The sequence below is a fragment of the Festucalex cinctus genome, chromosome 6, assembly GCF_051991245.1.
Source record: "Festucalex cinctus isolate MCC-2025b chromosome 6, RoL_Fcin_1.0, whole genome shotgun sequence".
Taxonomy (NCBI): Eukaryota; Metazoa; Chordata; class Actinopteri; order Syngnathiformes; family Syngnathidae; genus Festucalex; species Festucalex cinctus.
In genome coordinates, this window is record NC_135416.1 from 19,932,948 (window position 1) to 20,055,368 (window position 122,421).

The 122,421-nt window shown below is 39.4% G+C and overlaps 1 protein-coding gene and 1 long non-coding RNA gene across 3 annotated transcripts; both read left to right on the forward strand.

The window, feature by feature from the left end:
- The first annotated feature begins 805 nt into the window (after positions 1-805).
- On the forward strand, positions 806-106,948 carry xylt1 (xylosyltransferase I). The gene is made up of 11 exons (XM_077524266.1): positions 806-1,169; positions 53,112-53,682; positions 60,064-60,236; positions 63,382-63,584; positions 69,732-69,812; positions 72,591-72,807; positions 73,033-73,209; positions 80,151-80,416; positions 95,506-95,704; positions 100,844-101,177; positions 105,560-106,948. The coding sequence occupies exons 1-11, from the start codon at positions 882-884 to the stop codon at positions 105,880-105,882; spliced, it is 2,832 nt and encodes a 943-aa protein (XP_077380392.1). The 5' UTR covers positions 806-881; the 3' UTR covers positions 105,883-106,948.
- On the forward strand, positions 90,169-94,132 carry LOC144020623 (uncharacterized). 2 transcript variants are annotated; one of them, XR_013283933.1, is made up of 8 exons: positions 90,169-90,588; positions 91,192-91,333; positions 91,459-91,536; positions 91,610-91,680; positions 91,795-91,846; positions 91,961-92,023; positions 92,461-92,640; positions 93,830-94,132. It is a non-coding gene; the product is annotated as an uncharacterized LOC144020623 (long non-coding RNA). The 2 variants fall into 2 exon arrangements; XR_013283934.1 differs by having other exon boundaries at positions 92,486-92,640.
- Positions 106,949-122,421: the final 15,473 nt, after the last annotated feature.

A 122,421-nucleotide genomic window follows, 5' to 3' on the forward strand; every position in this document is an offset into this window, starting at 1 on the left:
TTAATGTGCCGTTCATATAACATTCTTCCATGCTCAAGGTGTGAATCCTAAAAAAAAAAAAAAAAAAAAAAAAAATCGATTCTGCCGATTATTGAATCGATTCGAGAATCGCGCGATGTAGTATCGCGATATATCGCCGAATCGATTTTTTTTAACACCCCTAATATATATATATATATATATATATATATATATATATATATATATATATATATATATATATATATATATATATATATATATATATATATATATATCCATCCATCCATTTTCTTGACCGCTTATTCCTCACAAGGGTCGCGGGGGCTGCTGGCGCCTATCTCAGCTGGCTCTGGGCAGTAGGCAGGGGACACCCTGGACCGGTTGCCAGCCAATCGCAGGGCATATATATATATATATATATATATATATATATATATATATATACAGTAATACAGGAATTAAAGATTTTACAAGAATAAGCTGGCAGTTTTTTTTTTCTTGTCGATTCGACAGTCAATTCATTACAGTGTGGAGTTTTGGAGTAAGTTGTACATCAAGCAGGAATGTAAAAGAATTCCATCAAGGATTCTTCAACGTTCCCATACACTACTTATCCCCACATTTATTTATTTATTTATTTATTTATTTATTTATGGAGTCATAGTATTTCTGTGTTCGGACTTCCACACCAAGTTCCACCACACGGTGGCCCTGTCCTTCCCTTGCCGATGCTGCTCTTCCTCCAGCCTCCACGGTCGTGTGGCTCTCTCTCGCCTCCCCCTCCGCCTCCCCCGCCCTCCCCCCTCCTACTACCACAGCTTTCCTCAGTCTCCAACCTCGCTGCACAGTGCACACGCACACGGCCGCTCCTCCAGCTCTTGTCGCTGCCCGCTGCGAAGATGGTCGGCGGCGCGTGTGCTCGCAGGCTGGCCCGCCGGTCTCGGTCCGCCCTCATCGTAGCCCTCACGGTGCTGCTGGTGCAGACGCTGATCGTGTGGAACTTCAGCAGCCTCGACTCCGATGAAGACAACCGGGGAGACGGAGGCTCCAACGTGCGGGAGAAGAGGGACCGGGTAGCGGGCAACAAAGCCGCTGGCAGCGACTATTTGCAGCATGGGCTGCAGCGGCAGCGGCGGCAGCATCTTCCGCCGCCTGAAAGAGGGACCTCTCGTCACATACAGCAGCCGGTAAGACACATGTTCCATCCATCCTCGCGTTGGGCGAAGCGTGTGGTCGTGGAAGATGCAGCTGGTTCGGTCGCCTTGTCCTCCACTGGAGAAGACGAGCGGCACGACCGGGCCTTATTATTTGTTGTCTTGAACGGAGGCAGCCCGGGAGGCAAATAAGAGCATGCCTGCAGTCACACACGTGTGGCCTCTTGGCTCCTCTGCCGTGATGCTGAGGACAGGAGGCACGTCACAACACTCACTCCCGACTGGAAATGCAAATGCCAAAGCTGTGGATGAAATGTGAACTCAGTGATGTTGGCCACTCCTGGAAGCAATGACGGCATGCATGATTGCAAATCCTTCTTTCGGTCCGTTAGATGAGAAGATAGGAGATATGGTCTAAAATTGAACGTCATGTATGCTGTTTATGGACGTTAGAAGTTGATTTGAATGACTGTGAACTAATTAATCAATACGCCCACAAGCCACAACTTTCCAAAATGATTAGATTGATATGGTCAGAGGTATTGATCAATTAACATATTTATTGGTTGTGATTATGCTGGTTAAGGCTACGATTGTCGAACCAGTGGAAACCTACATTTATACAGATCAAATGGATTTTTCGTAGCTACTAAAAAAGAAAGAAAACCATCCAAATATTTATTTGTACCCTAGAGGTTGCACAACCAGCCGCTTTGCGTTTGAGCGGGACTTCCGCTCAGCATGTTATTCATTTTTACAGCCTGACGGCTGGCATTAAATCCTGGAAAATGGAACTTCTCTTTCACGTGGTCTCACAAGATGTTCGGCTGCCCTCAAGAAATTAGACGCAGTTGTATCTGGCATTCACGCAGCATTTTCCCTTCATAAAAGTGCCGGCTGTTTAGCGGAAGGAAGCCCGCCCGTCAGACCGCGTGCAACCTGTAGACAACTGTGATAGGTTCTGATTAACCGTGGCAGTTTCTCTGAGACTCGCACTGTGTCGTCCGTCCCCTCCGCGGACTTTGCAGTGAGACAGTTGCATCTTCTGGTGGGAGTGTTCGTCCCACCTGCCGGCATCTTAACAATTCAAAGTCACGCCAAGGACGTGTTGCTTATCTCTGATGAAATAACAGTAAGATGCTGTGAGTGACTATAGGCCTTGTTTTAACTTTGAACACTATTGTAAATTATTTACTTCTGCCTTTATTGTAGTTTTTTTTTTTTTTTTAAGATTGTTAGCAGGATTTTATGAAAAGCTTTATACCGTTTTATATATACCATAGTGGTGGTAGTGAGCCACCACTTGTTTTTGCCATGTATCCAGATAACGGTGTGGATTAGGACTGACTTTTGCTAACATTGGAAATGGCAGTTTTTGTCTTGTATTTTTCTCAATATCACAATAAAAACTCACAGTCTGTCAAGAGTTTTATCTGTGAAGATTTATTATTTTAGATTGATTTAATTTAGGATTGTTCGGCCATGGAAGAAGTTCTTCTCCTATGTTTTTATTATTTATTTTTTTTGGTTTTCTGACACAAATGGATTCATCGTCAGCCTCAGAATGCATCAGTTTGTCAGAATCACCTCATGGTATGGGCAAGTACCGATACCAGGTATTACTAATGGGCCAATACGTGGCCATCTTTCAAGGTATTGGTACTTGCGACTACGGCTGATTTGTGGCTTTCTTACGATCAGAAATTAGAAATTAGAAGAACAGAAAATTGCCATGAATTTCATTCAATTTTAAGAAAAAATGTTATTTTAGGATATATGGGTCTTTAGGGTTTTGCCCAGAAAACTTGCTAAGCCTGGTGGTCAGGTCAGTGGGAACATTAATTTGGTCGACTACCCGTACTGGTATCAGTCTAAAAAATGTGGCATCAAACATCCCAAACGTTGACGTTAAGTTTATCCATTGTTCCATTATTAACTCATTCACTCCCAAAGACGTAGTTATAATTTTTTTAGGTTTTTGTTTGCTAGAGGTTTTGTATGAAGTCTTTGATGCAGTTTCTGACCTGAAATGGAAGCTTAAAGCGATGGTAGTTATTGCAAAAGAAAATATTATTTTTTTGTAATAACTACTATCGCTTTAAGCGACCACTTCAGGTCAGAAACTGCATCAAAGCCTTCATACAAAAACTCTAGCAAACAAAAACCTAAAAAACATATAAATACGTCTTTGGGAGTGAATGAGTTAAGACATGCTCTTTCTTCGTATCCATGACCTTTTTCTTTCATTGGAAAAATGATGGCAAATCAACTTCTTGAGACACAACCTGAATGGACGTCCACCAATCATTTCAATGGTCTGTCATGCTTGTCCCATTCCCTGCATTGGGCATATTCAATTATTTTTTTCTAGACGCATGCCTGCCTTCAAGTGGATAATCACTGCTTATTAATTTTTATTTTATTTTATTTTATTTATTTTGCCTACCTAACATCGTGGGTGGTGTTGTGTGAGTGGATGTTAGCGAATGTGGTTTGGCAAAGCAGAGTCGTCCTGCCTTAAGGGTGACGCATAAACAGCAAGTGATGCTTCGTGAGTCACAATAGCTCATAGAAAAGACAGCAGCACTTCTCATCCGCAGTCGAAGGAGCCAGAAGCCACAATATGACAATAGCTGCATTTTGATGTGGCAACTTGTGCTAGATGGAAATGATACGTTGGTTTTGTGATTCCAGCTGGTAGGAGCCAAACTTGTCATTAGTGGTTGTTTGGTCTTGGTGGGAAGTGATGCAAGTGTGTGGAGATATTTTCTCCTTAGTCCAATCCAGTCTTTTACTATGTAATCTATATTCTATACCCGTGAAACTTGGTCACCCTTTGCCGAGTCATCATCCTCTGTTCTGTTGTCCCTTGCGCCAGGTCAGAACAAGAAATGGCATCCCGTTATTGTCATCAGTGAAACTTTTATCGAGCCAGACTTTGTGGTAGACGTGAGGAAATGTTAATCTGCCAGATTTTCAACAATCTGCTTTCAGCAGGAGGCAGCGGAAGTTTCTTGGGGCTTCACATCTGGTCGTCAGCTTTTTCTTCCCGTTTGCCATTACATACAGTCAGGATGTTTCCAGTGGGTGTCCACGTTGTAAAGAGTTTCCCTGTTAGTCACTGTGTAGTGTGTAACGTTACCTAGTTGTAAGTCTTTTCCATTTCCATTACGATCTACAAATGATTCACAATCTTTCCCATTGCAGTATGGGAAAAGGTGGTATTTGGACGTCATAATTCACGTTGTTGTCTCCACGTTTGCACTCCAGTTTGCCAGCACATGCCACATATAATGTTATTACGATATATAACAAATATTATAAATATGATTAGTTTTCTTTAATTTCTATTCTGATGAATTTTTGATGGATTACCTGATGTAACCTGTGTTGGGAAAGTTACTTTAAAAACTGACCTGTAAACTCTTTTCTTTCCTGTATTGTTGCCAATATTAGGAAATGTAGATAAATAAAATCTGAATCATTTGTAGCATTATCAGTTCCATTAATAATGATATGCAAGGTCACTTATAGTGTCGTGGCACAAAATGGGACTGATATTGTAGGTAATAACGTCAATATTGTCTGTCTGGATATGTGCCCTTGACTGACGGTTAAACAATGCAGGGTGTATCCCGCCTCCTACCAAACCTCAACTAGGATATGGCCCCTGCTTCCCCGTGACTGTGGATAGCCGTAAAAATGGAAGGTTGGAGTACATACAGCAACGAATAAATGTCTGTTGAATTTACACACGGCACTGTGCTGTAGTTATTGTGTGCACAAAGACTCAAATTCCCAGTTGCAATGACACGTAATTGTAAGTGTGCAGTTTCAACCAAACACCCCCTATTAATTTCACTACATACATTTATCCTTTTGGTAGTCTAAAATCTGCCGCACCTCGTCTCCTAACTGGTTGAAGCTAACCGTCAAACATTTGAAATAGTCACATCATCTTGACGTTCTTTTGAGTCTGTTATTGTGTGATGCCAAATAGCATATGTTGTTGACGTGAAGAAGCGGTAAAAACATATGGTTGTGTTTCTCGCCTCGCATCTATGGCAATTGAATCCGTTTCCGGCCCATTTCAAGTGCCAGTCACTGTCACTGTTGTGTATCATAGCGCAGCCATTGTAGCAGTGGTAATTGACTTTTAAATTGGCACTCCCATGGAAGTAAATGTCTCTGCCGTTTGAGCTATTCTGCTTTAAACGGACCTCCAAACATACATAATTACAAGTCAAAGACACTTTGCGAACGCACTGAGTGGTTAAAAAAAAAAAAATCAAACATCCAATGATTACATCAATAACGTGTTTCTCTGTGAAACCTTTAATGAAGGAAAAACAAAGTACAGCCTGCTGATCAGTCCATCACTTCGTCTCGGGTCTTTGAGCCTCTTTATCAAATGCCGTTAAGTCTGAAATGGAGGTGGAAGCGTACTCAGATCTGAGGGAAGTGGGATGCACCTCAGACTTGAAAGAGGCACATCCAAAACCTCAGACACTTTGATGTTGAAGTGTAATTTGTACACATGACGCCATCACACTTCAAATCCCGCACTGGGAAAACCTTTCATTATTGTAATACATCTTAAGAAAAAAAAACGAGTTGGGAGCTGATTTGACACATTGTGCTGTCATGGAATTTTAAGACTTCCGACTATTTATAGAGTGCAGACTAAAGGTTTGCGTTTCCACAGCAGCTCAAACACAGACACTAACCTGTGAAACACTCCTTGGAGCACAGGTGCTGGAAGCTGTGTAGACCTCTTCAGTGCCGTATCCATGTAAGCTGTATGAGGGTCCTCTTCTGCTTCTTTGCCGACTTTGTGTTAAGGACGAATAGCCCTTCAACTGGTCAACAGGTGTCAGGATGTTAGAAATACTACACACAAGCGGGAATAGAAAACCTACTGGCATGACTCATCACCGCCATGTCAGCTCTATTGACTCTCACTTAAGAGATGGGAGTTCATGTAAAAGGGACATGAGCGTCATGTTTGACAGGGTAAATAGTTACTGCATCATTAAGTTGAGCAAGTGTAACATCTGTACATCTAAATGCACTTTAAATTGCCAAATAATTGCCGTTCCACACTTGTTGCCACTATGAAACGCGGTTGGTTAACATCTCTAAGTTTGATTTGGTTTCACATCTTTCATATGGTTGTCAAATCCCTCAGTGACCACCTTTTTCTTACTGCTGCTGAAGAATTTTAAGGAAACATTCCGTATTGTTGCTGTTGAAGGCTACATTTTTTTGGTACCCTTTTTGTTTTTGAGAGATAGACAAGTAAAGTAATTAAATTCAACACATTCGAGAAGACCTACATAGTAGAGCTAGACCAATATGTTTTTTTTTTTTTTTTTTGTGTATTTTTATTTATTTTTTTCAGGGTCGATACCAATACGAGTATTAGCTGTCAAGGCGGCTGATAACCGATTTTTGGAGCCAGTAATACTTTCACTAAAAGGTATAATATTGGCATCAATATTAAAAAAGAAAAATACAAACTCCAATTCTTAACTTGATTGAAATGTCTTTAAGTACTTCTGTATTGAACAACTTTTCAGATTTGCAAAATGTTGATTGTAGATAAACGCATTTGTTTCAAAATCAAATAGGAAGTAAATGGCGCTACCAGGGTCAGTAGCATCACTAATAAAGTTAAGCGCACATTTAAATAGTTCCCTGAATTTAACCCAGTTTAAAATTAATCTATTATTGGCCGCCTGATTTATAAAACTAAAAATATTTGTCAAAAATATTTGACAACATCAATGACAGATGCCTGTTTTGTTGACTAATAAGTAATGACGGGAAACTTTGAAAAATTGACGGACTTAGCTTTGGCGGTTGTGGTTTTTCATCCATCAACATAATCGTCAATAACAGTTTGATTTGGCTTAAAATAATGACGCTAACGGACAAGTGTCCCGACCACTGACGAATAACAGACACTCCAAATTCATTGACGAACCCACCTCTGCTAATTAGAGCGAAGTGTAGCATCTGCAAAGGGACACTTTTTGTCTCGCCAATCTCCAAACCAAAGAGCATAACAAAGAAATCCTGGCTGTGCTCAGGCACAACACAGTGTTGTATTGAAGCCAACCACAAAGTGATGTGAGCTATTACAATTTTTTTTCCCATCCCCTCAACACTGCTGTCGGGAAATGACAAATCCGGGCCACTAGATTAAAACTGCAATCTTGTTACCACCTATGACAGGGATGGGCAATCTCGGTCCTCGAGGGCCGGTGTCCCTGCAGGTTTTTGAGGCTTCCGTTTTCCAACACAGCTGATATATGATCAGCTCATCAGCAAGCTCTGCATAAGAGGGATAACGATCTCGTTGATTGGAATCAGCTTGTGTTGGAAAACGGACACCTCAAAAACCTGCAGGGACACCGGCCCTCGAGGACCGAGATTGCCCATCCCTGACCTATGAGATCACAGAGACAGTTTTGATTCACTGAGATTGATGATCATCTCAATGCAAATTAACATCTTTTGTTTTTGTTTCTTTAGACTTCATATTTGCACAGATTGCACAGGTGTGTGTGCGTGTGTGTGTGTGTTCAGCATGATACCCTATAATCTAGGAGCATCAATCACCACAACTGAGGCCATCTCTCCAACTACTGCAAGGTACCCCCTTGGACCCAACCTTCAATCTTCCACCATCCTCCCATCATCCTCTGCTGCTGTTACAGATGGTTTCATTCCCGACACATTAATAACACATCATCCAGATGAATGAAGCTGTATAATACGTAGCGTTGCCAATAATCCCGTAGGTAAGAGGCTTAGCAGACAACCCCGTGAGAGACAAAGAGAAAGATATGAAGACGAGGCGGGAAAGGGGGGAGGGGAGGGAAGTTTCCTTGCTTTCTGAAGTCTGCGTCCCAGGTTGATTTTCTCTCACAGATGTGAACGCTCAAAATTCGAGAATGGGGTTTATTTGGCCAATTAATTTATTCCAATTGAGTTTCCTAATTCACTTTAAATATATCTAGCGTTATTTAAGACTTAGCTGCAAAAAATGATATTGTACTATTTCGATAACGTACAATCTTGTTTCCATTAAAGAGTGTTCGCCTCTGAGGCGCAATTCTCGTAATGTCCCGTCTCACGAGATCTCGTAGTTCTGTGCTCATGATGTTTACGGAAGACGGACGCCCGGAGTTGTTAGGATTACTTTAAAAACATCTCTTTCCTCTCTTTAGTTTTTCCTCTGGTCTCTTTGAGATCTGGTTAATTTGTTGGAATTTAGAGGCTTCTGGGGTTGGCGTAAGACTGATTTTGTAACCATGGGGAAGGCAGGAAGTATTTGGTCGGTGCTGGATTTCACTTTGATTTATCTTTCTTTTGTTTTTATCTTTTCTGACCTTTTCTCTGGTCTCCTGACCATTTGAACCTCACGACTCTGGCGAGACTCTGAAGTACCTGGTTAAGGTGAAGGGTAATCGGATTTTTATGAGGTTTTAGGTGAATTAATGAGTATAAATTTTTACGTATTTGCACACACACGCACGCGCACACACGCACGCAAACGCACACACACAAACGCACGCACGCGCACACGCACACAAACGCACACATACACGTAGAAAAGAGAGAAAAACAAAACATCTCTCTCCCCTTATCGGGCGGGATTGGGCATTGGAGTTGGTGTGTGGTGTGTGGTGTTGGAGTGCGCGCACTTATTACGGTAAGATATGTTTGGGGAGACAAAGAAACACAATTATTTTTTAGAATTAAATAAACAAAACTGTCCATTTTGTGTCTTGTGGCAGAGAGACGCACTTATATGATGTCATCTCGCGGCGTAAAAGAAGAAGACCGTATGGAAACCGGCAAAGGTCGCATGTCTGTTTTGCGCATTTTCACAAAATTTGCTACAAAAAAATTCGAAACATTTGGATGGAAACCTGACTCGTGTTTCCATTACACTTTTACGAAATACTTCTACTTCGACATGTCTCTAAAACCACCTCATGAAGCCTAAAAACATGTTTTGTTATATTTGAGTTTTTGTTTGTTTGTTTTTTTCTCGAAAATGTTTCCAGTAGCTTGCTTTTGCGCAAAACTGAAGGTAATGGAATCACACCCACTGATACATATTCACAACTAAACTTGAAATCAAAACCATATTCTCAAGGTGCTATGAGTTGTGCAGACTTGCTAGCAAGCGTCCCAGCTAAACTGAGGCTAATGTGATAATTGTAGTTTGATCACCTCACCTGTAAATCTCAGGACTGAAACATTGATAAATAACCATTTACTTTCACATTCACTACCACACTCAAGTAAGATTGAGTAACAAATATTGACTTCAATGATTTGTTATGACCACATATTAATTCTACTATTGCTGATGTTTTTGTTCCAAAACACATTATGTGTGAGGTTGTAGGGACAGATGTGGTAACATTTTAACATAATTCTGTTGTATTAAGTGCAAAAATATTCTTTGTGGTGCTGCTATTTCAGCCTTGATCACCTTATCTGTCGTCATTGTATCCCCTGAAGCATTCTCCACGAACTGCCTTTTGTGAGTGTCATTAGACAGTATGGAATATGTTTATCTCTCAGCCGTAATGGCAACATCATGCTGAAAATCACTTGACAGCCTGTTATTGAGTGAGCGTATACGATAGCTTGCGCACTTTTCTGCAGGGCAACTGCATTGACATGCAACATGCTGATCCACATGCAACACGGAAATTCACAAGAACATATCATCACACCCACACACGCTAATAGTGGCACTGAGCATGAGCCACTTTGTTGATATTTCCTCCACGTCATATTCTAATCTCCGTGCATTTTGGGGCTGTATTAAAACGTGCCGTCAGAAAGAATAAAAGGACTGTGAACTTAATGTGAAGATATGGGTGAAGGTGAAGATGTAGGGACCATCTTCCCTTTCTTTTAAAGCCTTATTGTCAACCAAGTCCTGTGGATCAAGCAGATTGTGACACTTTTATTCTTTCTTCCTCCTTTTTTTTCATCATTTCCTCACCACTGGAGATGAACGCCAACAGGCCAGAAAACTTGAATCTATTTTGTGATTAAGAGAAGTGGTGAGAGAGAAAAGAAAGAGAGAACAAAAGAGGCAAGAAAAAAAGTGCTGATGAAAGAAAAAATGTGTGGAAAAAAAAGAAAAGAAAAATGTCTCATCCCTTCTAAAAATCCAACATTGACTCAAATCCTCAGTAATCCTCACAGAAATCTGGTGTGGTTTGAAGGCCTGTTGGTGGAAAGCATTTGAGGCAAAGATTGTGTAATAGGACACAAACCTGTGTTGAAACAAACCCAGACCAAATGGATCAGGTTAGGGCTGCAAATAATGAGGATTTTAAAAGGATACTTCACTTATTTAGCCCATTATACTAATAAAAAGTTCATATTTTATCTGTAATTAATTTGATACTTTCCTTATATTTCATGTACAAGTAGTACCTTTAAAAACACATTTTGCAACTTGCTGTCGACTGAAAATGACATCACAAGGGCTCAGGTAACCAATCACAGCTCACCTGTTTTCTAGGTTTGGTCATGTGGCATTCACAAGCTGAGCTGTGATTGGTTACCTGAGCCCTTGTGATGTCATTTTCAGTCGACAGCAAGTAGCAAAATGTGTTTTTAAAGGTAATTGTACATGAAAAATAATGAAAATATCAAATTATAGGCAAAATATTCATGTTTGAAGTAATGTTTAAATAAGTAAAGTATCCCTTTAATAACTGATTCATTTGTTGATTATTTTGTCAATTCATCTATGAATTACGGTAAATTAAAAACCTTTGGATTTCCATCCATTTGTCTAAAAACATTACATTATTTCAAAATTGACAGTGGAGAAAATCATACATTAATTATGATTCCGTTACTGGTTTGGCCCATAACATGTTTTCCAAAGTAAAAGCAGATGTTATATTTTGATTCTGCATAAAGATAATCAGTCGGCTTTCATGGCGGACTGCAGAAATAAGACAATATTTAATGTTCACAATCTGAAATTCCAAGCATTTGGATAATTATAAATTTCAAAACGTAAACAATTAATCAACTATTAAAAATAATGATTGATTACATGATAAATAAAAGATGTCTCTGGCCCCTCTGATGCTTCTAATTTGATATACAAGAAACCACCGCGCCTGAGGAAAAACAACAATCTGCTGTCGTCTGTGAAATTACCAACATGGGTTGTAACCCTCATCATGCACTGTGCAGGATTTGCGCCGGTCACTAAAATAGAGTTCTAAATGTCCTCAGTTTGATTTTTTATTTATGTGGCTGTGCTGACTGTGCAGTGTGAGAGCGCATGACAAATGATTGACACCTCGTAAGTTACGCCCCTTGTCTCTGATTGGTTTGTTTTTCCGTGAGTGCGGTGGTTTCTTGTATATCAAATAAGAGGTGAAAGATGGAGTGAGACACCTGATATTTTTCACAGATCATTTTGAAAACTGACTTTTTTTTATTTATTTTTTTTACTTTTGACGCATAAATCTCTGAATAAGGGCGCCCGTAGGAATAATAATGGTGTATTTATGGGGAAAAAAAATTTTTTCCACCAAAAAGAACAATTTATTTCAGTGAAGCATTTTTGTGTTGCCATTGTCAAACATGAAAACTTCACACTTCTCTGTGAGAATGAAAATGGAATGAGAAGACCATAAAAGACTGGTCTTCTTGTAAAAACATCTACAAGTTATTCAGTGTATTCATGAGAACAGCTTTGTAGACTACTGTATATGATCAATGACAATTCTCTCTGGTTCTGAATCTATGGTTGGTGTTGTTTACGAAACACAGACACATTTCAAGCATCACTAATGAAGCGACGTGTTAGCTGAGGAAGGGCACTCAAGTCGGCTTGTTTTTCTTGATTGGTCTCTGCTGTTTCAATATGCTTCCCTCTTATTAACTCACCTGCATCCGTGTGATCATTTACATTCAATCAGAAGCATGCGTGCGGACACAACCCGCATTCAAAACTGCTTAAAGACCATTCAGCTCAATATGCTTATTCGGCTCTAGCATGGTTTGCTTGCTACTCTGGACACCAAACATTAATACTATGGGCTGGTATTTGTGCCACCAGAAAGTGAATCTGAATTATTTAGATATGAATTAGAATTGCTAAACTTGAATAACTGTATTGGAAAAACTGGAAATGAATTACAAAAATTTAATTTGTGTTCAATAACTGGATTTAAAAACTGAATTTGAATATTGAATTTGTATTTTTTTAGTTTGAATCACTGAAGTGAAAAACGGAATCTGTATTGTAAAATTTGAATGTGGAAAAAAATTCAATTCAATATTCCGTATATATTCACATTCAATTTTGCAAATACAATTTCAAATGTTCTCAATTCAAATTCAGTTCGTTTGACAAATATCCGGCTACTTTCAGAAGAGCAACCTATTACCGATACACGGATCTCCTCTTCGGCCAAACAGCGCCATTGTTTTTCCGCTGATGTCACTTTACCCGGAACAGGTTCTCTCCGGTTTCTTACTTTTTTTTTTTTTTTTTTTAAATAAGCCTAAACATAACTAGAACACTAAACATAACCATAATCTTTAGGTGTGTTAAAAAAAAATCGATTCGGCAATATATCGCGATATTACAGCTCACAATTCTCAAATCGATTCAATAGGTAGCCTAATCGATTTTTAAACAACAATTTTTGACGGAAAAATATTCAACAAAACGTCTTACTTAGGGTTAGGATTCACACCTTAAGCATGGAAGAATGTTATATTAATGGAACATTAAAGGAATCGTTCGGATTTTTTAACATGAATCTCAATTTCATCCTCACCTCCCGTGTGTGCGATCAGCACTGATTTACCCCTGACAGCGTTCTGTGACACGAGTTCTGGTCCAGTGTTGGACGAGAGGAAAATAGTCCAGCAAGCTGGCTGGGGTCTTGGAAATAAAGCGTTTTTCTTCTAAAAACTATTTGTGTTCAAAAGCGTGATACATTTCCATCACAATACTCCTTTTCTGAAAAAAGTCAGACGCCATTACCGCCAGCTACTACTTTTAAGCCTTAATATTTTATTTCAATGCTGTTCAAACATGAAACAGATTACAACCTGTTTGTTAAATTCGGATCACAGTTATAAGACTGAAGTTTCAGATAAATAAATAATACATTTATAATACATTTTCATACAAATCTTAGAGCATACATGCACAAGTTTACTTAAGAGTATTTTCTAAATTTGAATAAAAAAAAAAATCGCAACAATTGACTTCTAAATTCGTATCAGGATTAATTGGTATCGGATCGTGACCTATGAATCGTGATACAAATCGAATTGTCAGGCACTAGGCAAATATATATATTGTGGGTGCACCGATCACAATTTTCCGGCCGATCGCAGATCCCCGATCTTTTAACAAGTCTGACCTGCCAATCCCGATTTTTGCCGATACCGATTTTTTTTTTTTTTTACCCCATTTCAAGCAGCATATACCTTCAGTGTTCTAATCTTGTTTTATTAGAAAACATTGAACAATAACGGCGAAATAATATAAATTGGTTGTTTTAACTGCACATGAAGTTGTTCTTTAAAATAAAAATGAAAATCCTATAAGTCATCTCAGCAGAAGAGGACAATGGCTGACTTTTTCAGACCTCTGAGGAGGGAGATGAGATAGGTGGAAAAGATCGGTTTATTCTTAAGGGATCGGCCGATCACTGATCTTCCAAAATTAAGGAAATCAGGGCCGATAAATCGGCCAGCCGATCGACCGGTGCACCTCTAATATATATATATATATATATATATATATATATATATATATATATATATATATATATATATATATATATATATATATATATATATATATATATATTAGAGGTGCACAAAACCGGTAAGTAAAATTGTCGAACACTCTACACCACATGAATAAAGCTCTTCAGTATTCATACTAAAGCACCAAGGCCAGGCAGCAAGCTCATGCTCATTACAGAACAGGTGTTTGCCCCATGAGTGTCGCGCTCTGTCCGCTCTCTACTGGCTTGCCTTCAGGACAGGTGCACTTGCATGCATCCCTCACTTTGTAGACTTCCTCACCCTCTTCATAACTGCACGTTGCCACTCATCCGTTCACCCGTCTTCCCAACCCACATCTCCCTTCTCCCCTATTTCAAGTGGGGACGTCTCGCTGCGCCACTGAGTCGCTCAATGGTGCTCCAGACGCCGCAGGCCTCTCAAATCAGCTTCAATGAGGAGCCCTGCAGAGGTTGTCGCTGCCGGGGAGAAATTGCACTCTAATTGAGCGCCCTGTAAGAATAATACGCTCTTTTTACTGATTTCCTGGTAGCGGTGAATCATCAACATCATCGTCATCATCATCATCATCATGCCATCACATCAGCAACGCTCCGCATACACTGTCACACGTCGGCGCTTGAGTTGACCTGCTCGATTCTCTCTCCTCAATTGCTCTCGTTCCACTTATTTTATTCCAATTTCCTCCGTCTTTCTCATTTCTGTGACTGCTTCCTCACTAGCAGCTCCTCTCATCTGACTCCAGTCAACCCTCACATTTATGTTCCATTACAATGAACCCCGTGCCTCAAAGGTATACAGAAATTAGGGTAAAGAAAAAAGAAAATAGGTACTTGGGATAATGATTGTGAAAGTGTTATTTTTCACTCTGGATAGCAAGCAATAATATTTGCCAGGTGAGGGCACGGGATACGTTTTTAAATTTTTTTCTATTTTTACTACTAATTTTTTACCATTTTTCTACGTTTTTAAAATTTGGAAAGTGAACATCACAGGCAGGTAATTCAGCACGTTATTTAAAGAGTCAGTGTCTACAATTTTGTGCAATCTAGTGGTGAAATAATAGAATGCAACAACCTAAGTTAGAAGAATGTGCAATTTGAAGCACGCACACTACGGTGTCCCGGACAGACCACACTTTGTAAGCCTACCACCAATTACTATGTTTGAAAGTACTTCTATCCCTGTGCTGCATTCGAGGATGGTCGGAAGTGAGACTTTTATGAGTTCAAACCAGGAAGTGTGTACGTGAATGCCCCCTTGAACACGGAAATCCTTCACCGACGTACTACAATGTGACATCACTCTACAATGGCGACCACTTTGAAAACACACAGTGAATGGAGAAACACAATTTACTGGAGTGTAAAAGTACATAGCTTTCTTCATTCATAAATATTTAACATAACTCCACATAACACAATGTACTGTATGTGACAGTATGCCGCTATCTCCCTGCATGAAATTATACAGGGAAATTCTGAACTGGATGAAATGCTTATTTAAGATAAAAAGATAAAAAGATAAGATAAGAAGATAAAAACAATAAATGAAGCAAAATTGCGAGAAGGCAAATTTGCAGGAGGTCAAAATAAGAAACAGTGTGTCACTATCCGCCATTTTGGTTGTTTACTTTCGTCTCAAACAGGTCAGAACTTTCAAAAACCAACTTGGATAAATTCGACTTCCGACCATCCTCGAATGCAGCATTAGCACAAAGATGGCGGTCAAACATGTCAGCCTGCTGTAAGGCAACATTCAACTGGTCGTGTGTGCAAAGTTTGTTCTGTTGGCATTTATAGTAAATTGTAAGTCAACAAACGTGTGGACGGTTAGCTAGCCGGAGCTATCGTTAGCCTTTAGCTAAAAACAACAACGGAGAACATTACCTTAGTATAGACGTAGTAGTTTCTGTTCATTTTGGAGGGATTCGACTGGTCGTGTGTGTGGTCTTCCACAAAGTTTGACGCAGCGCAGACATTTTTCGTAGTTATTTGAGGGTTTAGGGAAGGGAATAATCCGGACAATGTCTCTCTTGTGTCTCTCTTACAAAAGCTGTGACTACCGCAGGACGCCAGTTAGTCGATCGGGATAACGGCTATTACTCTTATACGAGCCGTGATTACAGCATTTAACCATTTTTATTGATTTTATTTCTTGGCTTTGGATAACCACACAATGCACTACCGGGAGCTGGATTGCTTTTGTTTGCCTGCATCAAAACGCACGTGCCGTCGCAGACATGACATCTTGCATCTGGATTGGTTTACTAGGTCATGCGGGCGTGGTTTACGGTAAGGTCAATTAGGGTGAGACGTAAGAGGTAATTAAGTTACACCCTGGACTGGTCACTTGTCAATCACATGACTGACACTTGGGGTTATTTCACACTACTAGCCCAAATGTTATTTTTGTCATGTCCATATTATATCTTAATTTTGGTTATATGAAATTGTAAAAAGAATGACCAAGTGAAATACGGTCACCCTGAGATGGAGCCAACCTCCATGTAAAGGTGCGGTTGACATCATTAAGTTTGAAACATTGAATCATATTTGAATAGAAATGATATAAAAGTTACTTTACTTTCCTGTCATTATTGAATGAACACAGCAGCATGCTCTTCAGTACCTTGAAGATAGAAATGCGCTAAATAAATGCAACCCATTTTCCATAATGTAGTCAAGTTTGCCCATACGGGTATAAAAGCTCTTTGTGATTGGAGCAGTTTCAGTAGGTTGAAGGGGAGCAAGAGTAAAAGCACAGTTATGGACAGGGGCTGCCGCCAGGGATTTGCCACCATGTGAATAAAAAATCACTTTGGGGCCCACCGCTTCGATGGTGATTTGAAAATACTATTTTCTAGGGCAACTGTCAATCACAAGCCCGTAGAATCGTCATTACTTTTCTCCTCGTTATTTATAGCGTCCCTGCTTATGGATGCAAAGAATGTGAGCCCATTTAAATGTGATATTGGATGGAAGAAAAACACACACACAAAAAAAAGAAATACTGGAAGCAGATGTTAATTGACTTATAGAAAGCCAGACTGAGATGTAAACAGAGAAGTTAAGGGAAAGCAAATGCATGTCAAACTGGATTTCAAGCCTGCAGACTGGCACATGTGTCGATGTGTGACCCTCAACAAAGAACACTGCTTCTTTTTTTTTTGGTGGCTAGTCGGGACTTCTGACTACTCTCTTTGTCCTCAGGTTTCCACTTAACTGCTTGGAGGGAAATCTGTTTAGCTTTGGCCTATGACAATATTTTTTAGAACGTTTAGTTTACTCGGAGCTGATGAATATGTCTTTGTCATGGAGAACTAAGTGAGCCCTAGAGCACTCCTTCAGGAACAGGATATATATTTGCTGTGTGGATCGACTTCACTGCTCTTGTGTCGATGGTAAAGTTTTGTACTTGAACATATGCATGTGCTGTTCACACTATGCAGATGTAATCGTCATTCTGAACCTGCTGAAGAGATTTGGTCACAGCAATTATAAATCAGCCAGGACACGTCTGCTTACTTAGCACACAGTCTATTTGCCTAAAAGACACAAATGAGTGCCGTTTAACGGTAATAGAGAGGCAGTCTAATGAGTAAGTAACTATTTTCCTGGTGTGAGTTGCTCCAAGGTGAGTGGAATAATCAAAGGAATAGGACAGTATTTACACTGGTATTATGTCCACTGGCAGCAATGAAGATTAATGAGCATGAGGTTCATTATTGCCTTGAAATGAATCCCCCTTCCGCCTTTCATTTTTCTCATTTCCTATTCCTTTATATGTTCAGCCAAATATATTTCACATGTTAGCTGACAGTAAGGCAGGTGGCTGTTGCGATACCCTTGTTTGAAAAATAAAAATGTAAAACGCATGCTAGGTCATTGAATCATAATCATGATATCCCTTAGTTTATAAATGAAAACAATTCTGGTTACACCTACTTTATTTATTCTATTAATTGTATTTATTTACTATATTACTGAACATTTTGTTTTTCTGGGGGGGTTTTTCATGTGGGAAAATTGTGGTCAATCCTCACCAACATTTAATGTGGACGTCTTTAACCTCTTCAGCCCCTACAAATATCAGAATGATGACCTCAATGTTTTTTATTTCACCATATAGGAGAAACTTCTTCTTTTAGGATTTAAAAAATAAAAAAATAAATCGATTTCCATTTATTGGGTTTAAAATGAGCTGGATGCCCTTTATCCAAGCTGAAATACATGTGATTTGAATGGCTCATTGTCAATTTAATATTCAAAAATGCAATATTCAGTATGTAAACAAGCTTAACGCAAATTGGGTTTCTGTTCTCCTTAATTTTACTATATGGAAGACAATCTTTGGCCAATATGTGGGCCACCCTGCTTCTTTATTGTGTTGGCACAGCTGAAATTTAACGAGCTATTAGCGGAACTGTACCCCAGTGTATCTCACATTGTGTTCTATGTGCATTTTCTGCTTAAAGTAAATGGAAATGTTAATACTAATGTTCATACAGTTGATTTATACTTTTATATTAGTGGGCGTATGAAGAAGCATGCAATAAAGTTTTTCTCAAATTAGCTATTTGGCGCTTTGGAGGAGGGCTTACAAAGATGATGAAAGTCTTTGATGGTTAGCTGTAAACACTGCTTGTAGAATAACACATTTTTTTTCTAAACTGGTAAAGACGGAACCATATTCAGAAGGTTGGGAAAATATGCGCATGGAAACCATTTCACATAGCAGTTAATGCACTTGAAATTGCACTTGTAATGAAGTTTTGGTTTCTAAAATCCAAATGGCCATATTGGACATTTTGAATGTTTTTTTTTGTTTGTTTGTTTGTTGTTCTTGTTTTGCTTTTTTTTTATTTTTATTTTTTTTTAAAGCTATTGTTTCATAAAATAATTATAAATGAAGGCAAAGTTATATTCATTTTTAATAATGGAAAATACATCTAAGTGCAATTTAAAGGCACGTTCCCTTCGTTTAAATAAGGAGAGGGGATTACAAAGTACAATATTGAAGACAATAAGAAAAGCAAGCTAGCCAAGCAACAGCTGTTTAACTACTGTTGCTAGCCAGGGACCCAATGCTAACGCTAACAGCTAGCTACTAGCCACGAACATCGGAGACTTGTCCTGTATCATTCAATGACGGTGTAATTAACTTGCGGTTTCTTTGCGTCCTAATTGAGCTATTTAATATACTTTCGGGGTGGCATTATAGAAAATATGTAATTTCAATAAAAACGATAATGCAAGCCAAAATGTCAAAAGGAAGTAGTCAAGCTTGCGTCCACGCCACCATGCAGACAGACTTCAAAGTAAAATTGACCAAGGCTGTTGCATTAGTGTCAATGTATTATTTGGTCAGCTTTATTTTGAAGTTTGCCTTTGCGGCTTCCCTGACATGTCTGAATAACTGCGCAGTGTTGTCAGGTCAGCACAGCTCGCACACGTACACACACACGCGCGCAGTTGACGCACACGCGGAGACAGAACTTAATCGTTTACATACATTTTAATCTTTTTGTTTAGGTAGAAGAAGCAAGTCTTTTCAAGTCCACACAAGTCACAAGTCCAAGTCGAGTTGCAAGTCTTTTAACATTTTGTCAAGTCGAGTCTAAAGTCGTCAAATTCATGACTCGAGTCTGACTCGAGTCCAAGTCACATGACTCGAGTCCACACCTCTGGAACAGAGTCATATTGATTGGCTTCTATTTAATATTTATGAACATATTGTGATTTAACAAACTCAACAAACTCGTTGTATCCTGAGTAATATAATGACAGTCTTTCAAGCTGATGTGTTGAAGATCAATTACAACCGTGCGTGTGCATGTGAGTGGTAGGGCTTGCATGCTGCACTGCACATCAAAGGTCAGTGAAGGTGATGATTTGTGTGTGCGTACGTGTTCATCATTGTGTCCCCCCCCTGCAGCGTGTATGATGATTCAGGGGACACATTGTGCATGACGTGCACCGTCTTTGACCCTCAACGGCAGCTGCTAATGTAGTGTGCAGCTGCGTGTTTGTTTGCGGAACATATGTAGTATGGGCGAGGGCCAAGACGTTGTAGCTTTGTTTGGCATACATTTATTACAACTACAATGTGCTCATTTTGCAGCGGTACATTAACCCATGAGTAACTTTTTGATCGCTGTCCAGCTGCGTGCATCCAGCACCTGCTGGGCCACCTCGGGCCTCACTGCTCGTTCCAGCTCCCTGCTCTTGCTCTCACAGGCCTCAAAGGGCTTCTGTTGGCACATCTTGTCGGATTGATGCTGCATGGTGGGCTAACTGCTCTTTTTATGACCGGCAACATCTGCATGGAGCCTACTCTAACGACAACGTGATAGCTGTGAGAAGTTTTCTTTCGTTTTGCTTCCATGTGCATGCATAAGTCGGAAATTATAAACAGTGTTGTTCATAGTTCTATCTTGAGGAGAATAATTTAAATTAGGGATGCACGATAATATCAGTGGCCGATAATTATCGGCAATTATCGACCAATTTGATGTCAAACAGATAAACAGTATAATAGAGAAATCTGCCGATAATTATCGGCAATTCGATTTCATACAGATAAACCAGATAATAAAGAAATCCAGCAATAATTATAGACATGTCATGTTGGCCCATCTGTTGTGGTTGTGGCTCATATCAATCAAATTGTGCTTCATGGTGCTTTACATACATTGATACATATATTGTTTCAATCAACAGTTTATTTCCGGTCCGGGTTGCGAATGCGCAACCGAGTCGGAAGCACAAAGTCGGAAGCACAATTATTTTTGACGTAGCCCATACGTCGCAAAACGAACCGGAAACAAACTGATGTGCAAAAAACAGTCCCGCCTCTTCCGTGGCATATACCCCAAATTTGTATTCAAGTTAATTTTGCAAACAATTATCGGCTTACTTATCGGCTATTGACATCGGCACTTCTAAATTATTGGTTTATCGTATCGGTTGAAAATACCGTTATCGTGCATCCCTAATTTAAATTAAGCCTAAAATCGGGATTGAGGGCTGGGCTTAAAACAAATCGAATAATCGATATCGAAGAGATTTTTCTTTTCAAGCGTGATATCGATTCATAAAACCATGAATCGATTATTTTAAAAGCTCTTTTTCCCCATAAATTAACAAGAACATTTGAATTTTAAAGTATGAATTTTTCTTACTGTTTTCTTGATTTACGGTTCACATGAATTTCAAAGTATTTTCTTACATTTATGAAAGACCTGACTTATTGCACTTTATTGACAATTCAGAATCTTTTTAATTTATATTTACAATTACTGAATTAGAATTACGTGAACATTTTCATCTCACCCATGCTTATGTCAATGTTTGTGTAACACTTGAGTGATTATAGCACGTTATTTTCATTAATAATTAAATCATTTAACAAGTCACTGCCTCTGCAAAATTTAATTTGGAATTTAATGTTTGTGGAGCTTTTTTTTTTAGTTAATCATGTCCTTGATATTTAAGAAGAATTGATGTTCGATAATTAATTAATACCGGATTAAACAAATGAATCGATTCGAATCGGGGGAAAAAAACTGAAATTGAATCGATATCCAGCCCTAGAAATCATTAATCCTGACTTGGCGGGATTGGATCTGATTCATTCTGGCTAATGGCAACTTTCCCATGGAATCTCAATTGCAAAATAATGGATGGTAAAGGTCATTTTCGGGATGCTCTGTTATTTACAGTAGAAGCATATTGTTGCCCCAAAATGTTGTTAATTTACAACTTGTACAACCTTAAGGGCATTTGACTTCACAGTTTTCACAATATAGCCTAAGGGAGACTTTTTTTTTTTTTTAGAGCGAGGCTACATATCATAAAGGAGTGAGCTATGACTAAATTGGTAGGCAGTAAATTAATCATTTTTGCCTTCATTACAGTGCATCACTCTTGTGTCTAATAACATGCATTGACACACCCAAACCCAAGTACACAAAGCACTATTTACCTTCACAATGTGACCTCAGCCATGAGCAAGGTAGTCCTCCACATTGCATCACACCCTCCAACTCACAGAGGAGACTCTGTCTCACTTCCCTTGCAGAGGCAGTCTGTTTTGCTTCAGAATTTTATTTGGTTTGCTTAGCGGGGCAGTACCAAAAGTATCAGCTGCACCAATAATCAGCGAGTCCTCACCGCTCGCTAAGGCTAACCACATAATTGCCACACTCATCTGACTGAGTCGCTTCTCAATGCAGTTCCAAAGCATGATCCTGCAGTTGCGGATAGATGCTTAAGCAAACCCTCGAGCACACGAGACTACAAGACTGGAGCTCAGCTCTCGAAACCCTCACTGCAGAGTAAGGAAGATTGAGCCGACTCCTACTCATCGTTTGCAGAAGGTCATGGATTAGAAATCATTTGGCCTTGTAGCTATGTTGCCTAATTCTAATTCATTCTTTAATACAGTCAACAATATGGATGTTAAGCTCTGGAGTTGGATCCCAAAAAAACAGACACCAGATTTTAACACTTTATTCGTATCACAATCCTGGTACACGCGGAACGTACTCACGACGAGACCAGAAACGACGAGAATGTATCAAGGATCAAGAGGCGTAGAACTAACTTGGGCTGTAGAGGTGAGCAGAGAAACAGAAAAATAATTCGGCAGAAACACACTTCGCAGTCAGACTTATATAGACGGCGAATGGATCTGATTGGCTGCGGTCAGACATGTACCCTGATAGGTCGCTGAAACAGGACTGACATGGATTTCTCTGATTCGCTGTTGACTGACACGTGGGTAAAACTGATTGGCTTCTTACCAGATAAAGAGATTAAAGATTCCTGACATCACATAGCTTCTGAGCAGTTGAAACTAGTTGTTGGTTACATGCTGATTGCATCAGTTCATATCAGACACTTGACCCAAACAAAACACAGTCATGACAATGGAGAAGCGTGTAAATGGGAGTGTTTGTTCCATTGAGCCCGAATAATTTTTGTGGCTGATTTTGATTCACAATTTCTATTGTAGTCTATACCAGGCTTTGTGCACTGGGGCACAAACATGCCATGACAGAAAAATCAGAAACAGAATTGATTTTGGTCGTCTATATGTGACTTAAAAAAAAAAGTTATGGCTAAAGACTCAGCAAAAAAAATGTGCAGGCCACACTAACAGTAAACTTTGAGTATGGGGCCGCAAAATATCATCCGAATGGCTCCTGGGCCACGAATTGGAGACCACCAGTATAGACAGACTCCGGTGCCGATTGTCCTTGTGTCCGAGACTATGTTGGTCAGCTGTACGTTACTTCTAGCCCACCAAAAAGTGTGTGATCCACCTGCACAGGGAATTGAAAAAAATAGAATCGTCCAAAATGTCTTGGGAAGATGGAAAATGAAGCATCAATAATGATCGAGCCCACCCTATGATTGATTAAGAGGTGTGTATCTAAAGGAAACGGTCTTAGATGTTCAATCCCGTAGTATGCGGGAAAATCTAATATTCTCAGGTATATCCGAAAATTCTCCAGATAATCCAGAGGGTGAGATAAAAAAATTCATGACATCATCGCTAAAGATCCCACAGGAGACGGTAAATAATATCTCTTTTCACCGTGTACACCGGCTCGGAGCTCGTAAGGGCAATAAGCCCCGTCCTATTATTGCTAAGTTTGAACATTTTAAACATAAAGAATTGGTAAAAAGTAAAGGACGGGAGCTCAAAGGGACATCTTTCGGGATGAATGATCAATTCCCAAGAGAGATAAACGAGCGGCGAAAAGTACTGTTTCCTATCATGAAACAAAATAGACAGGAGGGTAAACGGACTTCGATGGTCGTTGATAAATTATATATCGACGGCCAGCTATTCCGAAACCCAACCTCGACCCCTTGGCTGTTCTAACTGACAATTGGTAGAGCCGAGCATTGTGTGATTATTTGACGTAGGTATATGTATATGTATGTGTATGTATATGTGTATATATGTATATATATGTATATGTATATGTATGTATATGTATGGATAATGGGTTACGAAATAGAATATGAATTTATATTATGCATAGGCTATATAGTAATAATAATAATAATAATAATAATAATACTAATATAGAAATATATTCTTAAAAAAAATAAATTAATAATAATAATAATAATCTCGCTTAGGTCACCATTTACTGGTGTATTGTTATGTTGAATCCCCCACAGATTTCCTTCACACTCACTTCCCCCCACGTTTCTTCACTATTATACTTATCTACTTGCTATCTCTCTCTTTATATAAATTATATAAATTGCCTAATTACTCTTTTGCTATCCTACAATATGTTAATATTAATAAGCAGCTTATATAGATGTATACATAAGACTGAGTCTATATTGCTTGTATGCAGAAATTAGTTCTGGTCTCCTGGAATGTGTGTGGCGCTCGCTCCCAGGCAAAAAGAATAAAAATTTTAGACCATCTTTCAAAATTTAAGGCAGATATTTGTCTCCTACAAGAAACCCACTTACAAAAATCAGAAGAAAAATTATTTATAGATAAAAATTTTAGTCAAGTTTACTCTGCCTCCTATAATAGTAGACAAAGAGGTGTCTCTATACTTATACATAAGAATTTATTCTTTACTCTAAATAATATAGTAACAGATTTAGAGGGCCGATATATTATTATCCAGGTAACTATATTTAATAAAGTATATACAATTGGTAATTTATATGCCCCAAATAATGATGACCCTGATTTTTTCCATGAATTTTTCTCTCGGTTACTCGATTTAGCAACAAATTCTACTATTATTATTGGAGGTGATTTTAACACGGTCTTGAACCCGTTAATAGATCGTTCTAATAATACGATATATACAAGGCGATTACGATCCGCTAAAGTAATAGATGAATATATGGAGGATTTTGGCCTCAGCGATGGCTGGAGACTTCAAAACCCAACTAAGAAGGAATTTACTTTCTTCTCTGCTGTGCACCGATCATTCTCAAGAATTGATTTTTTCCTTACAAATAATTCTATTGTTGATAAAACTGCTATAAAAATACATTCTATAATTATAAGTGATCATGCACCAGTCTCCCTCACTCTACAAATTGACTCTACCTTTAAACCTCCCCCGATATGGCGTTTTAACATCTCATTACTGAAAGACGTAGAGTTTGATAAAATTATTAGAAGGGAGTGGGCAGATTTTTTGGAAATAAATGACTCTCCAAATATATCTCCATCTCTTCTCTGGGAAGCAGGGAAAGCGGTAATTAGAGGGAAAATTATATCATATTCAACTTATAAAAAGAAACAGGATCAAAAATTAGAAAAATACCTGGAAGATAAAATTAAACAACTAACGGATGAATATGTATTAAACCCAAATAATCAAATATGGATAGAACTACAGAATATAAAAATACAGTTAGATAACATGTTATCTAAAAAGACAGAGTTTATAATACAACAGTTGAGATATAATAATTTTGAACATAATAATAAATCAGGTAAATTCCTGGCAAATCAACTTCAACGGAATCGGGAAAAATCTCTTATAACGGCTATTAAAGATATAAATGGTGAATGCACACAATCACCAGAAGAAATTAACCATATTTTTTATAACTATTATCGAAATCTATACACAGAAATTAATAGACCTAACCCTGAATATATTGAGGAATTCCTAAACAGCTTAAATATACCTCAGTTATCTATTGAACATAAAGATATTCTCGATACCCCGCTTACTATAGATGAGTTGTATCGTGCTTTAGACAGTATGCCTAATGGCAGAGCACCTGGTCCAGACGGCTTTCCGGCTATATTTTTTAAACATTTCTGGTTAATGTTTGCTCCATTATTTCTAAGAGTAGTAACTGAAATTAAAAGTAAAGGTTATATACGTCAAGATATGAATATAGCAGCAATTAAACTTTTATTAAAGCCAGAAAAAGACCCTACCCTCCCGTCAAGTTACCGACCGATATCACTAATTAATACCGATATTAAAATTATCGCTAAGGCCTTGGCATCTCGATTAGAGACGGTAATCTCGACAATTATTCATAGTGATCAAACAGGTTTTATTAAAGGTCGTCATTCTACTAATAATATTAGGAGACTCTTTAACTTGATTAGTATGTCACAGCGGTATGATAAAAAGGCAGTTGTTATTTCGCTGGATGCAGAAAAAGCATTCGATAAAGTTAACTGGTCCTTCCTCTTTGCTGTCTTAAATAAATTCGGCTTCGGGGAGTCATTCATTCAATGGGTCTCAATATTATATGATTCTCCTAAAGCTACAGTTACTACTAATGGGATTACATCACAGAGTTTTACTTTACAAAGGGGAACAAGACAAGGGTGCCCAATTTCTCCTTTATTATTTGCTATATTTATTGAGCCGCTTGCATTAGCTATACGTCAGGATAGACGGATCCAAGGAATCCACTCCGGGACAATAGAACATAAAATTAATCTATATGCCGATGATATATTACTCTATTTAGAAGAACCTGCTATCTCGCTAGGGGAAGCATTTAAATTAATAACTAAATTCTCTCACTTATCAGATTACTCTATTAACTGGACAAAATCAACATTATTACCTATTACAGAAAATTCATGGAATCCTACAAGTCAGGATCCACACTACTCCTTTCCTACAGGTAATTTAAAATACTTAGGTGTTAAAATTTCACCTAAGTTAACTGAATTAACTTCTTTAAATTTTTCACCATTATTGGATAGTATCCGTAGTGACCTGGAGCGCTGGAATAATCTTCCGATCTCTTTAATAGGACGGATAGCTACTATAAAAATGAAAGTTTTACCAAAGATTAATTATTTATTTTCAATGATTCCATTTAAACCTACGTCTAACTGGTTCCAATCGCTGGACTCTGCTATCATAAAATTCTATTGGAATAAAAAAAAAGCCAAAATTAGTCTATCTACTCTTCAGGAAAGTAAATCTAAAGGAGGTTTAGAGGCACCAAACTTTATGTACTATTATCTAGCTAATCAACTACAATATCTTGTGCTATGGACACAACCCAACAGAGATACTAACTGTTGGTTGGAATTGGAGCAGAAGGATTGTAATAATCTTAGACTGTCAGATTTACTCTTTATTACAAAATCAATAAGACGACATAATTGTTTTAAAAACCCAATGATAGCCGCCACCCTGACTGCCTGGTGGAAGGCATTAGAAATTACAAACTCCCAATTGGCGCCCTGTGGGCTCTCTCCCATTTGGCATAACCCCGACTTTCAACTTAATAATCAGTCGTTCCATTTAAGCCTATGGGAGCAGAAAGGAATTACACACCTTCATCATCTTTTCTCAGATAATAAGTTTATATCGTATACAAACTTGGTCCAGAAATATGAAATAAAAAAGGGAAATTTCTTACATTATCTGCAAGTTAAAAATATGGTTAAGAAACAAATCCCAACACTTCAGGATACGCTCCAACTGCCTGTCTTAGCTAAAGATATTATAAAGCTTTCTCCAACAACAATAAAGAAAATATCAAAAATATATAAGTTATTTTTATACACAAATAAAACGTATTTACCGACTTTAAAATGGGAAAAAGACTTGTCTATAGTTCCGGAACCAGACTTTTGGACCCAAATCTGTGAAAATGTATTTAAAATGACCAAACAGACAAATTTGCAACTTATCCAATATAAGATACTTCATAGAACATATATTACACAATATATGATGAAAAAAATGGGACTCTCTGACTCCGACATTTGTCTCCAGTGCTCACAAAACACTGCCGATACTTATCTTCATGCTTTATGGTCGTGTACTCCAGTGCTGCATTTCTGGACTAAAATCTTGGAAAAGCTCGCTGATATATTAAACTGTAGGCTTCCTTTATCTCCAAGACTGTGTTTACTAGGTGACTTAACAATAACTGAGCTACCATGTAAACAATCTCAATCTATATTTATAGCCCTTACTATTGCTAAAAAAATAATCCTTGTCAATTGGAAAAATAAACAATCTCTAAATATCGACCACTGGTTAAACTTACTAATAAATTATATCTCAATGGAAAAAATCTCTGCCTTAAATAAAAATCAAGTATCAAGATTTAAACAAATATGGTCTATGTACATAGAATATTTTAATCTCAATTTGGCAACTTAATCCTGCCAAGATTCTGCCTGTTAACGAGAGCCACCACATCGTTACAACTTCTGTTTTCGCTGCTCCTGTATTTGGTATTTTGTATCTGATTGTTTTTATTTTTATATAGTCAGGAACCTAGTTGCTGCTAGTGGGCTCGAGCATACCACACTATACGACACTATACTCAATAACTCCTTAAGATCTATTTCTAGTGGGCACTAAGCATCAACACTTGGTGTTACTGCATGCTAATTAGTCAATTTTCTTGACGCCGTCCCCTGTGGTCGGGCGGGGGTGGTTCTGCCCCCCCCCCCCCACCCCGTTGTCTGCTCGGTGGCGGTTGCGTCTTGGCCGCTCCCTGGGCCCCCTGTGGGGTGCGGTGTTGGGGTGCTTCCCCTGGTGCCCGGGGCGGTGCCGTCCCGGCGCGGTCCGCTGCTCCGTGCCCGGCGGCGCGGTTCGGGGTGGGTGGGCCTCCGGTGTGCCCCGTGGTTCCCTCTCCCCTCCCCCTTCCTCCCCCCCGTCGCCTCTCCCTCCTCGCCTCCTCCCGCCCATCCTCCTCTGCCTCCCGGTCCCTTTTCCCTTGTCGCCCTCCCTCCTCCTCTCCCCCCCCGCCTCCTGCCCTGCAGCCGCCCTTTCGCCTTCTTGTCGTCCTCTCCCCGCTTCCCCCGCCCCCCCCCCCCCCCTTCCCTGTCTGCCCTGCGGCCCCTCCCCCTCCCTCTCCCTGGGCCTGGGGCTCCCTCCCCGGCCCGGGCGTCGGGCTCCGGGGGCCGGGCGAGGGTTTGGGGCCTGCCCCACTCCGGTATAACTCCTGGCGCCCCGGGCGGGCTCCGGTGGCCGGTGGGCTGTCCGGTAGCCCTGCTGCGCTGGCTGTCCGCCCATTGTGGTGCCGGGTGGATGAGGTGGGGGGCGGCAGGGGGTGGGGGTGCTGGGGGGCGGGCGTGCCACCTACACCCGCCGGGTTGGGTGAGGCCCCGCTGGTCGCTCCTCTTACTCACTTCACTAGCTTGCACTATACACTTTGTAAATATACACATAGGGCACACAACACATTTCTTGGTGGGGTGGGGAAGGGTGGAAACACCGTCTTCACCCTTCAACTCCCCTCCAATTTTAATGCACCTCACGTCCAAGGGGAGGGGTGAGTTGGGGCGGGGAGCCATCAGAGGGGATGGACTGCAGTGCCTGGCAGCGCTGTGGTCCCCCCCATTTTTGTCCCTGCCCCACCACTTTGTCCCTCCATTCCCTTTTTTAATGCACCACACATATACATATTCATTTTTTGGGGGGGGATACGGGTGGGTCGGAATAGGGGAAATTTTTTCCCTCTGCTCCGACTCACCTGCTCCCAATTTTAATGCACCACACGCACACACTTGTATATACACTGGGTGGGGCCACATTCACGGTGTAAGGGTAGAGCTCGCCAGTCGGCGAGCTGGCGGACTCAGTAACAGGGTTAGGTGTCACTTGTACTCTGGCGTGACGACCGGGGCCTCTCCCCACCGGGCTCGGTGTTCTGGTGTTCCGCCTTCTCCCCTGGTGCTTCCTCCTCTGCTTCCCCCCTCCCGCCGCTGTGCAAATCTCGCGCGGCTGGAGGTGGGGTGGGCACATCTTCCCTCTCTGCGCTGCTGCCCGGTGCCGGTTTCCGGGGGGGGGTGGGGGGTTCTCGCGGGGGGCCGGGTTCGCGGGGGGGGGGGTGGCGGCCGTCGGGGGGGGGCGGCTTGTTTGGGGGGGGGGTGGAGGTATGGGTGGGTGGGGGGTTGGGTGCTGGGGGTCGGGGTGTGTTCGGGGGTTTGGGGGTCGGGGGTGGTGGGGCCTGGGTCGTGGTGGATGGCGGGTTTGGGTGGGGTGCGGGGGGGTCGTGGGGGGATGGGGGCTGGGGACCGGTGGGGCGCTGTGGGGGCCCGCTGGGCCTCGTTCTGCGGCCTTGGGCTCGGGGGTGTGGGCCGGGGCTGGGGCGGGGGTGTTCCGGGTGTCTGGGTCGGCTCGCCGACCGGTGTCCGCTCGGGTGGCTTGGGGGTGGCCTTGGTGCTGCCGCGGCCTGGGGATTCCGGGGGGGGGGGGGTGCTCGCTTTGCTGGACCGCGGTTGACGGCTTCTTTCTTTGGTGGTGGTCCTTATGCATGCCAGATCCGTCGCACCAGCATCTACTGAAACTCAACAGAAGTACCCTCTCCCTCCCACAGCCCCTTGAATCAGTTGGTGCTGGTGTCTGTGGTTCTCACTTTGCTTTATCTATCCTTCCCTCCTTCCTCTCTTTAGTTTTTCCTCTGGTCACTTGAGATCTTAATTTATTAGAAGTATGAGGTTTCTGGGGTTGGCATAAGACTCCGGTTTTGTAACCACGCAGGAGGGGTCTTGTTGGTGCTGGACTTCACTTTGATGGATTGGATGTACTGGCTTCTATTGATCTCACTCTGCCTTATCGATCCTTCCCTCCTTCCTCTCTTTAGTTTTTCCTCTGGGCTCTTGAGATCTCGCTAAATTTGCTGGAATTTAGAGGCTTCCGGGGTTGGCGTAAGACTTTGATTTTGTAATCATGGGGAAGGCAGGAAGTGTTTGGTCGGTGCTGGATGTCACTTTGATTTACCTTTCTTTTCTCTTTATTTCTTTTTTTTTTCTGACCTTTTCTCTGGTCTCCTGACCATTTAAATCTCACGACTCTGGCAAGATTCTGAAGTACCTGGTTAAGGCGAAGGGTAATGGGATATTTATAAGGTTTTAGGTGAATGAATGAGTATAAATTTATAAGTATTTGCACGCACGCACACGCACGCACGCAAACGCACGCAAACGCACACACGCAAACGCACGCACGCACGCAAACGCACGCACGCACACATACACACACACACACAAAAAAAAAAAAAAAAAAAAAAAAAATAAAAAAATAAAAAAAGAGGTGTGTATCTGTAATTTTTGTGTGTGGTTGCATCATGACAATGTCATCGTGTTCATCTCTATTTGATGAACATATGTACAATGGTAAGAAAGATGACATGGGTTTATGTCTTTTCCTGGATAATAGGAAAAGGGACACATGGGCCAATTCACTCAGGAAGAAGTTAAAGTGCGAGTGCCTTTGTGCTGATTAATCAAACATGGGGCCTTCCTAAGTGTTTTGTTGTTTCCTGTTGGTTTCATCAGAAACAGTAACAGAACCACAAAAATAAAAACAAATGAGTTAAATTAGTCTTCTTCTCCATTCAATCTTGTAATTTCCTCTACGAATCGGTTCGATCTCACCTTCTGCTCACCTCCTAATGTTTCTCCGAAATGTTTGCAATGCTTCTGGGTTATTTTGAAAACCATTTCAAATGTGTTCTGTGTAGTCGATGATTGTGTGAGGGCTGGTTAGTTTCGCAAAGCTCCTTCGACATTGGGGACCGAGGTGGAGCTCATCCTGCTTGGATTTGATCAAAGGGTTCTTCAGCATCCACAGAATTACTATAATTAGATCCCTTTCCTGAGTACTGCCCACAACATCAAAATATTAGCCTCTGTTTTAATGTGAATCCAAAATAGCTTTGTTAAAGTGAGGGCAAAATATTAACACTACTGCATTGTTATCAGTTGTGTTGCATTTATTTATTTATTTTTTTGGTGTGGGTGGGTGGAGGTTCATAAGTACGAAATGTATGAATGTCTTGAGACGTTCCAGCAACAGTAAACACAGTTCCATTGATGCAGTTGTCCTGACATTTTAACTCGACTAGCCTGTGTGCTAACTTTGTTAGCCTTGGTAAATTCACTCTTTAAATGGGAAGAACTTGAACCACATCCAACCTGTCGCCCATCTATTTAGACTTAGACTTAGACTTGACTTTATTGATCCCTTTGGAATGGCTCCCTCTGGAAAATTTACATTTCCAGCAGCAAGAAGAACAGATAATAAAATAACAAATAATAACACCAGAGGTTGAATTAATAATAATAATAAAAATAAAATAAAAAATAAAAATTCAATCAATCAATAAATATGTTTATTACACCGGAGATTGAATTAAATAAATTAAATTAAATACAGTACAGTACAGTAAAGTACCCAAAGTAAAGTAAAGTAAAGTACGGGTATGAGGATTTTCGTCACGAATGTGCGGATTTTTGCTGCTGCGCACCACGTCCGAACGCGTCCTCCGCGCCGCCCCACGCACTTTCGTTCCGGTGCACGAAAAGTCCATCGACTACAATGCAAACGCGCCGCCGAAACGGTTCCCCCCCCACATTTGGTGTGAATGCAGCATAAGACAGCTATTCCTGAATATCTACTACATGCATATATATATATATATATATATATATATATATATATATATATATATATATATATATATATATATGCCATTGGTGTGCAACACGCATCCTACCTGCAGAATTTTCAACACAACATGCAACCATGATCCAGCAGCTCCTGACATCCTGCCGCCAGCGTGTTTGTAATTTTACGCAGGCACATTGTAAAAAGAAATTGTAACCACCAAGGTGCTACCTCAGTTGTCTTGGATCCCCTAAGCAAAGCACTTAGGTCATAATAAAGGTCCTGCTGTTCCAAAGGAAGGCACGTAAAAGATTTGGCCTTGTCAGACACTTTGTCAAAAAGCAAACAAACAAAAACATTTTTCATGTGTCCACTGAAGTTGGCGATAAGCCAGGAATACTGAGGGACAGGTTACAGACCAGTATTTTCTCTCACCATACAGAAAATTATTCATTCATTAAATGTCACAGTTCAATGATTTATTTACCTCTGCACCATATGCAATATTCATGTAGGGAGCAGGGGGATTTGTTTGTAATACCGCTGTACATTATTTGGGAGATAACATGCTGAATGAGACAAAAAAGGGAAGAAGTGACAATGCAAGACGAAGGAGGCAAATGACAAATATGCCGAATAAAAAAAAGTTTTCAGAATAAAGCTGTATGGGAGGAGATTTGGCGTGCCCTAATTAAAATGCTAGAATCCTGAGAGGAATGAATTAAGGAAATGTCAGTTAGGATGAGCCAGAGGAGGCGAGATTAAGAGGCACAAGCTCAGCTACTGTCTGATTCCTATGTCTTTTTTTGTTGTTGTTTTTTTTATCACTGCTGCTTGGAACATTGGTCTTTAACAAGAACAAGTTGGTACTTCTAATTGTTAACTATTGGAGTATACATTCACTGGTCACTTACAAACAGTCCAAGGTTTTTCCCGGCTCACATTGAGGCAGAGGTGACATCACCCTGACTATGATGGATGACTACCGATACCAGGTATTCGTGCTAATACTAATTATGGATTTTTTTTTTGCTTGGTCTGAGGAAATATTTTAATATTTTGAGATAAGATATTTGGCTGAAAATGCCATAATCAGCAATATTAAAACAATAAAAGGCTTGCAATAATGTAATGATTCCAGAATGTATGGCATTTTGCTTATTTCATTGCATTACAGAAAATAATGGACTTTACCACAATATTCTAATTTTCTGAAACAGTCCTGTATATAGTGTATATAAACATAAGCTGCGATTGGCTGACAATCAGTCCTGGGTGTCCCCCACCTACTGCCCAAAGCCAGCTGAGATAGGCTCCAGCACCCCCAACGATCCTTGTGAGGAATAAGTGGTCTAGAAAATGGATGGATGGATGGATGGATGGATGGATAATATATAAGGCCATTTTGTCCATTCAGTATGATTAACTTTTAATTAACACAAAATCTTTAATTACACAGATTTGATTCTCTCTGTCTTTCTATGATTTGATGTACGTACGGCCTACATCTATGCGTTCTTAACTCATTCACTCCCAGCCATTTTCACAGAAGCAGTCCCGTTCACTCCCGGCTGTTTTACTGGATTTAGACTGATTTTGCAAGGCCCACAGAATATTGTGTTCTATTGCTATAAAAGTATGGAACCTATCAAAAGAAAGATTAAAGTCTCTTCTTTCATCAGGAAAAAATTATGTTTTTATCTGTTTCCGTTTTGCAGCAATTAGCATTAGAAGAGAGCGAAGTTTCATCAGTTTTCACAAACCTATTCAAAATTTTAAGTAATTGAGCTTTTTTTCTAAATGGCCCTGGTTGATCTCCTTTTCTCTGCTGCCACCTGATGGCCGTTTGTGCAATAACTACCATTTCTGCAACCGTTCTTTGCAGTTGAGAGGCTGCATCAAAGCCTTCTGTATGCTCTAGCATTAAAAAACAAACAAAAAAACGTATAAATACATCTTTGGGACACTTAGAACATAAAAAAAAATGTATTTACACGTTATTGGGAGCAAATGAGTTAAGAAATGAATAAATAGAAGCAACGGGCCCCAGGTGGGGGGTACCACCTTTCAGTTAAACTGCTTAAGGTCATCACATCCTCCTGTTCTGCAGCACTTTGAAAGCCCCCAGTCTATTAGCAACATCCTTACAGACTTTCACCCGCTGTCCCATATCCATTTCCCCGGTAGGGACGCTCCATATGGGGCCGACATGTTTCTGCTGCGTTGGGCAATACGGCAGCATTCGCACACTGTCAGACTGCTTGTAGAGTATATTAGAACAAATGACATGGACAGGTCGATTGTCAACACGGTGCAGGGAAGAGATGGAGGTGAACAGTGAGGAAGAAAAAGTAGGCACAGCTGTACGCAACATTGTACTTGATGTTACTTAAAGATGATGAGGTGACATGTTGACACCAGACAAATAAGAGGAACGGCAGACAGGACCATTTTTAGTAAGCTTCTGTTGCTAGGCTACTTTAAGTACAAGATGGATGGTTCCACTTCACTTCTGTTGAGATTAATGCATGGAAACATTACTTTGGCGACATATCCTTAATTTCCCATTTATTGACTTGCTTTGACCTGCCTATGTTGATACCTGAACAATAAGCCAGGATTGTATCAGTCTTAACGATAAGATCTTTCCGCACAGAAGAGATTATTATATAAAAACACAAAAGAACAGCAGTTTCAATTCACATTTTCACGCAAAATGAAATAAAAGTAAATTAACTCCCAGCATGGACATGCTGATCTTCACCACTCATGCACACACTGTGTGATCCAGGCCAAGCAATATTTGTTTCTTCCATTGCGGTGCCTCACACTGCACAACGGCGACAACAGCAGCAGCAGGTCATTAGTTTCAATCTAACGAGCGATGGTTGCAATAGTGTCCCCCCCTCCCCCACCCCTCTCAATCCCCCACAAAACATTGAGTCATTGAGCCAGGTGAGGTTTGACATAAATTCTGTCATCATTTATTATCTCAACCTTAAATCTCTTTTCGGACTTCACTCAATGTGGCTATGCGGTTTTCTGGGTGTCACTGTGCTACAGTGCAGGTTTGTACTGGTTCTGTCTGCTGATGGTACTACAATGGCTATGGGGGTTGGGGGGTACACTCCATTGAAACTGTCATGCCCCATAATGAACAGTAGGCCTCAGTATGAAGCATTATGCACATTTGTTGTGTGAGTTTGTTGTAAAGAGAAGTAGGTCAGACCAAACGTGGCACCTTGAAGGAGACGAGTTGACAGACTGATGTGGTGACAACACAGCACATTGATGTCAAAGCAACTAAAACCTTGAAATAATAAATTCTTGAAATAAGGATTGCAGGCGGTGGTCCATTAGGATGTACACATGCCACTAAGCTGGGTAAATAATCAATATTTATTGTGAAAACTTCTGTGTGCCAATCAGTATGTGTGTTTGCAAGTTTCTACAGTGTCAACTGTCAAAACACCCTGAAAGTAGCATGTTGCTTGTGCTAGCATGTGACGTGTACATGCTGAGCATGCTTTACGCTGTTTAATTACACACCAGTCGAGTTCACTGTAAAACTTATCCCACCACACAAAGAATTACACACATTCTATGTTTAAATACAAGTCCTGCTTTCATTTAAGTCTCCGTCGTGATTTTAGGCTCGTTTTCTGACGGTTTTCATCAGATATTGGAACACCCATTTTTGGCTTGAAAACGGAGACGTCACACTGGTGTCAGAGGTGGGCCAAATCTATCAACGTGTTTGGAAGATCCAAATGTCTCAGAAGTGAGAAACTCTGCCTATTTTCTCATTCTGTCGGGAAAAAAAGCCATGCCATGTATTTATCACCTATATTTCAATATCTCGATGGTTTTTATTTTTTTATTTTTAGACAATAGTGAGTGAAAATAGTGAGGATTAGTGCCTGGATGCGGACACCAAATGCACGTTATTCATTTACCAATTAACCACCAAATCCTAGATCCATTCGAAAGGGTTACTAGTTTGAGTTGAGTTTGTTTATTGAATATATAAACATAAACAAGTAGCAGTTAAAATTTAAAAGAAAGAAGAAACGTATTACAATCATTCATAATGGTTTTCATGTTCAAAAGGAGTAGGAAGAAGTTAAAAACTTATCTTGTCCTACCCCTTCTTTATATCTATTAACTTATTTCATTAATAAAGTAATCTAATATATTACAATAAAAGAAAATGTGTAATCCTGCTTGTGTAAACAATTGCACTTTAACACTTACTTACATTTGTCAATAACGTATGTACATGAAATTCATAGGCATACGTCCTATGAATAATACGTCTTCATACTCACATATGCAATTTTCATTTCACTCATAATGGTACATGGAGAACGAACAAAATGTTTATCCATCCATCCATTTTCTTGACCGCTTATTCCTCACAAGGGTCGCAGGGGGTGCTGGCGCCTATCTCAGCTGGCTCTGGGCAGTAGGCGGGGGACACCCTGGACTGGTTGCCAACCAATCGCAGGGCACCAAAATGTTTACATTTCTGCAATTTTACTAGCTCATGTCTGATTTAAATAATGCTCAAACTTGACTTTTAAACATTTTTTTTAAACTCAACACTTGACTTGCATCTTTTTAAGTCAGTACCAAAATTATTCCACAAGTTAACACCTCTTACAGGAACACACCTTTGCTTAATATTTGTTCTTTTTTTATTTTATTTTTATTTTTTTTTGTAGACACTTCTACCGCTTATGTCATAATGACTGTATGTAATTTCAAACAGCTTCTGAGTACTGTGGCAGAGTAGATTGTTGTGTACTTTGTACATTATTTGTGCTATTTTAAACTCAACCAAGTCATAAAATGTCATTGTATTTAATTTAATAAATAGTGGATGTGTTGAATCTGTATACTTTAATCGATTAATAATTTGTATGGTTCTTTTTTTACAATTTGAAAACAATTAATATTTGTTTTATATGTGTTATGTAATAATAATGAACTGTATAATGTATATAATGATTTAATGTTCAGGACATCTTTAGTTTTTTAGAGTATCCCTATGATTTTTGACATTTTTCTTTTAACATTTTCTATGTGTGGCTTCCAGTATAATTTATCATCAATAACTACTCAAAGAAATTTGTCTCATTTTCTCCTCATTTGCGTGTCTGTATCCGTGCAGTGGCTCTGTCACCTCAGCACTTTTCGCAGTGTTTGCGTGCATGCACGAGTGTGTTTCTTTTCCTCGTGACATTTCCATGCCAGGTGTGACAAATGGCAGGCAGAGAGGAAACATTTATTCCCTGTGGTGAGCTTAATTAGCCTATCAGCTAAGCCTTGGCACTAGCTTGTTTTGAAGACCGCAGACACACGCGCGCGCGTGCGCGCACAGACATTTGTCCTCGAGAATGAATCCACCAGTTAGCTCAAGCACAGACATACTTACATTCAGCAGACAAATCACATCAAAACGTGAAGCGCACAGATAAGTGGACACTGCAATTAAATGATATGTAAATCAAGAGCAGCAATTCTTACTTTTCTTCTCTGGCATCACATCCAAGGGGACTCAGTGTAGCCAACAACACTATTTTCTCCATTAAAAGGTTAAATCCTTTACAAATTGGCGCTTTCCTCCAGCAGTTAGCCTTTGGTGGTGTACAGAGGACATTTAAGGGGAGCAAGCAAGACTGGCAGGAAAGAGATACGGGTGTGTTTGTGTGTGTTTCTGCAGTGTCTTTTTGTACTTGAAAAGTGCATCATTGCTGTTTTACATCTTTGTGTGCTTATATTGGTGAGGGGAAGGTCATTTGCCCAATTCAGTCCAAAGCAAAACCCCAAATCTTGCTCCGGTGCGGTGCTGTTACAACGAAACCGCTTTTCAGAAGCTCCTCCGAGGTGGTTTTTGTTCGCAGACGCTGTGACATCACTGTCTTCTGGTTTCTTTACACCAAATTAGCCGCTACTAGCTTACCTTGTTGCCTTCTCAATATTTCTTCGTTTTTGACAGCATAATGTTCAATGTTTCAATAGTTTTCTTCTACCTGTTTGTAATCTTCTTTGTCTTTCTTCTGTCATGTTTTGCCGGGGTGAGTGGATGAAGGTGGACCCAAGGGCAAGTGGACACAGACGGGAAACAGGATTTAAGCACCAAAGGAGACACTTTATTGAAACGAGTCGGGATAGGTGAGGGGACGAGGACAGGACATGGCGTGACTGGACTGGGCGAGAGGATGAAGACAGGACATGGCAAGACTGGAGTCGAGACTTGGCATGACGTGAGACTAGACACACTTGACTGGAAACGTGGGGAAGACTTGGCTTGATTAGGGGAGACCTGGCAACGTGAGGGGAGACTTGACTGTGGCGACGAGGGTAAACTAGACTTTGGCAACGAGGTTTAACTTACTTAACACACAACTTAGCACAGACGAAAACAACCGAATGACTCTAAAACAACAACTTCAGCATGGTCCCCTGACATATAGACATTAGGTGTTTTTTCACCGCCGGAACTTTTGGAGAACTTTTCAGTTTACCTTGGTAAAATTCAGTTTGCACCTTCTTCCACCAACAACGATTACCAGTGTAATTAAATTCCACAGGGGACATCCAAGGACTATCTCAGCAGCACGGTCTTGCTGAGCCAGGCAGGAACTTTGAGGGGACGGGCTGCAATGGCCACGACTGATTGGTCAAATTTGGGGGTGTTGTTTTTACATCGGCTGGGCTCAGTCAAACTCATTTGAATTAATTACCGAGAACTCTAAGACAGCTGGGCAGCTGTGGAAGCACAATTCTAAATTCCCTGCTGAACTTTTACAACCAAGAACTCCTTTTACCCAGAACTCAAAGTTCCTGGGCTTGTTGGTGGAAAAACAGACACAGACAAGACAAAAACCAGCAGCCTAAATACACCAACACTAATGAGAAACACAATAGGGAGAGGGCCCTGATTGGTCAACACACAATGGGAAGGGGAATTACACAGGTGGACCTAATCAGACGTAACGAGACAGGGGAAACACAGGAACACAAGACAGACACAGCACACACACCAAAATAAAACAAAACCCAACCCAAACAAAACTGAAACATCTTCATGGCTGCTTCTTGTGATGCTATAACCAAAAGACTAACTTCAAGATCTCATCAACGTCCATTGTCCTAGACTTGTAGCAATAATGTGTAAAATGTTGATAGCGTTTCTTGATCCCGCCTCAATCCCTCCCGTTGTTGGGCACCTGTTGTAAAGTGATGGAAAATCAAAGAAGGCCAAGCCGGGCCAAAGTAAGGCCGGTGCGGTTTGGTTTTGTCCTGAACCTGAAATGCAAAAGTGGCTAACCTCATGTATGTACCACATGCTTTAACTGCCAACACCTTCAGATTTGTCCTTGCATGTCCGTGTGCACGTATGTTGCTACACAAGGAAATGAAAGCTCAAAATGTTGCTGATGGTTCTTATACTTTGATGCCAGCCAGGTAGTTAAAGGATATTATCCCCTTTGGAGTGTCGAAATATGAAAGGTCAACACTGTAATTTGACCACGTTGTGTAACAACTTGTTGAAAGGTGTGGCCGGGTTCAGCAGTCCTGCTGCTAACAAACAGCTTTTGATGTAGGGGGCTAAAAGATTTACTGGGATTTTGGTGGGACTCCATGCTGTTCTGTTGTGGGATTAGCGTTGGAAAGTCATCAGTCAGAAGAGTCTTGCGCATGTCCGTGGAGTCCATTCAGGATTTGAGCTGATTTGCTGGAAATGCTGCCAAACTTGTCGATTCATTCTGATCAACGTGTGAATGTTTTGCATGAGCAACACTTAAGAGTTACTCTAAGTGTAATCAACCCTCGTTTTAACGAATGGCAAATTATTTCTTCCACTTAATTTTATTTCAACCGTATGTAAGTCTTCTTTGAGTAGATTAACATTAACATTAGACCACTTTGTGAATGGAGATGCTTCACTAACAAGTGGGTTTATTAAGGACCCATTTTTGGTTTATTCAGCCTACGCAGACTGATGGCACATAATGAACATGTTACTATGCGTGATGAACTTAATTGTTTTTATCCACCAGTGTTCTTAAATACCTTTAAAGTAAAAAGTACCAAAATTAAAATGCGTCTGACATATTTGCACGACCAATCCTTTCCACAGACGCCAACAAAGGTCTCCACAAGCGTCACAGACTGAAACATTTCTGTCTGGCTGACAGCAAGTAATTAGAAGACTGTGACCGGATTCATAATATTTCCCCTGGAAATCACCGAAGCCCTCAAGGACCTTAGTTGGACTGTTATGCATCATGCATAAATGCATCCGTGACACCTGGAAGAGGATGCCCATACTAATCGTTGGTAATCATCACCCCCACTAAATTATAGTCAAACACAATACATTTCATTGGTATAATGAAAATGTGGACATGAATGACAAAATTATGGACCAAATAACACTGACTTGCACAATTTAGACATTGCTAATTAGGCAGCAATTCATTTGTTAACTTGGAGCTGGAGGAGGGGGGCACAGGTGGGGGAACAGCCACAATGTTTTTAACTGGTGTGCAAGGTTACAGCCCTATTTGTGGTATGTTTTTAATTTGGTGTTGCCATCCATAATCTCTTCCCGCTGAACATACTGTACTAGATATTGAATGGATTTTAAGACAAACCAGGACACTTCTATATCTGCACACAATTATCGACTTCACAACTATTAATTATCTTGGTTTTGAAAAAGAAGACATGATGATGGTCTTGTTGCGAATACCGGCACCAGATATTGTATCAGGATGATATGGCCTTATTTCAATGTATCGAGTACTCGCGACTGCAGCTGATACCAGTGCCTCTTGTGGCCATTTTACTGTTCCGAACTAAATGGCATTCAGGGCTTACAGATTTTTTTTTCCTAATCATCTCATATGCTCAATAAATTGAGTTTTCCTCTTAAATGTGGGCTGCTATATCTACAAAGAAATTGTTTACAAAAGAGGCAGCTACTGCATCAGCTTAAATGTAAGTGCATTCCACAAGTTGAGGAAAATGGACTGCAAAGCTCTATTTTTTAGCTTGAGTTAGACAGTAAGTAAAAGGCAGGCAGCAGACTGCAGTGACCTAACAGGACAGTGAGATGACATCAAATCTACCAGGTATGAAGGAGACTGATCATTGAGGGACCTGTAAATGACTTTACAAGTTTTAGAATGAATCCTAAAAAGAGCAAAGAGCCAGTGTAAGGACGACAGAATAGTAGTGATGTGGCTGCATGAACTCATGGGGTCTAGAATAAGTCCTAGTAGCAGTACTTTGAACTGATTGCTTATGATCTAATGAATTTTTATAAAGACAGTGGCAAAAAAAAGAATTGCAATGGGGAACACATGACGCAAGAGCCATTTTGTTTTCAGAATGAGTTAATAGTGAATTAGGGGTGTGAATTGCCTCGTGCCTGACGATTCGATTCGTAATCACGATTCATAGGTCACGATTCGATACCGATTGATCCCAATACGAATTTACAATCCGATTGTTGTGATTTTTTTTTACTCAAATTTGGAAAATACTATTCAATAAACTTGTACATGTACACTGTAAGATTTGTATGAAATTGTATTATTGTTATTATTATTGTTTCATGTTTGAACAACATTGAAATAAAATATTAAGGCTTAATGTTCCATTAATATAACATTCTTTCATGCTTAACGTGTGAATCCTAACCCTCAGTAAGACGTGTGGTTGAATATTTTTCCGTCAAAAATGGAGGTTTAAAAATCGATTTGGCTGCCTATTGAATCGATTCCAGAATTGTGAGTTGTAATATCGCGATATATTGCCGAATCAATATTTTACCACCCCTAATATAGGGCTGCACAATGTGTCGAAAAAATATTAGCCCATGCAATATGCATATCGCAAAAACATGCAATAAGTTTCATATGGAAATTTATACTTTTATCTGAATTTGATCAGTCAGATGCTAACTAAAAATGTGCACCGCCATCCAATAGTTGAACATTATTGAGAGGTAATTACAATTAATTAACTAAGAATATATTGAGTTTGATTACTTTGTTGCATGAAAAATGTCATTCTTTCATAAGATCATAAAATTGTCATTTCCTTAGGTCCATGAGAAATATCGCAATAATATCGATATCGCTATATTCACAAACTATCCATCCATCCATCCATCTTCTTCCGCTTATCCGGGGTCGGGTCGCGGGGGCAGCAGCTTCAGGAGGGAAACCCAGACTTCCCTCTCCCCAGCCACTTCAACCAGCTCCTCCGGCGGGATCCCAAGGCGTTCCCAGGCCAGCCGAGAGACATAGTCTCTCCAGCGTGTCCTGGGTCGTCCCCGGGGCCTCCCGCCAGTGGGACATGCCCGGAACACCTCCCCAGGGAGGCGTCCAGGAGGCATCCGAACCAGATGCCCGAGCCACCTCAGCTGGCTCCTCTCAACGCGGAGGAGCAGCGGCTCGACTCTGAGTCCCTCCCGGATGACCGAGCTTCTCACCCTCACAAACTATATCGCATGATAATCCAATATTGCTGGTTAGTAAATTCTAAATTTTAGTACAAAAATTGCAATATTCAACTTATAGATTCGTATCGGGACTAATCGGTATCGAATCGTGGCCTATGAATCGTGATACGGATCGAATTGCCAGTTGCAGCAATTCACACCCCTAATTCATATTATTATGCTCAAAAAGGAAAATCAATTATTCAGTTTTTTAATTTATTTATTTATTTTAAGATCTGCCCTCGTGACTTTTTTGTTTTGCTTATTTTGCTGCATGAAAAATGTAATTCTTTCATTAGATCATTAAATGTCATTTCCTTAGTTCCATGTTAAAATATCACAATAATATTGATATTGTTATATTCAGCAATTATATCGCATGATATTCCAATAATTTGCAGCCCTACCCCAATAGTGATAAATCTGGAAAACTGATGTCGCACAGACATGACGTTAAACAGTGTAGGTCAACCACTGACCCCTGGGTTAGGACCACACTGGGGTCACTGTTATGTAACAGGGCAGATTACGAAGGCATCCCAGAATACCAGCAATGTTCCCTAAACACACTCACTGCAGACCTTCATACATTCACGTTGTTCCCACCAGCCCATTCATGCAACACAAAAGGACGAAAGGGGGAGGCTTTCCCGTTCCACCCCCAATCTCTCCCATCTCCTCCTCCACTGCTCTTGTCTACATCTCTGTTGTTGCTACTGTTTCTCATGGCCCCATCACCCTGCTACACTCATTTCTTTGCAGCTATGCTTCACCTTTGGTCTTTTTCTGTGGCCTTTGTAAAACCGTGTGCGAATGTCTCGTCATCCGCAGTTACACACGGACATAAAAACCACGCACCACGCCCCGGACTGCTCAGCTATATACCTGTAGAATCTCAACATGCCGCATGATCATGCAGCCCGAGTGTAGCGATGCCGCCAAAATGGAGATGCGCGGTGTCACAGGGAAATCGCCTTCATCTCGTCCTCTCTCATGAACTGTTGGCAAAGAGACACCGCCCCCACTCTTTTCTTCTCATCGCCGTGGTGAATGGAATTGCATGGCTGTGCAGTTCAATCACTGTCAAACGCGAAGAAAAGGGGTCTCTTGTGCAAAATTTCATGATTCACAATTGATTAAATAAGGGTGTCATTTCATGGCTGAACAGGGAGGTGTAAGATAAGGAGTGGTACAGATTTTTCATGCCTTTGTGAGATATGGCTTAGCAATCGCCTGATGGGCCCCATTCAAAGCCGGAGCTGTAAAGTTTGGGGGGTTATTCACAGACAGGGGGGAGAAATAGAGTACTATATGAGAGAAGGGGTAAAGGCACACAGCAGGAGAGCTGCCAGTGTCTTCCCATGCTCGCTAAAGGCTTTCATGCTTTTTTAGAGATATAAACATAATATATTGTATGTTGCTGCGCAATTTGGAAACACCCATAGTTCACCCTTGGCGGGGAGCAAGGATGGGGTTTATGGGAAAAGGTGGCTCCGAAGGATTTGTGTTCTTAAAATGGACACTTTCTTAATTGATTGTAAAACAGTGCAACACTGTTTTTGACAAATCAAACGTTGCCAGGATTTATTAGCCTAACGTGGCACATATTTTGGATTCTACTTTATTCGAGCAGCACTGATGCTTGCAATCATCACATTCAACATAGCCAACAGCAAATACCACCAGCAAAGTAATCAAATACATATCGAAGAAGAGTTAGTAAACTAGCTGTCCTGTATTAGTAGCATTAGTAAGTTACCTACTTTACACTGCCTGTTGCTTATCAGGTTTTGAGGCGTGGTTGTGGACCCAAAGGCAGAGAAGCAGGGCGAGGAAGCAGATGTGACGTAAAATGAAAATTTAATTAAGCCAAAACAAAAACGAACTCCAGAACATAAGCAAAGAAAGACATAGGGGGAACAAGGCAAAAAAACGGCAGCATAACAGGATGAAAACAACAATGAATCGACACAGACCGACGGGAGACAAGAGACTAAATACACACACACACTAATTGACAACGAGACACAGATGGGCAAGACACAAGTGGCAGAGGATGCTGATTGGTTGACAAATGAGGAAGGGCAGGCAAACACAGGTGGACATGACAATGCTTGACAAGACGAGGAGTGCACACGAGGACAATAACGCAAAACACAGATCATGACTGAACTTAAAGAAATATGAGAACAAATTCAAGCTAAACCAAAATTAACTCATTCACTCCCAACCATTTTCACCTAAGTGTTTTCCTGGATTTTGATTGATTTTTCAAGGCCCGTTAAATATTATGTTCTATAGCTATAAAAATATGGAACATACCAAAAGAGAGATTAGAGTCTCTTCTATTATCAGGGAAAAAAAGTATATTCCTATCCGTTTCCACTGTGCAGCAATTAGCAAAAGAAAATGGCTAAGTTTCATCGTTTTTCACAATTCTGCTTAGAACTGTGGGAAAACTGTGGGAGTTTTAACATGGCCTGGTTGATCTCTTATACTCTGCTGCCACTCAACCATTTTCTGCAGTAGAGAGACTGCATAAAAGCCTTCTCTATGCTCTGGCATAAAAAACAAACAAAAAACGCATAAATACGTCTTTGGGACACTTAAAACATTTAAAATATGACGTATTTATACGTTTTTGGGAGCTAATGAGTTAATCTAAGCCATGACAAAAGTAACAAAATCAACCCAATCCATGAGATTACTAAATGCTAATCTTATCTAGCGTAACAAAAAGGAACACGTATCCTGCCAGTGATGTTGATGTTACCTTTAGCAGGTAGAAACCAAAGCTAAAGCTTCATTAGAAATCCTGATGTTGGCCATTTGTACCACTCCAGACTTTTGTAGGCTTTTAAAGATTTCCCCCTAGTTGGACACTGCAAAGTTAACAAGGTAGTTGAATATATTTGGATACTGTCGATCTGGAACTTGGCTATGGCTAGCTGAAAAGATCTAAAATGCATGCAGTCCATTATACGGAGTTGGTTATGTTTAACATGTAGTATTGTTATGTGTGGTATCGTTAAATATCAATGTGGTTAAAATGCTCAGCAAATTCTGATGACTGAAGTCAATGCGGGTGCAAATCATTTCAGTTGCTGCTTGTCTTGTTAGCAACAATGTAAATGTGGGATATTCAACCGTTTATGTACTTTATCGCAAATATTGTTCTGCATTGAGTCTGTGTTTATAAACAAACAACAGAGCTAACTGCAAAAATTTAACCGTGATATAGCACGGGACAAGTGTATTTCTTTTACAATATGCATTTTGGGAATAAGAATGTTGTCACTTCGCTGGATCAAAAAACAAGAGTGAAAAAAGATTCATTACAGGTGGACAAGTTGGCAAATCATTGCCCGTTCAATGCTGTCACTGTAGCTTGCGTTGTGGGTTTTTTTTCTCTGTAGTTGTAGTCCTGTAATGTTTCTCACATTCCAAAAACACGCATGTTCCCTTCATTAAAGGGAATTGATTGTTTACAGGTGTGAGTACTGTGAATACCTTGTTCTATATGTGCCCTGTTGTTGGCTGGCGACCACATATGCAATATAGAAAACTGATGGATGGATGGATGGATGGATGGATGGATGGATGGATGGATGGACGGACGGACGGACGGACGGACGGACGGACAGGCTTTTTTAAGATACAGAGTTCACCCCAAGAAGCAATAGCAACATAAGTCATCTGTGGCAAAATCTATTGTTTAATCTAGTCTGACATCCATCTACCACAAAGGCTGTCCTGCACTGACTTTATTAGACTCCCTTCTTTGATTTTCTCATGATTACCTGTCCCTCGGAAGTAATATTGAGCCTATTAGCAGGGCAAGTAGGCACTATCTCAGAACCATTGACAACTGATAACAGCCACTTAGTCCAATAATAACATCCATACTGGGAGATATTGCGTCACTCTAGACAGACACCAAACCTGGCCCCTATATCTCTCGCTCGCTCACTCTCTCGCTCTCTCTCTCTGCGCGCACACAGACTGCAGGATAAATGAGTCCCATTGGTAAGCAGTATGTGAGTGTGCAAACAGGTTGGTTTGTTCAATCGAAAGGGAAGAAAAGTGTGACTGTAAATGTGTGGTTTAGTAATCCATCTGTGTAAGACGCTGAGGTGTAGAGGAAAATTTCTTTTTTATGGAGGAGAAGCAAAGCGAACCTCGTGAGGCTTAGGCAGGCCGGCTTCACTTTCGCCACATGCTTATGCCACATGCTTTGGGGATTTCAGCTCATTGTTGAGTGTGGTCATTGGTACATACACTCCCTGTAAGGCTTTAAGGTCATTAAAGGTCGTCCTTTGACTCAATTTCACCTCAATCAAGCTCAAGGTAAAGTTCTTTTAAATGGATAATCTTGACATCAACTCATTTACAAATTATTTTCCCCAGCACAACATTCACATTGAAACATTCAATTTACCCAAGTTCCTTTCCACAACTGAGCAGAATTTAAATTAAATTAGGTCCATTATATGCTTCATTTAAATTTCAAGCATTATCTGCTGCTCTCATTCAGAGCAACATGTATTAATTGCAATAGATAAATTAGCAAGATATGCAGTGCTTGCAGCAATCAGTAGTAAGAAAAGTAATGGTCAACGCTGTGAGTGCGGAATAAAAATGTGTGGAAAGGGAATGAAGAGCATAATATATGTGTTTACAAAGATGGGAAAAATCATACCCATTGCATCTTCTGAAAGTAAATTGCCCATAAGTGGAAATGTATATGTGAATGCTTGTTTACGCACTCATGATTACTGCAGCAACTCTAGGACAAATAGTATCCACGATGGATGGATGGATGGATGGATGGATGGAAACTAACCAACTTGGTGTTATCTAATATCTTTTTTTTTTTTTGAAAGTGAATTAATGTTCCTATAAATGTATTGGAAAACCTGGACATTGGCTCCACAGCAAACAAGCAAGCAAAGTGGTCATAGAAGTACATTTACATACAGGACTGTCTCAGAAAATTAGAATATTGTGGTAAAGTCCATTATTTTCTGTAATGCAATTAAATAAGCAAAATGCCATACATTCTGGATTCATTACTAATCAACTGAAATATTGCAAGCCTTTTATTGTTTTAATATAGCTGATTATGGCATTTTCAGCCAAATATCTTATCTCAAAATATTAGAATATTTCCTCAGACCAAGAAAAAAAATGCCATAATCAGCAATATTAAAACAATAAAAGGCTTGCAATATTTCAGTTGATTTGTAATGATTCCAGAATGTATGGCATTTTGCTTATTTCATTGCATTACAGAAAATAATGGACTTTACCACAATATTCTAATTTTCTGAGACAGTCCTGTATATGAATGTATTTGTTATCATATTAGAATGAATGAATGAATGAATGAATGAATGAATGAATGAATGAATCCTATGTCACTACTTAGGTTCTCAGAGGCTTGGGTGTGACTTCTTTCCCTGCTTGGTTCAAATATATGCATTCAAACTATTCCAGAGATTGTGGCTATTGTACATTAGTAAAGAGCACAATTATAAATGGAATTGATGTGGCAATAATATATTCTCCTTCTTGCTGTTTTATGCATTTTCATAAACACAAAAGGTCCTTTTTCTACAGCACGAGAGGCTTCTGCGTATACCTAATGTCGGCTGTTGATTCAGAGCTGCTGCTAATCATACATTTGCACATACTTACATGTAACTGGTATACAACTTTGATTGGAAAAACAAAGGTAGCATAAACACTGTAAATATTCACCACTTGAAACCCGAAGGCAACATAAACCACAGTTTTCTTTCATTATAGAATGTCTCCATGACTCATCTTTGTACTCTGCATTATTTCATATATTCAGTCCATTTTAAAGCTAATGTAAAAACACAACTTAATGGGTTCTCATCCTCCAGAGCTGATAAGCAACAAGCTTTTTTTTTTTTGTCAATTCTCTCTGTGCTGCCTTGCGGTGGAAGAACAGCTGTGAACTAAGGGTGTTTGTGTATCAGACTCTAGTGTCATACAAGACTCCGCATCTTGCTCAGAGATTAACTCCAGGTAATTAATCTGAGCTCGTTAGCCATATGGCAAGCGCATTCAGGCCAAGACGCAGCTGAGGTGATCCAACTCCTGTGTACTCGCTAATATGCATGTGATGGCCAAATGCATTTCTTAATGAACTTCACAATATGTTTACGGCTGGTGCGGTCGTCTGCACGGCTGCTTGTGTCGACACGCTGGCACACATGATGGCTTCGTCCCGCTGGTGCAACGTGTCTGAAAGGAAGCTTGCTGGGAAGGTGTGGTAGAACTGATTGTGTCGCTACCTTGCTGTCCCTGAGAAGTAAAAGACGGCATTCAGGAGGAGGGAAAAAGGCAGTGCGGAGTCTTTCCTTCCTTAGAGCAAGGGATGATGCGAGGGCCAGGGGAGGAGAAAGACAGGTGTGGGGAGAAAGATAAGTTCTTTTCCCTCAGCCACACAGGAGATTGGGTGAACTAAAAAGAAAAGCGGAAAGGGAAAGAAAGAAAAGGGACAGGTGAAATATTTTCCCCTGTGGCAGAGGAAATGAGCAAAAGTCAGAACTACCAGCCAGCCCTGTAAGTGAAGAATGGACCAAACCATTCCCAGAGGGGAAGCTGGGACGCTCTCCCTTTCTCTGAATATGCCCACCAGTGATGGATATTATTAATGTTTACCCCCGTTGCTGTTTCGTCGCTTCTCTGAATTGTTTGTGTGAAAACTGGAAAGTGTGCCAGGCAATTGTTGGTTGGCCTTCCAGTACATTCCAAAAAGAAGAAAAAAAAATCATTCCCTGTGGCAATCCATCCATGCTCCACACCCACAGACCATCTCCAGTCCAACTATTAATTCTTTGCCCCACAGCTTCCCGCTTACAGCACAAGATTAAAAAGCAACATTGCCAACCAAGTACTGAAAATGAAGAAAAGGAGGAGGAAGAGTAGGAGCATAGTGCGGAGATTGTTTATCCAGAGAAATGTCCCTTTTTTTCCACTTCCAACACACTTGAAGCAGCTCTCATCTGATCCATGTCAATTCATTTGCAGCAAGTCATGATCCCATGATGACCCCCCCCCCCCAAAAAAAAACAAAACAAAACAAAAAAAAACAAAAAACAGTTAATCACTGCGGATCAACATATTTCCAACTGCTTATGTTCTGGGTCACGGGTGAGCTGAAGCCCAGCTGGTCCCGGACTGGTCGCCAGTTAATCACATGGCATGCAGACAATCAAGCATTCACACTCACTTTCACACCTGGTTCACAATTTCCAGCGGCATGGAACGAAGAACATGCAGAAATGAAAGCAGCAGCTCTGTAAGGACAGAACTGCTAACCACATGCTTCCTACTTGCAGATTATTACAATACCTGAAATGTCAGTTATTACAATCACAGTACTTTCTGCTTCCAGATAATGCACGCCAATTGGGCCTAGAGCTTTGTTTATTAAACAACAATGCATTTCACATAATAAATGTAATTTTTAACAATAGAAACAATTCAGTCTGTTTATTATGCCCACATAAGGTGCGTAATTTGGATCCAAAATCAGACAAGACACAGTATTTGAAAAAACAGAGAGTAGTTTCAACAAAAATACAAAGTAACAACAGAGAGCAGGGCTGGATTCAGATGGCCTCGAAAAATTGAATAAGCTAGAACCTTGAGCGGGCTGGATGCAGAGAAACCCTGACATACTGATAAAATAATCAGTCAGTAACTCCAACTCGCGCCATGCTCAATTTTGTATGACAGAATAAAGGCCTATATGGCAAAATAGGTGTGACAAATACAACACCTAAATACAGGACCTAAAAGTGACAAATGCAGGATGCTAGCATGCATAGCAACTGACATCATCATCACAAGGGACAAATGCAGGACGATAACATCTGCTTCATATGAGTATATCTACAATGTGATTCCAAGTAGGGGCATTTGGGCAAGATGCATGCACCTCATTAAATTGTTACTGCTGCAAACATTTGAGTTACTGACAATACTTGGATCAACCCCCTAACATACTTTCTTCTCAGTTCTGGATTCTCTCTACAAGGTGTTCAGTAGCATAAGCAGCTGTTACATGAGGGATTACCAGCTTCTGTCAGACAACATGATCTATTGAACTGGAATAGTGAAGAAAGTAAAGGCATGCATGTTTTGGGAGGGGGTGACAGGGAGAAGAGAAACAGAGCTGAATTCATACTGGAAAGAGAAAAAAGCGGTGTGACATGTGAAAAGGGGATGAAGAAAAATACACTGAGCAGAGGGAAGAGATGTAAAGGAGAAGAGCAGAGGGGATGGATCCTAATTGTGTGAAGAAATGTGTTAGAAAAGGAGTGGAATGAAGAAGAAAAGAAAGGCGGGAGATGACAGGTAGCAGCTCAAAGGTGTATTGGATTGTGAAATGTCTCCAGGAAAAGCAGCTTAAAGGGAGCTTCGTTTTATTCATTATTACTTCTACAAAGGTTATTTTTCTTTCCCCGTTTGGGGAGGGGAGGAGTTTGTCCATGATTTTTCTATTTTATTGTATTTTTTTAACCTGCTGCCACCCAGTTCTGGGTGTACCCTGCCTCCTGTCCGAAGCCGGCTTGGATAGGCTCCAGCACCCCCACAACCCTTGTGAGGAGTAAGCAGTTAAGAAAATGGATGGATGTATTTTTTTTTACAACAAATACACGAATTGTAACACACTTATGTGGTGTACAATTTGGAGCTGTTTGGCTTTAGGATTCTTTGCCCTTTTGTTTGTAATGTTCTCATTGTTCCACAATGTGAGAGGGAAAGTGTGTCAGCTGTGTAATTGTGCTCATAGAAGGTGCTTGCTTAGAGGAAAGGTTGATGACAATCTGCCTGGCTTCAGGGTAGAAGCCAGAGAAAGACATAGAAGAAAGACATTTCCACACTGAGCTGCTAGCTTAAATAGCAGCTAATTCACTTCCCTTGTGTTTCTCCTCTCCTGTTTGCCTTCTGTCGTACATCGCTCTATTCTCCCCCACCTCTTTTGGCGCCTCTTTTCTGTGCCTTGTAAATGCTGAAGCACATCAGGGAGCCTTGTTGTTGTGGGCTCTATCTTCCCCCAGCTGCTGTTAGCTGTTCCACCTCCCAAACTCCCCATTCCCCCACCCCCACACCTTTTCCCCATGTGTCTAGCAAGGTGTGCAGGGTTGGTGTGGCAGCAAAGCAGCTTCCTTTATTTTCCGTGTCTGATCCACGGCGGAACATTTTGCCGCAACAGGCCAGCCCTTCCTGAGAGCGCAACTCAACCCTCGTGTCAGCGCTCCTTGGCCATTTTTGCTCATTACACTTTTTTTGCTCTTTGTGCACTCTCCACTACAGCTTGTTCTGCTTCAAAGATAAATGCTCACACGCACACAATCTCATATGACACACAGCCTTCCTTGTCACATGCCACACTACAGTTTGTTCATATTCTGTGACTCCAAGTGAAAAGAATTGTACACATGCATGCACACGCACGCTCAAGTATTAACAGCCACACCGACTCCCAGTCACACTCGGGCCCTTTAACCCCCTTTGGGTAATCTGTTTACGGTGAGCTGGGGCCATTTGAGGGAGAATTTAATTGAAACCGGGCTAATCTGATGATGGCACGGAGCGACAGAGCCCTCACAGCCCTTGCGTCACCTCCAGTCAAGTTGCACCTTGTAGTCCTCCCACTCAATACCTCAATACTTAATTTCATGCCACACAGTTCAGCGGGTTTTTGCCCACTCAAACATGCCACATTGATTGTTAAAGCAAAATATGATATGCACCACGCTCACTCGCTTTGTGTTTTTCTTAACCCCTTTCAGCATTCCTCGCCGCTTAACTCTTTTACTGCCACACTTTATCAAAAAAAAAAACTTTAATATGACAAAGGCTTTGATCATTTACATTATCCTTGAAAATTTTCTGTTTCATCAAATTTCATACACATTGAGAATTTGAGACCATTGAAAAGAGATACAATGTTGCCATCTGCTGGCTATAGATAGTGAGGGTTTTGATTCCACAACTCATTGACCAGGCAGCACGTGCTGCCCATTGATTTAAAAAAAAAAAAAAAAAGACGTAGTTGACATCTTTTAACGTTTATGGCGGCATACATCGTGATTGTACTAATCGTTATTAAACGTTTTTGGCGGTCAAAGATTTAACGAACATTTGTCTTTCTCATCTCCATTTTTCGCAGGATGGATACTACTCCCATCGACCGAAGGAGAAAAGCAGAGTGGACAGCAACAACGAGAACTCTGTACCGAAAGACTTTGATAATATTGACAATAGTAACTTTGGAGCACGCTCGCAGCCGCATCGGCAAACGGTCGGTGCCGCCAGCAGGAGGCAGCAGCGAGAGCATCTGCAGGAGAAGGCTCACGGGAAGCAGCAAGTCTGGCGTGACAACTCGCCCAACCTGGTTCGCGGCTCCAATGAAGTGCTCCCTTTAAGCCACCAGCCGCTGGCGGTCGCCAACAACTCACGCCCCGGCGGTCAAGGTGCGGCTGCAGGAGGGCCGCTGCATCGCGCCTCGCACCAGGCCCAGCACAGGCATCAGCACCCACACAGAAGGCAGGCCACAGCAGCGCCCCTGGAGGTGACCTACGACCAACCGCCCAAGTGTGAAATCAGTGGGAAGGAAGCCATCTCCGCTCTGTCCAGGGCCAAAAGCAAAGACTGCAGGCAGCAGATCGCAGAAGTGTACTGCAGACACAAGGAGGGCCAGTTAATGCCCGAAAAGGTCACTCGCTACTGCCCCTTAGAAGGTAAGTTCATGAAAGATATTTATATTTTTGTGCTCTTCATATATATTGCATTTCTTGATATTTTAATATGATTTATGCACACAATTATCACCCACAATGATACACATAGAGACTCTATTCTGACCAGGTTTTGTATTTTTCATCGTTATTTTTGCTATATCACCATTTGTATTATTATTATTATTATTATTATTATTATTTTCAAAAATACTTTATTCCAGTTTAGCTTTAATATTAGTTTACTCGTAATATTAGACATCAAATTCTTCAGGTCGCAGGTAACGACCAATCACGGCTCAGCTTGCGAATGTCACTTGACCATAACTCAGAAGATAGATGAGCTGTGATTGGTCGTTACCTGAGGCCTGAGCAACTGTGATGTCATTTTCAGGAAACAGCAAGTGGCAAAATGGCTGCCCCATGAAGTGGATCGAAATGGGTGGATTTTGCTGCTTAATTCATATTCAACAATATTAATCGGAATGCCGTGTTTAGATTAGTGTGTGAGCATACACCATATTGGAAAGAACATTTTTGGGTTGACTTCCTTAAAATGTTTTTTAATTTTAGTTGTAATTTTTTTTCTATAGAATAAAACTTATAGAATAACTTTGATTCTGAGTGGTATGTTTCCAATTAAAAAAAAAAAATAAAAAAAATACTGGATTTTTGACAAACAATTTCCATCCCCATAAAAGCCAAGAATATGTTTTTCATTGTGTGTAATTGGTATTTCAGAAAATGTGGATGTTCTTTGTATTCTCTCCAAATTGGTTTCTAAATGTCATTTGTTTGTTATTTCAAACTGGCCATGTATCAAAGTTGTTCCTTTCTTTTTGAAAGCTGAAAACAGACAAACATTCACACTCATTTTTTTCCCTCACTTTCACTCCAGCTGTGGAGTCTGCCAACAAAATTGGAGAACTACAACAAACTGGTGACAAACAAAACAACATAAATAGCATTTTGTAATGTTTTCCAGAGGTAGCAGCCTGTCAGAACAGCTTCACTGGACCTTGGCATAGATTCTGTTAGTCTCTCTAAGTCTGCTGCAGGCATGAACACCATTCGCTCCAAAAAAAAAAAAAAAAAATGTAATTTTTGCTGTCTTCAATCCAAAGCCACTAACATGCTCCCTCTGGACCAAACCTGGGCAAAAGAAGAGCCCATGAGCCACGTTGCAGTGTTTACAAAGTCAAAATAAATCGTAAAATATGGGGTGGTTGGATTTTGAAAGTAGTACTTTTATTTTGATGTGCATGTCTGTGGGCGATCACACCACTAAGGAACTTGTGTCTTCAGTGTTGCCGAATTATGGACAATGTCGCAATATGTAGTGTTTTTTTTTTTTTTTCTTCCACAACTCCTCCAGCAACTACTAATGCCAAACGTGGTCCTCCAGTTGGCAACATTCCTACACGGTGTAGGGAAGAAGGCCAGGGGATTAACCCTGATAATCATTTGAGAATCCCGACTAGGAATGGCTAATTGGATTTAGCACACTTCAAATTGTAGGAAAATTGATGCACGCTGTAGACATGCTTTTATGAATGTTAGTTAAATATTGATACAGTATTGTGTTCTTTGAATTGAAACACACTACCTGCATCTGTCGTCTCTTGTCCTTCATACATCTTTTGCTCTGTCTTTTGCCAGCCATGTTGTCCCTCCAACTATAGCAGAAGCAAACAATACTGTAGTGTAGTATAGTATCTTCAATGGTTTCATTAGGGTTTAAAAAAAATGTGCCACTGCCATGGAAGCCAGATCACATACACAAGTGTATCAAGGCTTGTCCCTCTCAATCACCACAACTTTGTTGTATGAGTGGCAATTCTTTAAGTGAGCTGTTGTATTTACGCAGATGGGCTTGGAATGACCACGCCACGTCAGCAGGCCTTTTGTCCGCCTTCAATAACAAAAGAAGGCACAGTGACATTGCAACTTTCGTACACTGCCCTTCCCAAGAGCAGGGGTGTCATTTGTCTGTGCCAAGCTCTGTGTCACATAGCAACTCACCAGCCCGTTCAAACTGACGGTGCGATCAAAGACACCAAGAAATTGAAAAAGCCTTTCCCCCGGTGGCTGGCCTAATAACAACGCCACAGCTAAATTAAATCACTTGTCTGTCTTACTGTCCTTCTGCCTGCCTGCTGCCTGCCAATGTGTTATCGCTCCCGATTCTCTCCTCTATTCCCATCCCAATTCAAGTCCTAACCTTGTTAGCACAAAATTGTCCAATTTGATTTGATCAGTGTAGCGTCCTTGAGGCATTGGCTGGATTAGCAATTGTGTTATCTGATATTTGCATTATTGAATGCTGGAGAAACATGGTCAATCTCGGTGTCTACCATATGCTAACTTGGCTAATGATAATATGTTCGGGTTGTGATTCTCCAGGGCTTGCCAGGGTCTTTGTACAGTAGCATTAGTGGGACCTTTTGCCATAATTACACTTTATAGTAAATTGATATTTCTCCTGTGAGCAGATCAAATAGCATCTGGTCAAGATTGTAAAATCTTGGAGGGTTTCATTGCCCTAGTGAGCACATGTTCTTGTGCACTGTAACTCAGATTTCTGTTTAGGTCAGGTGGTCTTAGAGCAGCTCTGACTGTAAGATCTCTATGCTGTCATTAGTCAGGTTTTCATCCACCCATTTTTATTCAAATTGTCAAGAAATGCGAAAATAAAACTGAATGGAAACACTAGAAATTCAGGGCCCAAAATTTGCAAATAAGGTTTTATGCTTGGAGGAGTGGATTTTGAAGCATATCGAAAAAAAGAAAATGAGAATTTGGGCTATAGAAACAGGTTTTGCGAATAAATGCCGACAAGACCGGATACACGTCGCACGTTTTGACCGGATATTACATCAAATGTACGTTAGTAGTCACAAAGCAATGGCGGATGATAAGTCAAGTATGTTTGGGGGGGGGGACGAAACAGAAATCTTTTTGGAATTACTTAAAGAGGCGAATATTAATGCAAACAACAAAGAAACGCTAAGGTTTTAAGAATTACAAAAACAAACTCATACGACGTCCTCACACAGCGCAGTCGCTTCCTGTTCTTCTTTTGCATTTAAATTACTGGTGGGGATCACATCTCTAGGGTGTATACCGCCACCTACAGCGGCGGAGTATCCTCTCAATATTCGCAAAAGAAGAACAGATGGAAACGGGAACGGGTCACATGTCCGTTATGCACATTTTCAGCGAATTCGCTTAAAAAATTTCAACAAACAATTTGATGGAAACCTGACTACTGGCTTGCATCTCTATCACTGTTCATGCAGTGATTGGTCAGTCTGTCTGTCAATCATTTGAAGCAAACATTCTGATTGAACAGTTTTTTAAAGATGGTCAGCAATTGTCAGAGTATGTATTTTTGATTGCTTTCAAACGAAAACAATTCAGTGTAGACGTGATGTCATGAACTGTCGAACATACTGCACATATATCATAGATTTGGAGATTTAGTCCCACTTTATTCCTACCTCACATGGACATTTAAAACTGATGTTATGCAAGATAAATAAGGACAAAGGAAGGGTGAAAGCAGATAAGGGAGCTGTAGTTTAAAGGATTTATGCTGACAGAAAGAATGATGAAGACTCTCCAGCTCAAGAGGAGAGATTGATTTATTACTTTTTTATTTTCCTGCTGTCTATTTTGTTGTAGGTCAAAATGACTCAATGGCGATATCATAAATGCTTAACAAAAGTGACAGCACTAAGCAGTGCTCATTAGTTCAGCTATCTCAGATGGCACACATTCAAGATCCTTTGTGAAGCAACTGGCCCAATTATCCATGTGTAAAGCAAACCAGTGACCCTTCTTAGATGGCCAGTAATTAACATTCAATCTAAAGACAAACTGCAAATATTTCCCTCCTGAGATCTGGGAGAGTGAAGTGCAAGAAACAAGTAACAGGGACGTAATGATAGTTGTAATCAGGTTGTTAACCCAAACCATCTTTGGACAACGACCTGCTGGACACCTCTCCTTAAATGATAATGTCTACTAAATAGTGGTGGTGAAGGCTTCGTATACCATTCTGATACTTGGCTATTAAATCTGAGTAATTACAGGGCCTAAGGGCCACACACTGTGTGGACATTTTGGGAAATATCACCTCCAGGGGATAAACAGCTTCTGTATTCCTTAATCGTCTTCACTAGGGACAGGCTCTAGGGAACCAAAGTCCTAAATTATAGTCATTAATCTCCTTAAGACATGACATTGTAAACAAACGTGTCATATAAGCTGGTTGTGCACATTTGTTTTAACAACAGACAAGTCAAACCTTGTCCATTATACACTTTTGAGATTGCCACCTCACATCCTCAAGTTTGCAAGGGGAGGTATAAAATGCACAGCATTAAGTAAGTAATGTAAGGTTTCCAATAAGATTACAGATGCTTTTCATATACTTGATGGGATGTGTCTGAGCCAAGATTTTCTTCCATTACTTTGTCAGTTGTGTGAAATAAACGTTGGCTTCCAAGAGTCGTACCTGAGAGAAACTATGGCACATTGTCAAATTGTGATGCAGTCCGATTATAAGTCAAAAAGAATTAACAAGACTTGTGTTTTGTTAATCATCTGTGCATTTGACCTCGCAAGTGTTAGGATCTGGGTTGTCCGTATTTTGTGACAGAAATGTTCCACATATTTAGAACAAATCCAGCTCTCCAACATAGCACCAGTTGTTGGACCACCAAGAAACTAGCCAGTACACATTTCATAAATGAATACGATGAAAATAACACTACAGTGTCTACAAAAAAGAAAATCAAAACAAGAAAAACTCCACGTCCACACTGAACAGTCTCCAATCTCACTGCTTTCTGCAATTCGTATCGGTGCACGTTACTTTTCATTAGCCCAGCTGTCTGCGAGCTAAGGTGCTAGATGATGTGGCTAAACAAAAGATGCTGCGCCGCAAGTTCACTTTACATCCAGTGTCAACACAGCACAATCCCAAATCGTTGCCTCCGTGGCAGCGAAAAAGCTACACTTCTGACTAGGATCGTTATCACGAAACAAGGATTTTGAGAAAGACGGAGAAGCCATGCTAATTGCTAAGCTATCATAAGAGATGTGTAGACATGAAAAACCGAAATGAGTGATTGGGTGATACGATATGGTACACTTGTCACATAGGTCTGGGTGGAACTGTGGTATTTATGTTACTTCAAACTCCAAAATAACAGGCAAATTAGTAAGCCTCTATAGAGGAAATTATTAACTCATTCACTGCCATTGACGGAAAAAGACGTCAAATGAGGCATTTTTTGCTGGTTTGGCAAATGAATGTGTTAATAAATAACTTTAAAAAAAAAAGAAATCAAATTGGCCCTTGCAGCTTTCTATTTTTCTGTTTGTGGCCCTCAGAGGAAAAAGTTTGGAAACCCCTGCTGTACATTATATCAACAATTTATAATTGTTTCATTGATTTTTACCATATTTAAACAATGGCAGTGAATGAGTTAAAAAAAAAACAATAATAATGCTACACAGCTACAGACGACAGGAAATTAATTAGTATTTCACTGCATACTGTAGGTCGAGGATGAGCCCATGAGGTTAAAAGAATATTAGTATAATAAATATTTATTATATGAGAGAAGATAAGACGAACTTTATTAGTGCTACAAAGTGGAAATTGCCATCATTTCATCAGCAAGAGAGGATGCAGGAAATACATTTGTACAAGAAGTGCATCGCGCTAATTAGAAACCAACATTTTGTTTGTGTTTAAACAACTTAATCTATTCTATCAACAATGGTATTTGGTCACTTGCAAAATAGAGTACTGAGTTTAATTTGGGGCTTTTGAGATCTGATGAATCTGATTTGATAAACTTGCTTTCTTTTCAACAGAAAAGAAAGCAAGTAAACTTGCTTGTAAACAGAATGGTTAAAAGCTCAGCCATACATAGATGAAGATGTATTTGATGATGGCATGCTGAAATCTCACATAGGCCTGCAGGTTGATGCAAGAAATACACTACAATAACAAATATTGAAACCATAATTTATTAACTATTGTGGTTAGTAATTATTATGCTGTGCGACTGTGACTGCTGTACAATATGCATACCGTAATTCTTTTTATCCTATTGCATAATATAGTGCAATAAATGTCCTGTGGTAATGTTCTTTGACAAAATCTAAAAAATATGGAAATTCGAACAAGTTGTTATGAAAGTGAATTTCGATTGGTTGGCAGCTTTGATTTCATGAAGAAATTACTGCATCCATCCAAATGATTCCTTATTACCGTAACAGCAGAACATATAGATGGAAACCTAGTCCAAAGGCATATATTATATTTTGCAAGGTCTATGAATATAAATACTTTTCTTGCTGTTACAGGAAAAGCCAATACGAACGTCCAGTGGGATGAGGACTCGGCAGAGAGCTTCCAATCCAATCCAGTGCGGATCGCGTTTGTCCTGGTGGTACATGGACGCGCTTCTCGTCAGTTTCAGCGTCTCCTCAAAACCATCTACCACACGTCCCACTACTATTACATACACGTGGATCAGGTGAGTTCCGCGTAAAATAAGAGCAATTAACTCATTAGCTCCCAAAAATGTATAAATATGTCATATTTTAAATGTTTTAAGTGTCCCAAAGACGTACTTCTACGTTTTTTTTTTTGTTGTTGCTGTTTTTATGCCAGAGCATAGAGAAGGCTTTGATGCAGTCTCTCTACTGCAGAAAATGGTTGAGTGGCAGCAGAGTATAAGAGCTCAACCAGGCCATGTTAAAAAAAAGCTGATTTCCCCACAGTTCTAAGCAGATTTGTGAAAAACGATGAAACTTAGCTATGTTCTATTGCTAATTGCTGCACAGCGGAAACAAATAGGAATATACTTTTTTTTTTCCCTGATAAAAGAAGAGACTTTAATCTCTCTTTTGGTATGTTCCATATTTTTATAGCAATAGGACATAATATTTTGCGGGCCTTGAAAAATCTGTCAAAATCCAGGAAAACACTTAAGTGAAAATGGTTGGGAGTGAATGAGTTAAAGTATAGGGTTCACTACTGACTTCCACTCAATTATTCTTTTTTTTTTTTTTTTTTTTTCCTTCAGCTGTAGATGCTGCAAGGGCTATGCACTGATGATGTAATTATGTAATATGCCATTAGCTTCTGCAGACTGGTCAATCTTTACTGCAATCTGTCATATCGTTATTAGCCTAATAGCATAATTGCCCAAGTCATTGTTAAATTACTGTTACCAAAGCATTAAAAAATAAATAAATAAATGAATAAATAAATAAATCAATCAATGTAACGTTGTCACATTGCAAGTTGTCACATTGCAATTATCTTCTCCACCAACTATTAAGTGGAATACGAGACTTCTTCCTCTATATGGTCAAGAATTGTGTCCTGTCCGAAAAGTAAATAGCACATTGTGAGCTGATTTTTATTTATTTATTTATTTATTTTTCATTTTTCTTAGAAAACACAAAACCTGAAACAAATACTGATTTATTATTTAATGTCAGCGTTAGAATGATCTGTTTTGATCTGAAAGATGTTTTTAATAGAAGTAGCCAGCACCCTGAAGAGATGTTTAAGACCAGAAATTATATATTAAAATATTAAAAAAATAAAAATAAAAATAAAAATTGTTTAACAGAGAATAAGTCTTGCTTTACATACCAAAACAGTGCAAAATAATTATAAATGACTAATGAAGTGGATAAATGAACATTTAGCTTTACTTTTACCTTTACTGAAGACTCTTTAAGTTTATGGTGTATGAAGCAAGGAAGAGAGAGAAGGGAGACATTTTCTGAGTTCTTTCTTGAATTCTGTAATGTTTCTTGAATTCTTTATCGAATTGCTGGAGCCTGGAATTTTGTGTCATTTTGTGTAAGAAGGGTTCAACATACAGCAAGGCACATTCCAACTCAAGGCCACAACAAGCCTTCTCGGTATGCTCGGCAACAATTAGAACAGGTTGGGGTAACTTTGGTGTAACATTCTGGCAAAAATTTGGTCATCAAAATAAAAGCACACCAGTATAGTAACAGTTTCTATTAGCTATTAACTGCTTTCTATTAGGCCTTTAGCAGTCCAACTCAAACCATTATGCACTTTTTTTATTGAGTGTAACTATAATATCATTATTATTCCATTATTATAATGCACATTTTCCTTTTCAAGGTCTGACATTTAACAGGATGTGCAAAGCAGACCTCAGAGGGTTATTGCTTTAATTATTGTATAAACTTGAATTGTGCAATATGGCTTTCCGTTTTGAAACCATCATACACAATTCACGAAATGCTTTGGCACATTCATTCAGATTTTGTAATAGGCGTTTGTTTTTGTTCGAAAACAATGTGTATGAAACCCAAGAATATTTTTTTTCATGCTTATGAAATCCAGTTGTAAATTTTGACCGCCACCACCCCCCCCCCAAAAAAAAATAAAAATAAATACATTCTTGTTAACCAAGAATATTGTCAGCGTAGGTAATGCTATTTCCATACACAAATTTGTAGAGCTGTTTATCGATTCTAATTTGTCAATTGGTTTGATTTCGATTCACATGAGTTTAGTTCAATTCGATTTTGTTTGTTTTTTTTCCCCTTCAATTCGATTTTGATGAATGATGAACATCATTTCTTAAATATCAATAACATGATAAAAACTCCACAAACATTACATTTCAAATTAAGTTTTGTGGGGGCAGCAACTGGTTAAATTATTTAGTTTATTAGTGAAAGTAACACATCTTATCACTTAAGTGTTGCACAAACATTGACATCACCAAGGATGAGATGAAAATATTTTCCTAATTCTAATTCAATAATTTTAAATATAAATGAAAAAGATTCTGAATTGTCTTAAAGTGCAATGTCATGTCTTTCATAAATACTTTCATTCATGTGAACACTAAATTTCAAGAAAACAGATACAAAAAATGGCCTTTGAAATTCTATTTTCTGATGATTTTATGAGAAATGGTTATATTAAGATAATAGATTCATGGTTTATAAATGGATATCAGGCTCAAAAAGGAAAATCGATTCAATATCGATTGTTTGATTTTTTTACTCATTTACTCCCAATAACGTATAAATACGTTTTTTGTAATGCTCTAAGTGTCCCAAAGACGTATTTATATGTTTTTTGTTTTTTGTTTTTTATGCTAGAGCATACAGAAGGCTTTGATGCAGCCTCTCAACTGCAAAGAACGTTTGCAGAAATGGTAGTTATTACACAAACGGCCAACAGGTGGTAGCAGAGCAAAGGAGATCAACCAGAGCCATGTAAAAAAAAAGCTCAATTACTTACAATTTTAAATAGATTTGCGAAAACTGATGAAACTTAGCTCTCTTCTAATGCTAATTGCTGCAAAACGGAAACAGATAGAAACATACATTTTTTTCCTGATGAAAGAAGAGACTTTAATCTTTCTTTTGATAGGTTCCCTGCTTTTATAGCAATAGAACACAATATTCTGTGGGCCTAGAAAAATCAGTCAAAATCCAGTAAAACAGCCGGGAGCGAACGGGACTGCTTCTGTGAAAATGGCTGGGAGTGAATGAGTTAAAAATCCAGCCCTACATATTTGAAGATATTTGCTAAAAACGTGCAAAACACCGAAAATTGTATAGTACACATTGTTATTTAACTAATTGTTCCACATGTATGCTTTGTTGCAGCGCTCCAACTACCTCCATCGGCAGGTGGAGGCCTTGGCCGCTCAATACCCCAACGTGAGGGTGACACCGTGGCGCATGGCCACCATCTGGGGAGGTGCCAGCCTCCTGACCATGTATCTTCGAAGTATGGCCGACTTGTTGTCCATGAGGGACTGGAACTGGGATTTCTTCATCAACCTCAGTGCTGCTGACTACCCCATCAGGTAAAAAGGAGGCGACCACAATATCATCTGTAAACTGGGGGCGGGGCAATTACTTGCAGGTCAAGAAAGAATACAAGGAAAATATGTGCTAAAGGAATGCTGGACAATACGCGATCGGTAAGTTGATATGCTCGAGTCTGAGCTCCTGTGAGTTTTGAATAAAGAGTCTCTCACTCCAAACCAAACAGATCGATGAAGTAAAGCGTCTGCTTCTCCAACACTTTCCCCTCACGCCGTCTTTTCCAAGTCTTTGTTTCCTTGCTTGCTCTTGTGGTTGCATGGTGACCTGATTACAGTTTAATTGGCTAGGGTCAATACATATTGACTTTCTCTGCCTGCTGTGTACTGGATGGTCCAAAATCTCAATTTTGAACATGTTACTTTAAAGAGACCGTAGAAGGCAATTAAAGGCCACAAAGCTCAAGTGAACTGGACACAATGTCATCCAAGTAAACTTGGGAGACTTTTTTTTTCTGTGCAAACTTCCTTTATGTGAGTTTATTGTTCTTCTGGGAGTTCAGGCTCTGCTGCATTTCTGAAGAAGCCATGCAGCAGCTAATTAAAATGCTTCTATAAGGGGAGAGTTATCTCGACTGCACAGCCAGATGTCCACCAGTTGGATTTAGACAAGTTGTTATAATGGACAAAAGGAAGTAGGATCTGATGTCTTGCAAATTGCGGCCAAGAAATTGAATTTGTTCAGGCAAGTTTAATCTCGTCTCTCCCATCGTATTGATGAATGCCGTCAATATGTTTCCGCATCATGTCTCAGCTCATGTCTCGCTGCATGCTTGCGTATTTATCCTGTCACTCCGTGATTAAATGCAGTCGTGAGTGAGCCAAGGCACTGTTTTTGCGGATATTTTGCATCCTCATTTGCATGAGGCTGATGGAGTTGGAAAAAAATAGCTGACAGTGGAGATTTTAAGACCCATCTGTTGGGAAATGAAACGATTGATGGAGCAAAAGAGGGAATTGAGATACAGAAATGACAGCGAGAAGGGAGGGGGGCCAGATCAAGTATGAGGAAATGGATGTTTTGGATCCGCGCAATTCTGAAATATGTAAATTTTAGTCTTGTATCATTGCAGAAAAAGTGTTTTTGTAACAGCTTGGATTTGACCGCGTTGACTGGCAAATGTGGTCCTTTTAGTCTGGGGAGTTTTTATAAGGTGATGAATATTATTTATTGGTAGCTCAATATGTATGTGCGTGTGGTGGGTGCGGTTGTTGATTTATTGTGTATATACTAAAGTAAATACACGGGCTGACAATGTGTACCGTATTTTCCGCACTATAAGGCGCACCTAAAAGCCTTCAATTTTTTCAAAAGCTGACCATGTGCCTTATAATCCAGTGCGCCTTATATATGGATCAATATTGAGCCGCAACAGGTCTCGCTGTCAAGACGCTATCGGTGACCCTGCACGATCGGTGACGCGCATGCGCAGAAGATCCCGCCATCTTGGATCGCTAGCTAATACTGATACTTTACCTCAGAGAAAATAATAAAACAGCTTTTTATTCATTTTGGGAGTGAATGGAATTGTCAGAAAGCTGGTTTGTAATCTATTAATAAAGTTTGACTGACCTATCTGACTATTTTGTTGACATTCCCTTTAGCGCAGCACCATCTAATGGATGCATAATGTAACCCCAGCCTCTACTGTAGCGCCTTTATATATGGAAAAAGTTTAAAATATGTCATTCATTGAAGGTGCGCCTTATAATGCTGTGTGCCTTATAGTGCGGTAAATACGGTACGTTTTCAAATGGCCACACAGAAATTGCTGATTTTTTGTATGTATCTGGAAAAGAAGTGACCAGACTAAACTCAACTTAAATGTTTATTCAACTTGAACCCCACATGCATAGTCCTGTTTCCATTTAAATCTTAGTTTGAGAACACTGCTATGCCAGTCTTTCCATTGTGCCCATACAGTATTGGCAAGCATCCAAACGGGTGGAGGAGGTGAGGGTGGTCCCTCCTGCACTGCCCTGTCCTGACTACTGCTGTTGTTATCGGGACAAGCATTATTTCCCCTCTAATTCCCTGATAATGTCTGTCTGTCTGCCGCATGGCTGCCTCTCAAAGGCAAACGCGGAGCCACTCACACCAATGGTGGGGCTGTGCGTGAATGTGTGTGCGTGTCCAGAGAGGCCAAAGGATGAGTTAGACGCATGCTTTGCCAAAGTGTATGGTCCTCTTTCCCACCTTTTATCTACACAGTCTCCTTGTGCTTACCTTTTTTTCCCCTTTTTAAGACCCTTTCATTGACTTTACAGCAGTGTTTAAAATGGTTGAGCTAGCTGCAGGATCCTTGTCTTTAATTTTGTGTACAGTGACCACATTTTGATTTGCAAAAAAAGGACGTGCAGCACTGCCTTGTAAATGATAGTGAAAATTAGGGCTGTTTGATTATGAAGAAAATATTGATGAGATGGAGGCAACTGATTCGCTGTGGCGACCCCTGAAGGGAAAAGCCGAAAGAAGAAGAAGATTAATTTGGTAATAATCACAATTAGGACAAATGTTTTGGTACAAAACAAAACGTAAAAAATATTAAGTCAAATACATTTCTTTGAAACACTGTAATTATGCAAGTTGCTTTTGGACCAAACAAGATTTATTAAAGTAGTAAAAATAAAAAAGGTGCAAATATATCAATTTAACAACTCAACTTGTACAGCGAGTCCTCGAGTTAAGGCGCACTTGTACCTAATGCGTTTCGACTTTACAACGGTTACACCTGGTCCGCCATTTTGGCTCCTCGTCCGCCATATAGCCCGCTATGTTTTCCCCTCGTCCGCTATTTAGCCCTTAGCTAGTGGTAGCGCTTGTGCACTTGTGGGAGTATGTTTGGCTTTTTTCGCCCTCTTTTTTACGCATCATGGCCCCAAAGAAGAAAGCTACGTCTTCTATCAATGTTGGTCCAGCCAAAAGAAAAGCAATTATCTGGGTATCCGGGTATTCCGGTCTCCTTCCACATTCCAAAGACATGCATGGCAGGTCTGAATTGGACCTAGTGTGCTTGTGAGTGTGGATGGTTGTTTGTCTCTGTGTGCCCTGCAATTGGCTGGTGAGGTTCAGGGTGTACCCTGCCTCCTGCCCGAAGCCAGCTGGGAGGTTCCAGCACCTTGTGCACCTTGGTTCCGCCCTTGACCCTTGTGAGGAGTAAGCGGTTATGAAAATGGATGGATGGATGGATGGATGGATGGATGGATGGATGGATGGATGGATGGATGGATGGATGGATGGATGGATGGATGGATGGATGGATGGGGTTGGGGTGGGGTTGGATGGATGGATGTTGTAAGCCCAACCTTTTCTTCTTTTGTAATTGGGGGGTGGAATCAAACCCACACTGCGACCAGATTTCCGGTTTGCAAGCACAGAGCGCTACCAGAGAGCTAAAATTCTTCTTCTAGGACCTTATTTGAACGCTCAGGAAGTGAGGTGCGTAAGAAGCTGACCTACTTTTTTTTTTTTTTCTTTTAACACGCACACTCAAAACTCTTCTCTATTTATTTTTTTTTTTAAACAAACCCCCATTACCCCACCACACAATCCCAGCCACGACACCCCACGGGGACGTTTGGTCACCTGAATTATGTTTCACAGTTGACTTATTTTAAAAATATGAAACAAAAGTAAGAAAACTGAGCAAGTTAACATTGATTTTTCATCTATTTCTTCTGACAGAGATGATAAATGTAATCCTTGTCAGATGCGTTTGAGTGTCTAGCAATAACCCGTCAACCGTAACATTGCACTATTCCACCCTGGGATCATATAACAAAAGTCCTACGTATAAAAAGGGCACATTATGATTTTAACAAGACCATGGAAGTGAATCAGTGGCATCGTGATGAAGTTTAATTGACTATGATATTGGGAAAAAAAGACGGAGCACCATTTTGGTGTGCCTGGTGGGATGTGAAAGCAGAGCATTGTGTGTGTGTGCGTGTGAATACTGTGCGCAACCAGAGGCCTGACAGTAAGCAAACTCGACCCAATGGACCCGGGGTGACCGCTCAGGTGGCAAAGTTGGAGTGTGACACTTTCTGTGCGTGTGCGCGTATGTGTGAGTGTGCCTTGGAGCATCTCTGTGCCCGTGTGCATGTATATCGTATTGGCAATGTGCAAACTAGCCGTCACACAGCATGCATGCGTGGGTGGGAGTACAGCGTGGCGACAGAAGAGACCGGGTGCGTCCGCACAGCATATCATCAGTTCGACTTTATGGCTCAGGACCTCCTAAGATAAGCCCCCCAGGCTGTGAAATTGCTCCTTCAAGAGAAAATGACATTAATATGCGCTTGTCCCTCCCCCCGACTGATCCTTGCGCTTTTAACCGTAGCCTTGCTGCTCTTTGCGAAAGGCGTCATGAAAGGCTCCAAAGCAGACCAAGTGACTGGGGCATACAGCCCGCAGAGCAAAGCTTTTAGCCTGTCTGGCCTGTGTATGAGAGCGGGCTGCCCTATAATGTAAAACCAGCATGAAGTCTTTCATCAAAATAACGGCGACACAATCTTTTCTATGATCCCAAGTAGTCCGCCGGGGAAAACAAAAAGAGCGGCGAAGGTCATTAAATAATCTGCCTTCAACTGTTGCCTTTGGTCTTTTTCTTCATAAAAGATTTGTTGAATGTGCCAAACTATATCGAGCATGTCATTCTGAACATATTACATGCATCATGCATGTTGCAAAATAATTCAATTTTCAGGTAAAAAGAAAATGGGGCATTACAGCAACAATCAGTCAATAGTTTGAAAACAGCCTTCAGTATTTATTGAAATGTCTCACTTATTTTGATTCACAGGGCCATTTAAGTAGACCTTCACATTCTGATTGCTGTTTTACATTTTTCCAATTGAATGATACTCAACGCAGAACCTGCTCACAGTGAAGGACAGATTTTCATCCGTTTGAGCATTTGTCGCACATTTGTTTTACATTGAAAATCACTTTTAAAAAAGAAAAAAAAGTTTGAAAAAAAAGTTTAAAACTTATTGAAAAAAAATAGTGAAGTTTTTTTCACTCAGAAATGCAAAGTAAATTTTATAAAAACAGTTTTGTGTACATTTTACCAGTTTATTAAGAAAATTAATAAATAAAAAATTTTTTTTTAAAAAAGCTACTCAAGTGTTGAGGAATGAACCCACATCCTTCAGGTTGGGAGACAGCCACTCTACCACCTGAGCCATGCCACTCCTCCTGTGTGTTGGTATATTGATGGTGTCAGGTAGGGATGTCCCAATCACACTTTTTTTGGACCCGAATCCGAGTCGATTCATTTTAAGATCGGCCGATTCTGAGTCCTGATCCAATACCTCGGCATTTTATTGAATTTTTTTTATTTTTTTTTATTTTTTTTTTATCTTTTTATTTTTTTTTTAAACAAACCACGCAACACATTTTGATGAGTGGGGCATTTAAACACGCTTTTTTTTTTGGCACATGTATTAGTTACTCAAATGGCTATTATTAACCAGTATTTGAATTTTTCACAAAAGCTTTATTTATGACAACCTACTGTAGCATTTTAACCCCTTCAGACCCATAAATGGTTGCAGTGGACATGAACTATTCAGTGTTCAGGGTCCATGATTGGATCTTAACTAACCAATCACAATTTAATTTGCATGATGTTCATGTTAAAAATGTTGCATATAAGATTGTAAGTTTACAACAAGTTACAGCCATATTATCCTGGCATCAAAATCAGCAAAAAAATAAATAATTAAATTCCCCAGCTGAAGGGGAGAAAAAAAACGCAGGTCTAAAAGGGGCTACAGCGTGAAACAAAGCCAACTTCACAACAAACAAAATGCTACATTTGAAGAGCAAGAAAGCAAAATGTATTGTTGTATGTAATGTTTAATCTTACCTTATCCTGACTGGTCTGGACTCCCACCAAGCTAGACTGCCCGCCCGGGCAGGATTTAGCAACCCCGCGAAGGAAGTCGGACACGTACTCCTGATTCAGCGCTAGGCTAGTAGGCTAGGCTAAGCGCTGGGGTCTCTCTAACGCTACTGCAGAGTCCCGGTGGGCGCCTCCGCTCGATCCGAAACGAAACACGTCAAGTATCGATGACTTTGACATTGAATGACATTTTGCATAAGTCTCTTTCTTCTGTTTTCAGGACAAATAATCAGCTGGTGGCCTTCTTGTCCAAATACAGAGACATGAACTTCATCAAGTCTCATGGCAGAGACAACGCAAGGTGAGTCGAACGCTGCCATTCACCTGAAGTCAATTCTGAAGCACTGGTTACCGCTTCCCATTCATCTTCCATTGCCACTTGGTGAATTATGCATTAGCATTGTTATTGTGGTGACCCAGTGAGGTCTCCATCTTTTCTGCCGCCACCCGCTGCTCTCTGTACCGGCGTCACACTGCACTCAAAAATACCCCAAAACACATGCGCGCGTGACTCAGCTTGACTCAGCACGAGCGCTGTGCATTTGGAGCCACATTGCATCATTTGATTCTTCTCTCAGCATCGCTGTGTTCATGGAAGAAATATAAATTAAAAAAACCAACATTCATCTTGCTACTGAAGTGTGTTTCACCGATATGATTGGCTATACTGTATCCGATCGGCTGATGTTTTCGATTTTATGCACTTTTTGTGCCATAGTGTCTTAATTTTGCCAATCTGATCAACGGCATTGCAGTGTTTCAAACGTATAAATTTACCGCCACAGATGAAGTTTGAGTACCACTTATAGATTGTGATGCTACCTGTAATATATAACTGTAAAAAATATTTAAAAATATATATATTAAAAAATATTTTTTTTTAAATTACAAAACAAAATTAGCCTATGCTAAACGATTAACAATTGTGATTAGCATTAGCCCTGAATAAACTTGAATCACTTACTTAGTGTACTTTTCCTGAAAATCACTTCATAGTCCAACATAATGAAAAATCCAATTTGATCACAATATTAATGCACTTAAATAGCGCTTCATCTTCAACATATGTTTAAGCCTGACGTATTCGCTTGTCTCGTTCAAACATATTGAGTGGTCGAAGCCTACAATGGCCATTGATGCAGCATACTAACGGTACCGCACATGCATAGAAAGGTTTTCCAAATAACTCACGTTATGCTCTAAGATCCAACGCCGTCACCCTAGTTCCATTCCATCTCATTCAAATCCATAAACGTCCGAAGTGAGTTTGTTTCTACCGCCAGCGTCTGTAAAAGTGCGAGCAAGAACAAGAAAAAAAACTCGTTAAACTTGTTCTGTTTAACAGGAAGTTAGATACGCCTTCCTGTTGCAGATGCATCAGGCCACCCGCCATCTTACGTGTGTCTGGCCAGCGGCAATAAATGAATTAAAGCTCTTATTTATTTAGCGATTTTGATGCAGATTGTTTTGTTACAAACATAAGCCATATAGCAATGTTAATTTTCTCCCGTTTCAGTCTAAAGAGAGCACAAACAAACCCTAAGAAGCATCTTAGTTAGTAGTGGTGAATCGGAGTCTGTCAGCAATAACTGTCCGTGCGGAACCGAAATATTCGTCCAGGTGTCGCAAATATGTTTTGTAAAATGATTAAAATAGCTTTGACGCGTGCATTTTTGCGTCGACCACTTTTTCTTGTCGACCAAACTGACTTGGTCGACTTTTATTTCCAGCCCTAGTCCCATGTCAATATAGGGCTACTATAAAGTACATCGTTAGCCATCTCACTTCACTTCATTCTGACATGCATAATGCACCATCTTGTGCTCGAATCAGGTGATCTTTTTTTCTTTTTTTTTCTTTTTTTTTTCTTTTTTTTTTTTAAATTTGCTAATGGCAATTGCCTCCAACAATCCTGAATTCCTACTATACTCTATATGTATATTTGGATAAACTGATGCATGCAACTTCCACTTCCCATGAAACTAACTTGTTCTAAAGAGGCCCAGCGGGTTGACCTGAACTTGACTCCCCGCTGCTAACGCTTGATATGTTCAGTAGTAAAACCATCTATTATGTATGTGTAACTTGATGAAACCGTATTGTGACAAATCAGCAGCACAGCCTGTCACTTATGGCAACAGTAAGGATCTTATTTATTTATTTATGTATTTATGCATTCATTCATTCATTCATTCATTCATTCATTTATTTCATGACAAGACTTACCATATGGTTTTAAAGTGAAACTTACTGTACATTAAAAAAAAAAAAAAAAAAAGAGGGCAATTACCTATTGACAAAAGTAAACAACCTGACAGGGAGGAAGTTTGGGCTATTGGACAAATATTGGTAAACCAATAGGTTAAAAAAATAAATAAATAAATAAATAAAAAAAGACTGTACTTTTTGGAGTACAACTCTAGCATGTGTCAAGACTCTCCCTGCAGAAGCACATGTTCCATTTGAATGACATCCTACAAAACTTGATGGTACAAGCAATATGATTGAAACTACTGGATATTGAAGAAGTGGGTAAAAAGATGTTGTAAACTTACATAACATACAAAAACTTTCTTTTTAGCATTTTGGATTTTTTTTAAATTTGGATTATTATTATTTTATTTTATTTTCACTCACTCACTCACTCACTCACTCACTCACTCACTCACTCACTCACTCACTCACTCACTCACTCACTCACTCACTCACTCACTCACTCACACAAACATGCACACAAACGAACATGGTCTCCCAGGTGGGGGAGTGAACTCACGTCAACCGGCACTGAAAGCAAGTTACGGTTCCACTCCTCCACCCAGAGCCCATTTGGATTATTTTTTAACTGCTTTATTTCTTGTTTACACATTCAAGTTTATGTTTTTTTAGGCAACTATTACAAGTAGCTGTTACGCTAACATCAAAAGATAAACACCATTATTATTTTGCCAAAAGATGACCTCTAATTGTCTGATTTGTATTGGTCTTGTTTTAGTCATTAAAATGTGATGTTCAGTACAAAAGCACATGCAAGCTTTTGACTACATGAGTCAGCCATTTAGTCATCTTTTGTTTTCGCCAGGTTTATCCGCAAACAAGGCCTGGATCGTCTCTTCTACGAGTGTGACACCCACATGTGGAGGCTTGGAGACCGTAAAATCCCAGAGGGCATCTCTGTGGATGGAGGATCCGACTGGTTCCTTCTGAACCGCATGTTTGTGGAATATGTCATCAACTCCAAGGACGATCTGGTCACCAACATGAAGCGCTTCTACGCCTACACTCTGCTGCCTGCCGAGGTAACGCTCAGACAACACGTTTTCATGTTTCCTAACTCTGACTGACAGGTAAGCGAAACTAATGCTGAAAATTGCATTTGAATCATTTCCGTGATGGTACACGTTCTGCTGCTACTCTTTTGCCATTGAGAATTGAAAGGCATGAAAAATAAAATGTTAATTTGTTCTCACTGTCTGCTGTCTGCCTTTCTCCTTCTGTCACATGTCCATGTGTTTGTTTTCCAGTCATTCTTCCACACTGTGCTGGAGAACAGTGCCTACTGTGAGAGCATGGTGGATAACAACCTGCGCATTACCAACTGGAATCGTAAATTGGGCTGTAAATGCCAGTACAAGCACATCGTTGACTGGTGCGGATGTTCGCCTAATGACTTCAAGCCTGTAGACTTCCACCGCTTCCAGGTAATAATAACACCCTCCATTAATTTTTCTTTTTGCGTTGCAATGATTGATGAACTTGCCTGACAAACGGCCAGTCGCACTAGACGGATTGAACCCGTTTCCTGCATCGTGACGTCGAGGTTGTAACTTTTGACGAATTATGTAAATAGAGTACTTGTATTCACCACTCTGACCGCCCCACACAGTACTGAAGAAGTCAAAATTAAATGTGAATTATTTGATTGAAAATAATTGGGGGATATATTTTAAATTTAAAACTACAAAGAGAGGCTAAAACAAGAAAAATGGATACGAGCAAATGGGGATACTGAAAGATGATGTAATGTTAATATGTTGTATACTGTGCATGTAATTTTAATGTATGCGTATATTTTTCATTATATTCTTTATTTACACAAGTACCACCTTATGAAATAAACACATTTTAATCCTTTATATGAATAATTTCCTAAATATGGAACACAGTTGAGGTTGGCATGTTGTGCGGCCCTCCACCACGCTTCCATTTTATGTGGCCCCTGAGAAAATTTAATGGTCCACCCTTGATCCAATAAGATTAATAATAACAACAACAAAAACAAACAAACAAACAAACAAAAAAAAACAGTGACAGGTCAAAGAGCTGTATTCAAAATTTTTGTTGTTGTTGTTGTTGTTGTTGTTGTTGTTGTTGTTTACGATACTACCATTTGATTGATACTTTGACAGAGTTATTTACTTAATTATATGCTTAAAATTGTAATTTTATGTTGCAGTGGTGTAGAACTAGCTTCTTAGCTCACCCAGCATGCATTATTAGCATTGATTGCATTAGAAACGGCTCAGGTGCAGTTCTAACTACAATCACAATCATAAATGTATTTAATTTATTAATAAAGTAATATCACTTTAACGAATAACATCAAAACCAATCAGGTTTAATTTTCTGTTTCAGTGTGATTGGTTGTCACCTGAGCCCTGAGCAACTGTGATGTCATTTTCAGTTGACAGCAATTGACCTTACCGTGGTACGCCTTCCCCGCAAACGTGCGACACGCAGCTCCCTCCGACATTGTTTGGACAAGATTAGCAAAACAGCAATGGCAAAGTTGTCAGATCTTCCTTGTGATTTCTTGGTCAGGTATTTTTAGGACGCCGATATTTCTCTTCGAAGCAAGCAAAGGGGGATTTAAATTTTATAGTGAAGGGTATCTTCACTCCCTTACCATGCAATTTTTCCGAAAAACAAAAGGAAATATGCATCGCTGTCTGCTGCGGCAGAAGTCAGGAGAAGACCGAGTCACTCAGTTAGACCGATTGTCGGCATAACCGAAGTTTTGGGATATTATTACTGTCAAGCAGGATAAGAATGAATTTATATTACCTCACAGTTTCAATGTTTTGTTGGCATTTATAGTAAACAGTAAATCAACAATCGTGTGGACGGTTAGCTACCCGGAACTATCGTTAGCCTTTGGCTAAAAACAACAGTGGAGAACATTACTTTTGTGCAGATGTAGTAGTTTCTGGTCATTTTGGAGGGATTTAACTGGTCGTGTGTGTAAAGTATGTTCTGTTGGCATTTATAGTACGGTAAATAGTAAGTCAACAAACATGTGGACGGTTAGCTACGCGGAGCTATTATTAGCCTTTGGCTAAAAACAACAATGGAGAACATTACCGAATAAACCGGACAGTGTCTCTCTCGTGTCTCTCTTACACAAGCCGTGACTACATCAAGACGCCAGTTAGTCGATCAGGATAACTGCTATCACTCTTACACAAGAAGTGACTACAGTCTTTAACCATTTATTGATTTTTCCATAGCTTTGGACAACCACGTAATACAAATATTGATACTGAGCTGGATTGCTTTTGTTTGTCCGCAGCAAAACGCACGTGGCGTCGCAGACATGATGTCTTGCGTCTTGATTGGTTTATTAGGTCATGTGGGCGTGGTTTACGGTAAGGTCAATTGGCAAAATGGCCGCCCCCTAAGATGGATAAAAACAGGTGGATTTTGCTGCTAAAGTCATATTCCACAAACTTAATATTTATCAAAATACCGTGTATGAACTAGTGGTTGTGCATATAACATATTATTGTTAAGTTTTTGACTTGACTTCCCTTTTAAAGATTTGCTAGTGTGCATTCTGACTACAGTCAAAGTGCCCTCGAGCAAGGCGCGGAACCCTACTAAAATCACCTGGGGTCCGCAGACACCCATAGTGCGCTCTCCTGTCTGCATGGTGACCACAAAAATATATACAGAATAGTAGACTTTGTATTTTCCTTGAGAGATCATATTCATCATATTTTAGCATTTAAAAAAAATGACGTTTTCTTCCAATTAGCTACATTGACAAGGTTTAATTCTTAAGTGTAGTATTTGGGACAGTTCATTGATTTCCCCTCTCGCAGTTTGATGAAAAGATGAACATCTTACCAATAACATTACCCACAAGTGACAAGCACACACCTTATTAGTTGATTTTCTGCCTCCAAGCTTTGTCCTCTACATCAGAATGTTCCCGTGGCCCTCATAATCAATAAGTAGAAAATGATACCGTAGTTTCGATGACCCCGAAAGTGAACATTTGAAAAGTAATTAGACCCTCCTTGCCTCGGGTATTAACAGGAGGAATAGGATAGTTAGCTTTTTAAAATGGAAGTAAGTGATTGGCGGTGACCTCAGGAGCATGTCAAAGAACCCGACTCCCAGTTAGACTTTTAAAAAGCTCCTAAAAAGTAACATCTGTGGCACCAAATGAAAATGTTCTGCCACAGTTAAATACCTCTTGAAGTCGTATACTTCTTCGACCGTGACTCCTGTCCTTCACATAGCTGTCAAAGCCGCAGCACTTGACTCCTTTGCCAAATTGGTCTGCCGCCTGTCTCGCCCGCCTCACTCACTGGCGCTCGAGCGCCAACACATTACCACAGCTCCCTGGCAGTGCTGCTGGCCTTGGTTGGCACCATGGTATCAGTGAAGGCCATCCTCTGGCACAAAGTAGGGAACAAAAGCAGGCTTTGCGGGAGCGTGCCAGGCCCCACTATAAATAGGACTTGATATCCCACCGAGCACAAAATCTGAATTTCCCTTTGAATCTTAACGTTCCGGGAGATAAGAGACCAGAACATTACCATAGACTGTATAAAAGATGGGAATTTGGCCTTTGGCTTTAAAAAGTCATGCAACGATAGAGATGACATGGGGGGGGAAACTTTAGGAAAAAGTCTTGACTGGAATTTAGCGAGTCAGGTTTTTAAAAAGCAATTCACATCAATTCACATCACATAATAGTAGGGAGTGGCTGTTTTGCAGCTGATTATTTGCTGCGACAGTCTAAATAAATTTGTATGATGTCCATGTTGTTGTCTTGGAATGTTTAAACGTGTTTTTTTTGCCCAAATCATATTCATCATGCTAATTGTAAATACAAATGCAACTAGAGCTGCGGGCAGCTATAAATGGCCTTCGTATCCTGGGCCACTTTGAAGTACTTGCACGTGGGGGTACTGGCACGTAGGATTTAGATATATATATATTTTTATTTTTTTTATGTGCAGGGAGTCCTCGAGTTACGTCGGAGTTACGTTCCTACGCTAGCCATGTAACCCAAATTTCGACTTCAGTCAAATTGTCCCATGAAAGTCAATATTTACATCAAAATAATTTGCATAAAAAAATCTAAAATACATTAAAATAATAAATAAGATGCTGTACTTACCAGTACTGCTTAAAGGTGGATGGAAAAGAAGGGGGAGGCTGATGTGGAAAAAAAGAGGGCGGAAAAAAAACAAAGAAACTCCCACAAGTGCACAAGCGCTAGCGCTAGCACTAGCTAAGGGCTAAATAGCGAACGGGGGGAAAACACTGCGGGGTATTTAGCCGATTTCTCTTACACAAGCCTCAAAACATCTCGTAGATCTGCTTCGTTAAAATTTTCTTCAGGGTGCTAGTGTGCCATTTCTAAACCACACAATAAACTCCGAAAATATTATTTTGTTAGGTGTGATGAGCGTGCAAAATTTCACGTTTTCACTAATGTAAAATCAGCTTCATTTTTATTGACAAACAGTGCGTCGCCACGGCAACAGCATTAGGAAAAATAGGCTTGCTTTTACTTTTCATCGTGAACAGCTTTTGATGAAACACCCACAGATTCAAATCCATCAAATAAAATCTGTGGGAACGGTCGCTGCTTGGGCCCTAATAATAACAGTTTCCATTATCACCACCAAATGAAGGTCACATCCACTTATTTTGTAACAACTCTGGAAATCGTCTAACATTAAGATGATAGTTCATGTTACAACCGTCCATTTTGCTGCATAATAATTTTCAATTGCCATCGGCCTCAGAGAAGTGGTGGTGTGCCTTTAAAATGGGTCATCATTGTGTAGTAATGTTTTGGGAAGCATGTGGAAAAGACTATGACAGCACCGAAGGGCATGTCAAAACCCACTAGTTCTGGGAACATTCAAGCACCAAAATTTCCCACCTACACGTTCCATTTAATTGCTGGAACCACGCACAATCATCTGGTGCCATGTAAGATCGAGCTGGCAGCCCGGAATGACAGTTGCAACATGAGAAAGAGCTGAGATCCCCAAAATGTGCCAAAAGTTCATTTGATCTTTTTTCGTAGGTTGCACCAAGGTGCTAGCTAACTATTGGTTAATAGTTTTGTGTCTGTGGCTGACAAGAAAAGTCTTTGTGTAAACGCCAAGCTGCGGAGGCGGCAGATTTCATGATACACCTCCAGCCAAACAAGCAACAGTAGCAAGGACAGAGAGGGTGAGATTGGCATGGGCGGTAAGAGCAAACAAGGCAAAGCAAAAAAATAAGAACAGTTGAATGTTACGCTACTGAGTGCATGGACTGCTTTTAATGGGAATTAACACAAGTGGAAACTTAAATGTTCTCTGCCTCTGAATAAGATCCTCAGCAACCCACCATGGAAAGTTTCAGGAATTTTTCTGACAATTTACCAGTAATGTTCAACCATAATTACATTTGAGGACAATCATATGAAATAGTTGCTGCTTGACATTTCCTCACATTGCAGTAAATGTCATATATAAGCCAATACTCAGCATCAAAAGTTCTATAAAAGCGTTCACGTTCTGTTTTCTTCCCTCCTTGTCAAATTCTCTATACACTATTACTCACTTGGCATTAGATCTGTGATTAGAATCGCTAAATCTGACTAAGCCCCCAGTACGCACGAAGGCGTAAGACAAGATATAGCGTGGCTCACGTTAATCACCAAATTGGAATGGGATCCCTCTGTGGTTTTTGGCTCGACTTCTAGTCTCATATTCCAGAAATACTTTCGTCATACTCCTTCTTTTACAAATAGCACTCATCTGTGGGAAAAAAATGGTTTTGTACTCATTTGTACTTCAAATAAAAGCTTATAAATATATTTACCGGTATTACAAACAAAATTGTCTCTTTCATTGCCTAAATAAATATACCACTTAATGTTCATTCACACTGAACTAATAAATTGTTTTATAAAATTAACATTTTGTCACCCTCTTAAAATAATTGCGTCTTTTTTTTTTCTTTTTTTTTTTTGCAAAAATTATTTTTTGCCTAATCACCTCCTCATGATTCAAATAGTTCAATTTCCCCGAAAAATCTGAATAAATGACAGGCGATTATTGTAATAAGAAGTTGCCGTTTTGTGAGTTGGGGTAAATTAAATATTTTTTAGACTCTTCACAGTCATTCAGTAGCTTATGATCATGTACCTGTATGTTTTTTTGTTTTGTTTTTTCAACAAATGTGATGTTAGTGTATGATTATTGCAGTTTGGCATTCATTTTTAGGATTTTACATAGCTCAGGAAATTAATTCTCAAATTCCTCCTTTTTAGCTGATGATAAACAATAGTGACTATATTGAAATTAAAATGTTTTCTGTACAGAGGGAAAATATAAAATAGTTTAGTAGTTAGTAACCTAAGCTCTATAATTGTAACAGATTTCAAATGCAGAACGAAGTGGCCTAAATTACACAGTATATTCACCTTTAGGCAAAATTGACCAGATGTACAGTTCATGAGGAAATGCATTTAGTTGGTGTAGATATGGAGGGCCCCATAACTGGGTTTGTCTAACTAGCAACGCTCCTGTGTAGCATCATCCACCATAATCTTATTGAGGGCTGCCACTGTTTGCAAGCTTGCAATTTCAATTTTATGACATCATAGCAGTGTCCACAGCTGCCACTTCTATCTCATCATAGGACACTAATCGGTGCTTTCGTTCTTTCTTCCCGGAGGTGACTCTTGTAGCAGTGTGATGTTTTCATACCGTTACACAATTGTCTAACTGGTCTAAATGGTTAGTTGTGACCCCTGTGTGTAAAACTAACAGCAGTCAAAGTAACAAATACACATTCCAATTGATCAGCAAACAAAAAAGTCAGAAAAAGTATAAATCCTAAAAGAATTACTTACAAATGGACGTGCTCAGGTTTATTGTACTTGTATCTTCTGCCATCTAATGGAAGAGCGTTTGATTGTTCTTCCTCTCATTATATGTTGCTGGCATACATGGATGAACAAATATACATTATTCATTCACCCGTGGTGCCCCTGATTATCTGTCATGGCACACCAATGTGAAGCACTGTACACATTGTAAATGTTTGGCTAACACTGTACCTTGCACATACACTCCATCAGCACTGGTGAATGGAAAGGACAGATATGAGCCATTGTATAGAATAAAGTGATAAGTTCACAATGAGAGTAAAAGGTTTAACGTCCTTGTGTGTTGAAGAAACTTTTTTTACCTCTGCATTCTGTTTTCTGTCTCTGCTCTGCCGATACATTTACCTCCATCCACATCACATCTGTTCTATTGTCATCCTGGCACAAAAGCATTTCTTAATCTCCTTCTTTTTTTGGTCTCTTTATCTCATCTCTCGCACTGTCTCTCTGCAGCAAACGGTGCGTCCCACCTTCTTTGCCAGGAAGTTTGAAGCCAGCGTGAACCAGGAGATAGTGAACCATCTGGATGCCTACCTGTTTGGACCGTTTCCACCGGGGATGCCGGGCCTCAACTCGTACTGGGAGAATGTGTATGACGAGCCAGATGGTGTGGCCAGTCTGTCGGACACGCAGCTCACCTACTACCATTCCTTCTCAAGATTGGGCTTGGCCCGCGCTGCCGCGTCGCTGCAAGGAAACCCGAGGGATCACAGCTGCAGGTTCGATTTTATTTTTTTTAAATGCATGCATATGATCAAATATAGAAGTTTCCATTCATTTATATCAGTTTATTTTTGTTAGACTTAGACTTAGACTTGATCCCTTTGGGATGGCTCCCTCTAGGAAATATACATGCCCAGCAGCAATGAGAACAGATAATAAAATAAATAATAATTCAATCAATCAATAAATAAGGTTATTACACCAGAGATTGAATGAATAATAATAATAACAATAATAATAACAATAATAATAACAATAATAATAAGAAGAAGAATAATAATAAGAAGAATAATAATAATAAATGCAAATTCAATCAATCAATAAATAAAGTTATTACACCAGAGATTGAATGAATACAAATAAAATAAAAAATACAAATTCAATCAATCAATAAATAAGGTTATTACACCAGAGATTGAATTAAAGTACAGAAAAGTGCCATATTTGTGTTGTTGTTATGTTTGCCCCTTTTTGTTGTTTGGACTGTACAAATCAGTTTATATGCGAGAGCAGATATACAAAGCCAAATAAAATAAATCTCAACCTAAAATGAAGTACACAACAAAACAAATGTGCTCACCATCATGCAAGGTCGATTTCTGTTGTCCCGAGAGAAGACAGTGATTATGTGGTGCAATGTGCCTCAATGGCCAGTGCAATTGACAAGACAGCAACACAGCACACTCCAAAAAGAGAATTGTTGAACCGATTTAGAATTACAAATTGAATTGTTGACCAACAAAAAAAAAAATAATGTTTCAATCGGTAACACATGATTGAATTATCCATCCATCCATCCATCCATCCATTTTCTTGACCGCTTATTCCTCACAAGGGTTGCAGGGGGTGCTGGAGCCCATCTCAGCTGGCTTTGGGCAGTAGGCGGGGTACACCCTGAACTGGTTGCCAACCAATCACAGGGCACACAGAGACAAATAACCATCCACACTCACGAACACACCTAGGGACAATTCAGAGCGTACCAATTAACCTGCCATGCATGTCTTTGGAATGTGGGAGGAGACCGGAGTACCCGGAGAAGACCCACGCAGGCACGGGGAGAACATGCAAACTAGAGAGAGCATATAATTGCATTTGTTTTACCCCATCCTCATCTTTATTTAAACTTATTACACACACGTGAACTTACATTATTAAAACACACATTCAACATTCTGTAGCACCTTTTCTTACTCTATTTTTCGCACATTTTTCCAAATAAGAGGAAAAGTGTATATTTACTACGCTAAGCTAAAGTTAATTGTAAAACTGACACAAACTGTAATTTTGTCTAAGTCTTCTACCTTAATGCCGACATATGAAGCAAATCAACATAGACAAGCTCACAGAAATTAGCCTAATGTTAATTCTAAATCTTTGAACAATGGCTACTCTTACACACACGGGGCAGCAACACATACAAACAGGGAATTCAACATTACACAAATCCATATTATCTCTGCATGGTGTAGGACTACCACTCCATTTATTACAATATGGTTTTATGTTGATTTTTTTTTCTTGAATGTTATTAAGGTTACATTGTTATCTCATTCACTGCCAATGACAACTATAGACGTCAAAATCCAAGCAAAACAGCCAGTGTTAATTTTGATAAATAAATAAATTAATTAATTAAAATTTTAATAAAAAAAATAATTATTTTGTTTTAGTTATAGTCTTCTGACTAAATTTAATTAAAGCCTTAGTCATAACTCAGTCACCTGATTGTATTTTAGTTTTAATCCAATTTTAGTCAACAAAAATAAAGAGCAATTTTAGTCGACTAAAATTGACTTTTGGAGGCCGAGACCCAGTATGTGGTCTCAGTAAGACCAAGACCCATCACAAACACGTCAACGCCCATGTGGTAGGGTAACAGGAATCCGTTCTACGCACGATGGTAGCATTTAGCAATGAAATTGTTGTCATCGTTGTTATTAATAACAACAATGATTAATAACTATGAATGAAAACAATGAATAACTAAAACTAAATTCAAATTTCTTGTCAAAATTTGCACTGGCTGTTTGCTTGGATTTTTGACGTCTATAGTCGTCATTGGCAGTGAATGAGTTATGCAGGTGTGTACATATAACAATTTCATAGATAGGCAGAGAGATGGGGCGTTGAAATTTTTTCTTCTTTTTGGGCTGGGGGTGTAACAGAAAATAATTGAGAAGCACTTCTAATGACTGTAAAAACGCATGACAAATACCCGCTTAAAAATTAAAGCCCAAAAAACAATGTGCAATGTGGGTGTTTGTGTTGTGGTAGGGAGGTTGGCGGTCAACGATGACCCAATATGTTACAGGGCTTCAGTGTAATCATTAAATCACAGTCGTGAAAGCTTCCTTAATCAGCCAACACATTTTGGATAGAAATGTTGGATTTCCAAAAATCTAGCCCATATGTTCTGTTCAAAAGGCAAATTGTAATTGGACCATTTTGAATTCATGTACTTTGTGAAGCATTTCATCAGCTCACGAACATCTGCTGTAATAGCATTTTCAGATTAACTTTCCTTTAGTTTGTTTATGCTGAGGTGATGAAACCCACATGCAAAGTGATTAAACAGTAACAAATTAAAAACAGAAGGCGGAGGTGTGAAATACCGATTTGTATATGCGTGACAGAGAAAAGCGCCTCGTGAAAACAACAGAGAAGAGAAAGCAACACCTGTGTAGCATTGCAACAACAACATGACATCTTATACACAAATGGTAATGACTTCTCGCCTCAGTGTGGTGGACTCAAAGAAACTTAATTGGGACAGAGCATTTGTTTGAAAAATATAAACAGGCAATGCTATCTGATCTCCAGTTGAGAGTTATTTAAACTGTCAGTACACATTTGACTCAGCAACATTTCTTCTTTTTTTTTTTGTGTCTTTTACTTTCTTTGAGTGCAGCATCACTTGCTGCTATAAAGTCAAAAACTGTCAGTTGCAATGGTTTGCTCCCAGAGGGCGAGACTCAGTATGACAGCACGTCCAGTGTCATTGCGCGCTTGCTCTCTCTCTCTCTCCCCTGTTGCATTGTGGGCATTTTGCAAGATCCTGTGGGTGAAGCCCACGATAGACAGGAAACATCTCTGCAGATGTCAAACGTGGATCATGTTCACATTGTGCCTCTGGTCATGTGCTGCCTCAGGTAAAACGGTTGTCGAGATTACATGATCAGGGTGATAAGTTTGATGTTGTTCATTTTATCTTTGGCTATCTAGCTAGCTAGCTGTGCCTGTGACGTACAGTGAACAGAACAATTATATGTAATACTCAGATTTCAAACAAACAAATACTTCTCTGAACGTCTACGCACATTTTCATTTTCATTATTATTCACACAACTTGACTAAACAAAAAAAACAAAAAAACAAGAACGCATCGAGAATCATGCGACGCCAAGCCTCCTTGGGCTGTGGAGATGCACAGAGGAACAGATGTAATAATCCGACAAATACACACACTTCTCAGTTTGGCTTAAATAGAAAGTGAATCGATCTCATTGTTGTGGCTAGACATGTGGGTAACAGTACTGACATGGAATTATCTGGTTGGCTGTTGACCCAGTAAAGAGATTAAAGATTTTTGACATCACATAGCTCCTGACATCACATAGCTTAAAAACAGTTGAAACTAGATGCCGGTCACAACAGTTCAAAACAGACATTTGACCTCACGGTCATGACCCAAATTTAACGCTGGCATGACCCAGTCATGAGTCAAGACCCAAACATTACCCCTGCATGACCCTCATCATGACAATAGCTTGATGTCACCATTTGGAATACAAGGGTAAGAAATAAACATAACATTAGCCATTTGCAAAAGCAAAACAAAAAATAAACAACTTAAAAGATGATTGAATGGTTATCTAAAGACCTAAATAGACCACAAGAAACTCAAAAATATATTTTTGAGTTTTTTTCTCCGGATCCTGTAAATGCACTTGTTAAAGGACTGTGACTAAAATATGACGGGAACAGTCGAAACATTTGCATATTATCGCTGTGCCTGTGTGGGTTTCTTCAAGTGCTTTGGTTTCTTACCACTGAAATGAAACATAAAGTTGATGTTACCAAGCCAATAGGTATTAGTGTGGGTGTTGATGCTGGTTCATCTTTTAGTGTGTCAGGACTGTTTACCACACTTCGTTTCTCGTGTCAGCTATTTTTGCTCTGGCGTCCAACAACCTTGCGTGGAGAGAAGAATTACAGCTAAGAATTGATGCAAATTTTCTACTACTGATGCCCAGAAAAAAAAAAAAGTGTTATTTTTGATGTATAGTTACATGTCACTAGTGGTAACACTTGATCTTTTAGCCATGTGAGGTACATCTGTGTACAAGTAGACATTGAAGTAAAGAAATTGACTACTACTATAACGCTTTTACCGACAAAGTCTAATTTTGTTCTTAAGCAGTTTGGCTTCTCCAATATTTTCATTTGAATTGACTCAGTTATACAGTGGAACCTCGATTTAACGGACCGGAACCAAGGGACTCTGGATTTAATGGACAGGAGAAAAAAAAGTGCAATCCACTCAAAATGCCCCTTTGTTCAGAAGTTGCCAAAGTCGTTTAGTCTGTGCCGATGTGGTGGCCATGTTGGCAGGGCCGACTTCCCCATCAGTCACTCTATGGACATATGTGGCAGCCATTTTGTCAAGTGCAACAGTCCAAGAAAAGACTATGGAAAGCAAGTACATTAGCTTACCGTTGCCGTTGGCACGCAGCTTAAAAAGAGCGTGTGTCATATCTGCCTATTCATATCTTTTTTTTTCATACATGATACAGATATTTCTCAAACACTTATCCATGGCATTGTATTGTAACAGATGACAAATGGACGTGTGCTAACATTGCATCTTATGAATAAGCTATGTTATATTTATTAACAATAATTTTGGACTCTACTAGGCATTTTAGGCCATGAAAAAAAGTGCATCAATTTACTGGACAATTGGCTATAATGGATGACTCCTTAACAGTAATACTGTTATCGTGTTGCACGGGATACCGCTACTATACCGTACCTCGATATTTTGGCGTCAAAAACAGCTCGGTATATATATATATATATATATATATATATATATATATATATATTTTTTTTTTTTTTAAATACTGGTACTTAAAAAAATACATACGAGACAGCCCACCAACTCTGCTTTAAAGGCAGAGTTAAAGGCATACACGCATGGCCGCCTTTCTACCGATATGTGGAAAAGGCCTTAAGTAAGCGGCACGCCTCTTTCAGAGTGTGTGCGAGAGGACACGCACGCTTCGTAAGAAGCATCAGTTTTAGAAATGTATTGTAACAAGAGCAAATGTTTTTCACAGAGAAGCAGAAGAAAAAGCAACAATCAATCCTGCAGCGGACTCAAGGTGTGTTCAATGAACAGGAACACAGTAGGAAATCACAATTATGCATAGAAAAAGCTCAGACGACTGACAGAGCAACAGGTTGTGATGCATTTTTGACACTTCCCTTAAAAAAAATAAGTCGAGTGTGAATTATTTTGTTCCCATTTTGTAGTATTTGATTATGCTTTTGACTAATTGGGAGGGGAATGGAGAAGAGCGGAGACATGAACGCACACTCAAGCAATGTTTTTTAGTAATTTAGTATTACCAGTATTTAAAACGGATGTCATCAAAGCAGTCAAATACAGTACTTCAAGAATATGGCATGCAATGTGAAAGCACATACTGTATGTAAATAAATATATACTGTATAGAAATTAACATGTACAGGACTGTCTCAGAAAATTAGAATATTGTGATAAAGTCCATTATTTTCTATAATGCAATTAAATAAGCAAAAATGTCATACATTCTGGATTCATTACAAATCAACTGAAATATTGCAAGCCTTTTATTTTTTTTATATTGCTGATTACAAGAAATTATAAGAAAACTCAAATATTCTATCACAAAATATTAGAATATTTCCTCAGACCAAGTAAAAAAAAAAAAGCCATAATCAGCAATACTAAAACAATAAAAGGCTTGCAATATTTCAGTTGATTTGTAATGAATCCAGAATGTATGGCATTTTTGCTTATTTAATTGCATTACAGAAAATAATGGACTTTATCACAATATTCTAATTTTCTGAGACAGTCCTGTATACATCCTAATAATTTGAATTACTAAAAAACGAATAAGAATTTGACGTTCTTTTGTCAGTTTAGATTTTTGCTGCTTTTGCTGATGTTTTAGATTTTTGTCAAGGTACAGTACAGTTTTAGTACCGGTATAGAGGTATTTTATGCAGGTATAATATCAAAGTCAATATTTTGGTATCGTGATTTGTGACAACACTAGTCTGTTAAATCGAGGTTCCAATGCTAAGCACATGCTTAAGCAACAGGTGGCTCTAACCACAAGGATGTTTAATCTAATCAGAAGCCTGAAGAAAGTGACTTAACGAGTTATTATCACCATGAGATGCCAAATACCAAATAAAATCTGTGATTTTCCATTAATCTTCATATTTGTTGTATTAATTTAGTAGTCAAAAAGAAAAGAAAAATGACACATGTAAACTAAAAAGTGAGATGGCGTGATGCCATAATATTGAGCGCACATGTTGAATAGAGACATGCAACCAGCAGATGCGTCAGCGTAAAAGTGGGCGCGTGTCAAGGAGAGGGATTTGGCTCTTTTAGCAGCCCACTGTGACTGTGAGGCCTGAATGAAGCTTCTGTGCAGACTTCACACTGGCCAGTTCCTGTTGTCTTCTGGGAAGGACTGCCCAAGGGGGGAAATGAAAGCTGAGGGATGAGACAAGGAAAAGGACATGGAGAACAGAGAGCGGCAAGAATGAAAAACAGACGTACAAATAGAGTACAGCGGCGAGGAGGATAGTTAAAAAAAAATGCACTCTGTTGCACTTGTGGGTGCAAATATTTGCTGTTCTGCTTGTCAGAGTAGCATTTAGCGCGATGGGTTGACTCCTGCTCCTTCGGCAGAATACTGATGAGGCCTCGGGCACAGAGGAGCAGCGGTGGCCAGTGCGAGAGTGTTACTGTGGGCCTGCACACTCGCTCATGGAAAAGTCTGCAAATAAAGATGAATTTAAAGGAGCAGAAGAGATGAGGGATGAGAGCTCAGGACGTGTGCTGAGAGCAGCTGCAGATTGTTGCCCAGCAGTGACCATCGTGGCTATTTTTTTGTTTTTCCAGAAGTCACTCGTATACCGCCCTGAGGGCTGGCCACGTATACGACGAGGCACACTAACAAAGAGACCAATCAGGGAGGGCAAGGCCTTCTTTCAGCTTCAGCTGACTGAATGACCCAGTTCAAATGTGTGCATGTGTGTGTGCCCACTTCAATGACTAATGTGAATGACTATTCTGTAATGCGATGTATCGCTGTGGTCTCAGCTGTCACATATTTTCTGAGCCAAGTCACAAGCGTAGAATAATGATTCAAATAAAAGTTTATTTATTACTTTGAAGATCGCAGAAGTGCTTCTCTGCTATTATTTCACTTATATGGTGGATCCTTCTGAAATTGAAAACATAGCCGCCATTGAAATCATATTCCAAACAATTTCTCCCAGGATCAACGATTGAGCACATTTTCAACAGTAAGAAGATACTTTTTGTCTGCAATTATTATTTTATTTTTTTCACAATTAATTTCTTTAATATCTAAATTTGCCATTTGCTGTCGACTGAAGATGACATAACCTGTGCTGAGAAAACGGGTAATGACCAATCATGGCTCAGTTTTCTGACCAACCCCAGAAAACAGGTGAGCCGTGATTGGTCATTACCCATTTCCTCAGCACAGGTGATGTAATTTTCAGTTGACAACAAGTGGAAAAATGTGTTTCTAAAGGTATTCATGAAAAATAATGAAGTTATCAAATTAATTCTGGGCAAAATATTAACTTTTTACTGCTGAAAATGGCTCAGTATCCTTTTAACAGTCAGACAAAAAAAGATGCCAAAATATGTTTTCCGCTGTTAATATGAAGGCGTTAAAACTGTGAAATATTTTCGACTCATTCAATGCCAACCATAGCGCGTTATCTATCAGATGTGCTCAATAAATTGATCACGATCATGATTTAAAAAAAAAAAAAACACACCTCCAACTCAGAATCCAAATAAAATGCTTATGTGAATTCCACTTGTACGTGGAACCCAAGGCTCAAAATGCCAATCAAACTGGGATGTCTGGTCACCCAAACTAAAACTGTATCTACTAACACCACCACGTCCACGTTCCTTTAAAATAAAAATAACCTCCAGTATCCCTTATTGTAAACTGGTTAAACAGCAGAAACAATTGTTTTCACTTTTTTAGTAATGTTTTATGTCTGTCATTGTCATACTAGTAGCTACCCAGATAGCAAAAGATGTTTATTCAACGTTGAATTAGGGTTAAAATGGATGATTTTTGGTTACGGTTGAAGATTGATTGGTCAATCAACATTGATTCAACAGCATTATGTTAACATTGAAGTTTGTGTTTAAAAGATAACATTGAATCAACGTTGTATTTTGGTTGAATTAAAACGTTTGAAAGGTCAATGTTTAATTAACGTTGAATCTATGTTTGCCCTTCTTGTTTTTTTTTCCCTTCAGCTGAGAAATTGACTAGGAGAGGGGGAGGGGAAGTATTTTGGGGACAGGTTGGTGGGTGGGGGGTGTTAGAGTCTTTAAACATTTATAATAAATATAAAACATAAAGCTAACTACTTTGCGGATTTCATTTATTGCGGGTATTTTTTGGTACCTAACCCCAGCGGAAAACGAGGGAACACTGTATTTGCAAAACTTGTAAATTATTTGAATGTACTCGAAACACCTGGCATTTCCACCAAATAAACTGTACACGTTAGAGTTTCTAGTTTGTGCATTTCAGCCCAGTCATCAAAAATATGTGCCCACATCCGGCATAAGTCCGGCACAGGTGGCATTCAGTCGACACTGGCATAAGGCATGTGGGCCGAACATGGCCCAGGAGCAGCAAAGGTGGCACTGGCTTGACTCTGGCAAACAGGATGTGGGCCAGTTGCTGTGTGACGCATCTGGCCCAGCTATCAATTTACAACTCTGGGCCACATATGTATTGCCAGTCTTGTCCCACTCTTAAATGCAGTTTCAGATTTATTTATTTTTTCTACACACATTTTTTTACACATACTTATTTGCATAACAGATGTTAAGAAGAATTTTAATACATCATCACACAGACATTTCAATATGTTTCTGGTCAAACAATCAAAGTTTGTGTGTGAATTCTGTGAACGAACTTTCATGAAGCTTCCAGAGAGAAGTTCTTCGAACGTGCGTTCACCATTTCTTTGTAGCGATTCAAGGGTAAGTATTTAATTTTCCTATGTTTTACATTTGATATTTTATGGCTTCATATTGACACAACTACTGAATTGACTTCACAGACATTGGTGTGTGCGTGCGTGCGTGTGTGGTTATCTAAATTTTCCCGTTAATAGTTTCAATGCCATAATATTTAGTTAGGTGCACTCACTGGCTGATCAGAGAAAATCTCATTTTATCTGACCAGTTTTGTTTCAACCTGCAACGCATAAACTTTAAGTCTAACAATTCTAAAATAAAAACAACTATGAATATTCATATGAAAGAGATAATTATTTACATTTAGTGGAAATCTGATTCAGAGGTAAAGCTTTTAGGGGGCAATATTGTAATGAAGCTATTATTTTGAGACACAACTCTGCGAGTATAATCATATAAAAAGGTACCAAATTATCACTAGCACCAAATATTACATTGTTCTGGGATAATATTCAGCTTGTATTGTAAAATATGCAGAGCTTGAATTATGTATTTTTTATAGTGCTGTGTGATATGTACATTGTGTGCATAATATTATATTAAAAAAATACAAAAGAGGAATGACTTATGCGTTACACACATTTCCCAGGTTATGTTTTAAAAATCTATTATATATCTCATACAATTTTAATTTCATCGAGTTGATTTAAATAGCTACTGTACTTTCTAACGTTATTGGATCGCTGTTCCACAGTACGCCACTAGATGGCGGGACATGCTACTAACCAGACTGACACACACAGTCATACACAGCGTAGAAGAAGAAGAATTTCAAATTGCCGACAGCCGTGCTAAGAGCGGGAATCCAAACGTCGACGTTCTGTGTTTCAGGTCGGTAAAAGTTACATTAAATAAAACAAATATGTATCACCATGTCCATTGTCAGTTGGGTCGCTAAGCATATTGGTCTTTAGAGGTGGTTTTAGTGAAGAAATTGTTTCGAATGATCCTAAACGTTGAAGCTAAGTTGCTAATTCCGACGGCCTCTTAACAATGAGAGTTACTACAAGCCTATCTGTGTGCTATGTTGCTGATATGCTAGTAAGCTAACGAACTACACTGAAGCGCTACAGGAGCGTTTACATGAAGAATGTATCTTTTTTTTCAGTCGTTTTTAACAGGCTGGTTTAACAGTTGAAGATAGAACATTGAATAGCGTTTTCTTTTAGGTTTAGTTTTTAAAGTAAATTAAGTCCACTTGTATAGTAATGTAAGGTTTATCTGTAATTTGTTTAACTTCTGTATATAACTTAATTCATCACGAAATCTAGTCGAATCATGCTTCAGGATATTTATTTGTTGAGGGAAGTAAAAGTATTTTTTATTAATTATTGAGCCTATAATGAACACATTTTTTTCACACTGTAATAAAACAAAGGTGTAAATGTTGTACTTTGTTGCTTTTAATATCATTTGTTGTCTGTTGATGTACAGGTTACTTGTGCTGTTTTGACGAGTCACATGGCGTACAGGTGGTGCCAGCGTCTTCGAAACCAGATGGCTAATTAGTAATTTACTACTTATTCAAACTAAGAAGGCATGTTGTACCTTGGCCAGAGCTTGGTGAACCTCTTTGGTAAGTAAACAAGTGAACAAACACTCAAAATATTCATTTCTAAGAATCTGAAGAAAGCTTAGGTGAACTACCTTTCACCACATCCAAATGTTGAAATTAGTGACAGAGAATATAACTTGGCACAGGTTTAATGGGGAAGGAGAACATGCAGAGGTCTGTCTTACCTATAAGGAGGAAGAGGGCAAAGTGCAAATTTTTTTAAGGTAATGTTGGTATGTTTTCAGAATTCATAATATAAGATAACATAATAATTAATAGAATATCGGTTGTGCTCAGGTTTCAGGCTCTGAGTGTTTCTTCAAAATGTTCTGTCCACAAAATCCATTCTGAGGAGTAGCGCAAGACAGGTAAATGATTCTGCGCACTGTACTACATGATTGTGATGATATTATTGCGGTAACACATTGCTGACTTGTACAGTAAGTTTGAAACTTACATACTGTGTTGTTGATATTGTTTAGGTGCACAACTCACTTTTTCAAGACTACAAACACAATTACAGCTCTACAACAGGTACCTAGACCCATTGTTAATTTAAGTTGTGAGTAATAATAACTACTATGATTATGAAAGAACACAATCACATTGTGAAAAAAAATGTTGAACAGGGTCTTCTGTTTGTTTCAGGCAACCCTTTTTGCGGTGCTTGGGGACCAACCGGAAGAAAGGGAAATACTGTATTCGTAGTTGGTAAGTTTTTCAAAGGTCACTGTTGTAGAACCAAATCATCATAAATCTTAGCACACTTTTTTTTATTTTATTTTAATTTTTTTTACCAATTTGTAAGGCATAATTATGGAGGACCAAAACTGCCAAAATTCAAAATAAATAAATGACTAAATAAATAAATAAATAAATTACTAAAAGTGAAAGTAAAAACGGATGAAAAATATACAATTCAAAAATGAAATACAAATGTATTATTTTTATTTTCAGTTTTAGTCATTTAGTTATTTAGTTAGTCATCTGGGGGGTGGAGAGGGGGTGATGTATATGAATATTGCAAAATTTAGTAAAGGTTATGTAATTTACTTAAAAGTAAAATCTTCAGGCATCGGGAGAATTCTATCAACAAAAGTTGAGTGCAAAAATTAAATTAATAATAATAATAATGTCGTCTCTCATAGGTTAATCACCTGGCTGTCGTTGAAGGCACCAATTCGGACAACCTAATCAGACGGATGATGGCAACTGTGATGACAAATGCCCTGGGCTATTAAATGAATACAACTGGGCAGGGAAGCAAGACAAGTGTTGCATTGGCAAGAAGGCATTCAAGGAGACAGTGATGCAAGACTGTATGTTTGGTGAGTTATCGCCTATGTAAACTACTTATTACAAGACAGAGTTGTTTTTGAGCAGAATGTTCTGAGCTGCTTTCTTTTGTTGTGTAAAATCACTCCACCTGGGGTATGGAGTCAGAATCCTTCCAATACCCGAAACCTCGTAATAAGGGTTTGACTCTCCGAAAACACTTTTGTATAACTGAAAAATTGTTTTGAATTGTCCAAAAATATTTTTGAATGACTGAAAATTCCCAGAAAAAGCTTTAAAAAAAAAAACACTAAGAAAAGACACATTTTAAAAGTGCGGCTCCACATAGACATTATTTATCTATTAATTAGAGAATGGTCAATTCCGAAATCAATGAAAAAAAAAACAAAAAACCCCATCATTGATACTTCACAAAAACAGCAATTAGTATATGTATCTTTGTCTTTTCATTAATATATTGCAGTCAAGATGGACTCCATCAGGCCAGGGCTCTACACTAACTTTTCCACTACTAGCACTGGTGCGAGTAACATTTTTGGTTGCTCGCACAGCACAGGATTTAGTCGCACCATTATTTGTGGAGGTGCAGCATGACCTGGCTTAGGCATACGCAACTCGATATATTTGCAAAATATTTTATTGGAACACGAGGTTTGCCTGCAACAGCAGTGGCTATCAAAACAAGTCAATCATTTCTAATAAATTATGTCAACATTATTTTCTTTAGCTCAGTAAAAATCAGTATTTTTTTTTTTTCTTCACCGCTACTCCCCTTACCTTTTCATCTTTATGCTGTCCTCGCTCCGAAGCTTCTAAATTTCACCAGCTAGACAGCGAGTTAACGACGCTCCAAATAACCAGACTTCATTTTCCTTTTGTGCTATTAATTTGAACAATGGCCTCTGACCATTACCCTCTTTAAGTCGTAGTAAAACTAGAAAATAAAATAAACAATGTACCTAACTATACACGACACACTTTCATGCTAGTAGCTAGTTACATTGCACATTCAACATTCTGTAATTGTCCTAATTAACTAAAATAAATCTACAGTGGTTTTTATATTGACATCGCATGTATTTACCAACATTGTCAAATTCAACAAAAAAGTGTTACTTAATACTTACTGATAGTTACTGTAACAACAGAACAGCTTTTTTTCTAAAACAATAAATTGTATTGGATACTAACTCTCTTCTCTTTTGTAATCTTGTCTTTCAGTTGCTGCTCGACAGCTTGACCGTACACTGACTCAGCAGGACTTTGGTGTTACTGTCAAGCATTGGCTGCGTTTTGCTCATGAGCGTAACGGTGGCATCCCAAGCAATGCTAGTGCCTTGGACGCAACTGCGAACGCAAGTCAAAATTTAGTGTGTCTTTTTATGGACTGACGTACAGTCAAAGTGAAATGGTTACCGCTTTATACACTGATGTTCCTACAGTTCATTTCATGTTTATTTCATTCCTTTGTCAAGAAAAAGAATAATACAATAAAAACAAACATTATTTGAGGCAGAAACCAAACGGGTGTTATTTTCTTTGCCTCCGTTCTCCCCAGAATTCAGTTACAAAGTACTGTGTTTTGATTTCTAATAAATGTTTGAATATTAAACATATTTTCTGTCCTAAGATTTTCATACATATGGGGAAGTATGGTTAAGGAAATCAACAAGCTAATAATACATCCAAGTAAGTTGTAAGACATCTGCAGAAACACTAGGTGAAAAACATACGGTAACTTTTTTTTTTCTAGTGGACTAACCCAATATTTTTTGTTAGTTTAAAAAAGTAGTTCTATATTAATGTGCATGATAATAGTAATAATAATAATGTACATTTAGATGTAAATTCCAATGTAAATGATGATTAACTTAAAACATTTATTCCTCACATTAATTCACTATAAAAATGCATGTAGGTTCTGATTTAGATGATAGTTGAAACGACATTGATATTGTGTGATATATGGTTACAAAGCAAACGTTGACTCAACATTTTATCAACCTTGCACTTTCTGTATAATTTAAATGTTAGAATTCAATGTAAAATCAACCAAAGATACATGTAGATTCTGATTTAGATGATGGTTGAAACGACATTGATATTGTGTGATTTATGGTTGAAAAGCAAACGTTGACTCAACATTTTATCAACCCTGCGCTTTCTGTTTAATTTAAACGTTAGAATTCAATGTAAAATCAACCAAAGATGCATGTAGATTCTCATTTAGATTATGGTTGAAACGACATTGATATTGAGTGATATATGGTTGGAAAGCAAACGTTGACTCAACATTTTATCAACCTTGCGCTTTCTGTATAATTTAAACGTTAGATCTCAACGTAGATTCAACACTTAAGCCGAACTATATTTCAACGTTGATTCAACCACATTTTGCTATCTGGGTAGCTAGCAGCAGGCTAACCTAAAACCGGTCAAATCTAATTTTTCTTTTGGTAGGTTCCATGTTTTTAGTGCAATAGAGCATAATATTTTGTGGGCCTTACAAAATCTGTCAAAATCAAGTAAAACAGCCGAGAATTAATGGGGTTGCTTCAGTGAAATGGCTGTGAGTGAATGAGTTAATGTTAATCATAATACAAGCATTAGTATTGTTGAATGCAGCTCTCGTAGATACACCTTGTCAGACTGCTGTAATCCATCACATATCTTTGTCTCATACATATGCAGAAGAATAGGATGACTATTAGCATGGGAGACAAATCTTTGATCAGTAGCTCTTCACTAAAATCACAGCATTAATGTGAGCCATGTCACACAGTCAGAGAGCGTCCAGCGGTTGGCATATACATCTGCACTTTCAAAGGTTTTCTGAAGAGCTTGCTTGCCAGATGAAAACAGCATTTTGCGAATAACTTCTCTAAATCATCCTCCAGGTATTTCCCCATGGGCCACCCAGTGTCCGTGCATTTCTACTTCCGGTCTGACCAGTTCCAGGGCTACCTCGTCAGGCACCACGCCACCAATCTAGCAACAAGCAAGCTGGAGACAATGGAGACCTGGGTAGCACCGAAGAAGATCTTCAAGTTAACCACTCCTGCAAAAAGCACATTCAGCAGGTTGCAGTTCGCAGAGGTGAGTCCGCAAATTGTCTCGTGTGTCTTGCATCAAATCCTTTCTGTGTCCTTTGCTAGAGTGGGTTTGAGTCACAAAATCAATCAGGAAAAAGGTTGCAGTAAAACGCCAAGCACGACACAGGACTACACACTTGGCGAAGTGTAATGTTGACCTTACACTGTTGTGACCTTGCCAAGAAAATCCTTAAAGTTGATTACCATGCCATTAAAGTGACGCATGTAATGGCCTTGTAAAAATGTACATTGATTGAATTCATTCACACGAGTATCACATGGTGTTTATTTGTTGATCCCGAATGTCCTCTCACCTTCACAGTGGAATGCTTGCCTTGATTTTCTTTTCCAGCGAAGGACCCAGCAGCTAGGGCTGACGTGACAGCCACAGAGTGTATTTGCAGCATACACAAAATTAGCTGAGGGAATGTAAACTGACAGTTTGCTCGGGTTCGTCACTTAGCTTGCAGCGGGGGTCGCATTCAAAATGTCATCAAAATATAAGAAGGGATTGGTTTGGTCGGTTGCTGCCCGTAGGCCTCGCTTGTGTCTACCTGGACACTCCCAGACTCTGTTTGACCTTTTTGCAAACATCTGAAAGGGAGCAAAAGGGAAGTTGAGACACCCAGTCGCCGTGCAGCTCCCGCTCTCTTAAGCCCCCCGCTTGTGTGTTGAGCGTATGAAACCGTGAGTGACAGCCAAGTGATGTGAGCAGTTGCTTTTATCTGGATGCTCAGCCTCACAGAGCGTTCAGTGTCTAGCAGTGTGCAGTGGCTGTCAGTCAGTCTGCTTGTCAGTCTGTCGTACAAAACGAGAGCTGAAAGACCTTAAATAAGGAAGCGTGGTATTGTGGTAGTAGGGAGCGATATGACCCCTTGTGCAAAAGCTGTATGCTAGATAAACCATGTGCTTGCTTTAACGTGGTCCCTGATTCCATTCACTACACAAAGCAAGACAGATCAGTCAGTCTTGTCTTTTAACTCTGTATAGCTTTTATATTCCATTTTACAGCATGATGTAGTGCAGCAGTTCTAAGTCTGCGCACATAAAATGACACTCGAGTTTTACATGACATGACATTTATATGACATTCAGAAGTATTACCTTGCACTGGATAAATCAGTACAATCAGTGGACTAATGAAGACGTCCATGAGGGGATGTCATTGGACTCCAATGACATCCCCTATGGGCCACTTCATTTCATTTGGTACAACTGTTCAATCTTAAGCCTGTTAGCGAATGTTGATTTCGCGTCAGGATTCGGTCAAAGTTGCAACACTCGCTAAACATTTGCCAAACATTCAGTATTAATTATGTTTTTCTTGTCCCAAGGAAATTTTGAACATGTTCAAAATGTTTAGCAAACGTTATGACCTTGAGCAAACCTTCACAAGAAATCAACACCACTACAGACTATGACTATGATCATAAATGAATACCCTATCATTAATTTCTTTTAGAAAGGCAGATTTGGTAAAGAAGTGTCTGGTTAGTTTATTGTATCTTTTAGCCCTAACTGTCGGCTGTGTAAGCAAACTGTACTTTTCTTAATGAGCTGCGGACATTGTTTGTCGCACCAAATTCCAAATACGCTGTGAGGAGTGATGCTTTTTGAGATGCGCCGGCCAGCACAGAGTACTGTTGCTGGCAACATTACTTTGTGTTATATACTGTAAAACGACTTGGTTTGTCATTATGGGCTTTGAAACATTGGTAGCCAGCATCCATCCATCGCAGCCTCATTGCTTCAGTGGTGTAGCCTCCGCCTCATGGGAATCCTCTGACGCCACGGAGAACACCTGTGTTTGATTACATCCACAAAGCAGGGCCACTAATAAGGGTCCAAATGGGGCCCTGGGGGCTATGTGTGCCCTGAGGTTTTAAACAGTGCCAGATGCCGACTGTGAATGTCCAAGATGCTGCCTGATCAAATTGACCTCCCTTAATTAATGGAGGTGTCACACTGTGGGCGCCAGCCAGCCAATGACAAAGAGGAAAGGTTTGCAGGGACATGGAGAAAAAAAATGGAGTAGAAGACCATTTTTTTTTTTTACATTGGCGCCTTATGGTTTTCCATGAGTTAATGGATTGAGTCAGGGTTGTGATTCTAGATATGAATGATGAAATTTCCAGTACATACTGTACTGTAATGGGAAGACTGTACAGTTGAATCCTGTACTAACGCCACAGCAGTCTCCAGCTATGCTGATGTTACGGTGAAAGAGAGAAAGTGAAAAAGCAACCACAGTTTAAGATAAGGTTACCGGATCAGAATTAGTGGAGCAGAGGCATCTTCTTCTAAGTATAGTATAAGCGCAACAAGGTCATAAGCTTCTGACTTGGTGAGCAAATGAGTGTCGGTCCTAAGCCCAAGCTTATTGGGTTATTGGCACCAAGGGACAGGTTGTGTGTGGAGGTCAATGTAAGCTGAAATGGGCCAGAAGTTAATCTGCCTTTGACCCATTTTCTGTCAGAAGAAAGAGTTTCTTGGTAGTGGTGGATTCTTGTACTACTTGTACCTCCCATGAGCGTGAAAAAAGGAAGGAAGGAGAGACTTTCCAACCAAAGTTACCGTTGGGGCAGAAACTAAGGTGAAACTGTTCTAAGGGAAAGTTGATGAACATGTTCAAGTTTGTCCCAAAATTACTTGACCAGAATGTGAACGGTACTGAAAAAGGTTTGTGATCCCTATTAGTTATTGGTTGGTTGGTTGGTCGGTCGGTCGGTCGGTCGGTCAGTTGGTCGTTTGTTTGGTTGGTTGTTGGTTGTGTTAGTTTGTTTGTTTTAGTCCATTCTTGTGTCAGAGTGAGCCTAGAATTAAAGGAACATCAACAGAAAACAGTTTCCCTCATATAATGCCATGTTTCCACCAAGCCTTCTAGTTCATTAGTCTCCAACCCTACCGGTTTGTGGGCCACTTTCGGACCGGGCCGCACGATTAAAAGAATAAAAACTTACTTTACTAATTGATTATCTATGGCTTAAAAACATTTTATTTTGAGAAGTAGCCGGATTCTCACCATTTACAACGGACTCTTGACGCATGTCGAGATGCTAATTATCTCGGTCATGTAGCGCTTGTGCTAATCAAAAAGTTAGCAAAATGAGTACAAAAGAGACATATTTGAAAAGTTTCACGGGAAAATGCCCAGTGATGAGACAACACAAGAGCATATGACAAAGAAGAAAAAGAAAGCTGCTGGATTTACCGGCGACAGATGATTCCCACGCATGAGGCCCGCTCTGTGGCGAGCGGCCATTTAGCGTTCTGGTGAGTGAGTTACTCATGGACTTTATATTTGTTATGTGGTCCCTAATATAGTTACATAAAATGTGGCTTCATGTTTATTGTTATAATCTACACAATAGCCCAGTTTTTGTGTTGCACGAACCATTCATGATAAGCGTTACCATAGTGACCATATTAAAGCATTGTTATTACCCTTTTTGTGGTGTTTTTGCTGCCAGTACAGTTACATAAAATTAGACAGTAGATTTCCGTTTGTTGATGTAGCATTTTATTTTAGCAAAAACCCCGAAAGTTGTGGACTTATATGAACCGGTCCATGGCGGAAAAAAAGGTTGGGGACCACTGTCCTAGTTCATTTGTATTTGCCATGATACTGTTGGAATCAGTAAACAAATCAGTACAGTTAAGGTTGTTCTGTATTACCAGCGTGGGGTGTGCAGGCAGAATGGCAATAGCTTTGTCATCAATATAGTGTGACTCATAGCTGTGAAACAGTGTGTACTTGCCAATGAATTAAACAAAGAATAAAAACACCCTACAGAGCACTGCTGCATGCTGACATGATCTCTAAACAAGCGACACAGTATGTAAATGTATTTGTCCATGGCGCTTTCTATTATCTTCCTATTTTATTCATATATTCCATTGAAACACAATGTGACAATTCTCTGCAGAGGTTTGACTATGCCAAAGTGTGCTCAAGACTTGCATAGTGGGTCAAATATTTTATTACTTTTTAGGAAAATGGCATAAAATGTGTACTTTACCTAAAAAGCTCTCAATTTTGTAGTAGATTGTCGTGATTATCTAGAGTGCCAGGGAGTCAGCCTTGGATAAACTAATGAGCTACAGAGGTGCCAGACATGACTTGATTAGCAATTTAAAGAGCACAGAAGCAAGGTCCAAGGGGCAGGAATGGCAAAGGTCAGTCAAATAATTGAGATGAAAGTGAGCTGTCTTGTGCACAAGACATACGATTCACCCTCATTCATTTTAGCGATCTATATTTATCATGTACATCCTATTCTTAACTCTCAAAGGATGTAATACGGAGTCCATTCCAGTCAGACATTGATCGTCCAGCAGGGTGAGGTTGTGCTAATAAGCTGCTGTTGTAAGGATGAGCACTCCTTAAGGCCGTCATCCTTCTCACATTTCTGCCAGCACCTCTCAGTGTGTGGTCATATTTTTAGGTGCTACCTCCATCTTTTTAACCCTCCGCTATCAATATTGATTCTCTGAATCTCATTTCGCGTACAGAAAGGTGTTACAATCCAGCGCACGTTCGAGTGTGATAAATGCAACCAGCTATCTCCAAAGAGAGGATCTGTATTTTCCTCGCTCGTCACTTACTGCTGCATTTATTAAACCCAGAGAATCCCATGTGGTGCAAAAGACAACCTGTCATCACTGTGTCAATATATATAAAACTGACACTTCCCATATTTTCATTTTTTTTTCTTTCCTGTGATGTCATATGGTGATCTTGCTTATTGTTCCTGTCATTGCTTTCCATCCTGTCTCGCCATATGCAGTCAAAGACATGGTGTGGAGGTCTGGCAAATTTATGTGCATTCCTCCCAGCAACTGTGGACAAACAGACTCCAATACATGTTAAAAAAAAAAAAAAAAAAAAAAACGACTTGTCAGCGTCTGTATACTACAGTCTGTATAACTGCTGTGTGCAGGCTTGGGCTGTTTGATGAAAAATGCATGCTGAAGATTATTTCCCGTGATAATTCAGCCCGGGTGTTGCTTATCTTAATAGTATGGTGAAATGGTGATGCAGTCTGTTACTGCCTTCTGTTCACTGGAGGGAATTCATACATCCCCATCTCTTACAGTTGTCTCTCCTCTTTCTTCCTTCCAATTCTTTTTTTTTTTTTGTCAGATCGGGACAGAGTGGGACGCCAAAGAACGAATTTTCCGAAATTTCGGCGGCCTGATGGGCCCCATGGATGAGACGGTGGGAATGCAGAAGTGGGCAAAAGGACCTAACGTCACAGTAACGGTCGTGTGGATCGACCCGACCAACGTCATCGCGGCCACCTACGACATTCTTATCGACGCGACCGCTGAGTTCACCCACTACCGGCCGCCGCTCAACCAGCCTTTGCGTCCCGGTGTTTGGAGTGTCCGCATCCTGCACCACTGGAGCCCTGTGGCGGAGATGCGCTTCCTTATCGCCCCTTTGGCCTATAACAAGCACCTGCCTATACGACAAGGTGAGAGAGTCTTTGAAAACATTTACTACAAGACAGCTAAGTTCCATTAAGATCTCCATCCTATAGCATGTGTGTGAGAATTTGACAGATGTGTTAGCTAGCATGAGATCATAATAGCGTGGCATTTGAATTCGAAAGAGGAATATCACAGTAAACAAAGGTCAACAAGAGAAAGCAGCCTTCGGTTTTGTTCTTTTAGTACAAGCACAATAAGGCTGTGCACTGGGAATTGAACAAAAGTATTGTGTACATGCTGAGTGTTTCCATCCATCCATCCATTTTCTTGACCGCTTATTCCTCACAAGGGTCGCGGGGGCTGCTGGCGCCTATCTCAGCTGGCTCTGGGCAGTAGGCGGGGGACACCCTGGACTGGTTGCCAACCAATCGCAGATGCTGAGTGTTTTGTTTTGTTTTTTGCCCTTGACACAGCAACAAATCCTTTCACAGTAACATGTGTACACTTTTAAAAACATCAGCCCTGAGATGTTTTTAAAAAAAGGCCGATGTCGGCGTTGATAATCTGTTCAACCAATAATCAGTCTGTACCCATGAAATATATTTGTTTTTGCAATGAAGAGGCCACTTCACATTTTAAGTGCTCCGAAATGCTTCGCAATTCATAAGCAGTGTTGAGAATGTTACTTTATAAAAGTAACTAGTTATAGTTATTCATTACTAGCTCAAAAAATTACTTCATAATAAAAGTAACTCCTTACCAGGTATACTATTCTACACATATATATATATATATATATATATATATATATATATATATATATATATTAGGGGTGTGAATTGCCTAGTACCTGACGATTCGATTCGTATCACAATTCACAGGTCACGATTCGATTCGATACCGATTAATCCCGATACGAATTTATAAGTCGATTGTTGCGATTTTTTTTCATTCAAATTTAGAAAATACTAATCAGTAAGCTTGTAGAGTGTAAGATTTATATGAAAATGTATTATTTATTTATCTGAAATTTCAGTCTTATAGAGGTTGTAATCTGTTTCATGTTTGAACAGCATTAAAATAAAATATTAAGGCTTAAGTTCCGTTCATATAACATTCTTCCATGCTCAAGGTGTGAATCCTAACCCGAAGTCAGACGTTTTGTTGAATATTTTTCCATTAAAAATGGAAGTTTAAAAATCGATTCACACACACACAAAAAAAAAAAAAAAAAAACGATTTTTTTTTTATTGAATCGATTCGAGAATCGCTCGATGTAGTATCGCGATATATCGCCGAATCTATTTTTTTACACCCCTAATATATATATATATATATATATATATATATATATATATATATGTGTGTGCGTGTGTTGGACTATCATACGATATGCGATATAATTGCTGAGGATAGCGATATCTATATTATTGCAATGTTAGATATTTTTTTATATTTTTATTTTTTATACAAGGAATTCAAATTATGTCCAAGCTAGGTTTTCATATATAACCATTTCATATATCAAATTAAAAAAATCTAAATTATTTTGATATTTTTTATTTGTATATTAAATATACATGATATATTTTTATTACATTTTATATTTTATATTATATTTTTATATTTTATTTGTATATTAAAATTTGATTTTTTTTTATGTTTTTATTTTTTATATACAAGGAATTCAAATTTATTTCCAAGCTAGGTTTTCATTGATTTTTGTGAATCTTTATGTCACACAAATGTCTCACTGCAAAATGACAGATATCATATATGTTCTACCACTGCCAATTACTACAGCAATCAGAATAATAATAAAAATTAAAAAATACTGGCTATATGGCGATTTGTGTCACATATGTCACCTATACGTAATTTATGGACAGTCCTAGCGAAATACAATTGTTGGTGCTATGAATGACATTTTCTTGAATAATGGCAATTCAAATATGGGGAAAAATGCTTAAAAGCAAATTCCATCCATTCTTTTTGAATCACTATAATATTGTTAACACACGCATCTCACCAAAAATGACTTCCATATGAACTTATGATCATATTTACATGCACTTTACATATAAAGACTGCACATATTTATCTGTATTTGCATAAGCTTCCTTTGAGAAATGGCAGATGAGGTTGTAAAGTTGCAGACAATGTTTTTTGATTTTGCAGTTAGGACCGCTGTGTGCTGAAGAAGCTTGCTTGACTGTTTGTGCTTCTGAGCGCCTCCTTCCGCACGCTGGTTATTTACTGCCATGTCTGGCAACCTCTTACATGCTGTGCCAGTAAAAGTTAACAACGTGACCCTCTACCTGCTGGCTAGTGATTTAGGCACCTGTGAAAAAAAAAAAAAACTCACTTTGGGCCCTGCCACGTCAATGCTCGAGTACACACACAACTACATGAAGTCACTAGTGCACAAACTCTGCTCCTGTCGTGGCGTTGGGCATCTCATCAGATGGAGCACCTCCATGTCTGTATGCTTTTTTTTTTTCTTTTTTTGTGGGTGTCACCAACACATGAAAATTGCTGATGTCTGCTCACATGCGGGTGTTAGAGAGTTTGTGTTCCACAAGCAAGCTTGAAAGGGATGGCTTGCACCCCAGTTAGAGAAGCAGTGAGGAATTTAGAGCTTGACTTGGAGTTCTGGGTAGAGAAGGTGATTTAAGGAGAAATTGTGTCTCGGATATTTGAGGGACTCGACTGTCATAAGAACAATGACTAATAAGCCACCTTTTCGGTCTTAAATAAGACAACACAGTGTTGATTTGATGTCACAAATAGGGATGTTTGATAAAACTTTTTTTCAGGCCGATACCAGAATAAGTAGTCACCGATACTAAATACTGATACCACTTTTGACTATGAGTTTTCCACTAAAAAAAAGACTATTTTAAAGAAATTTTAAAGAAAGACCTATTTATCACAATATAGTGTTATATCGCCCTAATGTGGTTGCTTTTTTTTTTATTTTATTTTTTTTAACATTAGTGTACATATTCATTGGGGTCATTTTATTGGTCATTGAGAGTGTTTAAACAAGAGAGAAATGTGAGAAAATGTTCATGCTTGTCTGACAGAAGCATATTAAGTGTGTGGTGAGGATTTTTTTTCCAGCCTTAAAATGTATATGCAATAAATAATAATTAATAATTAAATAAAGATAAATACTTTGCAGAATTCACCTATTGTGGGTATTTTTTGGAACGTAACCACAACGATATACGAAGCAACACTGTAGCATATTTCATTAAAATGTCATGAAATTGATGGAAATGTTCTATTCTAATTTTGATTTCATGACTGTAAAACGACCAGTTTTGGCCTCTGTCGCAGGTATTGATACTTTGAAATAAGGCTGCGTATCAACCCTATACCGATACCTTATAGGTACGATTGGTACTTGCCCATTCCAAATAACAAACATTAAAAAAAAGGAGATTTGGAGGCAGGGTATCTAAATCATTTCAGTTATTTCATTATTTCAGCCATTTGTTTCTCTTTCTTTTTGTCTTTTAACTGTTTGAGAGCCAAAAACATTTATTAACGATTAGTGAAATCACGATGTATGTCGCCATAAACGTTAAATGACGTCAACTATTGTATTTATTTTTTTTAATCAATGGGCACTGCAGTGTCTAAGTGCATCCTTGCCTGGTCAATGGGTTGTGGAATCAAAAACACTCATTAACTATGGCCAGCAGATGGCAGTATTATATCTCTTTTCAATGGGCTGCATGTGTATAAAATTACAATGAAACATGACGAAATTGATGAAGGATGACGTAAATCGGGGGTGACAAACTGCGGTCCTCGAGGGCCGGAGTCCTGCAGATTTTATAGATGTCCCTACTCGTGCAGCTGATTCCAATTAACAGGCTCATTATGAGGCTTCTGCAGAGCTTGCTGATAAGCTGATCATGAATCAGCTGTATTAAAGGGAAATATCCAAAACCTGCAGGACTGCGGCCCTCGAGGACCGGATCTTGACATGTGATGTAAATGATCAAAGCCTTTGTCATATTAAAGTATTTTTTTTGAGAACGTGTGGCACTAAAAGAGTTAAAGCTGCAGGGGATGCAGGGGTGTAATGGTGCGATTGTGGAGGGGGAAAGGGGTGGCGATGGCTTCCTCCACGGGAAGATTTTTATTTGATTTTTCTTTGCTGTACTAGAATAAAATGGAATTGCACATCCACCACAGTAGGTGGCAGTGGTGAGCTCATTGTTACAGAGTACGCAATGAGTATTAGTTGAGGTGGACTTACCACAATTCTATAGACAAATTGTACTATTTATAGTCGCAACGGAGAGTTGGGGGCCACGAAATAACTTCTTTTTCCTCAGGGAGGGCAATGTAACTAAAATTATTTAAGAAGCACTGATCATACTTCTCTTTCTTCTCTGCTGCGTTTCTCCAGAGGACACTCTGAAGCTGCACAACGGGCCACCCAAGAACAGCTACATGGAGCAGAGCTTCCACGGCCTCAACCCGGTGCTCAACATCCCCGTCAGTTTGGGCTACGTGGAACAGGCCAAGAGGAACGCCGCCCTGACCGGCCCGGAGCTGGAGCACTGGCTGGACGGCCTTGTGGGCGAGCTGTGGGAGGCGGCGGACATCTGCGCCGTGGGGCCGACCGCCTGCCCTGTCATGCAGGCCTGCCCCAAGAACGCTTGGAGCTCCCTCAGCCCCGACCCCAAATCCCAAATGAGATCGCCGCATGCTGATGGCCGCATCAGGTAGCAGCGAGGCCTCCAGCTGGACAGGAGGCCGCAAGATTCACTGTTGATTTTTTTTTTTTTTGTGTAATTTATTTATGGGCTTGGTTGCAGTTGCTGGAGGGGGGAAATGTTCTCCTTCTGTCTCGGGAGACGAAGGGAGCATAAGAAGGTGATCAATGTTAGCGACGTCCACCCCTGCTTTTATGCGACTATGCCGTCTTTGCCGTTTCACTTTCACAGTGTATTTATTTGTCTTCTCATGTGAGTTTTACTGTGATCAAATTCAAGCATTTATTTTGCTGCTCAATGAATTCTGAGATTTCGATTTTCAAGTGGCTAAGGTGACCTTGTGCTCCTCAAAAAGGCCTTAGCTGCGCGACTCGTGAGCAGGACCAGCCTGGTACCAGATGAACTTATGTGCCTCCCAACGTTTATGTCAGCATAAATAGCACCGGATCCGAGGTAGCGAAAGGTTTATTTTGATACGACTCCAAGAAGAACCAATATTTGCTGCCTTTGAGAAAGTTAGGAACACGTCATCTCTTGAAGAAGCCAATTACTATGGAAGCGTAGAGCTGCCAATTGTGGAGTAAACATTTTTGGGTGGCGAGTATGTTCGAACATACTCGCAAATATGTTCGAACATATTTGCAAATATGTTTGAACGTATTGAAAAATGTTCAAACGTATTGAAATATGTTCGAACATACTCGCAAATATGTTCGAACATATTTGCAAATATGTTTGAACGTATTGAAAAATGTTCAAACGTATTGAAATATGTTCAAACATACTCGCAAATATGTTCGAACATACTCGCAAATAAGTTCGAAAATACTTGCAAATATGTTCGAACATACTCGCAAATATGTTCAAACATACTCGCAAACATGTTCGAACGTACTCGCAAACGTGTTCGAACATACTCGCAAATACGTTCGAACATACTCGCAAATACGTTCGAACATACTCGCAAATATGTTCGAAGATACTCGCAAATACGTCCGAATATACAGTACTTGGAAATATGTTCGAACATACTCGCAAACGTGTTCGAACATACTCGCAAATACGTTCGAACATACTCGCAAATATTGTACGTATTGAAATATGTTCGAACGTATTTGCGAGTATGTTCGAACATTTTTGCAAGTATGTTTGAACATATTTGCAAGTATGTTCGAACATACTCGCAAATATGTTCGAACATACTCGCAAATACGTTCGAACATACTCGCAAATATTGTACGTATTGAAATATGTTCGAACGTATTTGCGAGTATGTTCGAACATTTTTGCAAGTATGTTCGAACATACTCGCCAGCCAATAATGTTTACTCCACATTGGCAGCTCTACGCTTCCGTAAATGACTGTAAAATGTAATCATTATAGCAAAATAGTGATTTCAACTAGTTTGAGTTGAGTGCCTGATCAGGGACTGTGGCCAGCCAAACCGTCCGCCGCAGTCTCAAATACGTATTGGAATGCAAAACAAAGGCGTTCTCAGCTCAAGTTAAATTGTGAGAACAAAAATTCAACTCAGACAATTCGGGGTTTAGCATTTGTTAAATATGTGGTAGCATTTTAGGCTTTTTCTTTAATAAATGGCAGATGTTTTTGCTAATAGGACAAATAATTTGTTGTTACGTCCAATTTGCTTTTCTTACCAGCCTGCCTCAAACTTGAAACGCAAGAATTCCAAGCTGACCTTAAATGTTGCCATCTTTTTTTTTTTTTTTTTTTACAGATAATTTCCGTGACACTTTATGTTGTACAGAATTTTACAAAAGAAGTCTCAAAATTGTGTGAATGAGGGTCCATGAGTCGCTATTTATTTTAGTTTCTATTAATATTGATATTTTTAGTCAATGACTAAATAATCACGACGCTGCCTTGGCAGCATGATAAATTGTTTGTTTGTTTTTTCTTTTATTTTTTTGTAAATGCTGCCTTTATTTACAAAGGCCAACAACCCAAACGTATACTGTACCTTTTTATGGCCCACACCGATGTGTCAGTTAAGTGTCGTCGTGTCACAACAGATCTTCTTGTCTTGGTTTGACAAGAGAAAGCAACTCCCAATCTGAGAGGTCAAAGGTCAGCTTCCTAAACAGACGAGGATAAGCGCTTCAGTGTCTACTGCTTCCCGTGAGTGGTTGTGCTCTTCATGCTGTGACAATTTATCGTAAATATGATACTGTGTCCTCATTGCAAAAATGAAGCTTTCAAACTGTATCTACACTAAAACTATTTTAGCTGTCATCAAGACAATCGCTGATAAGGTCATCACCTCAACACTGAGCAACTGGAGCCAATTAGGTTTCAATCTGCCTGTCAACAATGTTTAGTTACTAACAGGCAAGTGTTTTGTTTTGTTTTTTTTCCCCGAAGGTTGATTTAGAGATATTACTGTTCATTAATGTCAAGTTCACCTTCCCCTTACCATAAAGCACACATCCCTCCGTCGCACGGCAACACTGGAGAGGTTGATTTATTAAGGACAATTTGTTGCTGTCCATTGGTTGGCTCCTTTTGCCGCCGTTTAGCACAACACAGTGTTCACAGCCAATAGTCAATGCATTGCATTGCCCACACGTATGTATGTAAATTTAATGGCAGTTTTGGTGGAAAGGATCATTACAGTATAATAGGTGTAACTCACTGTAAGAATACTATTTTGTAACACAAATGATCAACAATGAAGCAAATGTATATAAGTATTTTGTACTGAAGTATTGTGTAAAAGACGCTGTATGTGTAAATACATTTGTGGTGAAATGATATTGATCAATAAGGAGTTTTTGATGTGGGCAAAGAGAGTGGTTTGTAGGTGTTTGTTGATCAAAGTACGTAACCTGCTCCGATGTTGGGGCCCGTTTGCCTCTCAGAGAAAATCTAATGGCGGATTGTTGTTGTTCTTGCTTGAATGTATTGTCGAGCAACTGTTGCACAAATTTATCTGAACTCCCCCCATCAGTTTGTGTTCTTTCTGTTTTGTTTTTTTCTGGGGAGGCTCTGTGTGCCTTAGCTGACTTTTAGAACCTTCTCTGCCCCATTCAAAATTATTTTTTACCTGATGTGATGGTGAATATCAAGACTGGTACTGCAATGCCAAAAAAAAAAAAAAGATGTCTGCTGTTGTTGTATATATTATCATCGGGCCTTCTGTCTTTATCTGCTTTTATTTGTCTTCCTGTGGGGAGATTTTTGTTGACCGTGACTGGCTTGTCTTACTTTCTCTTGACTGCTTTTTTTTCTTTTTTTTTTTAAATAAAATTCAATGGAAAAACTGCTCACGCTGTATGTGTGGTAAATATGTTAGAAGTGTTTGTGTTTCAAGAAAATAAAGCTTCAGCAAACATTGTTCGGATGAGATAAAATCGTAAAAAGGTGCTCATAAGTTTACTTACCCCTAGGTGTCCAAACTATGGCCCAGGGGCCATTTGCCAACCATTTTTCAGCGGCATATACTAAGAACTATAATTGTACAGTTGATGGAGACTGCCACTATTATTATTTAATGTTATATTCGGTAGAACTTTTCTAGATGTGAAAACATACAATTTAACTATTTGCAAGCAAAATGGGAACATTTATCTTCCTTACACTGTGGCAAATTGGTCATTCATTTTTAGAAGCAAAAATAGCGTCTCCTAATTGTGGGAATGCTGGCATTCCCACATATGTTATTGTGATTTTTATTCTCCACACTTTTTTGCCGCCTAACTCCCACATAATACTTCCAATTTACATTGTTCAAATTTCAACTAGCTTCAAAAATCCACCCCTCTATATCGTCTGATTCTACATTACTTACAGTATTTGCACAATTTAACATCAACTTTTCCCCATTCATTTTCAATGGGACAGTCATTGAACATTTTCTAAGTATCACTTCCACGCCCACTTCCATATATATAACTTATCATCATTAACAGGTGTTTGATACTGAAGCATTCCCACATTTTATTGTGATATTTATTCTCCACACTTTTTTGCCGCCTAACAACTCCCACATAAGACTTCCAATTTACACTGTTCAAATTTCAACTAGCTTAAAAAAAAATTAATGCCTCCTAGAGTATATATCATCTGATTCCACATTACTTACAGTATTTGAACAATTTAACATTCAATATCAACTTTTCCCTATTCATTTTCAATGGGACAGTCATTGAACTTTTTCCAAGTATCACCACTTCTATATGTATAACTTATCATCATTACCAGGTGTTTGATACATCTCGGTGGCACAATTTGTAAAGTGCATTGTCCAATAACCAGGAGGGCATAATTTCATAATTTATCTCTCAATTTGCTTTCAGCATTCCCACACAATTTCTCCAGAAATTGCACTTAGTCTAGTTACATTAATTAATTGCTTTAAAAATGGTCAGATTACTACAAATTGCTCTTGTTTTGGTCGTGAATATGAAGATGGGATTCAGCTGCTGTTTAGTACAAGGGTGACTTTAGTGGGATAAAAGGCCAGGCCACCCTAATATTTTCATTTTATCTACTCATGTCCACTTCAACCTCTATAAATACAAAACTATTGCGATATTTTGGATTTTATGGGCATTAAGCCATGTGCACATAAGTTTACACACCCTTAGGGTATGTAAACTTAGCGCAACTGCATTCATCAAATGCAGCTCAATGTCAGAAGCAATTTGTACAGGCAAATTCCATCCGTTCATCCACTTTTTATGCTGTTCATCCTCATTAATAAGAAATAGAGGAAAGTCCATGCAAGCATGGGGAGAGCATGCAAACTCCAGATGGCCTGAGGTGAGATTGGAACACTAAACCTCACAGTGTAAGGTTGTGAGCTTCCCATTTGTCTCGAGTACTGCTCAAAAGCTGAACTGCTGTATGGTATATATTTTCTTTCCATTACAACACGTAAAGGGTACAAAAATTTGATAGGCATTGAGAGTCTTGTCACAATTCAACCCACAATTAAAGTTTGTCTTTGCAAGATTATTGCACTACTGTATTTATATCAGAGATGAGGTAGCGTAGTGACCGCAAGACAAATCTTGGGTTTACTGTTCCATGAACTGCACCACATTACTTGTTTTTTCTTCCCACCAAATCATCGCCCACAAATGCCCCCCCCCCCCCGAGCTTCTCACCACAACACCCACACTGTAACAACTCAGTTGTTCCTCCACAATGAACAGTTCAAAGTATTTCCAGCAAACGAAAGATAAAAAGTTACATTTGATTGTGGTTTGCACTGAAAGTGAGAACAAAACTCAGACCTACATAGAGCAGCAGTGCACGTTTTACTCTTGACTGGATTGCGCGTTCCCCAGAGGGTCCCTGACGCATCTTGATAAAGCACCGGTACAGTGTCAACACATCTCATCGACTGTCCCAAAAGGAGTGCGGTAATTAGTGGTTGTGGGCAACATGCGTGCGTGTCTCCTGAGTAGCGTGCAGGTTGACATGCATGTAAGCCGATGAAGGCGCATTTGAAGAGCTCGATGCATGCCGCCAAATTCAGTGTTTGTTTGCCCGACTGTGATGATTGTGAGCCCACTAAAAGCTGTCCTGCTGACTGGTAAGGCAAGTGACTCGGATTCATGACTGATGATCATTTTCAGGGCATTCTGAAAGTGAAGAAGCAGATCTCGTAAGTCTGTTACATGGCAATCACAGTCAAAGAATCATCATATATTTACATGACAATAATTTGGTGCCCTAGCAGAAAGCAAAGGTGAAAATCAAACATTGTTTTTTTTTTTGTTTTTGTTTTTTTTTTTATGTGGGCTTAGTCCAAAAGAATTATTAAGAAAAAAATGTATGACTCATCTCATTGTAATTGAATGAGAATTCTTGACAGGTACCTCATGGTGATAAAACTGCTCCAGCAATCTCAGGCTTGAAGTGTGCCATCTCCCGATTGCGTGTTTCAGATCATTCCACAGATGTTTAATCAGATTTAGATCAGAGCGCATTGAATGCCACTTCACAATAGTGTCTTAGTCATTGTTGGGTATTTTTAGCTGCATGTTCTAGGGCGGTTTGCAACCTGCGGCGCCTCGGCTGCTTGTGGCTTCTTCATCCTTCTGTTGTGGCTCGCTGTGGCTTTGGAAAATGAATAATTGTTATTATTTTATTTATTTATTATTATTTCAGTTTAAATTAGTTTGATATTCATATGTAAATCTAAATGTGATGATTAGGGTGCTCTTGAAGAAAATAATGGTAATGGCAATGAAATAAAACATTTTTAGTTAGATTTTAGATCATGCTAAAGTGCAATGGGTTTTTTTCTTTTTATATTTTATTCTTGCTGTTTGACCATCAAGCGGCTATTTTAAAAAATATATATATTTTTACTCTTTATTCTCATCCATCCTCTTTATTTATTTATTTATTTATTTATTTGTGTGTTTGTTTGTTTGTTTGTTTATTTATTTATTTATTTATTTATTTATTTATTTATTTATTTATTTATCTTTACTGTTTGTCCAATTAGTGTCACAACTGAGCTGGAGCTTGAAGTGCTTTTTTTTATTTTTATTTTTTTTTATTTTCTTTTTTTAATTCTTGACAATTGGCCATCAAACAACATTTTTTTTCTCTTTTTACTGTTTATTCTCATCCATCCATCATCCATCTATCCATTTTAAATTATTTATTATCCATCCATCCATTTTCTTGACCGCTTATTCCTCACAAGGGTCGCGGGGGATGCTGGCGCCTATCTCAGCTGGCTCTGGGCAGCAGGCGGGGGACACCCTGGACTGGTTGCCAGCCAATCACAGTTATTTATTTATTTATTTATTTATTTATTTATTTATTTATTTATTTATTATCCATCCATCCATTTTCTTGACCGCTTATTCCTCACAAGGGTCGCGGGGGGTGCTGGAGCCTATCTCAGCTGGCTCTGGGCAGCAGGCGGGGGACACCCTGGACTGGTTGCCAGCCAATCACAGTTATTTATTTATTTATTTATTTATTGTACTGTTGTCCAATTTGTGTCACGGCTGAAATGGTGTGAGGCTGTGTACACCCTGTACTGGTTACCAGTCGATTGCAGGTCACATTCATTCACACTAAAGGCCATTCACACTCACATTCACCCCTTTAGAGTCTTCATTCTACGAACGCATGTTTTCGGAGTGTGAGAGGAACCCTAAACTCGAGTAGCCAGAGGGGGAAAAAAAAAAAACTCAAGCATGCAATCTCAGAAAAGCTGAGGCAAGACTCGACCCTCAACTACATAAGAGTGAGGTATAATAAGATGGACTCTGATTGAAAATGTAAAGATTTTCTTCTTTATCGCTTTATTGTGGATGTCCGCAGAACATCCAAAGTAGTGAGATTATCACTTAAGTTTTCTACCATGACCCTGTACGTCTTTCTATTTAAATCTAGTTTCTAATTATTTAAAAAAAAAAAAAAAAAGAAAAAAAAGTGTCCATCTGGCCACTGGCAGCAGTTGTCATGGCAATACAGTACACAGATGGACACTTTGTCCTTGTTTGAAAAGTCATTTACCATGGAGACAACCTCTCTGATTTCAACACTAATATTAACTACCAGAGATGACAGACACGCTCCATCAAAAGTTGCATAATAACTCTACAAACAATATAAAACACGAGCTTGAATGTATTGACAGCAGATAAAAACGTCTAACTTTGTGTTTTCTCTAGACACAGTAAATGACAGAAATATATTGATTATCAGATGCAGCGCCAACTAGTTCCCTCTCCAAGCAAAAGTAATGCCATAGTGTAAAAATAGCTTTCAAGAACATTTATACTGAGGCAGGCGTTCTAATTGCCGCGAGTAGGACATTCCAGAGTACTGGCCTCAAACTTGCAAGATGATATTTTGTGCCCCCCCCTACTTGACATCAACATTTGTTAGTGTGGAGTACCACCTTTTTTGCCGGGCCTTCCTCCCTTTTTTTTTTTTTTTTTTTTTTTTAAATCATTCTTGGGATGCCGTAGCTCAGGCTCTGACAACTTTTGGGAAAACGTAATTCTGAAGTGACACCACGAGGAAAGAATAGCTATCCTATCACCCAGCCCCAATCATGTCTTCTTCAAAACCTGCCATCAAGAGAAAGGATGATGGCGAGAACAGACAATTTCAAGAAAAACAGGAGACATAATGTTTTGTTTTACAGGAGCACAGGGTCTCCCCGACACATCTTTATCACACAGAGAAAGTTGAGTCTGTCATGTCTTTGTTCTCTGTGGTTGTGTTTTGTTTAGTTTTAGGTGTTGTCGTGGTGTTTTTGTAATGAGTTCTCCCCTTGTCTCGTCATGGTTAACCTTGTCCACCTGCGTGTGTCGTTCCTTCCCAGTATGTGTGACCAATCAGTGTTCTCAGCCTATTGTGTTTCCCAGGTGTGTCTTGTTAGTGTCTCGTTAGTGTTGGTGTATTTAGTCAGTGGTGTTTGTTCAGTCCATGTGGGAGCATCGTCGAGTCGAGTCGAGTCGAGTCGAGTCGAATCGAATCGAATCGAGTCGAGTCGAGTCGAGTCGCGTCGCGTCGCTGTCGTCAATATTCGTGTTGGAAGAACTGCGTCTTTGGTCTCCAGTCAAGTTCCCCCTCTTCTTCGTCACGTCCAGTCGTCCACATCACATCACGTCCAGTCGTCCATGTCACCCTCCAGTCTCCTCGTCTTCGTCACGTCCAGTCGTCCACATCATATCCAGTCGTCCACATCATGTCCAGTCGTCCACATCACATCACGTCCAGTCGTCCATGTCACCCTCCAGTCTCCTCGTCTTCGTCACGTCCAGTCGTCCACATCATATCCAGTCGTCCACATCATGTCCAGTCGTCCACATCACATCACGTCCAGTCGGCCATGTCACCCTCCAGTCTCCTCGTCTTCGTCACGTCCAGTCGTCCACATCATATCCAGTCGTCCACATCACGTCCAGTCGTCCATGTCACCCTCCAGTCTCCTCGTCTTCGTCACGTCCAGTCGTCCACATCATGTCCAGTCGTCCACATCACATCACGTTCAGTCGTCCATGTCACCCTCCAGTCTCCTCGTCTTCGTCACGTCCAGTCGTCTTCGTCACGTCCAGTCGTCCACATCACGTCCAGTCGTCCACATCACGTCCACGTCACCCTCCAGTCTCCTCGTCTTCGTCACGTCCAGTCGTCTTCGTGACGTCCAGTCGTCCTCGTGACGTCCAGTTGTCCATGTCACCCTCCAGTGTCCTCGTCTTCGTCACGTCCAGTTGTCTTCGTCTTCGTCACATCCAGTCGTCCACGTCACCCTCCAGTCTCGTCATTTTCACGTCCAGTCGTCCACATCACCCTCCAGTCTCATCTTCGTCACGTCCAGTTGTCTTCGTCACGTCCAGCCGTCCACGTCTCCCGCTAGCCGCTGTGAGTTGCCCACGTTCAACCAAGTTGCCCACGTTAAGTCATCCCCTCTCTTCAGTCCAGTCATGGCAACCTGTCTTCTTTCGCTCAGTCCAGTCATGGCGATTAATCCGCTTACGTGCCGTCCCATGTGGCAACCTGCTTCCCCTTGTCCAGTCAGGTCTTGGCGAGCCGTCTTCTCACGTCACGTCCCATCTTCATTCACTTACCTGTTTTGTGGAAATAAAGTTCTTAACATTGTCTTTCCTGCCTGTCTCCCTGCCTTGTTTCTACACAATTGGGTCCATCCACCACGTTCACTCCCCTCCAATTCTGACAGAATCACCTTTTTTTTCCTTTTTTTTTTTTTTTTTTTTGGTGGAATACTTGATACTAGGGGTGTGAATTGCCTAGTACCTGACGATTCGATTCGTATCACGATTCACAGGTCACGATTCGATTCGATACCGATTAATCCCGATACGAATGGTCACGATTCGATACCGATTAATCCCGATACGAATTTATAAGTCGATTGTTGCGATTTTTTTTCATTCATATTTAGAAAATACTAATCAGTAAGCTTGTAGAGTGTAAGATTTATATGAAAATGTATTATTTATTTATCTGAAATTTCAGTCTTATAGAGGTTGTAATCTGTTTCATGTTTGAACAGCATTAAAATAAAAATATTAAGGCTTATTGTGCCGTTCATATAACATTCTTCCATGCTCAAGGTGTGAATCCTAAAAAAAAAAAAAAAAAAAAAAAAAAAAAAAAAAAAAAAAAATCGATTCTGCCGATTATTGAATCGATTCGAGAATCGCGCGATGTAGTATCGCGATATATCGCCGAATCGATTTTTTTTTTTTTAACACCCCTACTTGATACAGCCCAGACACATCAGGACTCTATCTCCAGTGGACCCACACGATTTGAGTTTGAGACCCCTGTTCTAGAACATGCGGACATCTTTTCAACTCTCGGGAGGAAAAAAAAAAAAAAAAATAGTGCTGCTAGATTTTGGGATGGATTGTACTTTTTTTTAATAGAACATACATTAAGTTGGTAAAATAGTTAGGTGCCCTGCTCTTTAATATTTTATAAGTAACAAAACCTTAAAATCACATCTCAGGTATACCGTGGACTGGAGAAAAACATAAATTGGCCAACATAGGAATGATATGATTATACTTCCGTGTCCTCATCAAGACTCTTAATGCAGCATTTCGTAGCCAGTGATATTTTGAATCCAGGACACTGCGGACACTTCCACAGACACAAACTGTAGAAAATAAATGAAGTTCGTTTATCGAGTCATCACTAAAAAGTGAATGACTCTTTTTGGCATGCATGTACTTTATTACCTTGCAACACAATCTGTGAAAGCAGACTGCTTTTCTGGCTTCCAAAAAATTGAAGAAATAAAGTGTGGATTGTACGACTGTATATAAGAGTGAGATTAATTCCTGTATCCTCTCTAGCTTCTTATCGCAATGTAGCATGTTATTCCTTGGTACAAGTGGCACGGAATTTGATTTTAATGCAATATTGATAACAAACCAACCAGCAAACTGTGAGGAAAAGATGCTCCCTTGTATTTTGGCTACCTTTAGTAAGTGCAAAATGCAAAATATTCAAAACACCTCTCTGCGATGCAGATGATGTGTACCTAAAGAGGCGTCCAGTGAATGTATTTCCATTCAGGCGGAATAAAGGCAGGACGCTCTTGTGAGCCTGAGTAGTTGCTAAATATTTCAATAACAGCTGACAAACAGTGAGGAAAGAGCAGCGGAGAGAAGGAAGTGGGCTCGGTGCAATACACTGTGGGAGCTGCAGTGAGAGGTGACAGGTTGGTGTGGGTGTTAGACCAGGAAACATCCGAAAACATCAGCAGTTGGACAGATAACAGCAGCACAACGTTAAGAGCTCGAAGTCAGCCATCGACCAGAGAGGCTGTTGAATGTCCATTTAGATATATGATGTCTTCTTTTGCCATCATTTTTTTATGAATCGTTTTTGCTATGTTTATATGTATTGTTATGTGCTGAGAGGTTTGGATCCCAAAGGCGTAGACCAGGGGTGTCCAAACTTTTCCATTTGAGGGCCACATACAGAAAATCAGAAGGACGCAAGGGCCACATAATGTTATGAAGAGAAATTGTGTTTAGTCCTAAAAATTGTACAAATTATTTATTGCTTTTGCATACAGTGTTCCCCCGTTTTCCGCTGGGGTTAGGTTCCAAAAAATACCCGCAATAAATGAAATCCGCGAAGTAGTTAGCTTTATGTTTTACAACTCTTATAAATGTTTTAAGGCTCTAAAATCCCCGACCGCACAATTTAGACACTTTTCTCATTGAGGCGTTTACATGTTCTCACATTTCTCTCTTGTTCAAACTTTGATAATGTTCAAAACTTCATAAATTTTATAAAATGGGTATATTACTGTAAAAAAAATATGCAAAATTGCACTTAAAAAAAAAATCCGCAATACAGCGAGACTGCGAAAAGTGAACCGCGTTATAGCGAGGGAAGACTGCATTTAGAAAAAAAATGCCACAGGATATTAACCAATTTATTTGTAATATGGCAGTAGAGTTATTATAGTTTGGGAATTTTTCATTGTAGTTAGTTTCTATTAGTTCACAAGGTGGTTCTGTTAGTTTTGATTAGTTTAGGTCGTTAAAAAATGTTTAGTTTTAGTTTAGTTTGTTAGTTTCAGTATTAGTATTAGTATTATTTTTTTTGTTTTGTTTGTTTGTTTTTTTAAACAGCATTGGAGCGAGGTCATCTTTTGCTGCTTTTCTATTGACTGCTGCGAAATGACGTCACTTCTGTGTGACAAACTTTCAAACGTGATTATATGGTTTATATCGAAAAAAAATCTACTAAAAATCACATTTAAAATCATCCCCAAAGGCTCATGCATTAAATTAATTACCAAAGACTAAAACGAAGGACATGTTTGCTATAATTATAGGTAGTTTTTGTTAGTTTTGTAAACATAAAATGTAGTTTCAGTTAGTTTTAGTTTTTTAAAAAGCAATTTCGTTTTTATTTTATTTCGGTAACGATATTGTTTTTTGAATTTTAGTTGTAGTTTTTTCATTACTATTAGTTAAATAAAATAACCTTCAATGGCACCTGTTTTTCGATACCCTCCCTTCTTACTTTGACAATCTCCAAACATTTTTGTTTTGTTTATTTTATTTGAACTGAGTCAAATGCCATTTTTAGCATATGTCGCGGGCCACTGAAAAATGGATGGCGGGCCGCAAATGGCCCCCAGGGCCATAGTTTGAACACCTCTGGCATAGACACAAATAAGATTTGATCTATTTAGTCACATCGAGAGGCAGAAACTCAGAGACGCTGTACACAGGACAGGTGGACAATAATCCAGCAAAACACTCACAATTCTCAGACACTTAAATAGACAGTCAGTCAGTGACATGGAATTCTCTGATTGGCTGTTAATCAAGTAATTACAGATTGTTTCCGACAACCACAAACATCATATAGCATAAAAGATCCTTGACAAACATCATAGAGCCTAAAACCAGTTGAAACTAGATGGTTATATCACGGTTACATCAGTTCAAAACAGACACTCGACCTCCCAATTTAACAGGTCATGAACTCAAACTTAACCCGGACGTGACATGTATAAGTTGAAGTGTTTGAGTTAAGGTGTAGGAAAAGTGAGCAGAAGGATATTCTGTATGTGTGCGTGTACATGTGCGTGTGCACGAGGCACTGAGAAAGAGACAGAGACAAGGAGACAGCTCCCAGCAGAAGTCCAACACAACAACACGTCTTGTTGACGGATGATACGCTCAGGCCGGCTGGTCAGTCAAGCGAGCAGTCCATTCTCTCCTGAACAACCGTGCTGCCCGGCATCCACATCAACACAAGGAATAGAAAGAAAAGGGAAGGGAAGGAACGGGACCACGATCGAACAATAACACAAATGCAACATGTCGGTTTTGCTTACTTCCGTCATGACAACATGAGCATAAACAAGGGTTTTTCCTGTGTACAAAATTCAGAGGCAGCCACCTAATTTGCCTAATTTACACATTTTAAATGTGTGTGTGTGTGTGTGTTTTAAATAGACCAATTAAAATATAGCTAGCTCAAATCAGAAAAGGAACAGAAATGATGGAGAATGCCCAGACAGGAGTTGATCTAAGAAGTGGCTGGGGAGATGTGTAAAGGGCAGTTAACTAGACCTTGCCAATGATTCATTTAGAAATCAATTCACTGCCTGTGCAAAAGTGAGAGAAGTGAAAGAAATAAGGAGGAGGAGGAGAATAAAAGAACTGAAGGCTCTTTAGGTTTTAATTTGTGATTAAGGGTGTCGCTTTTGAATCTCCCCTGTGCTTTATCACCTTCGCTTCATGAAATTGGGTGGAAAAAAAAGATTGTGGAGGTCAACGGTGTTCAGTAGGGGTCGACAAAATGTCGAAAACTTTCATGTACTTCTGAGGAAACTTCCACATTATTGATGTTGATTTTTTATTAGCTGAAATGATTGAAATCCCCTGAGTCAGTCGGTCTTGGGTGCCTCATCTGCTGTGTCCAGAGGGATGGAACGATAGATGACATGAAAAGTGATGCTGGTGTGTGGTGGCACTTCCTCACTAATCCCTCTTTTTCCATTAACATCTTCTGCCTTTCTTGCTGACATTTTGCCGTATGTGCGAGGCGCTCACCAGTCAAAATGTCATTCTGGAGCCTTGACTGCTGCTGTGGAGATGGCGGCACACACATCCTGGTAGGAGCGCCAGTGGGGCATGGGTGGCTGGTACTCCTCCATCTTTATGCTTGTATTTAATTCTAATCAATACTTGCATTTAGCATGCCTTATTTTTCCTGTTCTTCTAATTTATTGTTTTGCGTTCATTCAAAATGTAATAAATAAATTAATACAAATTATACAGCCTAATGGGGTATATGCCAAGGAAGAGGCGGGACTGTTTTTGCACATCAGTTTGTTTCCGGTTCGGTTTGTTTCCGGTTCGGACGTGTGCGTCAAAAATACTTGTGCTTCCGACTTTGTGCCCCTCGGTTACGCGTTCGCAACCTGGACCGGAAACGAACTGATGTGCAAAATCGCAACCCGCCTCTTCCGTGGCATATACCCCATATTGCTCAGTTTTAATATATTATCACAGGTAATCAGAAATAGGCCTATTAATTTCATAACTTTAGTTTCTGTTTTCAAATGAGGCGGGAATAACTCATGTTAAAATTATAGCTGTCAAACGATTACATTTTTTAATCAGATTAATCACATCGTAGAATTTTGATTAATCATGATTAATCACTGACTTTTTCCCCAACATTTTTGCCCGCTGCACACCCTCATCCTGCTTTTTCTAATCAATTAATTATTTACATAATTTAAAATGGGGAAAAATGACCTCCGGCATATGTAAACATTTATTAAATGCTTTATTTAATGCATGTAGTTATGTTTATTGCTCCAACAGCTATCTTTAATGTAACCATCCACTATCGGCTAAAAAGGATCATCTGCGGTCAAAATTAATAGTGTGATTAATCTGTGGTAATACAATGATTAATGCGATAATTTTTTTGTGATTAATTAATTAGTTAACGCTTTAACTTTGGCAGCACTAGTTAAAATATGGTCAGAATATTTTTAACAGTAACAATTAGAGATGTTCGATACTACTTTTTTTCAGACCGATACCGATACCCATAGTAAGACCCTCAGTACTCACCGATACCGATACCAACTGCCGATACCAGTAGTACATTTTGACAAATAAAAAAAATCACTAAAAGATAGTTTTAAACAAATATATTTAAAAAAAAAATACATCACAGTCACTCTTCAATAGTCTTAACGCTCAAAATAAAACACAAAAATGCTCTTTTAGTTTAAGATTCAATTTCCAAACCAGTGAAGTTTTGGTGAAAAACTGCTGCAAGCTAGCGCCAGTTACAGGCAAGGAGGACTCACTTAACGTCTTCCCCCTCTGCCATCGGTCACTTGTACTCGTCTGCGTCACGAGTACTCGAGTACTTGAAAAAAGGCTGGTATCGGCTCAATACCGATACCTGGTATCGGTACTCACCCATCCCTAGTAACAATATATGATGTTCTCTAATCAATATCAAAATAACTGCAACAGGTCAGTGATTCTTAGCTGGTGGGATCGTGGAGCTGTTTTGAGTGGTTCGCCAACAAGTAGTTAAAAAATATACATATGTGGTTTTACAGGGTGTCAAGGGGTGGCAGCTGCCACATTTACCAAATGAATCTGTCGACTCCGGTTGGAGGAATGGAACCGTGACTTACCTTTGGTGTCGGGTGGTGTGGGTTTGTGTCCCTGCCTGGGAGACCATGTAAGTTTGTGTGAGTGATAAAAACAAAATCTGTCAGTACTAAATTCAAAATTGAATTAGAAATGTTCCTGATAGTTTCTCCATAGTGTGTATAGATGTTTTAATCACCAGGTTATAATTTACTCCTGCTCCAAACACCTCCTTTCAAAAAGAAAATGGTCGCATCCTACCGAACCTCCAATTAAAGAAAAAAAACACAAAAAAACCATCTAGTGCATTTTACCTTTGCTATCCCAGGGGGACCTCAGACAGTCAGGTAAGCTTTAATTTATTTATTTTTTGCTTTGTTTAACATGTTCAAATGGTCTGTCAAGCATGACAACTTATGTGAAATGTAGTTAACAGTGTTTTTCGCTATTTTGTGTTTGATGAGGCGCCGTGGCAGGGGTAATTTTATCTGGCTTACATCGAATCTTGCTGCCAGGCTATACTTAATTAATATACGATATTTTGAAAACAATACTGTACATTGTGATCTCAGTATTTTAGTACAAGTTTCATGAAACAAAGTTAGCATGTCTGAAAAATGACGAGACAAATTAGCATGAGGAGACTGATCACTTCTCCGTGATGTGTGTGGGAAGCTCCAAACGAATTGCCCCTTGTGGGATAAATAAAGTCTGAATTCCTCATTTTCAGTTTTCAGTGGCAAAAAAAAAAAAAAAAATGGCACAGAAGAATGAAGTATGTCTATGAGACAAGCTTTTCAAAAGATTTGATACGCAACAAAAATATGGTGAAAATCTCCCTACTGACTGTGATCTTGCAAAGGAAGCCATAACTCTTATAATACAATTCATATTCCATCAAAGGAGGATTCATTAC

Excerpts from the sequence above, each read along its gene's own strand:
- xylt1 (XM_077524266.1), top strand. The coding sequence starts at position 882 with ATGGTCGGCGGCGCGTGTGCTCGCAGGCTGGCCCGCCGGTCTCGGTCC. Across the intron at positions 1,170-53,111 it reads CTCGTCACATACAGCAGCCG|GATGGATACTACTCCCATCG; the intron begins GTAAGACACATG and ends CATTTTTCGCAG. Across the intron at positions 95,705-100,843 it reads GCAGGTTGCAGTTCGCAGAG|ATCGGGACAGAGTGGGACGC; the intron begins GTGAGTCCGCAA and ends TTTTTTTGTCAG.